A 115,953-nucleotide genomic window follows, 5' to 3' on the forward strand; every position below is an offset into this window, starting at 1 on the left:
AAGTACTCCATGCCCTCTTAACAGCAATGCCATACAGCACGCTAATGGTGCGGCTCAAGCCCAATCTTCGCAAGCACAGGCTGCCGTCTCCACTTACACCACACCTCCCACCGTCACTAATACACTTTCGAGCGCTAATCCTCATGTAACAATAAGATACTGGACTCGGTCCTGGCTCTTTATCTGTTGCGCTTCTACTGAGTATACCCATGATCATCAGTAATATATCCCGTATCTGAATTCTTGTCCCTTACAAATTTCTTTCCCGTCTCATCCTTCCAATATGTATCCTCACTTGAGCGAGCCTATATTTCAGTTTATGCGACGGACGTACTAGGCCGACCACACCCACGTGACAGCGTATTCAGTCCTGTTCATCGTCTCCTAAGATAGGGTGCAGTGAGGTTGAGCAAAGGGATGCTAGTAAACTCGTTTATGGGCTAAATTGCAGACATGAGCTTATGTCTAGGCCTTGAGCTCTAAGAACATTGAGACTCTGGCTAGAAGACAAACTCGAAAGAGCCGTCGTCCAAACTCTTCTCGCAGCCGTAGAAGTAGTCATACCTTTTACATACCATGGTCGGTTCTATCATTGTCGTTGCGATAAGTTCCCTGGTTATGAAAGCCTTGAAAGGTGATCATTGGGAATCTTCTCAATAAACACTACTGAAGTGAGAAACACTTGCATTCGCGTGCTGCGGAAATGATACATATGTAGACTGACTCTGGTCACATAAGTGCAAGAATGTGGGGGGTGAATCAGTCTAACTCCAACACCGTTCCACGCTGTACACTTCCCCAACCTGATGGAAAGTCAGCGAATGAGTCCCCTAATTCCACAGAAATACTTGCCTACAAGCCGCCAATGCTTCTCGATACGTCTCGAAAGTGCGACCTTCTCTCCAACCTCAGTACATGCGGGTGAAGTCAATTGAATCTTCGCGAGATCTCCTTTCACGCTCAACACCCGCCCACCAGTCGAAGTCGAACCAATGTTAATCAGCAGGAGCTCGTTCTTGGCAAGTTTCGAGACTTTTGTTTGTTTCTTGTCTTCTGTACGAACACCAAGCAGACGACGGAGAAGGAACAAGCTGATTTCAAGTTCTAGATTCTCTTTAGAACGTGATATTATATCGAAACTAAGGATGCTTACCAGTATAGACTTTCGGGAGCTTCCCGACCGCACCCAGCACTTGACCGACGAGACGATCTGCTCTGCACAGTGTAGGATCAATCTTGGTCCCAACACCAATCAGCCCTCCCGGAACTGCAAACTGCAAGTGATTGTTCTCGGCGTGCAGAGAGACGATCCTGCTGAAAATGGGCTTGCAGCGATTCCGACCCTGAGTATCTTTCGTTACAATTCCTGGGCGAATCTCGACTTCTTGTCCTAGCCGTAGGACGCCTGTGAGGATAGAACCACCGGCGACACCTCCTTTGAGCTCATCGACCTCGGCACCAGGCTTGTTGACGTCGAAGGAACGAATAACAATGAGACGGGGATCGGAAGTAAAGTCCCGGACTGGGATAGGTATACGCTTTACGATGTATTCGTTGACAGCGTCGATGTTGTATTTCAGTTGGGCAGATATAGGAACGATGGGTGACGACTCGGCCACCGTGCCTGTTATGAGCATGAGTACAACATTCAAGATTGCATGCCAGGGAGGATGCACCTTTGACGAATGCAGCGATTGATTTTTGGTGCTCAAGAGCTTGAGCTTCCTTGATCAAGTCGACCTTGTTCTGCAAAATAATGATGTTTTCCAGTTTCATGATTTCAACCGCAGCCAAGTGCTCCGATGTCTGCGGCTGAGGGCATGTTTCGTTTCCTGCGATCAGAAGAAGAGCAGCGTCCATGACCGCGGCACCGTTGAGCATGGTAGCCATCAGAATATCGTGACCGGGACAGTCCACGAAGGAAACATGGCGAATGAGTTTCATCCTGTGACCACATCCTGGGCGTTCGCAGGGAGGATTATCTTCCTTGTCTGAGCGGTAAGATCGATAGCAACCTGGGCGGGGGCATGCCTCGTTCTCGCACTTGTAGATCTACGATGATTGTCCTCGAGATTAACAATAGATCAGATCCAAATGAGAAGGAACACACTTTTGCATTTGCATAACCCAGCTTAATCGTGATGTTACGGACGAGCTCATTTTTGAATCGTACAGTCATGACGCCTGATATGGCCTTCACAACTGTTGATTTTCCGTGTGCGACATGACCGATCGTTCCTGCAAAGACAGATGAATGGCTAAATTATGTGAAGTCGCAGAATTCTGCATACCCAAGTTGATTGTAGCCTGAAAGGATCGCGTTCGATAAGTTGCTTCAGATGAAGGAAAGCTGCTTGCGCACCTGTTTTGATATTACTTCAGGCGAAAGTGGCGTCAGCTTCGTGATATCTATGTCAATCTTTGGGATATCTTCCAGTTGTTCCTCTTCTTCATCAGAGTCTGATTCTTCGTGGTGTTTTTGTAAAGTTTCTTCGTCCGACATTTTGTGTGATCAAGGTAGGAGGTCGGCGCTTTTCAGCTGTGACTCGAAAAAGTCCCAAATCTGAATAATAGGGTGGATCATGCAATCCTAATCGAGCAACACTACTAGTACTCACAACTTTCATGTATGTTTCTCCAACGAAATCATGAACAACGTCCACTTCCCAGTTCAAGTTGTTGTTTTATTTCGACGTCTCGTCAATGTCATGACTTCCTTTTCATTATCTAGCCAGTACCTCATATCGAAGGTCAGAGCCGAAGATGCCCCCAATCACACACCCAAAGTTCACACCACTTCCAATAACATTTGGTGGAACCCGTGGTATCTGACTAAGTGGGACTGGCTTCGTGTAGGGTCACTTGTGGATAGTGTTTCGGAGCAACCAACCAAGCGCCTTGCTCCAAAGTTTCCTCATTGGACCTCGGAAGGCAAGTCACTACTTTTGGCGTCCACCAGCATCCACCAGACTCATGCAGTCGTCCATAAACAGGCCGATGCTTCTTCAAGGACGATACCAAATCATCGCCTTTAAATTTATCTCCTTCTAATTCCCAAGTTCCATCTGAACCTCATACCGCTGCTCTTGGCACGTTCACTATCAAGTCCGGTTTGCCGCGGGGGAATTTACCACCTCAAGGACCATCCGAAGGTGAATCCAATGACACCATTCATCTCTTACTGCGAAATCCAGCACTGTATGATCCGATAAGAGCCCCTAGGTTTCCGATTGTCCTCTGCCACGGTTAGTTTATCTTAACCGGTTCAATTAGAATGAATCACACAATGATCCATAGGGCTATACGGTTTCGATGTGCGAGGTCCTGCTGCATTTCCAAGTCTCCGAATGCACTACTGGGCCAACGTTCTCAACATTCTCAAAAAGAAGGTCGGAGCAGACGTTATTGTCACAGCGGTACCCGCGTATGGTCATCGAATTTAGTACTAGGCCGTTTCTTATTTTTTTTTCTACTTAGAACGGGTTCTATAGCATCAAGGGCAGAAAACCTTGATCGGTTGCTCCAGGATAAAGCTAGAGGACGAGGTGTCAATCTCATGGCTCATTCCATGGGAGGTCTTGATTGCCGCCACCTCATTACACACGTGCAGCCAAATGACTATACCCCATTATCGCTGACAACAATCAGTACTCCCCATAGAGGAAGCCCCTTTATGGACTGGTGTGCGGTAAGTTCCAAAGTTTTGTTCTCGTTTTGCAGTGCATTCACTTTGCTTGACGCTAAGGCAAATATCGGCCTCGGAAGACGACCCCAAAAAGAAGTATTCAAGAAAACGACTGAGATTCAGGAGCAGCCTATGTCGGAAAAAGGGACGACTACTGAGAAGCGCGAGACTTCATTCTCCTTGTCACTGGCTTCTTTCCCATCTTCTTTCACAACGCTCTTGCTGTCCATCCTAGACTCGCCTGCATATGCCAACTTGACATCGTCCTACCTCAACGACGTGTTCAATCCCGCCACCCCCGATGATCCACGTGTCAAGTACTTCAGTGTCACTGGACGTACCGCCGACATGAGCATATGGCACCCGCTTTGTCTCCCAAAGATGGTGCTCGATGAGTTGGAACGAGATGCGAAGGAACGCATTGAGCGCCAACACGCCGACTCAGGGGACATGACGTGGGAGCAGGACGACCAGTGGGGGAACGACGGTCTCGTGACCGTGCAGAGTGCAAGGTGGGGTGAATTTCTCGGGATAATGGAGGGCTGCGATCACTGGGAGATCAGAGGTGCCCGGGGACTGGAATTCAATGTTGACATGTCATCTGTGCCCTTGACGAGCATAGCGGGTCGCGTCAGCGCAGATGGGTGGGCGTTCGGCGACTGGTCGAAGTTTATTCGGGCGTGGAAGAAGCAGGAGAAGGGGTCGTCTGGTGGGTATGAGTTTGCTGGTGCTGGTGGATCTTCGATGTCGTCATCGGACCCGAGAGTCTCCCGAGGGGCCAGGGAAGAGATGGATAAGGAGGGCGAAAGTGACCCTGTTGTGAAAGCGTCAACGGATAAACTCTCGGCCGTGTTCGATTGGATCATCGATCAGGTCCCATCGACGAGCAAGTCTCCTCCCCCTGGAGACACTTCAGAGAAGCAGAAGGCCAAGAAGTCGGTCAAGCATGAGCTGGCCTCTAAATTGGATCTGGAGAGATTTTATGTTGCGTTATCCCGGAAGCTGTATGATGAGGGGTTGTAAATCCATATTTAATGTAGTTTATTCCATTCTATTAAAGACGCAACTATGCAAATTTGCCGCGCAAGTTGACCTAGCAGTTGCACTAAAGGTAGGACTCTTTCGCTAATCCTCAAATATAGTGACATTCCGATCACCTAGCGTGCGGAGATTCCATTGCTATTCTACGTTAAGGCATATGCATGAAAGACGAAACAAAACAATAAAAAAATCAATCGACGACAGTGAGCGGCAACGACAAAAACGTCAGGGTGCGCAGAACGGACGAAGACGGTAAGGTAGTAGGAGCAAAAGAAGATAAACAAGTGTGATAATCTTACAACATACTCATCAAGCCGGCATCATTTCTGATCAAACCCGTCTTTGTCTCCACCTCCAGGAAGTACTCCAGTGCTCTCCTGGCCTTCCTCTCCATCTCCTCTGCGTTCTTGACTTCTTTGCTTCTCTCTTCCATTGCGGCTCTGAAGCGCTCCCTGAGGTCCCAAGATGCTAGGCGCAAAACCTTGCGCGTTTCCTTGCTGACACGGCAAGCATGGGCATTAACGAATAGTTCGTTCTCAGTTGCGTTCTCGTCAATGGCAATCAGGGATGTACGAATGCGACGACCAATTGTGCGTGGAATGGTGTGGGGTAACTCAAGGACAAAGTAGGCAGTTGCACCGATAACGAAAGCGCCCAGAACGGGAGCCGCCCATTTCCTTGCAGTCTCATTTCCGAACAGCTCAGAAATGCGCACTATACCATCGATAATGCCTCTGCTACCAAATGTCTGACCGCCAACCATTGTTAGCGCACCGACGCCGACGGAGACGACGCTAAGTGCAGTAGTAGGGCTGGTCTCATCCTCCACTTCCTTCTTGTCATCGGAAAAGTGAAGCCAGAGCCGGTGGAAGTCAAAGATGTCGAAGGCAGACGTTTCTAGCATGTCTGAGCGCTGAGAGAGGCCAATGCCAAGATTGTGCACCCCTCCAGCCACGACAGCGGTGGCTGTTGCGGAGGAACGGCGGACTCCCCTCCTGCCTGAGCGCAATGAGAACATGGCTTCGGGCATAAATACCCTTTGCGACTTCTCTACTCCTTCAGGAAGATTAGCGTCGCCAAGCTCGCCGATCTTCTTCACCCCTGCAGATGTAGTGACGCGCGCTTCATCTTCAGCTAACTTCACAGCCACATCCAAGCTTGCCAACAAAGTCTTCTTTACATCTCTGGCATAATCCCAAATACGAAGGAATCCAGGGAAAGCTGGCAGGGAAATAGTGGCATGATCAACGCCAGGCAGGCCTTGCCCGACGCGCTCGATAGCAGCGGAAAGAATGGTCTTTGTTCTGGCACTCGTCTTCTCTGCCCCCAATTCCTCCACAGACTCCAGATTTTCTTCCAGTAATTCCTGGTTGTCCTTCATCTTCTCAAGAACTGGCTTCACACGCATCAAATCGTCTTTAACGCGGTCAAGGTCAGATTGGGCAACGATGGCATTTGCGCCAACCAAAAGATCAATATCGGATAGAAGGTTGGAGAGGTAAGTCGCGACAGGCTGGAGCTTCGACTTGGAACGTTTGACGAGAACGAACGAACGCAGGGAGGATTCCAGGTCGTCAAATGCCGGATTGGCCGTGTACGGTCGGAGAGCAGCGGCAGAATCAACGAAGTGAACAAGGTCTTCAGCGTCCTCGTACGTCCTAGGGCTCAGCTGCTTGATTTGTTCCAGCACCAGCCTCTTGCACTTCTCCTTGTTTTTGATGTGCTCGAACTTGTTCACGACAATGAAAAGGTATGCCTTCTCGTTGCTAGCGTTTGATAGGAATTCTTTGGAGGACAAGGTGAAGTGATTTTCGGCGGAAACGACAAAGACAATGACGTCAATCTCCTCCTGACGAGTGAAGAGAGCCGTTGTCTTCAAACTATCGCGATTGAGACCGGGTGCATCAATTAGGGATATGTCAACAACCCCGCTATTGAACAATGATTCAGATGGTGCCCGGCTGTCAGAAAGGTACATTTTCAAGACCGGCTGAACGCCCTCATTGTCTGTGACAATCGTCTCCAAATCTGAAAGTGAAACGCGAGTGAAGGTCGACTCATCCGCGATGTCATACACCACACCCTCCTTGATGATATGAACTTCCTCCTTGCCATTATTCTCAGCAGCATCGTGCACTTCGCAAAAGGCAGTTGTGCAGGGCTGCTGGTCAATTGGCATTACCTCACGCCTAAGAAGGGCGTTGACAAACGTAGATTTTCCAGAATTAAGGTCGCCGGTGACAAGAACTTTTGACGAAGTGTCCTCCACACGAAGGCGGAGTTTATCCATATGATTGACAGAAGCACCGATACGTTCGTCCAATAAACTGGCAATAGAACCTTTTTCGAGGTGTGATACGAGAGCGGCAGGGGATGTGGTGGAGCCATGAGGTCCGAGCTTGAGGTCCAGACGAAGGATATTAAAATCTCCATTTTGAGACGACAGCATTAACTTCTCTCCCTCGCAGGTGTCCCGTTCACCCTGACTCGTGCCTTCATCCACAGGTTTGACATCAGTGCCTTCCAGGGCGTCAGAAATTGACGCAAGTGTGACAGCTCGGGCCAAGCCCTCTCGCACAGGAGTATAAAGGACTTCTGTTTGGTTGTTCGGATCATCTGCGAACGAAAGCGAACGGCGAATAGAGCGACGAGGTTTCGTCCTCGATAGCGATGAAGGCTCTGTGGAGGGCTGTTCATGTAGAGTAGGGTACCTTACTACCCACTCCTCCTTATTGAACCGACGCAGTTCCCCGAGAATGGACTTGGAAGAATCAAGGGCCTGGATCAGACTGGTTGACGCATCAGAAAAACATAAAAAGTGAGAAAAGATTTCAAACAAACCGATCCTTTTGTTCAATGTAGGCTTCTTGAACATCCTCCACCTTTAAATGCTTCTCACCGCCATGATTCGAAAGCAAAGGCTCCTTCGCCAGCGATGAAGATGACCGATTTGGGGCGGAAAAGTAAGATTGCGCCATTGCAATAAATGGCCTTTGCGCCTCCAAACTACTTGAAACGTCGAGCACAAGCGAGACAGGTGAGTTGTGCAGTGTGAATGAATTCGACGCCTGTTGCCAATATCAATGATGATGTATGTTTGGTCAGCCGCTGCGCTTACTCAGCCGTCCGGTTCTCCCCGACTTCCAAACTAGGACTCGACGTCTACTGCAAGCGCCTCGTATTGTAGGCTACAACATCTGTTACTTAACGAGCACGGCGACTTCAATGCGTGTTAGCAGCGAGCTTGGTCGATACTAACCAATACGGCGACAGTGTCTTGGCTTTGTTTCGCAACCTTGGCTCAACGAAACTCGATACTGAACGAAAATATGGTCCAAGGGAATTCGCAAAATTTGTCTGTGAGCAATCTACAATCCATGCAATCTTATGTTGACAATACCTTGTGCTGACTTATTCGCCTGTACTGTAGGCTTTACTCATGGTCTTGTTTGAATCTGGTCAGGAATTTGAATTTACCTGTTTTGCAATCAAACCATGAGGCAGAGTCGTGCGCAATGCATTTGCAGTGCTGACCTATCCCATTAGTTTTATTACTCTCCGGCCGACGTTCGACTTGTGCGGGGAGGCTTACCACTCTCTCGGTTATGGATGATAATGGGCTTAGTCGAGGACGGGTGCTTAATGAAGTTGATCATGCCAAGAGATAACCATTCATTTCCGTATACTCAGGCATCGTGTGGTAGGCACATGTTGACATGAGAATTTGGCGTTCATGAACATCTAGGACTAATTGTCGGCAGAACAGTGAACCTTCTATGCTATCGGATGAGCATCTTCTTCGACATGATCCAGGCCCTGTGGTTCCCCTACGGATTACTATTCTTGTTCCCCCTCTATCGCATGCCCTCCTCGTGATCCCCCAGTGGCGAGCATTTATAGGACAGTCTAGCTGATGCTCCTACACAGTCGGGAAGCAAGGAAGGACGGTGACTGCAATCCGGTTTCAAATCTGACTCTCACGTACTTACCATCGATCTCAGTTTGTGATCGTTTACGATCATACCCGGACCGCCGACTACATGATCGTTGCTTCGAGAGCGGTGACCTTTGAAAGTCACTCTTCCCTGCGATGTCTGCGGGGCATTCTTTCCAGAGACAGCTGGGTAGTCGCTGAATTTTCGTGGTATAAAATCTCCTATAATTAGTTATTCCTATTTGAAATATTTACTTGATGAAACATTCACACGCGCAAACCCAAAACAACCATCGTCCGAACCATCATGATGACTTCCAGCGCTACTGTGACGTCCAAGATGCGTGCCATTTTAATCAAAGACGGGTACGGTCCCATCGAGAACCTCTACATTGGGGGGACAGATAAGCCAGTTCCAACGAAGGGACAGGTTTTGGTAAAGGTCCGTGCCTTTCTAAGGTTCATCTTTTGGATCTACGAAATTGATCTAGTCCGGTGTGGAATATCCGTGATAGATTGTCGCATTCGGCGTTAATCGCATGGACCATTATCAGCGTCAAGGTGGCTACCCGACTCCCCCTGGCGCTTCCTCCATTCTCGGTGTGGAGTTCTCTGGACGTGTGACTGAACTCGGGGAAGGAGTTACAAGATGGGCCGTTGGGGATGAAGTATTTGGTCTTGTGGGCGGCGTTAGTCGATTGCCCAAGTCAAAGTGTAGAACATACACTGACTAAAAATGTCACGGCTATCTCAGGGAGCTTATGCGGAGTTCGTAAACTGTGATGAAGGACTCTTGTTGAAGAAGCCCGGTCACTTATCTTGGGTGGAGGCAGCCAGCATACCAGAAAACTATATTACAGGTCAGTGCAGCAGATCAGCCAAGTAAGCGATCTTCGGTTCTGACTCCTTTGGGATCATTCTTAGCTTATCAAGCTCTTGTAAAGTACGGGGAAGTCAAGAAGGGCGATCATGTACTTGTCCACGCAGGCGCTTCTGGTGTAGGCATTGCGGCTATTCAAATAGCAAGGGAATATGGAGCGTTAGTGTTCCGCACCGGTGTTCAGTATCCCGGTCCTCGTTACTTCGAGGCTGTTCTGCACGTTCTTGCTGACCACGTATCACGCCGTTGACAGGGCAACTGTCACTGCAACGGCGTCTACCACAGAAAAACTCGATTGGCTGCGCTCGATCCCTAACGGGGCGACACATACTGTCAATTACAAAACTGAAGACTTTGCCGCGGAGGTCAAGAAAACGACTAACGGCAAGGGTGTCAATGTCGTCATAGATTTCGTTGGACAAAGTCATTGGAACAAGAATGTAGAATCCCTCGCTATTGACGGGAGGATGACGATATTGGCTACTTTGAGTGGTAGGCATTTGTTATGTTTTGACTTGGAAGCTGTGACTAAATGGTCGGTTAGGGAGCGAAGTCTCTAATGTTAACCTTGGCCCGATCCTTTACAAACGTCTCCGCATTCAAGGTTCCACGTTGCGTTCCCGTAGTACAGAGTATCAGACCGAGCTCATCGCAAGGTACTGTCATGATGTGATTCCGTTTCAGGCTACTTATCTTATTAGCTTAAGTTTCCGTGATATAGTCGATAAGGTAACTGGTGCCAACGGAGGTGGCCCGATACGGACCTACATCCACAAAGTGAGTATGATCTTCTTCTCTTCTGGTGCCGTCGGACACGGACGTACGATTCCGCAGGTGTATCCTTGGACAGAGATCCAAAGTGCTCATCATGAGATGTACGACAATAAGAATAGGTGAGCACTCTGTCTCCGTCAGAAGATCTAGCGGTGGCCGAGACTTTGTTCCAGCGGGAAGATCATCGTCGAAGTTCAATAGAAAGTGTACTATCCGATACCGGTGTTCGTCGTGTTCTAAGAATCTTACAATTGTTGGTTTGATTTGAGAGCTTGTATTTATGGATAGTGACATCAAACTGTAAAATTGGAGGTGTTCGCTTACTACAAACAATGATTGAGCCCCAAATCCAGCCGATCATAGGAATAGTCAATTTTCAAGGGTCAAATCTAGTGTGTGTAGCAATGTTCGCTGCCTCTTCATTGCCATTGGACATGAATTCCTCGGGACCTCGGTATCGAGTTGTGTTACGCTGCCAAGGTTTGAGGGAGATTCAAAGAAGGGTATATTCAGTGGGACTTCATGACTCACTGTATGATACTACACTGATTTAGCCAAACAATTATTTTCATATCTAGGAAGTGCCTTGGGAGCGTACGTCAGTCACTATCACACTGGATTTGACCAAGGACGTTCGGATCCAAACAACGTCGGCAATCATAAGTGTACCACAGCCTATGCCACGTGCCGAGTGCTGCGGGGAAAATTCATAGAACGTGAATGACAAGTGAAGGGGGGATTCTAAACGACGTTCTGTACAGCATCGGAGGTAAGAAGCGCGTGAGAGCAAGGGGGCGGGAGATGCCGAACTACGTACACAGCGGATCTCAGCCTCTTGGTAAAAATGCTACCCTTAGATCTGAGCGCCAATATTAATAAGCTCCACGAGCATGGCTGATCAGTGCCTTCACAAGTCATGGCGTATCCGTGAGAGTACCCCCTTCCTTTATTCTCGATCGGGCTTGTCACGGTGTCGGTCCCGGTAATCCAGATCTCTCAATTCAATACAGCAAAAGGCGATGAGCCTCCTACCTATAAAGACCCTTCAATGTCACTCACTACCACCAGAACTCTCTCCTTCGAGTAACGCGTCATGAGCACCCAATACAACTCCAACAACACTTCACAAGCTGCTTATGCTTCATCCAAGTCGTACTCGAGCAATCCAAGCTCGCAATCACCTTCGAGTCATCCAGACTCGCGTGGTCAATCGCACCCGCAGTCGTCACAATACTCGTCGCAGCGCACTACCATCCGTGCTGGTGCTAGCACAGTCGTACCAGTGTTCTTCTGAGGACACGCCACATCATTAGCTCTCTATGAGCACGTTCCCATTTTTCTCGACAACCCCCATAATCATACACCACCATCATCATCATCATAATTTGATCACCACACCACGACCTCTCAGACTCCCCACCGCATGCGCTGGGATGTATTGCCGCATAATCACAATTTAATATGTGCAAAAGAAGATTTGCAGGGAAGGAACAGGAGGGAGGGAAGATCATTCAAATTTCATGCTGGGTCAGGACCGTACTTTGATTCACCAGAGATCTTACCATGTATTTGGCATTTGGCTTGCTATTCGATTACAGTAGTACTAGTAATTAGTAATTGCTGCAGTTAATTTGATTGTACTCAGCGGGACATTGCACTTGCGGTGGCGGCTGATGCTGAACCTTGGCGCTAGCGCTAAGCTTGCACGAATATAGTATCATCAAAGACGAGGATGCTCAGCCTTGGCCGGGGAACGCTCTCCCAGCACGTCGAGTGGCGGCCGATCAAGATCGTATGTTTCGTTATATTGGAAAATCCATGTTTGTGGAGGGCGGCCTTTAAGAGTGATTGCCGATCAGCAACCTGTGCTTTGTCAGGCAAGTTTGGCTAAAGTGTTGTACTGCGCATCGTGGTGCAACCATCATCCTGGATGATCAATGATGGCAGATGGGCCTACAACTTTCTATTGTTATTCACCGGTGGGCGAAACAACACAGCTAACAATGTGAACTGGATCATTACGGATCAACTAACGAGTAAGAACGTGACGATCCGGGCAACTCGGTCACTGAATACAATAACGTGTATTCAATTAGTAGGCGCAAGGGCCACACGCTTGCAGTCACAGTTTGCCGCGTACGCCTGTCATAAATATGCCTGTTTTCAAGCGTCTTTGGTTAAGGGCATCCCACCACTCCAGGATGCAGTCTACAACCTCGTCTTGGCGCTAAGTATATCGTTAGCAGTAGCTACGACCATAAAAATCAATATTCACATTTGTAAAATTATGATCTGCCTCGTCTATTAAATGAAGGTTGTGAGTGCCAGGCGTTCTGGCACCGAGTGCTCGAGAGTAAAGAACCGCGTCATATCTGATGCAATGAGTTATTTTCCCTTGTCATCAATTAGTAAACACTCACGCAGGAACTGTCTTATCATGGAGACCATGCATCGTCAGAACATCGACTTGAGCAGGAAATTTGTCCCAAACGATTGCAGTATTCCACTGAGAGAACGTCACTAGATCTTCTGGATAAACCCTTTCCACGACCGTTTGTCGAGCGACTGTTAAAGTTCGCTCGTAGTAACCTTTGGCATCCCACTGCCCTTTATAAATCTCTAGAAATTAGGTTCAGGTGACCAACCGTCTGTACTTCAAAACCCTTGAGCGTACTGTGAATTCGCTAATCATTGTTTCAGTCACTTTGGAGTATGCATGAGCTTATTTCTCACATCCATTCGGTAACGGCCTGACACATTGACCATGGCACGAGCACGTTGTCCTTCCTCAGAAGTGCACATCCAATAAATCCCAACCACAGAACCACGAGAATGCCCCACTACCACATCAATCTCGTACCCATACGTACTGCGGAGGTAAGAAACCACCACCACGAGGTCCTCGACGTCTCTCCCAATTCCACTTTGTGTCCGTTTGCCCCCACTTTCGTGATTGCCGCTGCTCTATATAAATGAGGGTTGACGCCAAGACGAGCGGTAGACGGACCGAAAATCAAATCTGAACGAATCCATCGGGAAACGTTGTGCGAGACGTTTCTGGAATAAGTAGTCTTTATGACTGGAGCGAGATTAGAAGACAGAATATGCAGGAGTTGGAGGAACGCACCCCAAGGACCCATGAAGAATCTGAAACATACGGTGTATCAAGTGATTTTGTAAAGGATCGGAATGATAGTCGGCATCATACCATGGCAATCTTTCTGCCCTGCGTGGGCTCTTCGGGTACTAGTTGTTCCAGGATCCCGACCAGCTCGCAATCATCTTGGGAATGCGGTATACGCAGTTTTGTAGACTTCCTAGTGGCCATTATAGGTGTGAAGGATAAAGCAAGATACACAGCGGATAGTGCACTAACCGGTTCCGATCAGAAAACGGCATTGACTGAAAAGGAAGGTAGTTGTGACGGAACAGAATAATTGGCCGAACTAAAATTACATTTGGGGGTAAAAGATCAACTACCCTACTAGTAGATTTACGTGGGCTTAAATACTGAAGGGCAAAACAAGGGAGCAAATTAAATGAGAGGAAATTGGCTGCCAAGCGACGTTGGCTTTTTGACGAGCGTTACAGTAGTGTTCACCCGATAGCACTCGTAAGTACATAGCTGAGTAACAAATGGGTGACGCTAGGGAAATACAAACGATGGCATTTCGACAGCATCCCCAGAGCAAAGGAATACGGATTCAGAGGTGTCTGAACAAGCTCGCAAACCATCAATGGTGCAACACCAGCGATACATATCTGCTCAATGACATACTACCCAGAAACAGGTAATCACGGTCGACCTGGCTTTTTGCCAATAAGGGCTCCCTTCGCACTCTTTGCTGGACCACCTTTTACAATCTTCACTTTCTTCTTCTCCGCTGCTTCAGTGCTCCGTTTTTGTTTCACCTCCTTCGGTGTAACCGACTTCGTAACAATCTCGTTCAGGGGTTTCTTCGTGCCCTTGCTCTTACCCTTGCTGACTGGCACTTCCGGCACATCTTCCTCCGAATCCATATCTATGTCGTTGGAATCAGAGTCTTCATCTGACTTACTCTCCTCAGGTGCGTCCTTGGATTGGATCATACCATCCCACCGTCCACCAGTAGCACTCCCGAGTTCGCATGTCCATATCGGTAGACTGATACTTGAATTCGTCTTGATGTGAAGACTTTGAATGTTATCCCAGTTACCCTTTATATTGTTCACGATGGCGGGGAGAGATATTTTCATGTTGTCGAGGATTTTTTCTGGCGTGTGTGATAGCAGACCGATCTTAACAGACCTAACAACCATCGCTGCATTAGACTCGCATTCAGGAGGCAGATAAAAACAGACGCACGTGCACGTCCCTCTGTTCTGATGCATGTAGCTCGACTCGATGGCTCGTTCTAATTCACCCTTGAGGTCTTTACGCGTCAAGCAGACCGGGATTGGCTGTCTGCAAGATAAATTCGGATATGCTCGCGATAGAGGTAGTCTCGAGCAATCTTACTTTTTTGCATCAAACCACTTCTTTCCCAACAAGGTCGGCAGTAAAGGAATGACGCGCTCGTCTGCTAGGAACATCCCATTCTCTTTCAGCAGCATTCGCCTGGCTTCGTAGGACTTGAATTTGCCCTTGAGTTTTGTTATCCCGACGACCCTTGATATGAATTTGATTTTATGAGACTCGAGAAGGTCTTTGTACTCTCGCTGAGGATCTTTGGTGATGAGACAGACGGACGTAACTCGTGGATCGATGAGAGCATGCTTGAGTGGGCTTGGGAATGTCACAATTGTACATCCGTTGAAGAGCAGTAAAACGTACATTTTGAATGGTTTGATCTTGTGTTCGGGGTGCATCCGCTTCACTGTGATTTGTAGCCATACATGTTGCTCGTTGGATGGTAAAAGTTCGGTTTCCTCCTGGTCTTTTTGTTTTTTTAGGGCATATGCGTGCAGTGCGTGTACGGCTCGCGTGCACTGTTTCACGGAAACATGGGAGTCGATTAATTCTGTTTTCGCCATGGTATGCGCCCTCTTCAAAAGTCAAAACCTAATAGTTTTCGTTCCGCTATTCATGGCTTAGTCAGCACGGATATCTTCTTGGCACCAAGTCTTGTTCATCTCTTTCTTGTAAGGAATAGTTTCATACACCAAGCGAGTATCTACTGCTTTGCAAACTTCACTGCTTTCTGACATGCATCCTTCAGAGCATCGGCGAGAACTTCGAAGTCTGAAATCTGAATTTTTTTGGTAAGAATTAAAAAAGATATTGATTCGAACTCTCACCTCGTTCCATATCTGCACGCTACACCTTGTCCACCATTTTCCATTGTGGTAATATTGAACAGCACACACGTTCCAATCAAGTAACAACGTAGTCATCAGCAATTTGTGAATTTCACTCGAAAATTTAATGTCGCCAGGAATCGGCAGTTCCACGTTGACCTGACCAAGCAACATGAAGTGAAAAAAAGAAACAAAAAACTGCATTAACGCACCATGTTCAGAGTCAAGTCACCATCGGGATCCATAACGTTGGTTCCTAGGAGACTTGCCAGATACTTTCCACCTGCGATTGCGAGATTGTGGGTATATGCGTTGATCTTGTTCTCGCCGCCGAGCCACTGTCTGAAATCCAAGGCTAGTCGCAAGTAAAAATAATGGTTCTGATAACAAAATCGCACTAACCTGCACTCACGCTCAGGAATGGAACATAATCTATGGTCCCCGTCCCTAGCAATTGATAAGACATGAGTACTCAAATTATAGTTTCTCGGAGAGAACTCACATTCAAAAAGATTTTCAAAACTTTGTGAACCATTATAAAACTCGTCTTGAGGTGAGCAATAATTGCGTGGAGTAGGTATAGGAGCTTTGATGACATGTTGGTTTCTAGTTCATTGTATATCAATTGATATAATACTTCTGGAAGGTTAGAACATACCGTTTTGGCACATAAAGGACTGCACAACTTCTCTTTGCAAAGAGCCATTTGTGACAAGTCTGTTCAGCTCAGCTAATCAAGAACACAATACCACAAGTCAGAATTGATGGACTAACCGAGATCCAAAAGTCAGGTTTCGCCTCTGACAAGTTGATATCTAATTCCTGGCCAATTGAATGCGCGGCATCTACCACTGACCAAACACCTGCATCCCTGCAAATGGCCACCATTTCTTTCCAAGGAAGACGCACACCGGGGTTGGCCACGATGGCGTCTATTATGGCGACAACCTTGCGAGTCTGTTGGAGGTCGCTCTTTTCCGAAGTCACTCGGCGAATATGTTCTCGCCAGTTTTTCAGTATATTTGCGTGTGTGGTAGGGAACTGAAGATTGAATGTGGATACTTCTGGGTATGGTGGGATATCTCCTAGATATCTAATCGCTCGGGACACGGCATTATAAGTTGTGGTCGCTGTTTTATGGGGAAACAAAATAACATTAAGTGGGGGAACCTTCCGTATAGTGGTTCTTGACTTACTCCCAATGATGATATCCCCTTCATGCCACTCAAAGTTGCGGAGTACCGTGTTTATGCCATGTAATGTATTATTCACCAAAACGCACTCGTCGGTATCTGCCCCAATGAGCTTGGCCACTCGAGTACGAGCCTCGATCCAGTGGTGAATGCGCTCGATGCGCAAGAATTTGTCTGGGTTAGCTTCGATGTGGGCGCTGAGTTTATCGCATGCGACTCTGACTGGCATGGGTAATGAACCATACGAACCTTCGATGCAGTGGCCTTGAATCAATGTACAATATTGATATCGTTTGGTAGAACTTACCATGGTTAAAGTTCACGTAAGATGGGTCAAACTCGAATAGCTTATGCATAGCGTGCCCAAATGCAGGCGGAGCCTGTTTATCGAGCTCTACATTGGATATTAATGTGCTAGGAGCTGACTCGGAGGACACTGAGGTTGTCATGTCAGTCATGGTATAGATAAGGCGCAGGGCAGTATGCAGCCACAGTCCGATTCCAGGAGATATGCCGTGGGAGCGTGAGGTTCGAACGGTGATCAGTTGACCACACATCGGGGGTTTCAACATTTTACCTCTTGCAAGATTTCCATCAAAAACAGATCTGGACCTGGCTAGAGCATTCCAGACCTAGCCTAGAGCGTTCCAGTGCACTTTTCGGATGTAATTTCACTGGCAGCAAAAGGTGGTAAAATGTCAGTTTCCCAGCTGTGCCACTGTCAACCAGACTGGTGCACCCACCAGAGCTATATCACCACAAGCCAATGGCCCAACCACGAGCCAAGTAACTCTTGGCAGGCCATTCAGTACTTAACATCGGGGATCACGTGCTCGTGCTAAGAACGCGAATGAATAACGGCATACAGATTGATGCGGCAGAAACAAACAGAACAATGCAGACTCGGAAGCGTGCCTAACTGTGCAGCATTCATATACAACGCGAAGACCAAATAACAGGCAAACCAGTGGCAGTAGTATGGAAAACAACACGAGTACAGGTGACATGATGCCTAAGCGGTTGGGACCAACTTGAAGTTAGGACAACGAGGGGATGAAAGCGACAATAACGAGGTAAACGGAGAAGCGATTGCCAGGCAAGCCGTAGAAGAGTTAAATTCTGTGAGCGTTTGCCTTGACATGAGCACAACGCTAAACACGACAGGAAACAAAACCTTACAACATTGATAAGCTTCGAGCAAGAGGCATATTAGGATTCCTTTTCTTGGTCCGTTTGGCGGCTGTTCTTCTATAGAACGCAACGACCTCGGCAAGAGTCTTGTGTTCAACCTGCCATTTCAAAAATACAAAGGCTGCGCGCTATTGTCGAATCTGACTGAGCTCAAAGGGGTTGTTGAGGCTCCGTTGGTCCTCCTTTCTTCTTGCCAGGTCACATAGGTGGGGAATCCTGTAAAATCAGTGAGCACTGCCATGCCCTGTGCTGGATTGCTAGTAGCGGCGTCGGTGTTCATAGCAGGTAGCAGGTGCCCTCCCACCGCCGGAACGATGTGCTGCTGGGTGCTGGCTTGCATCTCATAGTAACACCTAAATTTCAAGCGAGTTAAGGATGAAACCCGCATAATATTCATGTAAACCGCAGGCACAAGGCTGGCATGGCTTGTACCACTGACGTCAGGTCAAGTCAGGACTCAGAGCCCTTCCCTTGGTCAGACTAGCCATATGGATAAAGGCTTCGAGCAAAATGACAAGTAGAGGCTTGCACACCTTGTGCGCAGTGCGCATCTGCTTCCGAGTCAGTGTTTGCAACTGCCAGCAGCCACACAGTTCCTTTCGACCTGCTCCTTCTGTTTGAGGTATACGCTTGCAGCCCGTGCACAGGTCGTGCACACTAGTCCTCACCCCAACATTGGACATGTTGGAATCCGAACGATCTGAGATAGACAAATTGAGGCTCGGGAGGATGAACCAGTGGGAACGCAAGGGCGACGGGTAAGCAATGCTGTGACGTTGGTTCATGCTCATCTATAATAAAATCCTTATCGGTCAACTGAAGAAGTTATCATGCTGTGGTAGGCTGTTATTGAGCACAGTCGCCAGAAATGGATGAGACTGATTGTGGCCGAATTGGTATGGACCACGACCCAGTCTTGACTGACGCCATGTGGGCGGCGGCCGTTAATCAGGATACATGAGGGCGTCGCTGTATATAATCGAGCTTTGGAACCCATACATCATGGATGTGGCCTTGTGGCGTAGAGAACGAAGGGAAGAGTGAGCGAGAAGCTATGGGGAAGCGGATGGCGAACCATAGGAAGCATATGGACCTGGTCCTCGTTTCTTACGTGTATGCAGACATAATCCGGATGTGTAAATAGATCTGATCCCGCGGTCGGGTTAGCTACTTACATGATGTGCGACATCTGTTTATCTCCCGCATATCGATTCTGTCCCTACACTAATCTGGCCTGACTCTTTTCCCATTTCTGCAGTGGATGGAAGCCAACGAAAGGCAGATCAGCAAGCACGAAGCAAAAGAGGGTAGATGCTAAAATTTGGTACTTACGGTTGCAAACTACAAGTCAAATTCGAATTCTGAGTCCGAGTCGTCTTTCCCGTTTTGCGCCCGTATATTTTTGGGTGCTCGAGCATTGGTACTTGTGGCAGCAGACCGCATACGAGAAGACATATCATCATCCTCTTCCTCAGAGTCGTCGCCATCGGGCGCTCGTCGTTCGCCGAGTGGCCCGCGGGGAAGATCCAAAGCGCCACATAGAATCAGAAGTGCCTCGAGTTCTGCAATGATTCTCAAGGCTAACAAACAATGATATCATGAATGAGCTTGCCTTCAAGCTGTCTTTCACGATCAGCACCCCATGCAATCAGTTGATTCCGTATCTCCCCCTTGCGGTATACAATCAACATGGGAATTCGAGAATCTGGAAGGTCCGCAATGCATTTGTTGCCCACGATTGACACGAATTTTGAGTACGGATATCGACTTGCTAGAGTGTGTATATGCCCAGAAGTTCTATCGCTGTGAGGAATTCTAGAGGTTTACTCGAATGAATGCATGAGCTGCCAGAAACAGAGGAGAACTGACCCATCCTTGTACAAGAAACAGATCACGCCGGTGCCTTTCTCTTCTTCATCACCTTCTTCATCGATCTTACTAGCCTCAGTGACCTCCCTGGTATAATCATCGCGTCCGATTGGATAGACTCTCCCAAAGCGGGCGCGTTTCTGCTGCAGTCGTTCCTGAGCTAATCGCTGCCTCCGATATGAATTGATATGGCGGTCTAGATCGTCGTCAGTGATCTCTTCGCCCAATTCTTTGAGCTCCTCTGGAGTGAGATCATCGAGCACGTCTTGTAGCTTTGGAGAGCTCGGAGGTGAAGGGGTAGGGGGAGTAGTTTCTTTAGGAGGGATGATGCCATACTTGCGGAGGGCATCGTTGCTGGACACATATATAGGGAAGTGTAGAGGAAGGAGATGACATTTTGCTCACAATTCCGTATCTTCGTTGGGATTAACAGCCATGATGGAGAGACTTATACGCGAGTACTTGAGTTCCGCAGAAAGGTCGGGGTCGTCCGTCCGTCCGCGCCGGTCCCGTATTCGGAAAGTTCCGCTAATGCCCTGTCTGTTTGTCTTTTACTTATTTAAAGTTATTACGATGTTCCATTGCTCGTTCATCACAGGGAAAAAGACGAGCGGCAATCACTACTGTTAAGTAGTAGCCATGCTGATCTCCCAGACCTATTTGTTCAGCCATCCCGATCCAATATTGTGCTGCATTCCTAGCCAGCCTCCCCCCAAGCACTGCCTATTTGTGTAATTACACTGATCCATCGATGTTTATCTGACTTCCACATATGAGCCGTCCTGTTTACAACCATTGTCGTACGAGACATGTCAAACCGTTGTTCGCCAAGTTCTAAGCGAACTCATCTTCATCCTCGACAGTCATAGCGCGCCTGTTCTTATTAAGTGACCCCATTCGGTCTGCGACTTCTGATCATATCTCGTCGTTGCTGAAGCTTCCTATGGTCTGCCCTGTTCATTGTAAGAAACCTGTTGATCTGCCGTGCTTGTACTCATACGCGTCCCAGTCGCTCCCAGTCGCTCACACTTGCGACATCGCCACGAGCATTCTGGAGATGTTGATGATATCTAATATCCACGCTATCGGTGGCACTTGCCATGCTCTCTGAGTATTGGCTCGTGAAGTTGTCCACCGACGCTCCGTTGCCTCCTTGGACTCTTTGCAAGTCCATACTTCTCGACGTTTTGACGCATTGGCGGTGTGATAACCAGATCTTCTGCACGTGCTATGGTGTCAGGAAACGAGGATGATGTTGCTCGCAAACTGAATATCGTCTGGCCGCACACTTCATCTTAGGTGTTACACGTTGGGCTATCTGCCAATACACAATGTAATCCATCCAGCCATCGCGCCTGTCATCGGCCGATTTCAGAAATCAGCTAACCGATCGTGAATTTCCGCAGTTAAACAAACATCCCCTACGTCATGCTATTAAAACTTTGGACTTGGAGCTCGCAATGCAAAACAAGAATATCACTGATGATGTATATGTAAGTGAGTCAATCCGAAGTACTAGAGCACTAGAATAGTTTGAGAGTGAATACCAACCATGGATCCATAATACACAGGGTAAACGAGCGGCATGAGAAGAGGGACAGATGCATTCTGCGACAGGGCAATGGTATGAGTGGAGGAGAATAATGAAGCGGAAAGTGAACGAGAGGTATGACATTCCAGTTGTCTTGAGTGGTAAGGTATGCGGTAAAAGAGGAACCCCGATATGCAAAGAAATCTGAACGACACGGCTAAGAGAGGAATGAAGATGACATATACAAATGTGGATGAGAAAGGGAAAGTGAAAAGTGAAAACATGGGGCAATGAGGAGAACGAACAAATGATTCGAAGTCGTCGCAATCACATAACAACGCACTTGCAGCACCCAGCGCCTGTGTCTTCATCGTCGTGAGGTACTTGCTTTGGTGGCTCCAGGTCAGTGGATGGCCGCGTAACGTTGATGGTCGGAATGTCTGTACGTCGGTAGTGCGAGAATGGTGCCGGAGAGTCAGGAGGACGTGGGGTCGTTTTCCGACGGGCTGGACGGATGGGTCTCTCTGGTTCTTCGGTGAGGGGTGCCAGTGTTGGAGGTGGGCTATCAGGCATCGGTGCTGTTGTCTCCTGATTCGTGTTTGGTAGGTTGCCGAATTCATCCATTGGTATCTCCTCTCCCCGAGGCGCGCGATACTTGGAGTAATCGTAGCCAAAAGTGCCAGGCGCCTGATACAGACATAATCAATTGGTCGGATACGAAAATTGGAGATGCACTTACTGGAGCAACAGGATTGGGAGGTTTTGGACGAGGGCTGCCATCTGCTTGCTCGTACTGACCATCAAGACCTTTCTTGCGCGCTACAACCGGTAATACTACCTGAAAATCGATCAGCGAAATAATTAATATAACTATTCTTATCTTATCACCTCGTCCCAGGTACCCGACTTCTGAACTGGTTGGGTCCACGTGGGTATGGCGTCAACCATACCATCTCCTTCGGGAGTTGGGTACGAAGCAACCGAACCGCGATTGTCATCCTTCCGTTGTGCAGCTAAAGATGGTGTCTTCGCTTTCGTCTTGGACCTCTTCGGTGTTGAAGGCGACACCGGTCTATTCGTGCGACGTTTGTTACTCGGCGGACGATCAGGCGATTGACTCTGTGATGGTGAAAATGACCGCCGGCGGGGACTTGTGATGGAGTCAGGAGGAGATGGAATCAGGGTTTCGGAACTGCGTGTCGTTTCAATGGATGTATTGGCTCTAAGAGGTTCCGAGGCTGTACGTGCAACGGGTATCCGAGTAGGTGGAATCTCGGTATTAAGAGTGGGGTGAGCTTCGCTACGGGCATTCTCCGTAGAGAACGTGACTAGACCAGGCGTAGACACACTGAATGGAGGATGAATGGTGACGTCTTCTGTACCGTCGTGCGCGTTATAGAAATCCTCCTGGTCAGTGTCATGATCACCATCGATATCCGTCGGTGGGCTCTCGTCCAGTACCATATCCGCCTCCTTTGCTCTCTCTTCATCCAAATACAAACTCTGTCTTTCACGTAGGCCAGAAGCACTATCAGCTCTCTTCCGTCTACGGCTGTACTCCAAAGCGGCAGAGAAGTCACGATGTGCAAGATGGTGCGTGCTGGACTTTGTGTCGTGTCCGAAGTTGGCAATACGCAACATCTCCATGCGTTTACCTACACGCAATTCCCCGACGCCACCGTTTCTATGCACGTCTCCTCTGTACCAATGTTCAAATGGGCGCTCTTCTGATTCATTAGAAGGCCGCGGAGGCGCAAAGGCAGCATCATGGTGAGACTTTTTGGATAGAATAGAGGAGCTGATAGAACTCGCCCCAAATGGAGCAGGCTCATTCATGATATTTGATCTCTGATGCCGAATAGTGGCATTTGACAAAGTGGGATCAGTCTCGCCGATAATCCAGAGATCAGGAGACGTATCAGGAGTAGGTGTCTGGTGGGAAAGGACGTCATTGCGGCTTTCTGTACGAGTAGCGATACTTTGGTCATGACTGGAAATACTTGTGGTTCTCCCCCGCGCGGCCATCGGTATTCGGGTGGGTTTCACGTCAGAGGTACGGGGGGAAGTAGGACGAGAAGAATCTGGGGTGGGTAGAGCGTGTCCGTTCGCGTAGCCGTTAAGTTGAGAAGAAGGATCGTACAAGTATGGTTGAGAAACTGTGCGGGCGCGTGTAGATGGAGGATTGTGTGAGGAAGTGCCGTTGGCACGGGATGCTTCTGAGGGACTTCTTGATTGTTGCAAGCTTGGTCTGGGTATAGCACTAAATTTCTTGTATTCTGGAGAATGAAGTGAACTTGGAGCCTGATCTCGCAGAGTATGGCCAGAAATTGAAGGAGCGTTCGACCTTGGTGCGTCGTCCGTAGAAGAAAAAGATGCCACTGATAGGCGTTTAGCAAGGATACGACTTTCGCTTTCTAGTCCTGAAAAAAAATTGGAAGAGAAGACGGGACCGTCAGAATCTGACGCCTGAAGCTTCTGGACAGGAACGTTATGGTACTATACGTACTTTTACGAAGAGTTGGCACAATTGTATCGTCCCATAATGTTGGGAGAGCTGGATGTGCTGTTTCAGTCAAAGCCATTAAGTGAACAATTAAATGAAAAAAAAATATAAAGTCAACCGTCGACGTCGTCAACAACGTTGACACTGCGAATGAATTAGCACTGGTGGTGAGGCTGAACGTTAACCCGAGGAAGAAGTATAAAAATAATTCATAAAATAAATATTCCCATACTTGGTCCGCCGCTTTGCTTCTGGAATCCTCACTTCGACTCTCGCGTCCCTCAGTTCGTTTTCCGGGTTTCTAACATCTAACCTACTCTCACAAACATAATTTTTAGATGAGCGCAGCAGCAGTTCGCGTCTCTCACAGTGCGCAGGCAGTCCGTCCTTTCAGGAAGCCTCCCAAAATTCGCAAATTCCTCAAGTACGACGAGAATGGTCTACCAGTGCCGCACGTCAGGAATCTCATCGTGCGCGACATCCACCCATGCCGTCTCATGGATCACTACCACACGACTCTTCAAGACAACTTGATGTACATGACTTACAATCACGAGTCTGGCACACCACCATCACCACGTCAAATCCGTCTCACTTACGACCCAAATGATCCATACACTAAAAACCGTTATAACCCTCCTGTCGGTGGCTCCCAGGCAGGCAAAAAGCCGGCACCTCCGACCACTTCTGAGAATGTCGTCCGTTTGGAAAAAATAGTCATTCATTCCATGCTCAAGGAAGCACTTGCCAACCGGAGTAATTTACTTGGTCTCATCGCCGCGTTTCGTGCAATGTCGGGGGAAACTGAGGGCGGCGGAGGTCGTCCTTCGAGCAGCGGAGTGCAGATCGTGAAGGGGAAGAAGAATGTTGGTGGATGGATGCGCCCTGGTGTTCCTGTTGGTGCAAAGGTCGAGTTGAAGGGACCCAAGATGTACGACTTTTTGAGTACCCTGGTGGAGTTTGTGCTTCCAAGGATTCGAGAGTTCCCAGGCATAGTCATGCCTCCCGCATCGTCAACAATGAAATCTCCGAGCGGTGTGGCTGGTGTCGTTTCATTTGGCTTGCCGCCAGAGGCTATGGGCTACTTCCCTCAAATTGAGGTCAACTTAGACTCGTACCCGAAGTCTTATGGTATGCACATACACTTTGTGACCAATGCAGTGGGCCTCGGTGCCCAAAATCGTGCAAGGGCATTGGTCTCGGGTTTCCAGATACCCTTTGCTCGCAAGTAGATTACTTGTATGTCCATTACCTTACCTCGACTTTTAATTCGCTCACAATTCACATTCAGATTACATTGTTAATCAAGGTATTTGTTCTCTGCATGCCATCATTAGTGAGGGATATATGGTATGTGTGAATGAGAGTACTGTGTCTGATGACGATGCAAGGCTAACGATAAAGAGCGGACAATAAATTAATAAAAAGCACTCTGCCTGACCAAATGATAAATAGTTCATCTTTGTCCCCCATGAGATTGCCAAGGTATATCACCAAGTCTATGCCTGGATGATGAGTGCGTCCTCTCTATTCCCGTCCTTGGTGTTGGAGGGGGACCCATACTGAGACCCAGCATGGAAGAGTTTGGTCCCATCATTGCAGACGTTTCCGATGCTGTCCGCCTGGCTTTCTTGGACGCTATCAAATTGCTTTTCGGAGTATCATGCCCTTTGAGCAGAGACCTGTTGCCCGCCGGTTTAAGTGCAGGGGCTAGTGCCGGTAGAATCTCTCTCGCCAGCTCGCGCACCAAGACAGCGCCATCGTCCTTGCTAAGCTTCATGACCATTTCATGCAATCCGTAGCGTTCCACTAACATTGCACGGTTTGGGTGCACGTCGCAAACGGTCCGAAGGATACGTAAGAGGTTGAGACGAACCACCGCACGGCTGTGATTGAGCCTGTCAATGATGCGCTTGAAGAATTGAGATTTGGCAAGGCCAATGATTAGTGGGGTAGAGATGCGACAGATTTTGAGAAGGGGGTCAAGGAGGTTCTCAAAAGAGTTGGCTTTTGCGGTTACGAAACATTTGAGTAACGCCTCAAGAGACTCGGAGCTGATCAGCTCATCTTCGATCTTGGCCGTTTCATCTTGTAACCTGATTTCACGTTAGTCGTAAGTACAATGCACAATTCAAAATTCTCCCTACCATGACAGAATCGCCTCCAAGGCACTGACTTGGAAGTATGGGTCCTCTAGAAGCTTCAAATAAAGCGCGAGACCATTATGTTGCCAAAGGAGATATCTGCAGCTTTTCCCCGCGCTAGCCAAGTCACATAGAATAGGCAATGCGAACTGTTTGAGAGGTGAGCTAGTCTCAATTACTCGCTTCAAGCACGGAATAATGCCGGCTTGAGCCGCCTCCTCTTGTCGTGACTTGTTCAGCCGGCAGAGGTTATAGCAGGTCTGGAAGATGTGATTTGACACCTCCTGAAGTATCATTTGATCTGAGTGTTGCCCAACTCGTGATCTCATATGACTTACCGTGCTGTGAGGACCGGTCTTCTCTTCGTCCAGCAGTTTGATGAGTATTTCGATTGCGTTGGCGTTTTGAAGCACCTCGAGCAGATTAGCATTCATAGACAAGTGCTTCACAGCCTTCAGCATCTGGACTAGGCATTCCATCTCCAGAAGCTCGCATGCGCGTAATAGACCTGCCATCATAATTGCGGTCAGGTGCATCAAATTTGATGATTGACACGAAAATCTCACGTCTGACGATCTTCCGCGTCCCCATGGCGTTACGTACGTGGATATCACTTTGTGTCACTTGCGAGAATACGAGAAGGATCTGTATAATCTTGTGCTTCATCTCGACTGCATTGGGACTGGAATTGCCCATGACATTGAGCAAAGCGGAGGACAGGGGATCGAGGAGGCCTTCGCGGATAAACATACGACAAAAGTCATTCTTAGTCGTTGGAGTTTGCAATTCGAACACGCTTCCTATGCCGTTGAGAGCGTCGGCGACAAGCTCAGTCTGGTCAGTGTAGTCCTCGTCCAACAGATCAACAAGAACTTTCAGGCCACGACATCTGTTTGGTGACGTGAACAGGGTGCATAAAGAGATGTCGGGCAAGCACGCACGAGATGAACATCTGCAACGTCAATACAGATGTGTGGCAGAGCAGCCTGATGAAGTTGGACGCCTCCACGCGACACTCAGAAGGGTATTTCTTTGAAGTAAAACCTGCAGTGTGTCAATCCTTCACCATCAACCTTTCTGGGGCTACGACACATACCCATCATAACAGGAATCCCACCGATGAGGCAGAAGCTTTCTAAGAATCCAAGATCGCTCGTGACCAACTAACCAACGACGTTAAGTTCATGAATGGAAATTAGAACGCAGACTTACCAAGTTGGTGATGTGAAGAAGCTTCATGAGGACATCCCTGGAACACTTGCCTTCCAGTACCTCCAAAATTGCCAGCATACCATGCGAAGACACTAACTGCAGGAGCATATCTGGGTTTTCTGTCATGATATTGATCTAGAAATGCAGCAATGCATCAGACTATGAAACCGACAAAGTTAATTGAACTGACTAGTTGATCACAAGCATCACGCAGTTGGAAGTCAGGTGCCGAGGGTGTCAGTTCATCGATGAGTTGGTTCACCATGTTGCACAACCGAGCATTCTTGTCACGTAGGAGATTAGTCTCAAGATCATCTTCAGCAAAGCCCTCATCGATCTGAAGAATTGAGTCAGCCAGTATCATGGATGACACATAAAAACTTGCCTCTGCGAAAGGATCGTCTTCGTCCGAATCGTCTCCGAGCTGCAGTGAAATCAATCGTCGCAAAATGTCCGAAACAAAACATAGGTCTTACCCATGACTTATTCGACAACCTCGTGTTAAGTTGCAAAGTTTGCATCGGCTGCTCGAGAGCTACAAAACCAGAGTTCGAAATTATTCACACATTGGCCTAACACTACTTACTAGTTCCGCCAGGTTTTCCAAAGATATCGTCGTAGTCCTCGTCGTCGTCCTCAGTATACTTGCCAAATTCAGCATGACTAGCCGCACGTTTCGCCTCTGCGCGACCAAAAGAGCCGGAAGCACTCGAACTAGATCCAACAAAGGAAGATGAACGCGAATGTGATCGTATCGAACCTGTAGATGGTAGACCCATGCCAGAAATAGGACTGAGAGATGGGCGGGATGCTTTCCGCGACAAACTAGGAAGAGGTGCAGACATAGGACCGGGAGAACCAGAAAGGAGTCCGAGGACTTTGATATCGTCAGGATGAAAGAGTCCCCTGCGTACCGAATTCTTCATCTTCGCATTGCGATAGTTCTCAGCCAGCAATAAGGGGAAAAAAGCAATGCCCTGACCTTAAAATCTGCCACTTTCTCTTGAAGCAGGAGCTCGTCCTCCTCGGTTGCGATATCGGAATAGTCTTCGACGATGGGTACAATATCGGCAGACGGTGCCCTTGCGAGTGGTATTGTCCCGGAGCCAGCTGGGCTACGATTTGGTCTAATGGTCTGTGCATTATCATCGCCCTCCGGTTTCTCATCTTCCATGGATGTCTTCTCTAAGGCGGAGGCTACACAGCAACACAAAGTAAGATCGCGACTCTCGTTTAATCTCGCACATACCATGTAACTTGGTAAATGAAGGTCCATCCTCAAAGTCGTCATCCCAGTTGTCCGTCTGCTCTTCTGGAGGCTGAAGGACAAAAGCTAGCGGCTCCCGAATTTTCTCGACTAGAGCAACGGGGGCAGAAGGCTTTCCCGCAGCAATATTGGGTACTTTGAGAACAGAGTTCCCAGAGGTCGAAGCCTGGAGACCAAGAACTGAATGCTGAAGGAGCGACATCGCAGGCTTATCTCGACCACCACGAGTTGGGGATGGTGGTTGACCTTCAGAGACGGAGTTGCGACTATTTTTCTTTGTAGGTCGTGTAGGGGCTAAAGGGGGCATGAGTAGCAAATTGATCAAAATGATGATGAATCACATTTGAGAGCTTCATTCCATTCCTGTACCTTGAGAACAGCCTCATCGTAGTTATAATTGCTTGTGGGTCTCTTGCCGTCCGGGACTGATTGCGATCCGCCTTCTGGAGGACTCAGTCCCTTCCCGGCGACCATGTTCATCTGCTTCTTCGCAGATATCATCCAAGGATGACGGAGCAATTTCTTGGCCGAGATTCGGAGGTTGCAGTCCTTCTGAAAACAGTGAAGCAGAAAATCCTTGACGATCGGAGATGCACCATCTGGAATAGGAGGGCAATCGTCCTGAACGATCCGAAAGAGCGCGGGCATGGGGTCGAGGAAGTGATACGGAGGCTTGCCTTCAAGAAGTTCGATAACTACACAACCAACGCTCCTGCACAATATATCAGTATTGATATTGATTTGCAGGCAGCTCGACTAAGCTTACCAGATATCTGATGCAGTAGTTGCGCCAGATTGTTCAATGACTTCAGGTGCCACTGGCGTAGAAAGTTGTAAGTCATGGCGAGGACACATACCATGACAACTCACTCCAATAGGGACTGCCCACAACGGCATCATCATTAATCGCACCAGTTGTAGTAGAGCTAGCGACTCCAAAGTCAGCAAGCTTTACACATCCATCCTTGTTGGTCAATATATTCGCGCCCTTGATATCGCGATGGATGACACCTTGGTCGTGCAAGTATACGAGCCCGGCCAGGACTTGACAGATGTAGACTGCTACCAGGTTCTCTGGAAATTTACCGAATCGCTTGCAAATATTATGCAATGATCCGTTTTCGCAAAACCTGGCACGAGTATGTATGCTCAGTTACTTTCATCATTTGAGGTGGGATGAGGACGAACTCGAGAATAATGTATAAGTACTCCCTGGTCTTGACAAAGCCCTTGTACTTGACGATATTAGGGTGCTAGGTGAATGGATCGGGTGAACGATCAGCCTATAAGTTTTGTGAGCCACATACGTTCAAGTTTTTGAGCAAGTCGATTTCGGACTAGAATGAAGTCTTGAACAATGCGCCCGAAGCTCTTGAATGATGGATTCCAGAACCCACCATTATCTGCCCGAGCTCTCCCTTTGGTATGTTACTGAGTTGTATCTCCTTCACGGCCACCGTCTCACCAGTGGCCCAATTAAGTGCCCCTGCATGCATCAACGCTTGCATAAAGTTTATTCCCGCAGAAATCCTCGTTACTCACGGTAGACTTGACCAAACGCGCCCTTTCCAAGAGAGTCCCCGAGTTGCTGCAAACATATTCAGTACCAAGCCACGATGCGATGTGCGTCCGATGCAAACAAACATAATCATTGAGAAGCTTCGACGTGCTCGCGCGCTTTCCGGGACTGGTTGAAGTCGACGAAGGAGTTGCCATAGCCTTGGATGGGATATGGTCGGGATCAAGACGGGTATAGAAGGATGATCTGTGGTAGATGAGCCTGGTGTCCAAGACTAGAGGACTTGAGAAGGTATCTGAAGCGTTTAAACCAGGAAAATAAAAAGAGAGCTCGCAAATAATTCTAAGTTTGAGTGTCGCGTCCTGCGCTGACGAAGAAGAATGCTTGGAACCAAGGCCACTGAGCGGAACTCAGTCCGATTTGGAAGCCTTCGTCCACCTGTCACTTGTGACCAGTTCCATTTATATAATTTTAGTACAAGTACTACAATATTAATATGTATTTACTCAACCCCGTGAAGAATTAATACATACAGCTCTGTTATAACGGACTAAGTAGAGAATCAATAAGATATAAATCATACAATGCCTGCAGTATTTCGCTGGTCGGAATTCAAGGGTGAAGGCCAGTCGACATGTTCGCTAACTGGACTGTCACTGGGACTTATATCTGGAGTATTGGTAGCAGAATATATAGTGCTTAAGGGAGGTGGAGTAGCGGAGATTGATGGGTACTCTGCGAAGGCGATGGCTCGTACAGGGGGTACAATAGAACTTGCCGAACCAGATCGCGCACGGCTGTTCGACTCGACGCGCGCTGCGGAGGAAACAGAATGTGACCGTAATCGGCTGAGCGCAACAACTTCCCCCGAAGGTGAGTGTATGATATTATTGCGTGTGGACATAATGAAGCTTTCCTCTTGCGAGTGGTGGGGACTAGGTCCATGAAATACTTGCTTCTTGAGGTTCAGAGTAATCCTTGACATCATTGTAACCTGTTGACCGTGAAACAGTCCATACCGTTACGAGCTTCAAGCCGTGCTCACAGTGAGGCTGTAGCGAAATCATCTTAGTCAATCGCTATTATTGGTGGATTACTAAGAAACACTCACAGAAGCTCAAGCCTGTGCATAGTAAAATCAATGAAAATTCGAGTAAACACTATATTGGAGATATGCGTACTGTGCAGCGATGTTTTTTTACCCCATCGTGAGCTTTGATGATCATAATTGTCAATATCAGATTTATGGCGCAGATGACGCTGTATGCTTGGTGAGTTCTGGTGTCTGGAGAGCCTAGTTTGCACACCTGTAGTACAGTAATCCGTCTGCAAAAAGAGTACGGATAACATGCCCCGCTGATTTACAGTGAATCGACGGAAGCGTGCGGTTCAACGTCAACCCAAAGACATACGTGTCGTAGAGCAGAGGTAACCAAGCTGAAGCCGAAGCAATACTGCCGCTGACGAGGGTTTCAAAACTCATATCCATATTTGCCCGTGAAAACATACTTATTGAACACCATAGTGCAAGCTGTGAAATCATGAACATGAATAAGGTTGTCGTGTGCGAAGAATGAGTATCTCACAGTGAATGTCCTTTGAGTGATGGACGGCTGGGAACTATGTCATAAACTCATACGTTGCGTGGCGAAAATGCGACCATACGTTTACCATAACTCAATAGCCATGCAGTCACTATAATCCAAGCCAGCAGTAAGAATGCCGCGGGCACAATGGCAGCCCATTTGTATTTTTGGTGTTTATATATTGCAACGACGCTATATTCTCCATCATTAGCAGATGTTGGCTGGGAGGAGAAATAATCTTCACCATAACAGCATCATTAATCCGGCTATCTCGATACCTACGGCTGTGGTAGCTCCTTCATATCGAACAAAATGCCGGCAACTTAGACAACGTCAGATAAGTCAAGTGATGCAACGCTATGCCGACCTCTGCATTCAAAATTATGAGTGTCATCACCATCAGATAGCATTAGAACTCACTGTGTCGTCCCATGAAGGTAGGGTATACGCTAGTAGAGGTCACGGTTGACACTATAAGTCAAAGGCGAGGTACTTACCAACCAGATTAACAAGAAAGACGAGAGGAGTAAGATATCGGTTCTGGAAAATTAACCCGGACATATGTTTTTTTTACTAGCAGACACTGCCAATACATATGCATACCAGTAGAAACAAATATACAACTTAGTAAACAGGTTCAGATACTAGTACACATACGTTATCAAGACGTCACTCACAGGGCCTCTTGGGGCGTTTCCAGATGAATTCAATCTGTCTCGGATATGTTGAATAATTTGAGTTTCACCAATTTAGCTGGTGTCGCAACTCATCTGCGCTGGTGATAATGTGGTCCCAAACCAATATAGTGAAACCGACTATCCCAACATACTAAGTCATAGGATACCTATGTCAGTCACTGACAATAGCAGACTAGGCGGAAAACTGTACAATCGTTTGACGCCTGAAACGGCAGGTATTAAGCATGCAAAGAGGTACATCAGACTCGGACGAACACCGCTCACGTTTCATTCTCGTCCTGTAATACGTTATCCAAGTTCATTGATTCCGTCATGGATGAGTGTGATGATATTTATCTTTGAAAGCAATAAGTATTATTGAACCTGAAAGACTGTCTGAATGGGATTGTGGACGGCGAAGAAAACATCAGCAACGTTATGCTTTTATACTGGATCGGAGTTCATACATATATGCGCTCAGAGCCCGAGTCAGCCATGCTGTAGGTGGCTATTGGCAAGCTTTACCGGTCACCGGTGACTATGTTCAGATCCAAAGCGACCGACCGCATCAAACCAATATGAATCTAGGCTTGATCTAGACGGTGATTTGATACTACGCCATCGCGGCAGCACTCTGGCAAATTTTTCAGCGAACTTGGAGGGGTGCGTGGTACTAAAACTTGTAGTAGTACGCATCGGAGGGGCCGACGGAGGGCGACTTAAACAATCTGTAACGGCACCTGTAAATTAAATAAATCTTACATAAAATGTCTAAAAATAAGGTCTCAATCACTCGGTCAACACATCAAAGACCGAGATAATATAGTACTAGGTGGGATCTAGCTATAGATTCTTTGTCTTGTAGTTCTCTGTTGACTACGTATCTTATGAAATATCATCCATCTTTGCCAACTTGCTGGCACTTCATCAGAAAACTCAGCCCAAGGTCACATGCCCCTAATGGCTAATATTATGCATTCAGCAATTGGTTAATAATCCATCATCATCGTCATCCCGCAGCCCATCGAGCGCGAGTTCACATGCAGCACTGCGTGGAATGAAAAAAAATGGTACTTTCCGTGATAGATGCCTTACATAAGGACAAGGACTAGCGTGGGACGTTGGCATGTAGATTATGGCCCGCTCGCACAATAGCCTTGAGCAGAAGAGTCGGTGCATACAGGATCTGACATCGATAGTTTCCATGATCATTTTCCCTGCGATGTATCCTGCGTTTATAGGTCATGTATTCTTCGTCCAACACCAAATGTCATCATTGTGAAAGTGGGATCGTAATTGTGTAGCTGCACGTATGACAATCACCAGGCGCAGGTGTTGATCTTCCAAAATGGAGGTCGAAACAGGTACGACAAAGTGCGCGTTCCTGCTAAATGTCAAATAAGAATGGCAGGCGTAGCAGCAAACGTACCGTTCTGGTGCTAGCCCAACCACGAACCATCCAGATGGCTGGTGCGAGGACGGCACAGGCTTCCTCACAGCACGCAGGACAGAATTGCGCCACCTGGCTAGGACGATCCCCTGTGATTGTTGAGACATGGCACGATCACTGAGACTCTTCATCAACACTTCTGAAAGATTGAGCATCGTCCGTGGGATCAAATGTTATGGATGGAATAGGGGTTGTCGAAAATGGTAATTTCGGCTGTAGATCATCGTCAAAGGGTTTCCTTGACATTTGCTGGTGTCCATGTGCCAAATTGAACACCGTAGGAGGGCGAATTACGAAAGACCGGTCTTGCTTCTTGAGATGAAGTGTGACTCGGGACGTCACGACAACCTACAGTAAGAGTAAACGTCAATCAAGAATGATTTTCGTCTGCCAGTCATCAACTTACCGTTAACCTATCAAGGCGATCACGGAATTGTTTAGCATGGCAGCAGACAGACGAGCTGAGAATCTCACAAGAACACCAATCTAGTGAATAGGTGTGAATAATTATATTCACGAGCACAGTGCTAGTAGACTTACTGAGCAGCAACACCCTTCAGGCCCAAAGGCGCCCGTACTATCATCACAGTCAGAACTAGGTTAGTAGAACACATGACACTACTCGATCAACAGATTAGACGGTTGACTTGAATCGAGAAATATACCCACATATAGTACAATGTACCATCTGTTTGGAATGTTTGCAAGATAGATCCATCCCGATGACTGGGCAAGGTGCGCCATAGGGTCATGATAAAAATGACAGTGTCGTATGCTAAAGGCAACCATGCGCGAGTAACAGAGAGAGCCCTGACATTGCGGTATGGCGAGTAAGATTAAAAAAATCAACAGAACGTGACTTCATACGGCGGCAAATCATAAACCTCATAACAAGCTAACAGAGAAATCAGCGAAAAGTCACTACATCAGGCAACAGTACTCACAGTGTATTTGTTGAACATGAGGAACCACTATAATCGCATGATATCACTGCTATCTGCAAAAGTAAAAGGTGTACCCACTTTTACCAAGAGCGATTAAATACGCCTCAAGTGCAACCTGGACTAATAAGAGAAGGCCCGCAACCGCAACGAATCGCGTACGATATTGATGGAGAGCATGGACCCTACGAAAAATCGTAAGAGGCACCTAATCGTCGCACTTGAAGTGACCCACCGTATCAGCATTATCAGTTCTGCTATACTGACACCAATGATCGCCATGGCAGCTTGGTATCTGACGAAATTTCTGCAGCTTAACAGCAATTTGATGCCAGTCGTTTTCAGATCGGAAACCACATACCTCTAAGAAGATACAAATTATTAGCCTTTGAAATACTTGAAGGACAAAACAGCTGCCTACCTCTGTGGACCAATTTGGGAGGGTTAATGCTGGCTATATATTTCAACGAAATTTAATTTATGACGAAAGAATAGATCTCACCAACAATGTTGACAATAAATCCCAGAGGCGTGATATATCGATTCTTGATTCCAAGAGAAAATGTTATTTCGCGTTGATGAGTTAAATGTGGTTTCACGTACCAATATAAAGAGGTACGCGGCTAGAACAAATTCAGAGTGAATTGGGCGGATGAAACTATAAGAAGGGTGGCCTATACTTACCAGGTTTTTTGGGTTGACACCAGATCAAGGCTACCTAGAAATACTTCATATCGGTTGTTGAGATAAAATGGTCATGGAACGTACCTCATCTGCAAAGGTGATCATATGATCCCAGCACAGAAGCGTGAAACTCGCGATAGCCACAAACTTGATATGCAATAATACATCAGATGGCGAGAGGGTGATTCATCCAAATAAGACGTACGGTGACAGCCTGTCGACTAGAGATAGCTCATGAAGGGATCCGATACAAGATAGCAACATAGGCACTTACGAATAGAGTGAATCTATGGTCACAGATTGCGTAGCCAAAGCATCCATTCTTAACAAAAGTGTAACGGACAATGCAAGACGAGCGCGCGAAGCAGTTGCGATCCCTGGTGGCCGCTGAAGTCTTATATAGACGTTCCATCCCATAATAGAGACTTTACGGCAATGGAGCATCTGCTTGCTGTATAAGTGTGGAGGTCATGAGCCTTTTCAAAGAGAAAAACACGTATTACGAGTCCCTAGTAAGCGCCAGTGAGTCGTGTAATACATTCGAAATCCCAGTTCCTATTGCAAGGGACGCAACAGTTGATCGAGCTGCGTAAACTGATATTAAGGACCTGTCGCAAACGTTCGCGAAGGGGAATGACTATGTTAAAGTCGTCATCGACGCGTACTACCACCATGAGCGCCACCAGTGGCTGTGCACAAATAGTACTAATTATTACTCTCCTCGGATGCCATTCTCAAAGTATAAAGCTACTAGTGACGTAATGGTACGAGTACTGTGTATACAGTATATACTGTAAATAACAGCCTGTTGTCTTAATAATCGTATGATTTTCTAATTAGCTCTAAGGTACGAAGGAAATGACAATTATTAGTAGTATAACATTTGGTATCTGTTTGAACATCCGAGGTCAAATTGATTCAGTATCGACCACTAGAATAACGTACTTCGCAAGTCCATGTCATACAGTAGTCTGTACGACAATCTCTATTGCCTCCTGGTACCTGCTGCGTTCATTGTCCGCAGGGTCCAATGCACCAGTCACTGCAGGGCAGGTAAAGCAGATGCGAGCTTCGTTGTCTCGCTGTCCTTGAGAGCATACATCGCCGTCAAAAGCTCTTGCATGACCTTGCATTTCGAATGATTTTGTTCTCATTGGAAAAGTCTTGGAGCTAGGAGCTGGTCGTTGCGACTTCATAATATCTTGGACAGGCCTTTGACAATCGAAGTAGAGCGGAAATTTACTTCCAAGGTGTGTGTCGAGTGGTACAGAATCACGTGTGCCCTCCTTCTTCAAGTTGAGCGTGATGCGTGACATCATAGCGACCTTGTAGAGGAATGTGGCCGAGGATGAGATGAAGCCGGAAATTCATGATCTGCGTAAATAAGACTCACGGTTAATCTGCAAAATCTATTCGGAAATCAGTTTTTAGATTACCAATCGACCACACTCACATGAGTTCCAGTCTGAAATTTCAGTTTTAAAAGATGTCAGTTAACTATGCCACATGACACATACTAGTAGAAGACGCACTGTCCAGTAATGTTCTTCAAGCCACGTGGAGCCCTCACAACCATGATGGTAAAGATAAGGTTTATGGTACACAATACACTATTGAATTGAATCATGTAAAAGTTTATAGTTGTTCAATCCAGGAGCATACCTGTAGAATAAAACACCATCTGTGAATAGCCTGTGGACGATATGCCCTGCCTCTTTATTTTGTATCGAGGGCAATGTTCGGTTCAAAGTCAAGGCAAAGACGACTGTGTCATAGAAGAGAGGAATCCATGCCCATGCAGATGAAAGAACCCTTCAGAGCTCACTTTCAGTAATCCACTGATCAAATTAAAGCATGGATAACATACAAAGAATCAGAGAACTCCATGCGACAAGCTGCGTGAACACAGTGAGTAGATGAGAAAACTAGCATTCGGATAGATGGGCTCACAATGTATAGAAGAAGAGTGAGATACAGCTGATCAACAGATTAGCTGGACCCGAACCGCACGTCAAATGACTTTGGCACCCACCTACACCGTGAGACAACAGAAAAGCGCTAAGCGCCACCCAAGCAAACAACAACGATGCCACGAAGATTACAACACATCTGTTGTCGTGGTACATAGCTCGAACACTGATGGACATAATTCAGTAATTATGATGGTGATACGGTACACTTCAGTTAAGAGCTCACCGCAGGAACATCATTAGTCCCACAACTTGAATCCCAACTGCCGTCATAGCCCCCTCGTACCGAACGAAATGCTCGCATCTATGCACCGGTTACAACGCACTAAAGCTTATAATGTGATGTCTTACTTCTACATTGCTTGTTAGGTTGTTTTCATCAGATAAAAAAGGACTGACTATGAACGACCAAGAGGGCAGGCTATATGCTTCAAATTAATTGAAGCGTCACCGGTCGGCGCGAACAGTATTCATAACTTACCAATAAGGTTCACGATGAAACCAACAGGTGTGAGGTACCGATTCTACACCAAAGTCAGGCAGGAAACATCATTTCGGGCCACCAACGTACGAGCAAGAATAAGCACGTCACTAAAAGTTGATGTCACCACCGAGAAAAAAATCTATAGACGAGCTTACAGAGATTCTTCGGACGGCCCCATATCATCTTCACCTGTGATGGGTTAGCCAATGAACCAGAAAAATAACAAAAACAGACCTCGTCTGCAAAAGTGATTGCATGATCCCACACCAGAATTGTAAAGCCAAGGACGCCAACAGCCTTCAGATGTATCCTCAGCCTGTACCATTAGACATATATTTAATAACCCACAATTGTTTGAGAGCTAGTAAAGGGGGGGGGGTGAGGAAACTGAGGGACACAGTACGGGACATGGCTCTTACGCTTCTACCGCCTCACTGATTATTTGGGCGTTCAGTGGGATCGACATCATCAGAGTGACTCTTAGATCGAATAGTTGTGCTATGAATAGAAGGTAAAATGAAGCCGCTGATCCTAAGGAAAGAAAAAGGTACGCAGGGGAGTTAGATCAACGAAAACTCACTGCTCATAAATATATACATACCTGTGATGTCCTTGAGAGATGGGTAAATCGGACATTATCAGGACGTGGACCTTGCCAAGATACTAAGCGTCAATGATAATCAAACGAGCTGTGTTCAAAATGAGCGATGCTACATCGCCTGCAAGCCTTGCGTTTGTACTTTACGAAAAGTTTACGTGATTGCAAAGAAGCCCACAGTAACTCTCTCAAAATTTCGTCAGCGAAGCTTAAAGGCTCGAACACATTTGCCCTCAAGTTCAGAAAACGGGCAGAGTAAGGTACAGCTTGTTGTACGTGTTGGACTCATACATAGCGCCTCATCCCGTAAAGCATATGACGTCGTAAACACGTTCAATGTAGGGTCAATGACGGACTGACTCTAATGAAAAAAAGGTACCTGATCTTGACCAAGAGACTGGTGGTAGTAGGCCAGTCTGCCGTCAAGTTTCAACAATAGAATTTAGGGACAAAATATGACAAGAAAGCTTCGACGAGGCCTTTCTACGACTCGAGTCAGAGTACTTTCGAGGTCCACGACCCGTGAGGCAAAGACATGGGCATCGTATCTGTTATGGTAGGGAAAGAGCGACTATCTTCATTTATCCAAGGTTTGCTTTGGGGATACCAAACCTGGATACTTATGGGTGAGCAAGTCAACCTATAAATTGCAACAGCAGACGAGGCTTTTCGACAACTTACAGCCACAGTCACAACTGCAATGACTGGATCATCGTGAGACACGCTGCAGCATGTCACCCAGCTTTGCATTGGTACACAGACGGTCCGACCGACTCTTGGGTCCATCACAGCGACAGATGATATCTGCATAGAGATGCGAGCAAAAAAATAACCAACGGCAGTGAGTCAGGAGGAATGACGGAAGCATGCTGTGTCACATGCCAAGGTACAACTTTCCTGTCGCCCTGTTGGTCCACTAACGTTTCAGGCCTCGAGGTACGGGACGATCTGACAGTCCGTGTATACCGGGTTCATTTCTTGAATATCCGTTTCTCGTTCATGAATCAAAGATCCTGACAATTGACATAGGTTCAGGAGCTCATGTGGAAAAAGCTGTAGCTTGGTAAATTGAGCCCGACGTTGTTGGGGAGACACACCCAATTATCCTTGGTACAGCCTGTGCATAGTAGATAAGGTGACGATACATTCATGAAGAAAAAGGGATACTCGCGTCTTTGTGGCGCTTATCTCCTACTGCTGTCTTCACCTTGTCCTGCTCTTTGAAGTCCTAACAAAAGATAACCATAAGCCATGATCATTGATACCTTCTGACCTGAGGGCCGCGTTGTGTCGAGGTACCGTCGTAGGTGTCGTCTTTAATGAAGTAGCAAAGTACATCCCCGCAGTGTCAGCGATCCCCGATCCCCGATCCCCGACTTCCCACGAAGGCCGATGCACGCCAGAAGCCCGGCCCAGAACCCTTTCGAAAAGACTGTACCCATTGATGCCACAATATCGCACACTACAACAAGCTCTCTCATCAAAAAACGTGTGGTGCATTCGCTGATCATGCCCGGCAACGTGCACTATCATTATTTGATGCTGGAGCAAGTGTTTTGGGTGATGAGTTTATCTCGTGTGTTTTCCGTTCTTGAGCTGTTGCTCAATTTCGCCCATGACTTTGGTGTGCTTCTTAATGAACATTTGTCAGAGGTTGTCCTGTGCTCTGTCGAGGACATATCAGTCCGTCTAGAACTCAAACAGAATGCGCTGGCCTCAGTGTCCCAAATTCCTTTGTGATGCCAAGCTGCTCGACCGGTCGAGGCTTTGAAGGTTCGCTGTATGTTTGAATTAAAATTATATCATGAACACTTGGCTGACTTGAAGTAAAAGTGAGGGTTGATTATTAGAAGGAGACGTGAGAGCCCTGAAGACTGCACAGTAGCTTGAAACTCTTTGCATAGCTGGAGCGCTGTCAAAGTTCAAACTTGATATTATCGCACAAGGCAAGTTTCATGATAGAAATTGACATCGAGGCTTCAAATTATCTACTTTGAAGTTTGAAACTCACTTGAATGTTGACGCGGCGATGCTTGGGTTTGCAACTTCGTATGGCATTGAGCACACATTAGAAGGGGAGCAGCGTAGTCGGGCCCGAGTCCGACTCATCTGTGTAGATTTGTGAAGGCGTAATAATGTTCGTCGTCAATCGCGTCCGAGTCTCGCCTGCTCTAATTAAACAACTTATTGTGACCGTGTTGGCTATCATCGAGAAGAGTGTGTACAGTTCGGTATGGATAATCGAGTCAAAAATACCTAAGATTGACATAAATTATAAGAGAGTCAAGACAACGCTTAGGGTGGTAAGGTACAATGACCGTTGGTAAGAATATCGATAGTTGCGACATCGAGAAACTGAAGAATGAATAAGCTAATGAGTGTAGTCAGGGATTTAGAACGGATATGACAATGGAATATTAGGCTGTTCGACAGCGCCACCAGGGCGTTACGCTTATCCACTAACCGAAGTTCCTACTTGTCATTAATCACTATTACTGATGGAGACAATTAATCCAGGCAAAAGCTTCCTCACTTCAGCTCATTCTCAATGTCGCTCATGAACGAGGGTGTTTCTGGATTAGATATCTCGCATCGCATGACCCTGATATTTGCAGCCCTCCTTGATTCGATCACAATGTCAATAGCCTGGTGATATCACTTCCCGCTTCAGTGCGGCATTGTCGTAGTCCAGGTACGTCTGGTCTGATTTGAGTAAACATGACAGCGATCTGAGGGCCATGGTTTGCCGCGACTTCAGCTGTTACGTCCTGCGTTGGACCACGCCCTAGTCACAATCGGGCTTACAAGGAAGACCACCCTGAGCCCATTGCCGACCCGTTCAACAGTGATGAGCCTCGTCAGACGGACTTGGGTGCTCTCCCACGCTTGGTCCCCGTACTACGGTTGCGACTTGGTTACGACTGGATCACCTCGGATACAAATTGTTAAATTCAAGTTTCTTGAATTTGAGGTAGTGCTTCGTTTTTGCGTCGTCATTGCTACCTTTCCGGCTCTTTTGCATCCCTAAGTGACATCGCTAGCCTGGAAATTTAGTTTTGTGATGAGACTTTTACAGTATATAAACGCGAAAAGCGATGGTGGCCGATTAACTTTTAACCCCATACCCCCCCTCTCGCAGGCGACGCACCGATGGGACTATATTTGACTCGCCTTACATTCCTTGTTGCACTTCTAGCTGGCTTAGCTGTGCAAATTCAGGCGCTTTCCCCTGAATATCTTGCGTGCCAATTGCAAAAGGATGCGGAAACCTCTCCGTTAACTGGGTGCCCATCAGGAACCCTGTATGTCTCACCCACAGATAGCAGGGCAGATTTTACAGGTGTCCAAGCTGCTATAGAGTCTTTGTAGGTGACTGCCTGATTCTTTTTGTCTCCTGTCCTGATATTCCCACAGGCCACAGACGGGCGACGCTGTAATTCTGATTGGAGAAGGAGAATACTTTGAAATGGTTAATATTGCGCGGTCTGCACCGCTCACCCTTCTGGTAATCATAACTTTCTCATGTGTAAAGTTCAATCACCGAGATATCTATTTTGTATAGGGTCAACTTGATCCTTCCACCGCTTACGATCCAGCGGGGAATGCCTCTCAGCGCAACCTTGTTCATATTTGGAACAATTTATATGTCAAGTCTGGGCTAAACGACGAGGAGACCGCAACTTTCACTATTGCACCTTCCAATGGAGAGATGTTTGGTAATACTAACTTCAGGGCGTACAATATCGACTTCGAAAATCGTGCTGTAAGCGTCGATTTTTGTCTTTCAATTGCACATCTTCACAATCTCACCCGATTCAGGCCAACTACTCGATTTCTCAAGCCCTTGTCACCGCCATCAGCTATGCAAATGCTTCCTTCTATGGCTGCACATTTGCCAGCTATCAAGATACGTGGTACACTGGGAGCAACGCATCCACATATGTCGTTGACAGCATAATATACGGTCAGACTGATTGTAAGTCATGTTGTCTTTGAACAGTCGCCGGATTGCAGCTGCTGATGTTGTGGCAAGACCTATTCGGATTTGGCATGGCGTAAGTGTATATCAATACATGTATAAACTCCTCGAGTAACTTTTTGGAATAGCTGGTTCCAAAACGTTATTTTGGCCAACCGAGCTTGTGGTGGAGGTATCACAGCCTGGCGAGGGACGAGTGGTACCAGGAATGGGGCATACATCGCCGATTCTAAAATCATTCGGGTCAGTTTTCTGGTCTGATGCTCGTGTTTCTTTAATGACCATTTTCATTTTGAATACAGTCCCCGGATGCCAATATTACCACTAAGACTGATTCCGGCTGCTCTCTCGGTAAGCTGAGAAATGGAAGGCATGTTTGTGTTGTTGAGTTTGAGTTGCCTCCTCTAGGACGCCCATGGAATACAATGGCCGTTGCCGTGTACTTAAACACCTACATGGACGAGAGTATTCGACCTGCAGGTTTCAGTTCTTGGTCCGGAAAGTAAGCATTGTTGCAGGGAGACGGCGCCGATCGCTGATCTTTTATGGCAGAGCAAGCATTCCAGACACCACTTTTTATGCCGAGTTTAATTCGTCTGGTAAGCCTCCTGCACCCACGCTGCCAGTGTCAGATTCTTACGCAGCTCGCCTCCTCGCAGGTCCTGGAGGGGATACGTCTGCACGTGTAGAGCAAGACCACATTCTGACTTCCGATCAAGCATCATCCTTTACACTAGAGGAAGTATTCGAGGGCATACCAGCATGGATCGACTTTAATTATGAGTATTGATGGGTTTTGTCGTATTGTACTGAAAAAACTCTGGCGACGGAAATCCGTCAGTAGTTAATCCAACTTTCCTTGGCATCTGTCATCTAAGCACGCGGCAACCACACAGGTTGATGCCGATTCAAACCCATTGGAGCTTCCACATCTTTGACCGGCGTAACGGATAGCTGCGCTGCATGGCGAATAGCTGTCATCATCCTGAGACGCCCTTCAACGTCCCTTTTATCGCCTGTCGCCTCGTGGAGTGTGACCGATGATGCAGCTACCTCTGAGTCCGGTGGGATCATTCGCTTTGGTAGAGGTTCCCCATCTCCGAATGCGGTATCTGGCGGAAGTTGCCCGAGTGATCGGAGCCACTGCGCAACTGCTGCTAAAGCCTGAGAGACACGGACTTCCCAAGAGCCACCTTCCTGCCCAATAAGATGATTTAAGAATTTGACGACGACGAACGTTGCTAGGGCCTGAGGCCCAGTGAAAACCCACTATGGCGTGGCACGATGGGATCTGATTATTTTCTGATTGTAACATCGTTGATAGGGTAGATTATGAAAAGCAAATTGTAGCCACATTGTTTAGCGTCGTTCCTTGCGTCACTTTGCATCGTCCTTACATTACAGTTTGTCGTTTTGCATCGTTTCTTCCGATCCTTCGGAGCTTCGCATCGTATCGCGCGCACATTGCATTGTATTTGCAGAACTCTCACACAATGTGGCATGACATCATCATTAACATTGTATTTGAGTCGTACGCCAATTTTTTTTGTCTCCCAAGGCCATATGTGTAAGTGGTATTGTTATCATTCATAAACAGGCTTGATTTTTTTAACAGGAATCGAAAGGGTGGGTATATGCGTTCGAAGAGCACACATGGGCACCCGCCAGTTCCACTTGAGTCATTGGAGGGTCTCTGGCATCTTTTCTTCGCCAAAGGCTGTCAGTGTGAGTCTTCTTGCTCTCATCTTTTGGCCTGCTTACTGGACGCTGATGGTGCTCTGCTCTGGTCATGGCATGCTCTCAGACGGTGCGTGATCTCGTCTTCCGAGCCTTCTTAGCGAACACTGACTCTCTACTTAGCGTTCCCCCATATTTCACTCATTCTACGATGGATTCACGCACACATTGTTTCCTATATTCTTTACAGTGACACGTTGATATCCGCAGGGAAACGGGTACAGGTGCGAGTACGACTGCCCACACCCACAGGTTTACCCATGCAGTTCCAGCTGCTACGCGCCCTGCACCTGCCTGTATGCTGCCGCGATACCTAGTACTACTCATGTCATGCACTGTCGTAGCATATCGTTTCTCGTCATATCAATCCATGTATTCTACTGTACTAAATTATATGGTGTTATATGATTTTATCTGAAAATTGAACGAAAAACTTATGTCGTCGGAGGAGATCGTGCCCCATCATGCAATATATGTGATTCCTACCGACGTCATATGTCTGTCTCTGATTTTTTGCGTAGGTGAGAAAAAAAAACATATCACGCCCGTTCCCATCGTGCCACACCATAGTGGGTTTTCACTGGGCCTGAGGACTCACAGTGATCGTTTTTGCGATTGCAGCTTGAATTCCAAAAGCGAGGAAGGACCCTGCGACATGATCCAAGGCTTGCACAGGGAGTGCCCGAGGTTCTGGCTTATCCGTGACGGGCTGCCCATTGAACTTGGCAAAAGCTTCAGACTCCGCCCAATTGAAGCCCGTAGCAGTCTGCACGAGCGAGTCGAACTAGAGATCTCATTATCAGAAAGTATAATAATGAAAGTTGTAAAAGTATTACGCCGCGCTTATGCTTCCAGGGACCCTCCCAACCATACGCTGTCAGATTGGCGCATACAATACCAGGCCGAACTCTAGCAAGTTCCTGAGATCCAAACCCTTTTTCCTGAAGGCCACTTGGTCGGTATGCTTGCAGGAATACATCAGCATCTTCGACTAATTCTTTCAGGCGGTCATGTTGTGAGGCTTGGGTGAGATCGAGCTGTGTCGTGCGCTTGCCGCGAGACGTATCAATATCAAGCACGGGTAAATCAGGAAGATTTGGGGAGGTCACGAGGAGCACGTCAGCCCCATATGCTGTCAATTTTGTAGATCAATAATGCAACCCGGATCACTTTCAGAAAGTAATATTGTTACGTACCTGCGAGCGCACGGCCGCACACCGGTCCAGAAAGCACCCGGCACAGGTCTAACACTCTAATTCCCTGGAGGGAACTGTGGAGACTCCTTGATGTCTCGCTTGGGAGCGTCTCCGATCTTGATGAGCTGAACTGGAGGGGTTCCTCTTAATGCAGCTGCGTGCGGATGCTTGTCCCACTCCTCAAATGACCTATAGGCACTGACACACATTTTCTGCTTTACTGCCTCATCTTCGAAATCTTTCGCATTCCATTGCAATAACGCAGCTTGAACTGCTTCACGAGTGGGATCACATTGCAAAATATTGAGAATGCCCTGTCGATGACTTCGGTGATGATTAGCCACTAAAACCTGCCTAAAAATTGTTGTAAACCTACTGCGGAAAGTTGGTGTGTAGACGAACAAAACTATTGTCCTTGGTTCTGTATATCCCTGCTAGGTAATCCTGCATGGACTTAGTTGGCATCTGGCCATCTACGGTGTACCAAGATTCACTGCTTTGGTTGAGTGAGATGAAATAGAAGATAGAGGAAAGAGTGACCTAGATATGTCTAGAATAGCGTGGCGTGCATTGACACTGACGTCTTGCATATTTCCGGTCCTCAGATAAAGGATATATGCAGCTGCTAGGCCTGATAGGCCGATAGATGTCTCAAGGGGGCTTTCTCATATCGATCGACACCCGGGCATTTGAAAGAAGTATCCTTACCTGGGCTGCGCTCCCTAGCTTGAAGGAAGAATTAATTGCGGTGTCAGGACAGCCACTGAATTTGAGATGTGAAAGGATTTCTGGGGGCAAATCATTGGCGAGCCAAAAAAGAATTGGCCTGATTGTGTGATTGTGAGGTGCAGGACATGTTTCTGCGACAAATATTGAACGGGAGGTGTGATCGGAACATTTAGGGAGTGCACTAGAAAAGTCAGTGAGTCCGTCCAAGAATATCACAAAAAGAAACATGAATTGTGCATGTCCAACGCGTTGGTCAGTGACATGACAGCTGACGAGGTCTATTTTTGTGAGTGAGGTCTTTATAGATCCTATAGATCATCCAAATATACCAATGCTAAACGGGCTAAGCCATTGAAAGCGGAAGTTTAAATGTGTCGGAATAAGCCGCGAGACCGAGAACTCCCGAAGAGGTGAATATTTTGGTAAGCGCAGCCTTTCGTTTACTCTGTCCTCTTCGGTATGGTCTCCAGAGCACTGTCGGCGTCGCTAGCCCGTTCACTCAGGACTTCAGCACGCAACCCTGTAAGTTTCTGGACTTTTCTATGTCGTTTTACTTTGATTTTCATCCCCAACCAGCGTCCCTTGCGCTCATTTGCGACAGCTGTGAACATTCCATCTCCCATCACCCAAACAACAACTCTTTCCAATGGCCTAACTGTCGCAACAGAATCTCATCCTCATGCACAGACCGCAACAATTGGCGTCTGGATTGATGCCGGTTCCCGTGCCGAGACTGACAAAACTAATGGCACTGCTCACTTCCTTGAGCATATGGCCTTCAAGGGCACCAAACGTCGCAACCAACACGCGTTGGAACTCGAGGTCGAAAACCTTGGCGCACATCTAAATGCGTACACCTCTCGCGAGCAGACTGTGTACTATGCAAAAAGCTTCCGAAAGGATGTTCCGGTCGCCGTTGATATCATTTCCGACATTCTGCAGAATTCCAAATTGGAGACCACAGCGGTTGAAAGGGAACGTGATGTCATCCTTCGAGAACAGCAGGAAGTCGACAAGCAGCTCGAGGAGGTCGTGTTCGATCACCTTCATGCTGTTGCATTCCAACGTGCGTCTCTCACTTCAATACTCGCTTTACAACTCATTCATCAATTTTTGTAGACCAACCGCTTGGTCGTACCATTCTTGGCCCTAAGGCCAATATTCTCTCCATCAAGCGTGACGACCTCGATTCCTACATTAAAACCAACTACACTGCTGACCGCATGGTTCTCGTTGGTGCCGGAGGTGTTGACCACCAAGAGCTCGTTAACCTCGCTGAAAAGCATTTCTCTTCTCTTCCCACCTCGCCAAACCCGATTCCTCTTGGCCGTCTTGCTCATCCTCGTTCGAACTTTGTCGGTTCGGACGTTCGGCTCCGTGATGATGCAATTCCTTGTGCACACGTCGCCATTGCCGTTGAGGGTGTTGGTTGGAGCTCACCTGACTACTTCCCCATGCAGGTAATGCAGAGCATCATGGGCAACTGGGACCGCTCCCTCGGGGCTTCTCCTCTCCTCTCATCCCGCCTTTCCCACATCGTCTCATCGAACAACCTTGCTAACTCATTCATGTCTTTCTCCACATCTTACTCCGACACTGGTCTCTGGGGCATTTACCTTGTGTCCGAGAATCTCATGAACCTTGATGATATGACACATTTCACTCTGAAGGAATGGTGCCGGATGTCTATGGCACCGACTGATGTTGAGGTTGAGCGCGCTAAGAGCCAGCTTAAGGCCGGTTTGTTGCTCTCTCTTGACGGGACGACTGCTATTGCCGAAGACATTGGAAGGCAACTTGTCACCACTGGTCGCCGTCTCACCCCTCAGCAGATCGAGTCTGCCGTTGATGCTGTGACCACGGACGAGATCAAGCGCGTCGCACAGAAATACCTGTGGGACAAAGACGTAAGAGTTTTTCCTGAACTGAAGCTGGGCGCATTCACCTAATCACTCCTTTGTAGATTGCCATTGCAGCTCTTGGCCCGCTTGATGGTCTTCTTGATTACAATCGCATTCGCTCAGACATGTCATCTATGACCTATTAAAGGTTAATTGCTTTCATCGTTTGCATCAGGCAATGCACTTATAGTCACACTCGCAGGATGATCAGGTGTGATTATTGGGACGCTAACTAGACGATATGCTGTTCGCTGTTGTTCGTTCCTAGTAGACAGGGAATAAATGACTTTTAATACCAATATAATTTCCCAAGAGCAAATCGACCTGCCCCTACAGATTGTCCAAATTTTCGTCATGGACTTATTGCAATTTTCCAATTCTACGTACAGGACTCACCATGGCATAAAACATTGCACTTGACAATCGACACTGTTATGATATCGTGACGGCGGTGGACAGCACCAATTCCTAGGAACAAATTTCGAATGCACCCATTCGAGTTGGTCATAACCTCCAGCGTTATATATAAAATGTTGATAGAATGCACTGTTCTCTGTTCTGGCAAAGCATAACCCCTCCTCTCGTTCTCACTATGCCATTACACAAAGTACAAGCTGACAATTTTGGCTACAGCTTTGCGTGTTGGGCGCCATTGCAGTCTATTATTTCCTAAAATCAGCTCCGTAACAAGATACACGTGTTGTCTTGTCGGTGCGATGCGCCTGCGAGGATGCGGCCGTTCGGAGTTATAGCAATGAAATAGACTCTGCCCTCCAACTCCACAATTTGTTTCCAACCCATGTCCTGATTGAGGTATGTCTGCCCCTGCGATAAGTGTTTGTCCAGACTATAGGCTCGTTACCTGGCTGCTCATGGTAATACAAGGCTGTCCAGATCCAGCAAACATAGTCACGTCCGGTGATCAGACGGCTGCGTACACGCAATAATGCACTGTCTCAATCGGTGCGAGAATCGTCTTTACATTTTTCACGTTTCATTGTCTTGCGGTCCCATCTTCGGATCCGCTCAAGACTCGCCGACCATCTCGACTCCAGCAGACAGAGTTCACTCCTTTTGTATGCCCCATCTATTTCTCGATCACTTTTCCTGTGTCTGTGTCGATGACTCATAACCTCACTTCAAGATCCTTACTACCGCTGACCACTTTCTTCCCGTTTGGAGCCAACGCTACGGCCCATGCTTCACTGTCTCTCGCCAGTCATCCCCTATCTGTCTCCCACTTTTCAAATCCCATACCCGCAGCAAGCTGTCCCACGAACAAGTCATCATGCGTTGTCCGCCTGGCAGATGTATGGCGTCATGGACCAAATGGGTGTCCCTCAAATTTCTGGCAGAGTGTGATCGCTGGTGCCTCCTTCCTTCCAACTGCGGCTGAAGACATCCAGGCGTGGCTCCATCTCAGCTTTCGCCCAATAAAGTCAAAGAATTCATCCGAAGAAGGTGTATGTTGTTCGCGCGGTACGATGAGATCTCGATTCTCCATGTTGCGATGACTTTGCTTGTGTCTGAGCCGATGTCCCATCCACCGCCCCGTTAATCAATTTCCTTCCATCTGGAAACAACGATATGGTCCGTACATCATATTCTGTCTCGTCTGTCGTTTCCTATCTATTTTGTTACTCTCAAGTTTCATACCCGCCGTGTCGTCCCTTGAAAAGTCATTATCTGCTCTGCATCTGGAAAATGTATGGCCTCCTTGACCCACTCGGTATGCCCTTCACATTTCTAACATGGCGTTATTGTGCTTGTCTTCCAACCATGTACGAAGTGGCATGTGTTGCATTCTGTGCACCGCATGCAATCCATGTGTCTCACCAACACTCCTTTACTCCACTATCCTGACTCCTATGTTTACTGCCTAGCTCCGGTATGCTAAAAATTGTGCCGCCCTCTTGACAATAAGCTGCCTCTCCGCAGCCAACCGACTGCTCCTGGAACCATGAAAGACCCGATCACCGGTACCAGTCGCTTTTATTCTTCACAAACATTGTCACGAAACCTCCGCTTGTAGGTCTGGTGTAGCGGAACGCAATAACTCTAATGCTTCTGAAAACCTTCCTTTGAGTGATAGAATGGCACCCCCAATCAACTTCCCCACACGATGCTCGTTCGGTTACAGCTGTCGCTGATAACGACTCCAGATCATACCGGATACACTGTATCAATTTTAATTTTGATTTTGCTCCGAGTCTTTAACGTTCTTGACGACCAAATGACTCCTTCGAACGTACTTGCCCTTCGCACCGACCCAGTTGCGCGCGGTCAACTACACACCACTCTATCTACAGTTCGATGTCGCTAGTCTCCCGTAGGAAATAGTTACGAATATTCATGCAGGTATCATTTCAAGTCAAAACATGGTATCCAATGGCAAACCAGTGCCGAAAGGCCCAGACTAATACAATAAAGATCGACAATATTCACGCCTCAGTTCCGCCTCTGGATGTCCCTTTGGGACGATATTTCAATATCCACGGGTGTCGTGAGACATCAGTTAAAGGGATACGCTCTTCAGGATTATATTTGAGTAGCTACAAGGTGATCAGGGTCTGTAGATCACTGAGCCACGACGTGGACATACCTGTGTTATTAGGTCTCTTGCCTCGGGAGAGACAAGCGATGGAATTCTGAGGTCGACTTTAGCTATTCGACGGTAAGTAGCTTGAATTACAAGCGTCAGCTAAATGAAAGGGTAAGTGCAACAGACTCCTTACCGTTGACGCTGTTCCGATCTTCAAAGGGAGGATTCCCAACCAAGAACTCGTATGTTAGTACACCCAGAGCCCAGTAATCCACCTTCTCGTTATGTTCCCTTCCTTCGACCATCTCAGGTGGCAGGTAATCGAGCGTCCCGCATAGAGTCATGCGTCTATTGCCAGGTGCGTGTACACTCCATCCAAAATCACCTATCTTGAGTTCACCATTGATCCCCAACAACAAATTTTCCGGTTTGATATCTCGATGAATGACGTGTTTTCCATGCAAGTAGGACAGAGCATCCGCCATCTGATCGATATATCTCGAGCTCCGTTTCTCTGAAAAGCTGCCATGCTTTGAGAGCTGCTTGTATAACTCACCCTTGCCGGCAAACTCAAGCATGAGGAAAATGCGTTTCTCGTCATGGAAGTAACCGTACAAGCGGAGTACGTTCGGGTGCCGAAGGTTTTGTTGAATTTCTATTTCACGTCGAATCTGTTTCTCGACGCGAGACTGTATGATTTCGGATTTGTACAGGCATTTGAGGGCGAGGATGTATTGCGGCTCGCATTTAGTGCGGACCATGTATACGCGCCCAAATTTTCCTTTTCCTAGAGGGCGACCGATTTCGAATGAGGGGAGACTCCATTCTCGAGTGGGACGTGCTCTGAGGGAGATGTTGATGATAAGATGCCACTAACGTTATCTTTACTCACCCCGATACACTAGAATCAAGAGCAAGGGCTTCAGCTGCCTCTCCAAAGACCTTTTCGCCCCTCTTCTCGTTGTCTAGCTCGAGGCCACCATCATACTTGCCGATGTCGAGTGAGGGCTGAGGTTCTGAAGGAGTTACCACTCTACTAATTCGAGCTGGAGCATTTGTGTTCGTTTGGTTTCGGAGAGCAGACGGTTGAGTCGGTTTTGCTGTGGGGGGATGAGGTGCGGCATATTTTGTGAGCAGTTTGGCAACATTTGTTTGGGAGGGTTGCTTGGTATGGCCGGGACGAGAAGATTGTTGGTGCTTCTTTGAGGAGATTTCGAGGGCAGCGATTTGTTTAGTGACTGCACCTATTGATGCCATACTTAGAGTACTTGAGAGGCTGGGATGGGGCCCAACGCGTGGCCGTGCAGTTGGTTCAACTTTTCGAACCCCGCTCACGCGTCGATCACGTGATCGATATTTTAAGTACAACCCCGTATACCGATCAATACGCTTGAGTGATGCTTTGCCTACCAGTGAACACCGCCGCATGAGGCACACCCCGGTAAGTTTCTGCCCACATATCGCAACTGGTTTGTTCTGAAAATGATCTTAGTAATCGTTAGGGAGCAATAAACTCAGTATATGAAAGCACAGTCACATCGGAGATTATCTAATTGTATACAAATCTCGGATCTTTGATCCTCGAACATCTAATCTTCTATCGAAAACACTACTAAGACGTCCTTTTCGTTTTGAATATGACCGTCAACTAAAATTCATCAGAAAAGTAGCTGCTAGATCTGTGAAAACCATCATTTCAGCGCACAACTCCTCTCCTGGTCTGCTGATGACACTCCCGTACATGCCGGGGATGATTGTCTTTCATCAGTATCTTCCCGCACTTCGGCCACAAACACTCCACCTTGACGCGGTTCTCCTCTACAAAAATACGACGAAGAGAATCCATGTCGTAAATCCCGAAACCGCTTTCGGTGTCAGACACAGCCAATCTTTCCATGGAAAAATCTGCGCTGGTTCCTAGACCCATGCCCACAACGTCAAAAGACATAGGAGAAACTTCGACAGCAGCGACAGGTGGCATAGGAGGAGATACTAAGTGTCCAAAGTGTGCATTGTAATGCGAGGAAGGATGAACTGACTGCAGATCACCATGCCTGATAATGGAGATTGCCTGATTAACGGTCAGCTGTTGACCGTGCACCGCCTGAAGACGGACAAGGAAGGCTTCAACAAAGGATGCCATCCGTGTGTTGACCAATGGAGGAGCAATGTGATCCGTGACGAAGCTGTCCCATAATCTGTGAGATGATCAAGTACCGACTCAAATCTCAGATTGGATGGGACTTACTGATGCTCCGTGAAGTTACTGGATGAGGACAAGCCTACGGGGAAAACAGGCAAAACACCTGGTGTAACGTTGTCGATGCTGTTGATCGTACGATGAGGGTGTCAGAAAATATCACTTGCATCAACGCTGACCACTACTCACAGCACCTGACTCGGAAAATCCTGGTATGGGTCGCTGATAGAACTGTGACCGAAGAAATCATCTGACACGTTTATATTAATCTGGCAGCTCTGAAGGTTTGCTGTTAGCTCTTCCAGCATGTGAGATTGTGAATTCATGGCGGGTAATGGGTGACTATCATGTTCACTGTTCAGATTAATTTATACAGTACGTTCCATACTGTGGCAATAAATGCAACGATCAATGAGTCTGGTTCACAGCAAACATACCTTACTCAGCATAGACTCAGCAATTATACAATATGACGTTGTTTGCTGAGTATATATAGCAGTGTTGGCAATGCTGCGCAACCTGATAAACGCTCTAGTGGTCAGTGCTTAATTTGACGCTACTAGATTCAAGGATCTTGGACCTGTACACCGACATATTCACTCGCCTACATGGTTTCACTTTGCCCACCTCGGCGCATATCAAACAAGTACCTGGGCTCTCTTTCTGTCTTCAAGGACCACCCATCATTACATGTTTGCACCACAAATCCTGTACTAGCGCGCTACTCGCGGCCGAGCACGTGTTAATCTGATATTATGATGCAGCCTAGTAATTACCACGCACATGGTTTTTAAAAAGTTGACCTCACCCATCAAACAGCATGTCTAAAACGGCCAGCGGGAACGGCGGACTGATGGGCCTCGCATCGGGGCATTCGCATGTTTGGAGATGCGATTGGGACACCGGGGGTCCCATAGACTAGATTGTATTGTCCTACAAAAGAAAGGCATTCCTGATGCTATGTGCTCCAACTTGAAAACAATTGCAAATCCGCAAGGGGCCGATGAAGTCGGTAAAGACAAGATGTGAAGGGAATTGAAAGCCGTCTTACGGTTTTAGTTATATGACCACTTGGTCTGAGTTTATCGGAGGCATGTCTTAGTAGCAGACCGGTTTCCAGAGTGATGCTTCCAGTGTAGCACCGACAGTCAGCTTTTCGAACATGGACCTAAGTCACGAATTTTTTGATCCATGACTTGCAGGACTCTTATACAAAGCAAATTCGGATAGATGGTGTTTGTTCTGCATACACGCTAACACTCGGCATGTTAGAATATATGATTCAAGTTATTCGTATTTGAGACTGACTATCAAGAGGACATGCCATTCACTGTTCGGAATAATACGCTCTGGCCAGCCGCCACAAACGCAATGATCAAAGACCGATTCACAGCAACCAAAGTATCACTCAGTGATTATACAACACGAGGACATTTATATGTGGCAATGTCGATGCTGCACGGCCTGATACACGTTTTCTGTGGTCAGCACGTAATTTGACGCTAGGCACTATACTCAGGTATTTCCGAGTCAGCATCATCGGAAATTCCCTGCAATCCCCGACACAATAAGGCCAGCATAACGACTGAAATGAATATACATGCATGGAATAAACAGAAAGGTGGATTCTGGTCAGCGTGACCCTGAGCACACCATTCAATACTATGTGCTCACTCATGACGGAAATCGAAGGAGATCGAAAGTCGATTTCGGGGTTTATGTTGGTGAGCGGCTTGCATGGCCACTTGGGCTGTCAAACGCATGTCTTCGTATACGAAATGGCCGGTTGCTAGAGGGATGCATCCAGTGCAGCACCATCGGAGCCAGCTTCAAGTGGGATGCAACGTACAGATAACTAGTAAGGCTAAGTTACGAATTGAATCAAAGATCTGATTCATATTTGCAAGTCTGGAGTTTGCAGAAATAGATTGATTCTATCCTATGCGCCAAGAGACGGCTGTTAGAATATGCGATCCAGAATGGAGTCACTGAGACTTAGCGGTGTTATCTTTAGACAGAACAGGTAGTTCTTGACTTCGTGCCAGTATCACATCTCCACATCGCGTTGAGCCGCTCGTGGTATTGCCAGACGAGAATCTACCATTCCCTGTTACTTGGTTAAAATTTTTCGGTTCCCTACCACTTCAAGGCACGAGCAATCATCGTACAAACTGCGTGTACAGCCATGAGTTAGTCACATCAGGGGACTGGTTCGGAGCCGCTGATATCATCATATATCCTATATAATAAAATCGGGTCAACTTCCACAAAAGAGGTGCTTTTTCCGGGGGTCGCCAAAGATTCCTATTTGGGAGTAGAACGTCACGTGTATGGCAAACGGTCGGGCGAGCGGAATTTGAAAAACGGTCTTCGCTATTTCGATCTCTCACGTGACAAAGTTTTTGCTGAGTCGCAAAGTGTTGAGCTCCTCCGGGTCCTCGAGGCCTGTCATTGTGTGCACAGATTCTTTTCCGACACACAGCAGGTACGTGAAACTGACAAAGATTTCAGTGCTGTAACACATGGCAAGCACGAACACTGTGGCTGGGTCATCTGCCTCTATGATCTTGCCCGGCACATTCTCTGATTACGCGACCTCTGTGCAATCGGCTGCACTGGCTACAGCTCGTCTCGCTGCTACTACACTACCAACAGACGTAGAATTCCACCGTTCAATACATGAGTCATTTGCTGCAGAGCTTGACTCGCTATCCACACGAGTCCTCCGGCTTACCAATAGGCTTGTCCGACTTGCAGGCTCTATGGATGGCAGTACTGTGAGCTGTGGCACACTGGATGGCGAGGAGGACGTCTTGGATGGTTTCAGATCCTTGATTGTTGACACAGCGGACAGACTCTTTGAGAGGACAGATATGTGTTTAGATGATTATTTGGGGCGTAAGAAAGAGCCCGCTATCAAGGTTGCCGCTCTACTGAACCAGAACAACAATTCATCAAAGGTACATCCATACTGTTTTGTAACTGCTAAGTACTTATCGTTCCATAGAAGCCACAAGCCACGAGAGGACGCCTTGACCCTGCGTTACAGCATGCTTCTCATCTACCAAAACCTCAACTGCTATTCAATACCAAAGTGGACAATTGGAATGAGTCACCGTACATCCCATCCCGTACTCTTGAGCACAAGTGGTGTGCTCGTGTACCGCTTGGGTATATATTCCACGACCAAGACGAAAATGGTAGCATAGACGAGGAAGAAAAGCAGAAGCTGTTCGTCCTTTCTGAATTTGCGATGAGTGCTGTCTAAGTTTTTGCAGATCAGCGCACCCCTATTATTATGAGCTCACCCATCCAACGTTCCCTACTCATCTCTTCTCTCCAACCCCTACCGCTATTCGTCCTGCTCCTCTCACAGGTACCGACGTCTCGAAGTACATATATGTCTCGACACCGTCTGCTCTCTTGTCGATGGCTACAACGCTCAAAACAGCGAAAGAAATTGCTGTCGACCTTGAGCACCACTCATACCGCACATACAGAGGGTTTCTTTGCTTGATGCAGATTAGCACACGCGAGGAAGATTTCATAATCGACTTGCTGGTACCAAGTGTGCGAGATTCGATAAGCAACGCACTCGGTGAAATTTTTGCTGATCCCGAGATAGTCAAGGTACGCTTGCATAATTTGCAGGGGGTAGTTTTGTGCTTCATTAATTCTTATGACTTCCAGGTATTTCACGGTGCAGAGAGTGATATCGTGTGGCTCCAGCAAGACTTCAATATTTTTGTCGTTGGACTGTTCGACACATATCACGCCTCAAGGGCGCTAGAATTTCAGCAGCATGGCCTTGTGAATTTGCTAGAGGCATTTTGCGACTTCATACCCGATAAGCGGTATCAGCTAGCCGATTGGCGCATTCGGTATGTCCAATTATCTTTGCCTTTTCTTCTTTCCTTCCCCCTCCAATCGCGGGACGGATCGTACCTGGGGTAACGCCCTTAGGTTTGATGCCTATGTTCTTATTGGGATCGATCAAAACTATCTCAGTCAGTCTATCCCCGTCATATCATCACTATTGCGCTTCACTCGTGTCGTCTTGATGGTTTTATAAGGACCGATGGAACGTTAGTTCTGTGGAACTAATTCGCGTCCGTGTTATATGAGCTCCATATGATGTGATTTCTGTGCCATTATTGTTCTGCATACGTTGTCAACTTTGCTTCACCTCCAACTCCCTCTGAAGATATAACAACTGACTTTAAATCTATGAAGTCCATTGCCAGAGGAGATGCTCACATATGCACGCTCTGATACTCACTTCCTGCTATATATCTATGATCAACTTCGACTCTCCCTTATCGAGCATGCACAGACGATCACTGCTCCAGAAGCATCTTTTTCGACCGCAATATCTACTATAATCAAGGGCACTATATCCGACAATCCGGCGCACGTGCTACTGAATGATGTATTGGCACGTTCGATTCGTACTGCTCTAAGGTTATATGACCGCGAAACATACGACGCCGAGTTTGGCGTAGGTACAGGTGGCTGGGATACGCTTGCGCGAAAATGGAACAAGAATGCATTGGCCAACAGTGCCAGCGAGACTAATGGTGTACGAGGTGGTGTAACTGGGCAGGTATACAGGGCAGTGCATCGGTGGAGGGAGGATATAGCCAGGGAAGAGGATGAGAGTACGCGGTAAGAATTGCCTTCATATCCGGGGACCATGGCGAAGTGGTTCCACAGAATTGGCGGGCCTCCTCTGCTCATATATTGACTAACCTGGTGCCCAGATATGTTCTCCCAAATCATCAACTTTTCATTGTGGCCGAGCGGTCACCTTCCAATGCTGCTCAACTCCTTGCGCTCTTCTCACGCGCCAGCATTCCGCCCGTCCTGCGACGAAGAGCAGGTGAACTTGCTGAAGTCATTAAGTCTACTGTGGAGCGAGTGACGTTTTCAAGAGTTGCTGTTGAGACCGTCGCGGTGACCATAGATGTCGAAGAAGTCGACTCAACTGCCTCGATCGAAGTCGTAGCTGAAGAAACTGCAAAATCCAAACTGTGGGGGTCAGCAAAAGTTTCTTCCCCAGTCGTTCAGCGTGCATCCTCCTCTCTCTTCGGCCTGCGGACCGCAGTAGCTGATGAAGGAAGTTCATACTCGGCTTCGCGAAGTTCATTATTTGGCACCTCATTACCTTCTCGCATGACGCCTCAAGTAAGTTAGTCCACTCGCCTGCATACTTTTATGATGCGATCATTCTTTCCAGAGCTCAGTACCAAGTATATCAACCAGTAGAAAGAAATTTAATGACCTCGTGACACGGATACACCGGACCCTCGTTATTGCGCCTAACCAACCACAGGCACGCCAATCACTGCATTTGCACATATCTTATCTTCATCTCAATACTTAGATTATTCAAATCGGTTCTCAGACAGTCTCCCAATCTAGCGTCTCCTCGGGCTCTGCCTCGACCCAGTCAACGATGCCTGTCTCCACTATGGCTTCAGCAGAAGCACCTGATGGTATCCTTGGACAAGCAGAAATCCCGTTCATTCCTACCGATCAGCGACAGCCTCGTCTCGCCCCTGTTTCAGATGATACCATTGTAGTCGTGGGTCAGGCCAGGCAGAAGAAGCGCAAGCGGATCAAGACAACAGTTTTGGGCAAATCCCAATCCGGAGATCAGGACGACACGGGTGAGGATGAGGTATTTGATTACACAACAGTGCCGAACCTGCTAGATGATCTCCCGCCGGCTCCTGAGGAGCTCGACATGAGGAAGAAAAAGAAGCAAAAAGCCAAGGGTACGTGATCGGCTGTTTTCTCGATCTCTTTTGTTGTAATCATGCAGTATCCCGCAATCTTCTTTCACTCACATGTCACTTTATCATCATGGGCACGCTTACCTAACTGGTGACAGGTACCGGAGCCATAGAGTATGGCGATTTTCGCGCACCACCGCGAGATATGCGCGAGGTTAAGAGTGGTAACAAAACTCGTACATTTAGATGACTATAACGTTGTATCTGTGCTTCACATCTTGGCAGGTGTTGTTTATATGCTATGTCGCTCCTATATGCGATCTGGACAACGTCACTTCTGCTCTCGTGTTAGTGGGCACCATGTTGAGGTCTTTCAAACAGAGGTTCCTGTTGTGCCATTGGACTCGACTTGCCGCTTGAAAAATGTACCAATATCACGAGGCAAACGCAACATGTGACCGTCGACGCTTGAGCACAGCGGACGGACCCAATCGGCAGTATCTTTGAAAATCTTGGAACATCCCTGCCCGGAATTCTCTCTCAACAATTTCCGGCTGTGGATGGCCAAGCTCGATGACCGTCACGCAAAGGTGCGCACACGGTGCATCTTTCGGTAGCCGTCTTGTCATACCAGCTACCATTGGGATGTACTCGGGAGAGCGTAATATGATCTTGTGAGTGACTCCTTTGACTCTATAAGAAGTGATACGTTTTGCGTCAGAGGCTACCAACTTCCACTGCTTCATGTGCAACTCATGGCCACTGTGACTGCTACAAAAGTGATTCCTGTGTCTGAACCCAAATCACTACCACATAACTCTCATGTCAAACCGTCCCCTGGCACTCAAGATACAATCGATATAGAACATGTTCCAGTCGACGACGATCCACGTCAATGGAGTTATGCCAGAAAAGTGCGTTCAAGACATCATTCACGTTCTCAACTGGCCCAGTTAACGTTGTATCACCTGCAGACCGTAACCCTATGCATCGTGTCCCTGGCCACAATGGTGTCTGCGTTGGCGGGTAACATTCAAAATCGTTCGTCGCATGCCTTTGCCTATTGAATGTTTTCGGGTTGACGTCATCTCATAGCCTCGAACATTCTGATAAAAAATGATCTACATGCGACAAATAATCAGATTAGCTGGACATTAGCGGCGTTCATACTCATACAAGGCAATTTCCCACTAATATGGAGCGCCGTGGCCGAGATTACAGGCCGTAAGGTTGGTCGCCTTTGTTGATCTATTTAAGAATGCATATCTCGATCATTATAGGTCGTCTATCTGCTGTCCTCGGCTTTATTTGTAGTAGGGAGTGCTATCCTAGCACTTTCAAAGACCATCGAAGTGATGATCGCCATGCGAGCGCTTCAAGCAGCAGGGTGAGCTCTTATCTAAGAAGTTTGAGCGCGGATTGATGTCCTGCAGGTCAAGCGCTTTCTTGTCTATTTCAGCTGCGACCCTGGCCGATATTTACGATACTCACGAACGCGGGACCATGATGGGCGTCTTCTATGCTGCACCACTTTTAGGGCCCGCGCTCGGCCCTGTGATCGGAGGGTTATTATCACAGGGCTTCAACTGGCGTGCAAGTTTCTACTTTCTGCTGATCTGTGGAGTAATCATCTTCCTCTTCTTCCTCATCCTGTTCAAGGACACATATCGATGTGAACGAAGTCTCACGTATTGTTCTGCCCTACAACGACGTTCTGCCTCCCAGGAACCTGTTCGGCGTCTCAGCCAGTCTACCATCGCAGCATCTGAGTTCGGCGAGAACAAAACGCACGACAACGATCTTGAGAAGCAGTCCCAACACCCAGTTGTTCCAGAGAAGATTCCATCCGCGACGCCTATACCAGGGCCGGACAAGATTAGGCTATCAATCAAGGACATTAATCCTTTTCCACCATACTTTCAAATTTTGTCACGAAAGAACAACGTTCTAATTCTTACTGTTAATGGTCAATGAAGGCTGGCTTCTCGTTTGTTATGTCACTAACGTCTTCACTAGGACTTATCTTCGGTTTCAACTATTGCCTATCATACTCATGCGAACGCACTCTCGCCAATGTGTATGGTTATAACGCGCTAAGCGTTGGCTTGGTCTTGCTTTGCCTTGGCATCGGTGAGATAATCATCTGGATTGCGGTAGAGACTAATTTCTTGTCTAGGGAGTGTCGCTGGGAGTATAATTGGTGGGCGTTGGTCTGACCGGGTGGTTGGGAGAATGAAGAAAGCGAATGGAGGACAGTGGTATGCAGAAGTAAACTTTTCCGAAACTCTTGCACGGGAACTTTCTTGATTGACTTCTTACGAAGATGCGATTAGAGAGCGCAAAACTGGCAATGCCATGGATACCTCCATTTATCATCGGTTATGGTTGGGCGTGCGACAAGCATCTCAACGTGGCTGTCATTTGTTCGATGCTTGTCCTTGTTGGATTCACATCAATGTGTGTGAAGGATTTATTTATGGTCATGGTTATCCTAATATTTTCTTCCAGATGGATGTACGCAAGCACATTATCGTACCTCGTCGATGCCAACCCTGGTCGCTCGGCCGCAGCGGTGGCCACAAATAGCTCATTCCGAGGATCCCTGGCTTTTGTTTCAGTCATGGTTGCTGTGCCGCTTCAAGTAGGTTCCCGTGCTATCTGCTGTAATTCACAAATACTGACGCTAGCTCGCTCTCGCCGTAGAACGCTTGGGGAGACGGCATATTGTTCACGGCATGGGCTTGCCTCTTGGGTGCTGCAGAATTCCTGATTATAATAGTGGTGCACAAGGGAGAATCGTGGCGCAAGGAGAATGACGAAAATGAGCGTAAAATGTTAAGCAAATGAATATTCATGTTTTTATATTGTTAAATAGATACGAGCATGCAGGGCAAGCCCATCTAGTTAGTTGCAGAGTAATATATATGTACTTCCATCTGAAATGAAATATTTAGGCTACTTAGATCATACTGTCCAAATAAAATGGAAATTTCTTTCGTGTTGCAGCTGTGAAACCGAAATGCTGATGTAATCGTTGACATAAGAAATTTCCATAAGGGGAATAAATAATTTTGATTCGACCCCACACAGTTATGTAAGTCAGCCCCTCACAATGGTTTCAAAATATATATTCTCATTTCTTTTCCATCACTGGGTGACTTCCCGTAGGCAAAATAATGCGGACCATCATATACCGGACTTTGAAAAATAGTTACCAAATCATCCAATAAGATAATCTGTACGAAAAACCAAACTGTAGGCCAGTGGAATATCATGGATGATATCATTTACCAGTATCACATGCTGCAAAATGAGATAGAGATGGAAGCAATTGATGAAGAAGAATCTGCACTCATTGTCGCAGCTGTTGTACTGGTGGGAGCCGAGCAGACTCGGCAAGAACGAATCAACAGACGTCAACCACAACGACTTTATCTCTGCCGCACGCAGCTACTTCCTAATCCACGGTTGAGTACCCCATGGCAAACTTTATTTGCAAGCCAGAATGACCAAGCCTTCATTACAACCATGGGCTTTGACATGGACACATTCACCTTCATGCTCACATCTGGCTTCGCGGAACACTGGTATCATACACCCATTCCTCGTGACGACATCAGTCAGTATGCTAATCCTCGCATTGAACGTTGATCTCTTGATGCTGGAGGTGTGCTTGGCCTCGTATTGCACTATCTGAACTCAACAATGCATCAAATTAGTCTGCAACAAATTTTCACACTCATCCCAACGATGGTTTCACGGTATCTTTCGTTTGGCATCCGCATACTCCTCCTCACTCTGTGCAACATGGCTGATGCCAAGATTTGTTGGTTGCATGGAGACGAGTTTGAAGAATGCAGTGCTCTAGTTGTGGCACGTCATACATGACTTCAAGGAGCTTTCGGTAGCATAGATGGCTTGAAACTTCCTGTGCAAACATCGGACGACGCTGACATTGAAAATGCCATGTTCAATGGCTGGTTGTCAGAACACTTTATCAGTTCGGTTCTCACATTTTCGTCACAAGGTAAACCTCATTCATTTTTCAACAAATTTGTCCTAATCACATGTATCTCAGGCATAATCATAGCAGCGAGGACAAATGCACCCAGGAGCTGGCACGACTCTCGTGTTGCAAAGGAAATTTATGCAGCCCTTCGAGATGACACTCCCGCAGGCTACTATATTGTAGCTGACACTGCCTTTCCTCATGGAAGCAATGATATCGATGGCTGCATTTGTGCCCCTCTCAAACAGGGCCAAACCTTACGAGGCTCCGCAGCGGACATAGAGGAATGCATGGCGTCCAACTGTGAATTGCTTTCATATAGACAGACAGCCAAATGGGGTATGTGAGGCCTCCAAGGTACATTTGGCCGTCTCCATGTTCCACTCGACATATCAGACACAGAGGCCCATGCTGATCTTATCAAAACATGTGTACATCTGCACAATTTGCATGCAAAGAAGGTGGGCATCAACCAAATATGTACTGTGTATATGAATCATTGGCAGGCCACTGACGAAGATCTTGAGGTTTGGGGTGATTTTGAAAATATGCTATTCTCCGAGCAAAGGCAGAAGGACAGGGTCACTAGATTTCATGTAACATTAGAGTACCAGTGAATACTAACTACTGGCTTCGGAGAATCAAACAAATAGAATGACTTGTGGGGCATGAACAACTATGAGATGTGTAAAGGACTCATAAAACTGTAACGAAGGAAAAACAACAACTTCGAGACTTGCATAGTCAAGTCAATTAAAGGATGATAGTAGAATGAAATGAAACTTGTCATCTGAATAGTGTGATCCCCAAGTGATGACTCTGTGGGCGTAGGTGAGTAACTGAGACCAATGTATGACGAGACAGCATCATCTAAAGTAATGTCCTTCATATCCCCACGGAGTCTGGAGTGCCATCCTTACTGCGCGGCTCATCACCCATGATGGTGTCCTTGGCTTTCCACATAGCCAGACGGTGAGATAAGCATCGTCTGGCTGCCCTCGCATTACATGCTGGCCCCCCAATATGCTGTCTTTTATCAGCAGACAAGTCTTCATATGGTGCAAATTCCTTGTCTGTCAACCACCTGATTGACTGGCCTCCGTCTGGGTAATACTCGTGCATCATTGACTTCCTTTTGGGAGGTGGAGAACACATCTTCCTATGGTGCCGACCACCCGATCCCGATGTCTGAGACTGCAGCATCTCGACACGCAGATCTGCCATGTCACAGGCACGTTGAGAGTCGTATAGCTTGCTTCACAAATCAAACACTTGTGCATGAAGTGTGTCAATTCTGGCCTGTGCATCTTGTAGCTGCTGGGCCTGTGCCAGTAGCTGAGTATTAGCGAGACTCTGATCTGCTCATTCTTCGTCATGAGCTTGCTGTGTGGCAGGATCAAATGCCCCTGACAGACATGTTAGCAACTCTGCAGCAGTGGCACCACATGCATTGCATCGTGGCACTGGAGCCTCAGTGCGAATAGCCTTTGTAACAGCCACATGTTGTGGCTTGTCTGGGCCAGAAGAGTTAGAGTGAGTGTCGTCGTCATCACGTTCGTCGTCAAACTCTGCGTCATTGAGATCACGCGTGCCTGCATGTTCATTGATGAGTGCGTCAATTTGGTGTGCACAGGTGACTTCAGGTGGGCAAACACCATCTCCAGTGGGCTTGGTAGTCTTGATGAGCTAAGGAGGGTACAGTGAGAAGAGATTGAACAAGGGAGGTTGGGATCTTACTTGTTTAAACTTCATTTCAAGGGAACTGAGTTTTCGATCAGGACATCCCTGTTCTGTCGCCCACTCTGAGAACTTGACATGAATTTTCTGCCAGCCTCGCTGGCCTAGTGGCTTTTCCCTTTCGACCAAGTTGAGAAGTGCGTTGATGTCAGCAGTAGTATAATTGTTAGAGCCTGATGGGCGCCCGTGCTTGACCCTGATATTGCCATCATCATCAGCTGTGATTTCACGGGCACACTTGGTGGGTTGTGAGTTTCCCTTGCCCTTTCCTTTGGTGGTGTGGGCCTTTTGACAGGCACCAGCTGTTTTTGAGGCAGCAGTATAGCCATTTGTCTTGGCAATGACCACTGGGTCAGTCAAGTCCAGATCGGCACTGTGAGGCAGCGGCTGGAGGGCAGGGTCAATGGTATCGTGGTCAGATTCACGCCAAGTGAGTTGTGAACCACTCGCAATGGGTGAAGGTGAAGGGTGGTGCCAACGCTGGGCAGAGAATTGGGCTGGGGTGTCGAGTGGATAGGTGGATGGCGGAGTGGGCTGGGTCTGTTGCACATTCAGTCAAACATATGGTATGATAAGTGAAACATACCTGATAACCCTGGGGGCAAGTTCCATTGGTCCTCGGAGTGAGTGACACAGTACCGTTCAGCCCAGTGTGCGCAAAAGGATCAGGTTGCGAGATGTGCAATGGACGTGCAACTGTCTGTGCGATCCCGGGGTGTGGCTGCCATGCTCCAGTGTGGTCACAACTGTATGCATTCCCAGCACCATCGTAGTGCAACTTGTCGATAGTCATGAGTGTGGAACTTCAATGAAGTGTAGTATCAGAGAAAGAAAGGACCCAGATCAACGAATGCTTACCTTGTACTCCTCGACAGTGTCTCTTTATATGCCAGGAGTCCGTCATCCATTGGAGGTCGTCGTTCTGGGCTTGTATGCCAATATATTGCAATGCAAAGGGCCCTGAAATGGTTGTCGTTCAACAAGGTGAACCAAACACAGAAGGCAGGGTTGGAGAATGAAAATTTCTTGAGGGGACATTTGCATTGGATGCCAGTTGTCTGTCGTACGTTGATATTGAGACAGGGTGGCAGGGCTGTCCCTGTGGTGAGAGCTAGTGTCAGGCTCATAGTAGTTGGGGTGCCCACAAATTATCCAAGCCAGTGCCTATAGAAACAAGGTAAGTATGTGAAAGCCTATGAGGGATCTGTGATGTGTGAGAGCTGCAGTATCGAATGGTGCAGGACGGCGCAGCCTGTGCAGGTACTATACAGTAAGATGCGGTAAGATTATGTCAGCAGATATCGCTGGTGTGAGTAGTCCAAAAAAGGCAAAATGTAGCTTTATTCTTGTTAGAATAATCTGTAGGGGGGGGTATACCCCCCCTCCAGATTTAAAGTTTATTGGGGGGGGTAGACCCTTGTTGAATTTCAAATGGTAATGAAATGACACCTGGCATCGCAGCACACCTTCCTAAAGCATGAAATTATATTCTATACCGCATTATTTTTGCCTATGGGAAGTCACCCACTGTCTATCTTAAATCCATAATGGCACCAAGTACCATAACAGCTTTTCTCAAACCAATATTTTTACTCACTTCTATTATTCTTCCATACTTGATTTTGCTGTTGCCATCAGTTCTCAAGTTACAATTCCATGCCAATCTCATGTTTAGCTTCACAGTACTAGGGGTAACCACCCTGATTGCAAATCTGTACTATTTATTCTCTTTGGTTCCATCCCTTGTAAGTCCTTATCTCAGATTCTCAGATATATTTGTGAGCATGATAGACTCAACACACAGGGACTTGATCATGAATTGGGTTGTATCGCCCAACTTTTCAATTGGGTAGTGAACCTCACTTACCTAATGTCTACAAGTGAGTTTCATAATCATTGATACTCTGATGTCGTCTGACCCTAAATATTTTTAGCCATGCCTGGCATCCAGATATTCTCTTTTCCAATAATGACAGCACTGCTCATCATTCTCTTCCCAGCAATGGAACTTCTATTCTGGGCCTTTGTAGGTAGTGGAAGAGAGAGAGTTCATCTTAATGCCTATGGGGAGATCCATGACTGGATCATACTCAGGTGGGGTAACTTATTGATGGGTAAGTATACTAATATTCTTCAGAACGGATCTTACTAACAAATATTTATGTAAAATACTGATACCAGATTGCTTTGACTGTTGCTTTGACTGTATGAAGTGGGTTGGTGAGTGGGTAATTACACAGCCATCAGAGACTACTTTCCATGCAATCCACCCAACCAGCAACTAGAAGATATTGGTATACCTCCATATTCAGTAAGCATCATCGTCTATTTTTGGTATTACCCTACTAACTAAATTATAATCCAGTCCAATGTTTTTACTCGCCATTCAGTATCTAGTAACTCCTCAGATGTGACCATGACAGATGCACAGTGAAGGTGTGAAAGTCCATTACTATATATAGATACATTCTTGGCACTGTATTCCTACTTAGTGTGTTCTTTTACTTACAATGTCATTCTGCCTGAGTTTCATACTTAGCTTCAACTTTCAAATGTTCTGGACAATACAATGTTTTAGAATATCATAGATCAAAAGTTTATATATATGTGTGACAAACATATTTTTATTTGTATGTACACATGAGCATTAAATAGAACCAGAAGACGAACTGTCCTGTCCCATGAACCTGAAACAATGTGATGTTCATCCAGCAAGCATGCAACAGACTCAACAGAGTCAGTGTGGCAAAGAGGGGCACACAATGCCTTGCCAGTAATCATATCCCACACCTGTATCATTCATCAAATAGACCACACACAATGCATTTTCTGTCTAGCAACAGTGCAACAGAGTTAACACAGTGATTCACATGGAGTATCTTCTCCATCTGAGGCCAATTTTTGACATGGCCAGTGACGATGTGGGGGGTGCAAGGAAACTTTGATGTGAACTTCTAAAACATTCTCGACTGCATTGGAGCGAATAGCAGAGCAGATAAATATAAATAAGGTGTGCTGTACAAAATGGTGGCTGCAAAAGTTCAGACAAAACACAGGGCATCCCTGGTAACATCACCAACATGAGTGGACTCGGCATGACCCTATGACCACCCCACTACTAGTAAGAATTTTTTAGGAATAGAACGAGCTTGAGCTATGCATTAAAAACCAAATTACAATATATGAGAGGGTCACTACTGAACTACCAAGGCTTTTCATCAGAGCCAGTGCTTCCAACCACCAAAGAAGGTGTTCTCTATTGAGGAAAACTTCAATTTCCTTGGCAAGTGATGATGCAAAGGATGTGGAGTCGACATGTGTGCCCCAGAATCTACAAGAGTATGATAGCTGAGTTGAAATAGAGTCCTTCCCTCATTTCTCCAAATCAGGTGTAGAGACTCATGTCTCCACAGACACTCCCCTCCAAATTCTCTCACTTTCCCTACAAACTCCAGCTCTAATCCTTAGGATGTGTTTAGCGCATTAGTGCACTTGTTTTATTTTCGCAGATATCGCATATGGCCTCGCACATCCGCACTCACTTTGTCCACGCACTTGTCCACCCATCCATCCCATGTCCTCAGAAGTCCATTGGTATGTTTTCCCATCCTATTTCCATTTTGCTTAATTGTTTTCCATCGCTAATGCTTAGCTCTATGCTTTGCATGTAACCAAGACCCTGTTACATACCACGCGTACTATTTATAGCCTGTTTGGCTCATTACATCGGACCTGTGCACCTAGCTGTAAGGATCACATATCCTCTACACCCCAACCACCACTTCAACATAAACGCACAGACCTTGCACCCAAAGCCACGTGACTCACTGATGTAGAGAAGTGTTATACTTTGCATCAGAATCATGCGGACACATTATTTTCATTCCGTACACTCATTATCTCACCATTGTCAATGATGAGCACAGTCCTTTCGCCTTCCTTACATTCTCACTTCGCCAATATCGACCCTCAAACCCTTCTCTCGTTACATTTGCACCTTGCTGTATCAAAAACTGTCAAACCACTACAAAATTCTTGTCACTTTATCCAAACCAAACTCATTTATACTGCCACTCATTCAGTTCTTTCCTATTCTTTCTCTTGCTTGCACTACCCATCACTCAGGACCAACACCACTCCCTTCTGCATCCATTTTTCACCTAATACTACGGACTGTTCATGCCCAAGGATCCTTATGGTTTTGTGCTTATATACTGCCCATGTACACTCTCATCTAATAGTGAATCATATCCCCAGACTTCCACTCCAAGATACTTCAGAAGTCCTCTAGTCCACACCTGTTTTGAACATCTCGAATGTCTTTCTGCACTTTCCACTATCTCTATCTAACTCCTAACTCACTCACAATTCCCTTCAAACTTATATAGCCGCCTTACATAGCGGCACTTAGTTATCTTACTTATACCCCTCTATTACTTATGTACTGGATCAATTTTATGCCCACTTTCTCTGTGTCCTTAGATACTAGAGAATTTTACTTGTTGTTTGCAGTGACTATCTAAAGTCGTGCACATAAGTTGTCCATTTTCGCCTTAGCATCAGCCAACCTTAGTTGGGGTGTTAACAGTCATCTTGCCTCATCTCTCTTTCATCTTCCTTGCTTGTTCGTACTTTGCCTTCGCTCGCATGCACTACCTTCACATCACACACCTCACCCTTTGCCTTTCACACTTGTGTGTCTGCATATCATTTATCACATCGCTCTTGCCTCACACTTCGTGCGTCCTACAGTCCTTTTACCCTATTAGTAGTTTGGTGTCCCTTTTTTTTATAAGAGAGGTTTCCCTTTACCCAGTTAGCTGCCCTTGGGTTGACGTTTTTGCTCACGCCCGGGTCTACCTGTGTTTGCTTAGCTTAGCACCAACTTTGACCACAATTTAGATTCCTCATCTTCATAGGGATGGAGGAGTTAGGCAAGTAAGAATTCTCTAAGAAGCAGATGTTGAAGTAAAGTTTGCCCTCCATAACCCAAAGTGAGGCAAAGGCAAGATCACTCTGTACCAATGACATATCAATGAAGAAGTCATGGCTCCACAATGAATCTGTGAGAAAGTTGTAGAAGGATGCATGAAGGGGACAAATCAGAGTCTGAAGATCTGCAGTCCTAAGACATGCTTGCCAAGTTGTTTCCCCATACAAAGAAAAGAGATCACATTGAATGCCAGGCAACAATGTAGCGATGTGAACCCACTGAAACTCTTTGTCTCTGAATAATGGACAATGAATTCCACACACTTCAGGGTGTGTTGTGCTATATTTGTATATATATCAATCATAGACAAAATGTTGGCCAATGCCTTCTTCTCTATCACTGAGACATAGACATTGGAGATCTTATTGAGCAGATCAGATACAGTGACATCCAGGTTTGTCTGATTGAGAATCATCTGTCACCAACACATCCCTGTCAACTCATGGAGTGAGAGCATGAAAACATGCACCTTGGATGCTTAAGTCAAAACAGACAATGCTAACTTTGCATATGGATGGAGCTATATATGAATGTCAGTGGCGTACTAGGTAAGTATTTTGAATGATTCCTCGAATAGGATTGATGCCTGCAACACCTGTTTTGGCATGTGTGAGTGTTTCTGTCACAAGCATCATGTTAGTTGGTAATTCCATCTGGCAATGAGTCTTAGTATGCAATTGAAAGAGAGATAAAGCTGATTGTACTGACCTTCGTGATCCCTGGTGTAAGGATAGTATATCCTCTACACCCTGACCAAGACTTCAAATCAATGAATGGACTTAGCGCCCACTATCCACATGACTCACTGATGCGAAGAAGCATCATGCTTTGCATCCAAGTCACGTGGACACATTCTTTTCTTCTTACCTTCATTATCTCACTGTCGTCAACAACAAGCACAGTCCTTTTGCCTCCCTTACACTCTCACTTCACCGATATCAACCCTCAAACCCTTATTTCATTACATTTCACTCTGCTGTGTCAAAACCTGTCAAAACCACTACAAAATTCTCATCACTCTATTCAAACCAGACTCATCTATACCACCACTCATTCAGTTATCTCGTACTCTCTCTCTTGCTTGGACTACCTATACTTCAGGATCAACGCCACTCCCTTCTGCCTCCATTTTTCACCTAATTGTATGAACTATATGTACATGAGGACCCTTATGGTTTTGTGCTTAAATACTGCCCATGTACACTCTCAACTAATAGCGAATTTTACCCAGTGTTTTCCCACTCCAAAGTCACTCACAGAAGTCTCAGAAATGTATCCCAACCGGTTTATTCTTGTTTTGTCTCGCCTTACTTTCTCTATGCCTATTTCAAAATGTGTATCTCTCGCGTTCAGTTCACAATCCCCTTTCAAACTTTAACCCAGCCTTACACTGGATTGAAAGACTGGTCAGGATTTGGTTTGGGAGTGGAGACAATGAGGAGTGAAGGATGCTGCAGGAGCAATCATCACCTCACCCTGTGGGAATAATGCATTACCATTACAAGACACATGTATTGCGTTTATATTTATTGTAATGATACATTTACATAATGATAACTATTAATTTTAGTTAGATGTTAGGTTAGGGTTAGTTAGGGTTAGTTAGTTAGTTAGTGGTCAGGTTATGATTATATTCTGTCTTGGAAAGTTAAATGTTAAATTAAAGGCTGGTGCACTGATAGTGTTTGTTTTTTTTTGCTTTAGAGTTGGTCCTTTGGGGTCATAGACCCTGTTGGACATTTTTCTCCTCATAAGCTTCTTCTCTCTTTTGTTTTGTGGGTGTGTCTTATCGTCGTTTATGCTTACTTGTACTCTGTCACCGAAGTGAGCAAGGCACAAATAGGAAAGCTGCAGGGAGAAGGTATAGTTAGTAGAGGGTTAGGATAGGGTACATTGCTGCATGTTTGTTCTGTGTTGTTTTTGCAGTACTTCCTGTTGATGTTGTTCCTCTAGTATCATATCTTCTCTTCGTCCCGTCAGTGACATTGTTTTCCAAATGTTGGTCCCTTCATGAATGAGTAAGGTGGGGGGTGCAGGGTTGTTGGTGTCGTTATTCTTTTGTTGCATGCATTTTCTACATGGTTTTTACAGTATCGTCTGTTTTACAAATTTACAGCTCACCAAAGGTGGGTTTGAGTCACCCGGTGCTGTTTACATATCTTAGGAGGTGTGGGGTAGCGGTTTCAGATGATAGGATGTGAGCTATGGACAGGGCGCCTCAATGTGTTGCATTTGCGAATATGTGACATTCTCTTCAATATTGGGGACATTCAAAGATGAAGTGGTTGTTGAATCGTCATAGTCGTCATAGCTCTCAGTACATTTCCTTTTTCTACATTATCACGTGCATTCACATACATAATATGTTCTGTTTCATCTCATCATACCTCAGTCGTTGTCTCCCAACACTGAGGTATGTTCGTCGGTCTCTAGTCGTCTCGCCGTCTCTCATTATGTCTTCCTTAGCTTGTTCTGTGTGTTAGGTACTTATAATATTAGTTGTTGTCTCCCAACACTGAGCTCATTCTGTGTGTTAGCTTCTAACAGGTTATGAGCTGCAATTTCTAGCGAAATCTTCAAGCTAATACCAACACGCGTCTTGTTATTTGAAGACTTTTGACGACTCTTCAGTGTCTCACTTCCTTCGACATGGGGAAATTGGATCACATTCCTGAGCTCACAGGGCCAGATACATATTTTGTGTGGAAATGCGAGGTCAGCTATGCGCTGGGTACCGAGGACCAGTGGTGTCATGTCATGGATACAGTTGATCCCAAAGACATCCTGGGCAGCGCCTCATATAAGCCAGTTGCCGCTGATCTCTTGCCACCTACAGCGGTTGAAATGACAGTGATTCATGAATGGTTGATAAACAACCTCAAAGCTAAAGCAAGCATCATGCATCGTCTATTGATCACCGTCCAACAACTCATTTCCACCAGTCACAAGGTCACAGTGCATGATGCATGGAAAACCCTGGAAGACCACTTCGGTCGTATCGACATGGGATCGCAGCACATTATTCGCCAAAATCTTTATTTACTACACATGAAAGATGCTTCTGATGCATCCAACTATGTGGGCCAGCATTCAGTGCTACGCAAACAACTGCTTCGCATGGGGGTGATCTATACAGATGCTGAAGCCATTTTCCAGCTTCTACGTGGACTTCCTTGCTCAGGGTCTTGGCTGCAGTTCAAAGTGCTCCTTACCATCACACTACCTACCATGAATCCTCCTGCACCCACACCTGCTGCTGGGGCTGCCGTTCCAGCTGCACCTCAGGCAGCAATTCAATCCGCATTTGACATGTGCATGGCACGCATCTCCGCGGAAGCAGCCAGGATACTTGATGAACAGATGCTGAATGGGGGTGGACGCCCTGGATCTGAGTATGCCAATGCGGCCACTTCCTCTGCCTCATCACATAGCAATATTAACTCTATCACAGGCCTACACAAACATTGCCATAATCCAGAAGGTATCTTCTGTACAACCGTCGGCTGTAATAAAGGTGATCACAACTATGCGCATTGCTATGCGAAGGGAGGTGGAATGGAGGGTCAAGCTCCATGGATGAAAGGCAAGAAAAGGGAAAAAGAGAAGGAGCCGACTGCCGCAGCAGTCATAGCTCCTCCTGCCCCTACTCCAGGTTCCTTGCCTCCAGTAATAGCAGCCTTCGCTGGAACTGAAGCCACGGACAACTTCTTTGCTGACCTATTGTGCGCCTCCATTGTCGAAGTCACCAATAACATTCCAGACATGGGTTCAACACAATCTTGGACTCAGGAACCACGACAACCCTCATTCAGGATAAGTTGTACTTCTGGTCATACTCAACTGCAGACGCTGTCACTGTCCGCACAGTGAATCATGGAAATATGTCCACGTCAGGTCGAGGAGATTGTGTAGCTATCCTAACAATAGGAGGGTCGAGGCATCAAGTCCGTCTCTCAAACTGCCTACATGCACCATCAGCGATGCTGAACTTATTATCTGTGGGATGGATGCTCAGCAAGGGTTGGGACTGTGTGTTTAGAGCTTCACCTCCTCATTGCAAACTTGTTTACCGCGGTGTAAAGAGTAGATCTGGGCTGGGCTCTACTGAATGTGAGTCCCTAGTCCTGAGAGATGCGAGTATGCTTCGCCCCAAGAGACAACCTAAAAACTACCTTGATAATGCAAGGGAAGTCTTATACAGTTAGAGAGTAGACAAGATATTGGAAGAAAACCTCTTTAATGTTCATCCATAGTTCCGAGACTACTTCCAAAGTACCGAGAAACTTGTCCGATGCAACCAAAGGTCGTCCGAGGCTGCGAAAGTGTTGTCCGAAGTAGCGCGATGCCTTCCGAGGCTTGCGAAGGCTGTCTGAAGGTCAATATATGTCGGTGTGTCAATGTGTCGGTATGTCAGTGTGTTGAATAACAGTATAAGACTTTGCAAAATGTCTGAAGTCCGGGACGACGCTAATCTATCAGAACTCAAGAATAAACAAAGTGCAAAATTGGCAGCGGTCTAGCCAAACAATCGTTCCGAATGAACAAGGATCGATTGCACAGTTTATGATTATACTGAGGTGACTCTACTAATTACTATTCGAAGTACGGGAAGTGAAGTGCCCTATCAGTAGCCAGCGAGCAAGATTATATCCTACTTCTGTGAGAGGCTGGAATCCATAGGCGAAACTAGTAGTGAGATAAGCAAGTCCAAACCTATGTAATAAGCCGCAAGGCGTGCAGGAATGCAAGTATACATGTAATAAGCCGCGATGTGTACTGCTTATACGTATTCCGAGGCTCCCGACAGCATGCCGATGGAATTGTTATCCGTGTAGCACTAAGACATAGTCAACATATAGTTAGAATAAAGGAAAACGCACCAGTGAAGTTAAAAGGACGAGGATAGGACATGGTATGGTAACTTGCGAGGTTCAGACGGGTCTCGGAACATGAGAACTGCCTGCGGAAGGTTCGGACAAGTGCGCACGGCCTTCGGAAGGTCAAGGGAGGTTGGGGAATGGTATGAACATAGGTGTTGGATTGCCTGGTTCCGAGCCCAGCGCCGCGACCATCGTTACAGTGGTAGAGAATTGGGAGCTATTCCAATGGCAAATAACTTATGCTACGTAAATCTTGAGTTTCTACCTGCACCATCCAATCAACACGCACAAAACTCAAAGCATCCCACCATCTCCTCCTAATCTCTCTGCATTCACTCATATTACACCCAGTCTTGACCTATGGCATGCACAATTGGGGCACATTGGCGGCGAATCAGTTTGCCATCTACCTCTTTTTGCCTCTGACACAACAGTACCACCTGGTTCAACACTATCCAAGTGTGAATCATGTATTATGGGAAAACATCCTCGTTGTCCTCATCCCTTGTCAGAATCTGCTTGCTCACCTTGCTTTCTCGATCTTGTTCATTCAGATCTCTGCAGTCCCATTCCCGTCATCACTCCACACAACAAACAATACTTCATTGTCTTTTGAGACGATCACATGAACATTTTGAACCCTCAGCTCCTGGCCACCAAGGATCAAGCCATTGATGCCTGGCATGTCATTTGAGCTCGTTGGGAAAATCAGTCTGGTCTATGTGTGAAAGTCTTTCGTTCTGACAATGGTGGTGAGTTCATGAATGGAGCATTCACTGAGGAACTCGAGAAAGCGGGGATCATACATCAACTGTCAGCTCCATATGCACATCAGCAGAATGGTAAAGCTGAACAAGTCATACGCACGATTGAGGGCCGGATGTACGCAATGCTCGATCATGCCCGTCTTCCTCAAAACCTGTGGGGTGAAGCCGCTCTCTGCACCGCATATCTCTTCAACTGTACCAAATCATGTTCCCTAGAGCCCGGTAAAACCCATATGAGATGCTACATGGTAAAAGACCTGACGTCTCACACCTACGAGTGTTTGGAGCACGGTGCTTTGTATGTATTCCCACCAAAGTCCAAGAGAAACTAGGACCCAGGTCCCGCGAGGCACAATTCATGGGGTATCCTCCTGGGGTCAAGGCTTGGCAGTGTTGCAATTCAGTTACAAGATCATTCTTCAACTCATGAGACGTCATCTTTGACGAGACATTTTCCTCCCATCTGTTCCCCGATGATAGTGATGATGACAATGAGGTTGGTGAACATCCACCACGCCCTCCAACCCTAGCTCCAGCCCGAGCTCCAGCACCTATACCTCCTGCCGCACATGGTGCACCTGAAGCTCCTGCTCCTTGCTGTTCTGGCAGAATTCCCCAGCCTACAGATAGAGGGTGTCAATACAAAAAGAAGCTTGCCGCTGATGTGGCCCGCCTGGAACACCAACAAGACTTACGACAGGCACGAATCCAAGGCATTCCTCCTGCCGATGACTCTGACGCCCCCATACCACCTATTCCCATTCTGCCTCGTCCAGTGCTACTTCCCACAACCTCCCATCCTCTAGCTCATGACGAGCACCAGGATGAAGACGCCATTGTTCCTGATGCGGATACTGTAGGGTTCCCACAGATTTTGGCCAACCTCATCATCACCGAGCAAGCGTGCATCTCCATCCGCAGTTATTCTCGCCACAATCCGCAGGCTCCAGGGTATAATATGAAGGTCCCTCCCAACACGTATGATGAAGCCATGAGACGCTCTGATCGAGACTTTTGGCTGGCAGCCATGAAGCACGAAATGAATCTCATGTCGGAAATGGGTGTCTACGAACTCGTACCTTTACCTGACAATCGCAAGGCAATCAGTTGCCGCTGGGTTCTCGAGTTTCGAGAAGACTTAAAGGGTGGATCAGTCTACAAGGCTCATTTAGTGGTGCAGGGATTTTCTCAAGTACCAGGGATTGACTTCAGTAAGATATTTGCGCCTGTTGCCAAGGCAGCATCAATCCGAGTCATCTTGGCACTGGCCGCATGCAACAATTGGGAACTTGACGTGTTTGACGCGAAATGTGCCTTTTTATGGGGGAAGCTCACCAAAGATGTATATATGCACCAGCCACCCGGATTTGAGCACTTCGATCCAGATCTCAAGTCGCTCGTCTGTCATCTCTTATCGTCACTCTACGGTCTGAAATGAGCCGCTTACGATTGGTACGAACTCTTAAGACAAGTTCTGACACACCTGGGATTCATATGTGTGGAAGCTGACTATGCAGTTTTTATGTATGACCACATCAATGGCGAGGGAGAGAGGATAATTTGTATCATAGCATGGCACGTCAATGACGGACTTGTGGCTGCAAGCAACCATCTGTTCCTGGTCCAGATTAAGCATCAAATTGTGCAATGGTTCTGCCTTTCTGACCTCGGCCCAGTCTCGAAGCATCTAGGGATTCAATTTGAGCGTAATCAGACAATGTGTGAACTATGGATGCACCAGACCAATTACATCACATACCTTCTGGAAGAACACAGTATGCTCAATTGTAATTCAGTCACTCTCCCTATGGATACCCACTTCCCCTTCGGTCGTGACACTGACATACATCCTCTTGTCAAAAATCTAACCACCGAGTTTCGTAAACTCGTCGGAGAGCTATTGTATCTAGCCATGTACACCCGTCCGGACATAGCTGTCGCCATTATGAAGCTCACTCAACACAACAGTTCCCTGGAACCTCGCCACTATGCAGCAGCAAAGCATGTGCTCCGTTTCCTGGTGGGAACAATCAGACTGCGCACGCACTATGGGGGTGCTACCGCAATATCGGGACTTCACGGATTCAGTGACTCGGACTGGGCCAGTTGCCCCGAAGACCATATATCCATCACAGGTTATGTCTGGTTCTTTAATGGGGGTCCGATTTCACACTCATCGAAAAAGCAACTCACCTATGTGTTGTTGTCGACTGAAGCCGAATATATGGCCTTAACAGCTACTATTCAGGACGTACTTTGGCTCCTCTCCTTCTTTGAGTGCATCAGAATCCCTCTCGAATTGCCCCTTCGCATCTTCGCCGATAACGCAGGAGCTGTCGCATTGTCGGAGGAAGCCACCAACCACATTCGCACTAAACATATCAATCTTCGTTATCACTTCATACGCGCGCATATCGAAACTGGAACATTCAAACCCGAGTGGCTCTCCACTCACAAAAATGTCGCAGATATTTTCACTAGATGCCTCCCTCATCCTCTCTTCCTTCGCCATCAAAGCGGTCTATCACTGGTCTCGCGTTAATTCAACAATATTTTGTTGTGGGGGTGTGTTGAATTGTCATAGTCGTCATAGCTCTCAGTACATTTCCTTTTTCTACATTATCACATGCACTCACATACATAATGTGTTCTGTTTCGTCTCATCATACCTCAGTCGTTGTCTCCCAACACTGAGGTATGTTCGTCAGTCTCTAGTCATCTTGCCGTCTCTCATTATGTCTTCCTTAGCTTGTTCTGTGTGTTAGGTACTTATAATATTAGTTGTTGTCTCCCAACACTGAGCTTGTTCTGTGTGTTAGCTTCTAACAGTGGTGAATGGTTTCATCTTTTCCTGGGCACATTGGGCAGTGGGGGGTGTCGTATTTGTTTATGTGGTGGAGTGCACTGATAGTTACAGTAGTTAATGCAATACTATCACTTACTACACCTCTGTGATGGTCCACTATTTCGTGATTTTTGTTTACAGCACTCAATTTCAAAGTCATTACTTAGCTACTTCACTGAGTATACTCTACACACTATACTAGTGTATTCCAAGTGAAACGAAATAAATCCGTTGAGAAATGGTGGAGATCGTGTTTTTAGTGTGACAGCAGCAAAAATCACGGATTGGTGTCACCTGCCATGGCTGCCGACATCGGACATTAAATTTAACAGTGTGTTTCGTTGCAGCTGCAATCCAGAGACGACCTCATCACTATTGCCGGCACTCTTTCGCTACTCAGAGATGGGACAATGATGGAACTGACAGGACAAATTAGAGATTATCTTGCAGGAAATCCTGAGTGCGCCAGTCAGCCAAGATTTGTGGGACTTCTTGGGGGCAAATGAGCGAGTGCCATCAGTAGTAGTTACAGCGTCGGCAGCTTCAAATTCGAGTCAACCATGCACTCAACCCCACATTCAAGTCACAGACTTGACAATCCACCTAGTGCTAGTATGTATCAATACCTACATCAACACACTACATTCCCGAGCCCTCAGCATCATTTTACACAGCATTAAAAAAATTTCATTTAATGGTTCTATATACTAATTCTCCGTACGTACTGTAGCTCACAGACTTACCAGTAGCGTCCCTAATCAGTTGCTCACGAACTTCTTAACATCTGCTGAACGGACTGTGAATTTGGCGGGTGTGACTGGCTGTTACTATTCATGACATGAGTGTGACTCACGAAACAATGGACCATCATAGAGGTGTAGTAAGTGATAGTACATCAATCTTGTAACTATCATTAATTAACGCATTAAAATGACATGATGGCCTGCAATCATTGCATGCTCACATGCAGAGTTGAGATTACACTTACCTGAGCTGTACAAACAGGTGGGATATCACTGGAACATGTGACCATGGGTTCAGGGTTGGAGAGACTGTTGGGCTCTTCAAGAAAACTTGTCAAATGTCTTGGGAACCAATCTTGATAATCCTCTGCAAGGTCCATTTCTCGAGGGTGGGGACGGAGGACAACTATAATCATGATTAGAAACAACAGCATAGCTGTAATGGTGAAAGTCCATACATCACTGGCTGCCCTCTGGCCCCTCTCCTCTGCCAAATGAGAGTTTGAGGGACTTTGCTTCTACAATTCCCAATGCTTCTTCTGAGGAAGATTCTCTTCGCTCATTGAGTAAGTTGGACAGATGGTTGAGTGTGAGTTTTGAGAGAATTCTTGATAAGAAGTGAATGGTCAGTACGTACTTAGTGTGGATAGGCAGCTACCAGACATGTGTAAAATTTGAATTACCTGTTATCAATTGGCTGGAGTAGTATACCAATGTACATGTGATGGCAGTGGCAGCCCATGATGCTGGAGCCTTATCAATCACTGAGATAGGTTGATCAAGCAATAGACCATCAGGGAACCTCGCTGTTGTTAGGTGCCAAGTACTTGTGCAGTCATACTCGTGGGTCACATTACTGGAAGAACAAAAGTTCATTCACTACTACAGACTAGCTGCAAGTAAGAGCACAACAATTCAGTGAGCTGTGCTTTTGTTTGTGTATGTTTGGTTCATGTTAGACAGTTTGGCTCAAAAACAGTGTCCTACAGTGTACGAAGCACTTTTCCGACCTCTCGGATTAGCCCGAACTCAAAAATGTATCTAGTCCTCGAAATTTGACTGCTTTGTACCGTAGAGTAGCGCAAATGCATTCTTTTGACTTGTAGATTAAGGCTACCTCGTTCGAATATTGAAAATCGAAGGGTTGAAAAAATTTCCGACGAAATTTGAAACATGTTGCAAGAAATGGTATTTATGGGTAACTGAGCAGGTATACAAGCAAGCAGATGGTAAATACAATCTACAGAAGCCCTCTGCTTGCAGTTTCGGCATCCAGTGAGGCCAAAATCTCTGTCATGAGCCCAACACGACGGTGGGAACGGTACTTCTTAACTGCGAAGGCTGCTTGGTGAGCATCGAGTCCTTTCCTGTTCAAACTTCAGCGCTGCCACATGACCACTCGAAAGCATCGATAAACGTACCGGTAGGCATCCATATAACGCCAAGCTTTGCGGAAAAAACGGCGAATAGTCAAAACATCACACATGTCGAGACATTGCGGAACCAGTGTTTTTGCCGTCAAGAATTTCCCATCAGTGACATTTCGATAGCCTGTACCACGCGGGAATATCAATGAGTCAAAATCACGACAGTAAACCGAGAAAAAACTGACGGTACTTGGCATATCCCCAAAGCATCTCGATGGGGTTCAGTTCACAATGGAACTTCGGAAGAAAAAGGCAAACGTGCCCGCGACTCTCGATGTAATGCTGGATAAGTGGCTTTTCATTGACGAAATCATCTTGAAGTGAGAGTACGCGGTACATGCAGCACCAATTATTGTCTTCCGAGTCTGTTTCTGGCTCATCCTCTGCCTGTAGCTCACCTGTTTCAGGTGCTTCTTGTCCGAGTGCCTCCGCCAATGCGAGTCTCCGTTCTGCATCCTTTTTTGCCTGTGACTTCTGACAACGTTGACACTTCCCAACCACCTTCCCATTGTGCTGTTCCATCAGCACATCCCAAACTGATTGCCGTTCTTGAAGAACGACTTTCATTCCTTTTGGTCTCCCAGCCAACTCAGGGTCAGGATATGTTGCCGAGTATACCATTTGCTGTGGCATTCCACGCATGTCAGATTGTCCAGGTTTCGGAGGTGGATTATTGAGTGGGATAGTGGTATCACGTAGGTGGCTTTGCTTACCACCACCTTTCACATTCATGTTGTTCACGTTCAATGCATTTGGAGCAAGACCTTCATGAGCGGAAGAGCAGTCGAAAACAAAGACAGCAACCTTGTTCAGATGCAAGAACTCGAATATGTCGACAGCATGAATCGTTTGGGTCTGAAGCTGAGGAAGATCCCAATTTGCATCATGGTTTTTTCCTGGATAGATGATTTTTCGAGCATCCGTGACCTTGAGCTGTTGGTCAGGTGGAAGAGTAGCTTGTTGCGCGAGTTGTTCTTCTGACAAAGCAAGTCGGCCAGTTGTTTCGCAAATGAAATCAGAAACATGAATTGCACGACCATTCCCCTTCCTTTTCAAAGGCTGTTCATCACCACAAAGCCAAGAGCGACGTCGGTATTCATTCGTATGAAAAATTGACTCATCCTGGGTAACGAGGACATGCTCTTGCTCATCGGGAGTGAGGGATGGTGGGATGGGTGCGAGAGTTTCATTGTTGTATTTTGTCATCAATCTGGTATGAGATGTGGTAAGTGACACATATTCGACAGTCAGATAATGCCGACTTACCTCTCATATCCTGCTATTTTCTCAAGGAATATTTTCCGTGCCTCCACGACATCATCACGTTCATGTCCATCATGGTATACACCTTTCTGGACATTCTTGCAAGTGTATCCAAGTTTCTTCAGCCAGTTTTCTGCAGTACGTTCACTGATGTGGCTGTTCGGACCGGTTAAGCCAAGTGTAGGTGCAATAATTTCGTTGACGTGGCGACACATGGCACTTGGAGTGATGGTACCCAGCTTCTGCATTGCAAGATACCTCCGCACATTATGAACAACTGCCTCGTTATCCAACAATGTGTATTGTCCACGGTGATTACTTTGCTTTGACGAAGGAAGACAGTGATGTTGCAGAAGGTAGAGTTCATTCCTGCGAATTTGACGTGCAAATCTTCCTCCCTCTCGTGCTCCAGTGCCCTTCTTTCCCTTACCCATCCGTCGTGCAATTGCAAGACTTGCACTCAAGCATGGAGTTTTACACTTTGGATGATGGCAATACTGCTCTCGGAGTTTGACATATTGTGTCACTGCGGTAAGTTGAGTAATCATCTTCAATGATTTCTTTGTCCGCAGGTTTTTGACTGTCCGAAGGCAGGCATCCGCAATCTTAAATATGTCCATATCCAGCGCAGTTTCGACATCATCATGATCATCCTTCAGCCACTCTTGGGCCATGGACGCCAGCAGACTCTCATGATGTATGTCATTCACGTCTTCTGATCCAAATGTCAGGTCCAAATTTTCCATTTCCAGCTCATCGCCATCGTGAATGGCCTTATGTGTACGTGGAATGAGCCTATTAAAGCAGCAAGATTATTTCATTGCTTACCTCAAGGTATTCATCTGGATCAAATTCTTCATTCCATGGAATTGATATGATACCGTTCAGCTCGTCTTGGAGTAATGACACGCTGTATTCCATTAGGTCAAAACCCATTTCCAGGGAATATTCAAGTGCTGGATCTTGCTGTATAGGCTCCACTTCCTTGGCAACAAACTGCTCCTTTTCAGACATGAGAGTCATATCTCTCTAATTAACTTGATGTAAGTCTCAGAAGTCACTTATGTTATCATCCGAACCTTCACAAAAAATGTGTCTATTGTCTTTGCTCCACTGGATGCTCTGTCCCATGAGGACTTCTTCCTCCATTGAGATGTCCGAGAGTTTCCCTGGTAAACAGCTGGCCTATTTACAATTTTCTGCTTCTTTCGCTGACACCAGGCTTGATGGTAAGCATTGCTGACGTTCTATAGATAATAGAAATTCGGAGACATTCACCTGTGGTTCTCCATCAGACCCAGTTAAATTATTGTCCTTGGCTCGAAGATTTGCAGGTAAAAACATGCCATAGAGGCTCTGTAGGGCAACAATGGACCCAGATATATCATCTGCCTCAACCTCGCTCTCCCCACTAAAGCCAGGCTCATACTCTGAGTCTGACCCCTGTTCTGGTTGAGGTGATGGCAAAGAGCTGAATTTACGACAGTCGGCTCGTTGCTTCTTTGCTTGAGCAGCTTTCTTTGTCACAGGAGGCATATGGTAATATGAACAGGGTATATGGAGCATGGGGTAAATTTTTTCCGACGGAAAAATTTGAAACAAAATGGGAAATTTCGAAAAATTGCTTATTTTTGCTTGTTTCCTTGTAGAATTTTCATTGAGCAAAAAAATTCGTACAATTAAGCTCCCTATAGAGACGGCACTCTAGTGCTTCGTACACTGTAGTCTCAACTCTGTGTGGCACGTGATCAACGGTCTATGTTCAATTGGAAAGTTTGTGGAAAGTAGCGTAACCTAATGACGCCGCCAACGCGCGTATCATAGGCTTCTAAAAGTTCTTCACTTATAACGCTGCCAGGTCTGCTGTTTTCAACAAGTACGAGTGCAAAAAATTGAACGTATTATCTCTGCATAGCAGCTGCGAGCATCACCGTGTTCGCGATGATTAGAGCGCAAACTGTCGTGGCTCGTACACCAAATGCGCTTCTTGCTTCTCTTGACCGTTTTCATTTGCAGTCCAAAGCGAAAAGCGGTACATTCCTCTTTGCTCTTTCCGCTCCCTCAGATGCTCTGTCTATCATAACATCACGTTTAAAATCACATTTTCCTCGCCACATCGGGTGCCTATCGTCCCCGCTACCGGCGTACCGTTCGCACATCATGTGTGCTGTTGCTCTGCTGAATGGAATCACATTCCGATCGACGATTGCTGGTCGCGCTGATCCTCAGGTTGGCCGATGGCATGCTACACGGCACCCAAGTCTACAACAATTACCCGCACGACAGTCGAACGTTTTCGAGGAGTTGAACCGAGATTTCGGCAGAGTTAACTGGGAGGACATATGGGATGGAAGTGCCATGGCTGCTCAAGAGATGATGCCAGTGGAGCTGAGAACGGCGAGGTGGGCTTGAGGTTGCTCTGTTTCCATAACATCTTGACTTTACGCATTCTCCAGGCCTGAAGATGTGTCTTCTATACTGTATTTCTCGGACAAAGCCCCGGAAGGCATTGCGAAGGTACTGAAGGCAAATTTTCCCCATTCACATGAGGCAGGTACATCATGGCATCTGATAGAGCAAGATACTTACACTATTTACCCGATCAGCTAGGTTTTTTAGCGTCGTCGACTCCTTTCATCACAGGTCGACCAGTCACACTTTTCCACGATGGCAAGATATACTCAGATGGGGCAGTCGGGATTGCCCTTCAACCTTCTCTAGGTCATACTTCACTAAAAGTCGAATTCCCTGGTCTGGTCGATCTGACTCCTGATTTGCAAATAACAAGGTACTATTTTTCCTCCTGCGCTCCTCGTGTGCTTAGTAGTTTGAGCTCTGAGGGGAATCTTATAGTCGCGGTCAATAATGGAAACCCTACACGCCTCCTCCTTGCTGCAATGAACAAATATGGCCTTGACGCTCGTGACATCCTACTCAAGGACGATGAGTTCTATGTTAGTGTTATGAGTAATGGCAAGGTACGAAATCCACGCTCATAATTAATCAAATGTACATCGTTATGAACGAAGGTAGAACGATTACACCGTATAACCTCGGGCGATCCTTCACGTGGCACCATTGCCCTCGGGACAATGAGTGCACCACCGCAGGGCTCCATCATAAGAGTGAGTTTTTAGACATCTGAATGATTATACGCCTAAAATTCTGACAGATGCTTTATTTGCCACGGAGGGATGATGTAACCACCCTGAACTTGAAGCCAACGCATGAAAACACATCCATCTCGTTCATCGCGACACCTGACTCCCTTGGTGATGGGCCTCCATCCTCGGTCCTGGATAACGACGTCCTGGTTATTGATGGAAATTTCATTGCTGGATCTGAGAATGGGTTTATGTTGAGAAGAGGCGTCAGAGAAGAAGGCTGGACTTGTACGCTCCCTGGTGGACAGGCCTGCCTGCGTTGGATATGAAACAAGCTGCGGGCGATGTTTCTTTTAGTCCACCTATGGCAGAGCCTCCCTTGGCTTTCTGTTTGTCAAACTGTTTTTTTGTCTCATCATTGTTTATGATACCTCCCCTTTGATGATACATTAAACTTAGGATTGGATTTGAAGGTTACCGGTACACATAAGCACGGTTATTACCGGATTCCAAATAAAAAGGAAAATGGCAAAGTCCGGATTCTAGTGTGAATCTACACTTGGCCTTTGCAAGCAAGGTGATACTTGAATTCCCGTTTTGGCTGGGTATACCGTGTTGTTCGTACTTTCCTCAGCCCGACAAGCTCTTTTCAACGCACAGACCTCTACCGTCAATGTTACACAGCGTCAAAGACGACTTCGCCACCACTAACGATGATCCCCCGTCGTTCAGTGGTCAAGACAGCGATCCCGAGGGAGGTGCCGATGACTTTGAGGTATTTCCTGAAGATAAGGAGAACGCGGTGGAGTCGATCCAACAAGGGGATGCTGCAAGGGAGATTGAAATCATGCGGTCTTCTGTTTCTTCTAGTGTCTCTTCCTTTCAAGACGCTGAGCCTGACAATGGCGAGACGCATGATGTAGCTCCTGCTCTTCCACAAGCCCGTCGCCCTTCAGATTCTGATAGTGGCGAATCGGAAAAGGGTTTGAAGCGAAAGCTTGCTGACCGTGGCACGAGTCAGGGGCCGGAAAACCTAGTGCCTTTGCCCTCTGCCGAGCCTACCAAGCGTCCTAGAGATGATACCAACAAAGATGACAACCCTCGCGAATCAAAGAGACCGTCACCTCCTCCCGAACAAAAACCTGCAGCAGCAGAGACATCTGCACTCAAATTCGTTTGTCGCTGCCTATTATTCAAGAGGCTTTGCTGATGAATTTCTTATCAGGGAGGATTTATGGCCTATGCTGCCGCAGCATCTCCATTTGCTGCTGTCAAAGGTCAGAATATATTTTCAGGAGCTAGTTCCAGCACGTCCAAAAAGTTGTCTGTTTCGCCATCGCCATCACCTTCACCTCTGCCGACGAACAATGCCCCTACACCCTCTCCGTTTGCGAGCTTCGCCTCCTCGCAGTGGTCGGTACAGCAGACGCCGGCGAGCACCGCGACCAAGCGTACGGGCTTCGAAGCCTTTATAAGCTCCGCTTCTCCCTTTGCGACAGCAGGTGTTTCTGCTCTCCCTTCACGACCCAAATCACCATTACGTGCCAGCGGAAAAAGCGCACTCGGAAGGAGTAGGTCGCCCCCGAGACGTGCTCCTCTCAGCATGGCCAGTGCATTCTCATCATATGCCAGTGGTGGCGTGCAAGCTTTGTTTGCTGCGCCCCATCCCAAGCGTGCAAGGGCAGAGTCGCCCAACGGGGGGTCGTCGCGGAGTTCTCTTGAACGGACAAGCAGCACTAGACTGAATGTATTGGATTCAGCATGGAATGGAAGCGCAGATGAGAGCGGAAGCGGAGAGGAAGACGATGATGAAGAAAATGAGAGACCACCTTCAACATTTGGTGAGAGACTCCGTGCAGGTAGGGATGACGAAGAAGATGAGCCCGATGAGGAAAAAGAGCGAGAGAAGCTTCAAGAACAGGACGGTACGATGTTTCAATTTATTCAAGTACAGATGTCTAAACATGTGGCAGTTATAACTGGCGAAGAGGATGAAGAGACAATACACCACGTGCGCGCCAAGCTCTATGCCCTATGCCCCCAGAATCAGTGGAAGGAGCGAGGGACTGGCCTTCTCAAGCTCAATGTCCGACGTTCAGATGGTGGTGGTGCTCGTCTTTGTACGCAGGTTACGTTATCTTCTGAGCTAGTTTCACTAACGTTGAGTATCAGTGATGCGCAAAGAAGCAGTCTACACAGTTATACTGAATGTTACACTCTTCTCCGGAATGAAATGCTTTATTGCACAGGATCCAAGATATATCCGGTTGAGCGTTATCGAAGATGGGGTCACGATACATTACAACCTCAGAGTCAGTTGTTTTCATTGGCATTATCTTCATAACATCTGTAATGACCCTCTCGCAGGTTTCAAACGCGAAGATTGCACAAGATTTGCTAGAGGAGATCAAGTCGAATATTCCAGCTTGACATCCAAAGTACCCTTATGTTACTTTACTGTTCATCATGATCATGCCTTGCTACATTTAACATTAATGTTGTCTTTATGTACAACCACAGGACGCTCGCTGCTCCCTATATTGCATGTCCACTGGTGGCAAGGAGCCTCAGAATCACTCATCCCATGGTCCTAAATATTGCGCTTGGAGTTCATGGGATGTACATCGCGTTCGACGACAGCGCCCTCAAAGGCCTTGGAGAACTTATCACGGACATACTTTCCATTGTACGTTGACCGATGTTTGTGTAGCTTTAAACACGCATTCACTGGCAGTGCTCAATGAAGTGATCTACCATTTAGATCATAAGGAACAACTTGAAGGTAGCGTTCGTGTTGCGTTGTGATACAGCGGCAAGTTGAACCAAACTTGCAAGCCTTTTCTATCTTTATGAGCCTCAGCGACACCTGTCGATGACTTGACAAAACATGTTGGATGATTGTTGGCTAAATTGACGAAACTGGTACTCGCGATCAGCAGTCAGGACCTAAAGGGTCAGCTATAGACCAGTAGAAGGGTTTGATGATCCCGCTTGGCATGCCACAATGACCGCTTGATGACAACTCTACCATTTATTTAGTGCAGATCCCAGAACTACCGGTACCAGATGCATCCCAGCTTGTCTTGCGACCCCTGTCACAGTAACGACATCAGTCAGTACTTTCTCGTTTACATATACAAGCGGCTACTCACACGTCGAACAGGAATCACAATGCGATAGATGACTGATGCAAATTCCACCCATGATGACGGAGCGTCAGGTGGATTTCACATTAGACGCTAATTATCTGTCGAATGTTAGTGTTGAAACACAAGGAAGCACTGTCCTAGTAAGTATGCGAAAGTATACGAGGTATATGTGAAATGCAGGAGCGGTAGTGGACGACTGAGCCTGCGCAGAATATCACGTGTCAGAATCCCTGGTATGGTCCTAAGATGGCAAATCACGGTCCTCCGGGCAACCCATGACCCGTTATTTCCTTCGTTTTTTTGTTTCTTATTCGGACCATCCTGGGGTGGCGCAACGAGTCATTCGCCGCTTTTGATACTCAAATGAATTTGTCTGTCTCGTACTACATGGGCATATTTATCACCAGGAAGATGGCATAGTATCAACGAGGAACGTTGGAGTCCAAGTCACCATCTGCAGTATCAACAAAGAATCAGTGTTGTATTGACTATCTGATATCTCACCATATTGATACAACGGAAAGAGAAAAGAATGATGAGCTGTTGCACCCTGCTTTTAGTGACCAACGGGTCGCATTAATTTAACCGTATCGATATCACTGGTGGGGTACTTACCTGGAACCGGCAAAAATGACGCAGATGGTATCATGCAATCCGACAGGACTCTAGACCGCCGCGCGGCAATCAATGATGTTCGGGATTTGGTGGGATCCTGCGCTCATTTCCTTTATAATATTGCTGCTTCTGCGGCCCAAACAAACGCGGGCCCGAGACACCATCAAATCGTAAACCGAGTCTTACGAAAAGCTGCACAAAACAGTGGAAGCCTCTCGTGCCCGTGATATTGAAAGTCGGCCAGAGAATCGACAGCGTGTCGTGGCGACTTTGATACTAAGGCCGCCCGACAAGCAAAGATAAATACAAATATGTTGTATACCACGGATCTTGTAAACCTAGTATAGCTCGGTCATACAAATCAAAAGCAAATGACCGAGTGTATTTGAGCAAACAGGCATTGCGAACTTGAAGTAATTCAACGGTACCTTTTGGACATGGACTAGAACGAATTCCCCAGCTGGAATATTCCGAACACAACATCCACATAGGCTGCGTCTGGCTGATCTGCTGTTGCAATTCAGTTATGATGCCCTTTTGATCATCGCGACCGGCATTACTTCGCTTGATTTGTGTCGTTGTCCCTCGTTCGGACCGACTGTGGCTCGAGCGCTATGGAGCGGCATGACGATCACGAAAAGGATTAGAAAAAGTATCAGACATAATCGGATGCGTGAAATGTCGCCAGGGCGTCCTTAAAAGCACGAACACAATTAGAATATGTACTCGTAGCGTAACTAGTCCTTCCGAATTGGATATCTGAACGCGAATGGCGCAATTGGTCATGAGTAACGTACTACGCTGTGCCGTAAGATAGCAGTAACGTCCAACCGGATACTGATCACAAACTGCTCAAAGCTGAAGACAACGAAGATGGCAAGTTAAACTGGATGGTGGAACGGAGGGCAGGCGAAGAGAACGTCGAGAGAGTTGAGTAACAAGACAAACATGTACAATTCGGACTAGAACTATTTTCAGACCAAGACCCTCATTTCTTAATCTTCTGAATACCTGTGTCTACTATAGCTAAGTAAGGTTACGCCTACGCATCAATCTGGCACGGCCAAGCGAGTGGCCAGACCTGGTTTTCCGACTGGGCATGGCTCAAGTTGGATAGCTGTGGGCCTGGAAATTAATTAATGGCCTAGGTATAATCTGCATAGAGTTCAGCACCATGGAATTTCCACGGACTCCGAAGCACAAGAACTACCAGGTGGGGATTTTCTACTTGGCTCTTCCATTCCTTCAGCTCTCAATTGGTGATTCGACTGGACTGCTGTTTCATGTGGGAGCTTCGGCGGGGCTCGCGACTCCCTCAATGACTCAACTCCGCTCCCAAATGTGGGACAGGATTGTACAGGGCTAAACAATGTCCACGCGCCCAGAAATTGATTTCACGCGTCGCAACGAAGAAAAATACAGCGGTAGAAAAATACAAGCACGCACGTTTAGCGCTGGAGCCACCAAGTCGTTGCTTGAATGTGGGCTGAAAGGAAGTGCTTCCCTTGAGGACATTCGACCGTCGGGCGGTTATTTTCAGGCGCCCACGCTCAGGGAACCGGAACAATACCGTGCATCTGACTTGTAACAGATAGAGACATCGGTCGCTCTGAGAATGAGGGTGTTCAAGACTGGGTGATCCTGGTCGACGTTATCCGTAGCTGACTCAGTTCTGTTCACATAGGTGTTCGTATGGAGTGGTGTAAAGCACGCGCACGCACTTCTCGGTGGTCGAGGAGATGAGACGAGTCATGGTTTGCCTTTCTAGAGTGGCAAGGGCTACTGGTGGCATCAGCGCGCGACTCTGCGCCCATTGGAGAAAACTGCCAAGCAAGAGGGCTTGCGGCAATGTGTATACCTACCCTCCGTTCTGCCATACGAAAGGAACTCATTCCTCAACTCCCATGGGCTCTATGACGGTGGACATTTCGTTGATGTCGAGCATGAAACAGGCAATAATGTGATTGTCATGAAGCTTAAAGGAACGTGGACTCAATCTCAGGCCCCCCCAGGTACTGAAGGAGTAGCTGTGTTTATGGGAAAGTGATGATTCATAGCCCGAGGCCTCATGAGTTTCTTTGTTTCGGGGGAACTATTACTACCCGCCCTGCTACAATGTATAATCCCCTTGTTCCTCTAGTAACGTACAGCAAGGGCTCCAGCGTCAAGTCAGATACAGTACGTAGTTTATGGGGAATGCATGAACCTTAATGTCTTTCCTATCTTCAAGTCATCCTTTGGGAGGTGCTAAATGCTCAGAGACATGGCCACATGTGTTTCAGACCGCACAATTCGTAATACGAGAAATGGTACACTGACCCCTGCCATTGACTTCAACAATACTTGCTAAATCGGATATCAGGAGCCACCATGCTTTAACTTTCTAAATCAGGCTAAAGCGCAAGTGGGGCCACTTTACACTGTGCGGCAGTATCTTAATATCAAAACTTTTTCATTTTGGTCGCTTCTAGAGAAAAAACTTGGTACAGCTTGTTGACTCGTGTAATGATGTAAGTTCGTTTTAACCATTGACCGACTAACCATTTCGTATGAAGGATCGCATATCTGGCATACTCATCAATCTTGCCCCCTTGCTGCCAAATCGCAAGGCAGTGAAATGCTTAGAATGGTCAAAATCACATTGACGACCTCATAACCCACAGCCCTGGAGAGTACCTGCTAAGCTAAGAGCATCGGAGGAATAGTCCTTCGACTTATTCACTTCCCAGCTAAGGGATGTGCAACCTTTCAGCGTCTGGTAAGTCTTCAAGTCGAGTTGCAGTATTGTCTCTTCCCAACGCCCCACGTGGTTCTACAGGGTCCATACAGCATTTCTACAGCATCTATACCATATATGCGCCGGTAAAAGAAAGAAGTATTGGAATATACAAGCATCTCAAGGCACCCTTGCTTGTTTCTACACCGCCCACAATCCCTTCAAGATCCCCACCCGATTCTAAGTTTCAAGGTGGCGGTAATGCAACATTACGACAAGTGCATGTCTTATCTCGTAGCCGCTGAAAGGGTCTTTTTCCTCAAGCACGGTTAACGTGCATTTATGTTGCAATAGGAGCTATGGCTCGTGGCAGAAGTCAATCCCTCCCTGACGTTATCCCGAGTTTTCCATGATAACATTCACACTTTAGGGCGTAGCTCTCCCGCCATGGCTCACGGATCAGAGAGTTGGCCAGCTGAGATTTGATTTTATCCCGGATCATATTCGGCTCAGATGGAATAGGTTTCCGATAGCAACTTGCAATAAATTTTCAAAGTGTATATAAGAACCGCGCGTCCGAACAAACGAATCAACAACCTTCATCTTCAATAATGGAAGATCATACTCCGTCGACAGTGGCGTCAAGGTTTTTTATCACTGGATGCAGACAAGCGCGCCGTAATGACTCCTTCGGGGAACCATTCCCTGAGTTTACAAACTCCCATATCGCGAGTCAAGGCTCCTCGAACCACACCAGCATGAGTTATCATGATTCCGTACCTCCATCAAGGTACGCTTGTTTTTTTCTCCATAAACAGTTTACTTCCATTCTGACCATGTAGCCTTAGCTACGATAACGGCCATCACTCTCTGATTTTGTTGGAACAAAATCGATGTCCTGACTCTGTTTGGTACTAGTAGTCTATGTTTTTCTCCCTGGAATATTCCGCTCATGAAATGATAGCCTGCCGAATGACCATTCGCATGATTACGACGGTATCATGCGTGTTCCATTATTGGATGAAACGGCTCTCTTCGTTGCAAACTATCTCCACCAGTTGCGCCTGAAATATGGGATGGACATCACTCTTGAGCAAGTAATTCGAATATGTGGTGGACAATGCGACACTCCAGGTCACCATCATCACTTACTTTCCTGTGGCGTATATCGCTCACACTACATCTGATCGCAGACCCAAAGCCTACGTACGGCCAGATTGGAATGGATGATCACTTTGTTTCGAACCACAGTTCACCTTCGGCGGGTGACACAGGTGGCCAATCTAGCAGATCAACCCGCCAGTCTACACCCAGCGAGAGGGGTCATTTCAGGTCCAGTGCCGTCGCACAGACCGATCACGAGGTGTTCCGAGACGGTGACAGATGGAAGGTTAGGTGTCACGAAGGCTCTTGCAGCGGCAATGTATTAATGAAGGACAATTTTTCCCGGCACGTGCGTGAACGTCATCTTGGTGGAAAAAGGAAGACGGGAGAAAGCTCTCTGCTGTGGCATGCTCATCCCGGAACGAAATGATAAGTATTGTTACTATACCCCTATAGTTGCAGCAAGGAAGATTGGCTGATGTGGAACCAAGGCACGGATCACCTTGGGCATCTCTCTTGTAGATACGATAGCTCATCAATTTACGTTGCTTCGTGATAATAAGACACACAGCTTCACATACACAAGCTGAGCAGAACTAAACATGATTTCTTAGAGTTCCTGTACCTGGAAGATATGAGAAATTAATCGAATAAACCTGTCCGTCGACACGACGATCCATGAATGACAGTTCACTTGGTCGCCGGTCCCGACAACCTCTTTACTATACAACATGAATCATTTGCATTAATCATGTGCCTGCAATTGAGACCCGGGGTTCTCCAGCTCGAATTTACATATGTTACATAAGTTATGTTAGCTAGTCGTAAATATTGAGTAAATAACAATTTATACTTAGTAGGCCTAGTCAATTAATTAGTCTCTGTTCACTAATTGATATTCGTATTCATTCACTGGAACTGCGCGATTGCGCCTATCCTACGATTCCACAATGGATGCTCTGATGGAATGAAAAGGGTTCAAAATCAGTAAGAGTGCGGGACTCTTCTGTTTGGATTATCATGACTGCCAAGAAAACCACGAGGACGATAAGAAGAGTGGCTATTGTCCTCACAAGTCGAGAAGCATGGCAATGAAGTGCTGTATTGGGACTTTGGACAAATGCAGACCTTGGGAGATACGACCACAACGTGCCAGTGGCAGGACACGCCCATTAATGGAGCCTCGGAGGACAAGGGCGGGGAGAGCGCAACAATGAAGAGACTAAGATTCTCTTGAATGCTAGTCAAGCTTCGACTAGCTCACAGCTCGCTTGTCTAGATCCCTAAGAGACAACGGGAAAGATGACAGAAAGGCAGGGTGTCAAATGAGGATGACGAGGGCGATGATCATGGCAAGGGATGGCTTTCCCCTGGCTTCTAGCTTGGTATAACTGCTACTTGGTGTCCTTGGTGACGCTGTCGATGACTGGTGCCGGGCCACGTCGATTGTGCCCTCCACTGCTGACCTAATACAAGCCGACGAGGAAGGCCATCGATGAAATAAATAATATGAATTGGCTGGATGAGACCGGAGAGAACGGGTACAGCATAAGGTATACGCCCGGAGGCCATCCCAAAAAAGAGTGCTGTGGCGGCAATAACCGAATCAGACACGAGGTGGGGTGCGTTTGAACTTACTCATCACTGCCGTTTACCACCACTTCGTCGTCGTCGTCGCCTTCGCCGTCGAAGAGACACTGCAGACAACGTCGAGCTCTGTACAAAACAAACTTCTACTGTATCTTAGTCTTATCCTTTGTTTCATTTTTGTTCTCATAACAGTAACAACGTTGCCATCCAACTTGGCTTTCTCTCTGAGGCTAGGCTATATACCGCCAATTTCCTACTCCCGCTCCTTTATATTCCTGCTGAATTCGAACAAGTGCAATGGGCCAAACTCCTTCCAGGGTGCAGATTCGTCGCAATGGCATTACACAAGCGAGATCTAACCCACCATCCGAATCGCAGTCATCGTCCACACCTTCAACTTCCGTTCCCACCCCTTCATCGTCATCTTCTTTGTCAGTGCCTCAAATTGCAGGCATCACAGACACGAAACGTAGTCGTCGTGCATCCCTGCCACACCGCCTTCTTTCATCGCTCTCAAATCCACGCATCCGGACAGACAGTTCAACCACTCAGTCCTCGCAGCGCAAAAAGTGGCGGCTTTCACGACGTGTCTCCAAAAATCGTACAGCCAATGACACTGCTGTTTGTGAGGTTGCGGAACCTCAAGACGAACGAAACGGATCTCAAGACTCTCCTGCGGAAGTAGAGAGCGATAAGGGTAAGGCGAGAGATGAAGCTGCGAATGACTTCCCGTCGGCTGCAGAAGCATCAACATCCCTTACTCCGCCATCAGAAGAGGTGGTCCCGACTACTACGGGTGGACGATTGGTTGAATCGACATCTGATATCTCATTCCAACCCATTCCCTCAATTTCTCGTCATTGCTCGGAGGATGACGAGAATGAAGTCGTCATTGCTCCAACTACAGAGTCATCTCCTCAAGTACATGTCCCAATCGTAAACCAGAGCGAAGGCCCACCGTTCATGCCTCCGATTGCACCCGCTGGACCTCAATCTCACGTAGGCTCAACTACACAGCCCTCCGGTCGCCAATTTCCACCCGCGGGAACACTTGTCGTCGTGCAAGGTGTCGTGCATACCACTGACGTGTCTCGCGCTTCGGAGGTAAATACCGCCAATAACATTAACTCGAACAATACGAATCCCGCGAATGATAACAATCTGGAGCCACCAGGAATTGTCAGGTCATCATCCATTGCACGCCAACGATCATCTTCTACCCCCGGTGACCGCTTGCGCAACCGTTTGTCTGGAATCCTACCCCGCCCTTCCAGCATGCTGCCATCTGTACCACTTATGTCAGAAGATGGTGCTGCCGTTGATTATCCACAGCAATTGCCTGTTGACACACAGTCAAGTACGGCCTCTCTCCCGGGCCCTAATGCAGAGACTGGTCTACCAGCCTCTGAAACATCTAGTGCCAACACCGGCTCACTTTCGCCGAGTAGCATTGATGTATTGGGAACGTTGCTCAGGTATGTATTCTATTTACTCCACAACTCGCCTGCATTATGCCCCAACCCGTCATACAATTTGACTTGATTTGTGTGTATTGCGTACAACAATGTTGACTTCTTTTTAATCAGTGTCGCGGCAGCGGCAACAGCTGCTTCTCTTCTCACAGGGACTTCCGAGCCCATTTTTTCGTCTGGACTCGCGCCCTTATCTCAATCACCAAATCAGCCTCCTCAAAGCGCGTCAGATCGGCCTTTATCGCCTACACCCACAGGTGACGCTGGGCGAATGCGTCATGTCTGGAGCAGCTTACGCGATCGCCTTGGTCTACGCACACCTGGAATGGGAGTGCCTGGTGTTGATGAGGGCACAGGTAGACCCAGTCCCCGCGATGCACGTGAGCTTCTGCTTACGGAAATGGCTCGGGCATTCAATTTGGGCCTTGGCCTAGGAAGACCGCCTGTTGTCCCTGATGTCACCAATGCCAGCGGCCCCGCGGCGCCCGTCGCTGAACCACCCTCCGCCAATGGAGATGGGACCAGTGACGTTCCCGTAATGCCCCCGCCTGGAAGTTTTGAGCGCTTCCTTATCGATCTTCAATCAGATCTAAGGGTTGCGCTTGCGCAAGACAGTAGTTCTGTTGACGCCGAGGGCAATGGAGGTGTGGGTGATGAAGATAGCCATGGAGGTGCACGCCATGAGAACGAAGACGTGCCAGATGGCACGAGTGACGAGTCTTACGACACTGCTGCATTCGACATGGATGATAACATGCCTGAGCTTCAAAGCGTTTCTGATGAGGCGTCTACTATCTCGGATGCCCACACTGCCCGGGAGAGCCCAGGCACGAACAATGACAGTCTAGGACATAGTGATGATCCAGATATGGAAAATGATAACGCCCTAGTACATGATGCCACAGCAACCTTGCCTCGCATTGCCCACGCTGGCACCCTTTCTGGAGAGGCGGGTATAGATACAGGGTCTCAGGATGCTTCATATGGTTTGTCAGGGTCCCCAACAGAACCTTCCTTATCAACTCCTTCATCTGGTCCCCCAGGTGTGAGTTCTTTCACTGAATCCTCTACTACTGCACAAGAGTCTGGCGAGACAGACATGCCATTCAGAATTCCACGTATCTCACCTGGGTCTACGCGCACTGAGCACACGCCTATCAACTGGTGGCGATTGTACCGTTTCCCTGCTATCACCGCGCCAGCAAGTCGCGGTACACAGGCGCACACGATTGTACAGCAAGGATCTGCCCCACAACCACTACCGCACGCGGATGGTGATGGAGTACAAAATGCAGCTGGTCCACCAGCCGCTCCGCCTTCTCCATCCTTTACTCCTCCAGGGATGCCGGATACTACGCACGCAATGCCAGACGGCGACCTGACCGATGGAGTGCAACCGGGTAGTGGTAATGAACAACGTAATGTCGTCATTCCTGTCATCGTCGTGGGGTTGCAATCAGTGCACGCAGAACGCCAATCTCCTATGCCTCCACATCCTCCCCATCACCTTCACCCTCATGTCCATCATCAGCCACCCGATTTCGCAGACGAGCGCCCTATCGAAGGAGATATGATGGATTTAGAATTTGGCAGTGAAAATGGGATGTCTCCACCAGCCCCAGCCCCTACTGCTCTATCAGAATTTCCTCCCGAGAATACGCGATCATCGCGCGGGCGCTCTTGGCAGTCTCGTGCGGCAGATGCCATCAGGAATTTACGTCCTGGTCGCAGGGCTGCTGTGGCAAGACAAACAGCGTCAGAACCCCCGGGGTCTAGAACATTCCTCATTTATGTCATTGGTGGTGAGTTCGCCCCTTTTTCGATGTTTTCAAATATGGACAGTTTATATCAGGCTACTACCCCCCCGATCATCAAATCATTACAGGCGGAAACTTGGATTCGTTCGAGGCATTGTGGTACGTACGCGCTAGGGCTGTGATATCGTGCCCTGCTCACTTTCATGCAGGGAACTAGCCGAGTTACTCGGTCAAGTGAAACCACCCACTGCCTCCAAGGAGGAGATCGACAAGTCTGGGCTTGAAGTGATCAGGGCAAATTCACTTGAGGAGTATGCAAAGGACGGACGTGTGGCTACTAATTGCGTCGATCGGGTATGGAATCACACCTTTATCAGCATAAGCTTGCTTACTTTGCATGTAGTGTCTCATATGTCTCGATGACTATGTGCCGGACGATGACCTACGTGTACTAAGCTGTAAACACGCATTCCACCAAGGGTGTGTGGATAAGTGGCTCCAGACAGGGAGGAATAATTGTCCTGCCTGCCGTACGAAGGTACGTCAATTTAACAGCAAACAATCACTCACTTTTTGACAAGCTGTTTCAGGGCGTCGACAATGACACCAGCCCCTCCACTGAACCGTCCGCTTCGAGTTCAGCCTTGACACCCTAGCCATCGGGCGCATGATGGCGTGCATCCTTCATTAAGCAGTATTTTCCTTGCATCATCTTTCCCGACTGTAATAAAGCTTCGCATCTGATCTGTCTTGCGATCCGTGTAGCAATTTCACCTATTCATCGCCGTTCTTTCTTCAGCTTATTATATAATGCTACTGAGTATCATCGTTAAAAACAATTTATCCAAATAGCCCGTTGTCACTTGTACTGTACGGCACATAGACATGATCATTTATCACAGTACCTGTGTACCGTCAGGACTTAGCATATAGTCAAGTGTGATACTGTCATGCACGCTTTCCGGTGACGCCAGCCTCTTTGAGTTTGGCGAGAAGCTCGTCCACATTTGCCACCTGGATATCATTGTAAGTACTGAATTGTACTATGAAGAAATGGAATATCACCTTGCCGCCACCAACGCGCTTTGGAGGTTCTGTGACTTCGATGGTCTCTAGTCTAGGCGCGATATCAACTCCAAGTTCCGCAACCGTCAACTTTTCGACAGGTTTCTTCTTGGCCTTCATGATATTGGGCAACGATGCATACCGAGGTTCTTGGAATAGGCGGAAATTAACCGAGTGATGAAATATTATATTACGAATGAAACGCACCATTAAGCCTGGATTTGAGAATGTTCGTCAGTTACTAAGACATTCATGGATAAACATAGTTCGACTTGCCGAAGATCTGTCGTTATAATGACAGGAAGCTTACACCTAAGCTCTTCAAGACCTCCATCGATCTCACGAGTGATGTTTGCAACCTTCTGCTCTGGGTCCACCTCGACCTTGCTCGCAAATGTTGCCTGTGACCACCCCATGAGGCCAGCGAGCATTTGTCCAGTTTGTCCAGCGTCATCGTCAATAGCTTGCTTGCCCAAGATTACTACGTCCACACCCTCCTTTTGTCGTTCGATGAGGGCCTTCAGAGTCTTTGCTACACCAAGAGGCTCTGGGGACGGAGCAGATTCCGGGATTTCGACGTGGACGGCAGAGTCGGCACCCATGGCGAGTGCGGTGCGGAGCGTCTCTGCGGACTTTGGTGGACCGATGGTGACAACCTTGATAGATTTCACTGCATCCTTCAGGCGTTCTCGTATCCGGACGGCTTCCTCCACGGCTATAACACACGGTCAGATAACTGTGCCTCGCCGAATACTAACGGAAAACGTACCAATCTCATCAAAGGGATTCTGTAATAACTTATGTGAGCAGACCTGTTTACGAATTGTAAACCTGCCATACCATGGAATGTTTAACATTGAGGTCGATGCCTGTCTGCTCAGGATTCACGCGAATCTTCACGGCATAGTCTACCGCCCTTCCAAACACATGTTGAGAACTGGAAGTATAGATTTTTTGATTCGTGCGTACCTCTTTATGGGGACTATTATGTTGAGCAACCGCGCAGCAGAAGGCCTCATCCTCAATCTCTTGTTAAAAAGTCAAAGAAATCCGAGTCGAGTTTATGATCTGTCGGAGTTCGGATTCGGAAATGAAGACGGAGCAGACGTGCGGTCACGGTCATCTGCAACTTGTCACAATGCTGAAGTACTCGTCCCGGTCAATTATATTCTTTTAGACTTACATTCTAAGCTGTGATGACAGCTGACTCAGTGCTCACACCCCCGACTAGGGCCGAAACCGTTTCAACTTTCTCCCTCTTCCCAGTGAGACTCGGACATTTATAGACTCAGGAATGCGGTTGTTCCTTCTGATCAATATTTCCTCTCGGAACATGTCACTTAGTAAGTTGATAACAGAATGTACGTTCTGTACGGACGGATAAAAGGATTTCGGCGGACTCATGACTTGGATGGTAAGTACTCTTTTCCTATTATTAGTTTTGACTTCACCTCTCAGTGACCGGGCACCCGATATTCCGTGGCAAGCAGAAATTCTAGATGATTGCGAACTGGAATGGTCGTTCTGGGGCCTCCCTCTTAGTGGCTGTCTGATTACTGGAACGAAGACAAAACTCTATAGCCACGCCACTCTATCGGTCATGTTATCCGACACTCTGGCACTGTAATTGAGGATATTTTGATCGTCGGCACCACCAAAATCATGCGTGTTTTTGTCGCGCGCTCCATTACGCCACCATCTATATAATCATGCACTCTCATGCTTCGGCTCCCGCATTGAACGACCTTCTACGCTATGACAGAAAGCCAGAGCACAACTTTGTCGCCTACAGAGGTCAACAGTGTGGAATTCCAGGATACAAACAGTCAAGCGCATGCAACGTCGTCAAATGAACCTATCAAGCTTGATATAGAACATGCAATAGTTGAGGATGATCCTCGAACATGGTCGAATGCGAAGAAGGCGCGTCATCTCCTCTTGATTTTGTAACTCGAGGCTGATAGATCACATCGTACAGAACGTTGCATTGTTTATCATATCTGGAGCATCGATGATCGCAGGGTTTATGCGCGAATATACAAAACCGTGAATTGTTTCCTTGATGTCATTGGAATATCGGCTGAACAGCCGGGGGATAGCCGCCAATGCTCAAATTGAGCAGCAGCTACACACCAGCAGCGGGGACATCAGCCTGAGTTTGTCTCTTTTCATTCTCATTCAAGGAAATTTCCCTGTCATCTGGAGCGCAATCAGCGAGATAAAGGGCCGCAAGGTTTGGATTTCCGTGTCTTTGAGTGTCATTCGTTAATACCGCTGAGCTCAGCTGGTGTACCTTTTCTCCGTAGCACTGTTTACACTTGGGTCGGTAATCGTGGCCATATCCAGAACCATTGGTTTGTTGATCGGTATGCGTATTCTGCAAGGCGTGGGGTATGGCAGTCCTTCAATCCCTTGATTACTTGCTCACGTGGAATAGGTCAAGCGCCGTTATCGCTATCGGAGCTGCCACTCTGGCCGACATATACGAGCCGCATCAACGAGGAAAAATGATGGGTGTTTTTTATTCTGCACCTCTCCTCGGTCCCTCGTTGGGGCCAATTATCGGTGGTGCACTCACACAGGGCCTCGGCTGGCGGGCGGTTTTCTGGTTCCTAGTCATCTGGGGAGGTATAATATTCTCGGCATTCCTTTTCTTGTTCAAGGACACCTTCCGGAAAGAAAGGAGTGTGACGTACCAGAATGTATTGAAGAGGAGACTTCGAGATCAACAATCGTTAGAGGCAAAGGACGACTCGCGAAACGTTTCGGAGAAGGAAACACAAGTGAATGGCGATAACCAGGCGAGTCCAAAAGACATTGAAGCACAGCCGACGGTCATACCAGCATCAGCCATCAGAGAAGTAAAGCTATCCATTGCTGATGTCAACCCTTTCCCTCCATACCTATCGATTCTCAGCCGCAAGAACAACTTTGTTATCTTGATAGCATCAGGTGAGTGTCGTGTCCTCAGTTATCTTTTCTGAATAATTCTCATGTCCTTTTGTACTAGGTTTAATTTTTGCATTTAGCTTCAGCATTGCATATACATGCGCTAGAACATTGTCGATGTATTATAATTACGATGCTTTGAAGACCGGCCTCGTCTTACTTGCCTTTGGCATTGGTAAGCGAATCACAAACAAACTACGAGCACCTGCCTGACGCATTTATCCCAGGCTCTGTAAGCGGCAGCATATTAGGTGGACGTTGGTCCGATCGGACACTTGCTCGGCTAAAGGCAGCAAACGGAGGGATCAGCTTTCCAGAGGTGACCACTATTTCAACCTCTATCTCCATGTTTGACGCGAACCTGTGCAGATGCGCCTCGAGAGTACGAAAGTTGCCATGGTGTGGTTACCTCTTTCCGTGATTGGATATGCTTGGGTGTGCCAAGAACGGGTCAACGTCGCTGCGATATGTGTGATGCTCTTCTTCGCAGGATTTTTATCCATGTATGTTTCTTCCGTGTTGCACTGTTATTTGCTCTCATCCGCGCGCGATAGATGGATCTACACGAGCACACTGGCATACATCGTCGATGCAAACACCGGTCGCTCATCGACGGCAGTAGCGACCAACAGTTCTTTCCGCGGTCTGTCTGCTTTTGTTGCTGCTGAGATTGCTATTCCTCTACAAGTGAGTCAGAGTTATAAGAGCTTGTGGAAGATCTGAAGTTGGTTTAGGATAGCATTGGCGACGGTGGTCTGTATACGCTATGGGCGGGGCTAATGGTCGTTGCTGATTGTATTATCTTACTGGTGTTGTACAAAGGCAGGAAGTGGAGAGAAGCCAGTGCTGAGCGGGAGAAGCAGAAGCTGGATGGCAAGTAGACTTGAAGTAGACAATCAACATGACTTCTGAAGTTCCGATAGATCATAGATGAGGATAGACCTTATCATATTACCAGAATTAACCATTTCAGTATAGAATCGTCGAAGGCTCGTTCGCCGTCGATTGCAGCTAACTAGCTAGGATGTCGCGGAGTTGACTGTCATCAAATTCATTTGCCAGTGACGGATCCCAAGTCCGTGTTAATGATAGTCACTAGTGGACTTTTACGGTCATCTGTATTGAAAATGAACGTGCGTGGTTCAATCAATGATATCCGACAAACTTCCTAGAAGCCATCACAACGCTAATCCCAAAGCTCATGAACTATTGAAGGTGAATCATTATCTGATCGACATCATGACTTCTACATACAAAATATCAACCTGGCCGCCATAAATAGTTAACAAGAAACGAGTCTAGGAACCAATAAGTAGAATAAAGAAGTAAACGAAACCTTTCATGCCCTGTGGTCTGCATCTTTCACCAAAGCACGCGTAGGATGAGGCACTAGTAGTGGAAGAAAACTAGTACATGAGGTTACCAACTGCAGACGGAGTCCCGTCGTCGTTGTAGAGGCACGACCCGGTTCCGACATATGTGACATCAGAAGGTTGGTTCGCTTGCAAGAGCGCTGGCGAAGTTGCTACGAAGGGGAAGTAAAGCTGAACGTATGATGCCCCGTCAAGGAAAGGGAATGCCTGTTGGAAGGAGGCCACCCTACACAATACATAAGAGCATGAATGGGGCAATAAAAGAGGTATTGCATCGCAGCTTACTAATCGGATTGACCACCTGCAGGGTTCTGAAGAGCAAACTCTGTGATGACGAGTTGATAATTCTGGGGGCTTGCTGTTGAGACATATATAGCGCATGCACAAAGAAGACTTACGGGAAATTGGTTATGCGCTGATTCTATGTAGCTCTGGAATTCTGCAAAGGATGTTCTGCGATTCGAAATTCGAGTGAGGTGGGGAGATGGACCAAACAAGCTCTTGCTACGTACCCATACCAGTGCTGAAAAATAGAAACTGAACGTCAAACAGAATCGGATCGCATACAATCACGCACCAAGTTGATGTAATCAAAATAGCACTGTCCTGCACAAGCGCTAATCATTTGAGAGACCCAGCTAAGACCCTGTCCAGATGTTGCGCTGGAGGTAACAGCAGGGAGAGCCTTCTTGATCGCCTAAAATCACGGACAAATATGACATAAATCTGAAGAAGAATTGACCCGGTAAGAACTTACCAATGGGTTGATATATTGGATATACCAAGAAGCAGCCTGACTTGGGGTAATGCCGTTGATATCGGGTTCGTTCAGCGTAAAGACGGCTGTGAAGAAACGGGTCGAGCTTTTGTCTTTTCATTAATGAGTAATGACGAACTGGCCCAGCCTTGTGATGCTTGACGTGACGCCAGATCTGCGATAGGACTGGATGAGCAGTCGGTGCAGCGCTACATGCCAATGAATCCGAGGCCACCGTTTCCATTAGTGGAAGGCGGAGGGTATGTTTCATAATCGTAGCTGTTTACTGCTAGTGAGACTGCAAACGTGAAAATTCATCTAGCCTACATTGCAACAACCTGTCCATCTCCGTTGTTGAAAACACCAAGATCGCTGAAGGGAGACAAGTCAGTGAACCTGATAAAACATGAAATGTGAGCCTATGTACAGTGATCCATCGACTGTTCAGATATGGCGAGCAAAATGCGCCTGCACTCGTGACTTGAGATGAAACTCACAGTAAGTCCAGCATAAGCCTCGCTTTCCAGCGAGAACGGTAGTTGCGAAGAGTAGTGCTACTGCAAGTCTGGCGAAGGTCAACATGGTCGAGAATATGCCATGAAGTAGCGCATATCAAGCATATTTATACTTTCAAAAGCGGCGCCCAGCATCCTCAGGGAATGACAGATGCTGCTTTAGGGCATATGCTTTGACAACAAGAGCATCAGCATATCAGCGCTACGACGGATACGTACCTGAATTGGCATGTGGCCTGCTTGAAAAATAATACTAGTAAGCACGGTGGTCCCAATGTATACTTTACATACAAACTGTAATGAACCGATATAGCGCGTCCGATGGTCACCCATTCGTCTCTTTATTTGATATGGAGACGAGCTCGGAGAGATGCCAGCGTGGCGGTAACAACGGAACTATGTGAGAGCGGCCTCTGAAGACGAGTTATGGACGTCATCTCAGCAGGCCAGTACGACATCATTGATGGCAGAGTAGAAAATTGGATATACCTTATGTTTACATGACAATAAGTACAGCATGAAGAATGGACGGATGATGGCAACTGATCCTCATAGACAAGAGACGCCACTATCAGCTGTGTAAAATATGATGGATTATGGATAGAAATTACCACTACTGTACCGAGAAATGGAGCCAGGAGTTACCTCGTTATGAGCCCTATGCTTAAGTTTTTGATGGCATAGTATACTGGCGAGCGCGGGCGGCGTGAATCATTTGGTAGTTATTCGAACGTTCAAGCAGCTCTTCAGAGGGTTAGAACTTAGCAGACTCGGAGCAAGAGGTCTGGCCAAGGTTTGGCACATCAGTAAAAAAAATACATGAGGGGGCCCTTGATTCCGTACCACTACCATGGACGAAATTCCCACGCAAAATTTTTGCGGGCAAGGTAGAGCCGTCGCAGCTCACAGTACCAACTGGCCATGAATCAAATAAACACCTTAGAAACGAAACGAAACTGAACTCTCCGATACTACATAGTCCGAAACCCAGCCTATATAACCACATCAACGCGAATAAACTCCCCACATACCCAAACTCAACCAAGTACAACGCCCGAAGAAAACCAGAACGAGGCAGTCAAACTACCCGAACACCAGCCATACGTCAAACTACAACATATGAGACAAAAGACCACACACAACCCCAGAAGGAAAACTGAAAACTGAAAACTGAAAACCCGTCCCAATCACCCAACCGGACCACACCCATCACGCACATATAAACTAAAAACATAATAAAGTGCACGGAACACGAAATACCCGACAAAACACAACGGCCCAAGTACGTGTACCGCCTACTGAACACAACGAGTGTAATAAGAACCCCTACCTCCCCTCATCCCGCAACAGCATATGCAACCGAGACACATGTAAGCCAGCCCCCACCCAAACGCCCTGATAAACAAATGAACCTAAGCCATAAAGAGAACACAGCCTACCTCAAACTACCATAATGAAGCTATAAGGTAACGCCCCTCACCCTCACCCTTACCCGAAAACCCCAGTATAAAAGACCCCCCCCTCACCAGCAGTAATCCCCAACCTGCTCACAAAGATGAAGGACATATCCAGCGTAAAAACTGCGAACCTCAATGCCCGCCCCTCTCCTATGGGCATCCGCCAGTCCCTTCACAGACATCAGCGAACAGGCTCACAATTCTTCCCGCCCAACGTCCTAACAGACGAAGGGGAATGCACCGCAGAGGGACTATCCCCCCCTGATACCCCATCACCATCCCCCCGCCCACACATCGAGCGAATCCCGCCCTCAGAACCTGAGGAGAATGAGACGACCCCAACCACCAACTCCCTCACCCTCACAAAGGACTTAGAGGTAGAGATGCCCCTCGATACCCACCCCCAAACCCCTGCGCAGACCCCCGCCCCCACGGAAGATGAAGCAATGACAGACCTACTCGTCTCTACACCCAACCCAACCCCAGCTCGTACCCAACTTCCTGCAACATCACAAGCATCTGAGGAAGACCTTCTCCGAGCTCACCTAGCGGTCGCAGAGACGAATCGCTCCATCATTAAGTCCAACGGCATTAACTCACTCACGGTCATCCCCCAATTCACACCCACCCCAATTGGTGGCTTCCCCCATATTCACTTGGCCCACGCAGCACAGCTATTCGATTTCCAAGCGGCAAAAGTCATCACCGCATGGCTCAAGGTACCCCACCCCAAGATCCTTGTGAGAGTCTTTGACCACGACGGGAAAAACCCCTCTGTTAAAGGCCCAATACTAGTCGAACGCCTACGCATAGCGGTAGCTGAGATCGCTCACTTCGTCCACCAAGACGACCAAGAAGTGAAAGTCTCCCCACCCTGCCCAGAAGCCATCAAAGAGGGCTCTGACCACCCCCTCAGTTTCCTGATCTACAACATATCAGACGAAACAAAATCACTCATTCTAGACCAACGAATCTGGTCATCAACCGAAATCACCTTCGCAGCTCACCAATTCAAAGTCAACTCCCCTCCATTACTCCTCTTCTGCCTCCACGGCTTCTCGACCACAGACATAGCAACCGTCAGAACGGCCGTCTACGAAGCATGGTCGGATGACGTCACCAGATGGGACATCTGTGACATCCTATCCGAAGGGGATCTCCCTGAAGACAAAGTCCACACCGCAGCATGGGACTTCATCAGATCACTATGGATAGAGCGCCTCGACTTCAAGGTCAGTGGAGGCATCCTCCTCCCACGGTACAATGTGTTCGCGATCAGCCCCACCAATAATCCCTCAGTCTGGACGAAGCTAAGAGCCTACCTTCACTCCCTAACCTACCCATCTGAACTCGAAGGAAATGGCACGGCAGTCAACTTCATGCCCTGCCCCCTCTGCCACTCAATTGCCCACCCCCGCGGCCTCTGCCCGTTCCCAAACATCCCACTTTGGAACGGACCCAAACACAACACGACCGTGAGACACAACAATATGAGCCAAAGAGGTAGAGGCAAAGGGAGGAGAGCCCCCGCCCGAGAACTCACTTACTAGCTGACACACATACTTGCCACCCCGCCCCCGTGATACTATAGCTAACTTGCACATATGCATACATCATGTAACTACGTACTTGAATAAACCCCCCTCACAAAAACCTAAATGATGCAAAGGTGCGCACGACCCTGACAGCAGCCACAAACCGCATCAATTGGATCTACAGGGCTAGATCCAACCAACCCCTTCACCTGCGGCCCAAATTTACTGATTGCGGAAGCGAGACAGGAAAGCCAAAGGAGCCCTAACGGCGTATGCCAAAACGGAGGCCTATTCAGGCCAAGGATTAGCCGTGCTGAGAAGCTGAAGTGACCGCAGAAGACTCAATGAGTACAGGACTCGTTTTTTCAGATAGCGTGAACATCTATCCACCGTGGCTGCCCGGGATATGACAGCCCTCGCCTCTTAATGGTCGTTCAGATGGCGTAGTAGTTCGACCACTCAGCAAACTTACAATCAAAACTCACTTTACGGTTCTTTTCCCGGCCTTGGTTCGAGCCTCCTGAGCAGCAGAGGGGGAAGCCCTCAAACCGCCGGGGCCAACCCAGATGACGCTACACAGGAGATTGGAGGCGGACCCCCAGCTCCAACGCCACACCAGGCAGACAACAACAATAGAGACACACCTCACATCAGAAAGAAAAAGAAAACGAGAGCTAACATTCTTCTCGCTACCCTGAACATGAAGGGCCGTGCATCCCCCCAACTAGGGAACAGTGAAATATCAAAATGGTCAACAATACAACACATTATGAGAGAGAAAAAGATAGGCATACTATGCGTCCAAGAAACGCACCTACTGCCTGAACACGAAACACGAATAAGTGAACTATACTCACGAAGAATCAAAGTCATAAACTCGAGAGACCCACACCACCCAGGTAATTCGGCAGGGGTAGCAGTAGTGATCAACACTGAAATCTTCAACCCGAATGAACTAGAAACGACAGTAATCATCCCCGGCAGAGCCTTGGCACTTAAAACAAAATGGCATAACACACACCTGACCATCGCCAACATATACGCCCCAAACAACCACACGCAACACGCTGAGTTCTGGAACAAAATATCAAGAACCTGGCAAGAAAAATGTCTACCCAATCCAGACTTCATGATGGGAGACTTTAATATAACAGAAGATGCACTTGACCGAGCCCCAGCCCGCCCTGAAAACGAACAGGCACTAGACGCCCTCCGAGACCTAAGATTCCAGATCAACATACAAGACACCTGGCGAATTAACAACCCATCATCACGTCTCTTCACATTTTACAGCAATACAAACTCACATTCACGCCTAGACCGCATATACACATCGCCAAACCATGAACGCAACATATTTGGATGGGACTCGTGCACCTCGGCCGTACCAACGGACCACAGAATGGTCCTCGTAAGATTTGCTCCATCAGACACACCTTTCGTTGGAAAAGGCCGCTGGTCCTGGCCAATAAGCCTGATAAACGATCAAAAACTCATTGAGAACATCAGCAAAGCAGGAAAACAAATACAACAAAAGATAACCCACCAACAAATTCGAAGATCACAATCAGAAAACCCACAGCGAACTTGGGAGGAATTTAAATCACAAATCCGTCAGCTCGCAAAAATAACAGCAAAAGAACACCTGAATAAAATCAGAACAAGAACCAAACAACTCGAAAAAGACCTACGAAGAACGGTAGCAAACAACGACATAGACAACAACGAAAACACCCGACGACAAAAAGCCTGGATCGAAAGTGAGATAAACCACCTAGAACAAAAGAGTTTCAAAAAGAAACAACAACACTCACAAGCGAAATGGGCAGCGAAGGGTGAAACCATGAGCAAATACTGGTCGAGAATCAACAATAGTAAGACACCTCGCGACATAATATATAAACTAAAGATACCCAACCAAAACCGATTTGCCTCCCGTTCCGACCAGATGGCTGAAATAGCACGATCTTACCACGAGAACCTACAAAAAGACAACATGTCCGAACAAGAAGCAGAAATGAGGCAAACAGAAATACAAAACACAATGAGCGAGATCCCGCAATCCCAGAAACTATGGAACGACGACTCACCACTACACAACCTCCTAAAAGAAAACCATATCCAGGAAGCCTTGTATGCCTCAAAGGCAGGTAGCGCCGCCGGAATAGACGGAATCCCATACGAGATCTGGAAAAACCTACACGAAAAACACATCAACGATCAAAAGAAAGAACTACCTAGCTTTAACATAATCAAAACTCTCACACTAGTAATAAACGACATCCAGGAACATGGCGTCGATGACAATACAGACTTCACCCTGGGATGGATGTGCCCCATCTATAAGAAAAATGAGCGCACAGAAATAAAGAACTACAGACCTGTAAGGCTGCTATTGAGTTCGACGGGGATTGTACCCTTGGTGTCGGAAATGAAACTGACGCGAGAGTTAGAGAGAGTATGATAACGAGCGGATCGGGATTCAGAGTAGAGGACTCTCAGAGGGATGGACTGCGTGCATCTAGTGGGAAGATAAAGATTCTCTGTTGAAAAAAATGTACATGGTTGTATTTAAGTTGCGAGAGTGTAAGGGTCCTCGCTGTTACGAGATTGAAGGTTTTTGTGAGACGGAAAATAGGTGGCGCTGCGCCTGACAGGGTAGAGCTGCGGGAATGAGTGAGGGTACGAAATATTTGAATGAAGGTGGTATTAGGTGGCTTGCCGTGCACAGGAATAACGAAAGTTTCGTAGCGGCTTGACTGTTTTTAGGGCAATAGAGTGAAAATGAGACGAATTAACGAGAGAAAGGGTTTGTGAATGTCCAGGGTTTCGTATGAGGGTGAGTGAAGGACCGATCTAGTTGTCGACGATAACGAAACATGAAGGTAAGAAAGGAGGATGTATCCGCGTGACTCGGATGCGAAGCGTAGTGCTTCTTCGCATCAGTGAGTCACATGGCTGACTGGACACGTGTCCTTATGTCTCGTTGAGAAGGTATAGTCGGGGTGTACAGGATATGCGATCCTTACATCCCCTCCTTACTTCGAATATCGACCGCCCTCGGTCGATCTACCAACGATTTAACTAAAAAAAAAAAAAAAAAAAAAAAATAGTGCATAGTAAGATAGCAAAAGTTCAAGTAAAACGAGAGTGTAGAAGAGTATGAACGCATCTAGTTTTGTTCGTCCGTTGTTCCTGCAAGGGCGTGAGGATCAATGAATTGTGTGACTTCAATGGAGGAGGAGGAGCGAGGGTGGTATGGTATGAGACGAAAAGCAGCATATTTGAGTTTGGACACACTGCCGTCGAGCTCTGCGAGTCGATATGAGCTGCCTAGGGAACGTGAGATGACGACCATCGGTCCGAAATAGCGTGGTTTGCATTTGGCGTTTGACGCCGCTTCAATCTTCTTATTGAGGACAAGGACGAGATCGCCTTGCTTGAATGCGTAGTCGTGGATGGTATTTGCGAAACGACGCTCGAAGTTGCGGATGGATGTAAAGCGACTTTTGAGTATACGCGCGTGCATGTCAGCGAAGTCGTCATCTCGCTTGGCTAGTTGCCGGCAGCGTATGGCCAATAATTCAGTGGTGGAGAGTTGAGATGTGATATCAGGGAGGAGAAAGGTGGCTTCGGTGATGTCGAAGGGAAGGAGAGGCTCAATGCCATGCGCCATGAAAAACGGACTGTGACCTGTGGATTTCCGCGTGGTAACTCGGTCAGCCCAGAAGACATGGTGAGCTAGAGTGGGCCATTCAGTAATGTCACCGTTGCAGGCTTTTACAAGCGAGTCGCGAATGGTGCGGTGTGAGCGTTCGACAACACCGTTGGCCTTCGAATTATATGCCGAGATCCGGATGTGCCGAATGTGATACTTTTGGGCGAGCCAGTCAAGCGCGGAGACAAAGGGCGTCCCGTTATCGGTTACTATCTCCTCAAGTCCTCCCCATCTACACAAGATCTCTTCAAAAATAAATGCACCCAAGGTGCGTCCCGTTTCTTTTCTCAACATCCTAAACTCTGGCCAATTCGTCAAGGAACAGCGTGCTTGAACGATGTACGAATATCCGTGAGATGCTGGCATATACATGGAGTCGGTGAAGGCTTTGCGGAAGAGAGGAGCCGGGATCGAGACAGTCGGAGGGAGTATGACCTTCTCGTTGGACCGAATTTGACATTGGTGGCATGTTTTTAGGTACCAGGCGAGATCAGTGTCAAGAGAGGGCCACCAAACGCGATCTGCGATCGTTCGTCGCGTGGCATAGAAACCCTTGTGTCCGAGTTTGTCATGAGTGTCGTTGAGGATGCGATATCGATCTGGTAAGAAGACGACTAGCTGGTTGCGTCCTGATGGCTCCTTTCGCCAAAGGCGAGATCCCTGGAGGAAAAACTGTCGAGCGCGCTTGAGAAGGCGTCTCTGATCCTTGATGGGTAAGTCAGCTGGAAAGGATAGTGTGTCGAGATAAGTCTGAATGGTGGAAAGGTCGTTGTCGAGGCGGCGAGTGCTGTCGTTGCTAGGGATTTCAACGAGTGAGTGCAAGCTCGAAGTAAGGACCAGGGCATTGAAAACTCTTCCAGTGAACCATTCCTCATCAACCTCCCTTGCTATCCACAACCCGCATCCCAGTATCTCGTCAACCCACTTTTCAACTTCTTCTGTCGTCTCTTCTCCATCGTCGTCGTCTTCAGGTGCTGCGGGGCGTCGGGATAAGCCATCTGCTGCAACGTGTTTGTTGCCAGGAACGTGTCGAAGAGTAAAGTCAAAAAGGGAAATTCCGGTGATCCAACGATTGACAGCGGCGTTAGGTTGAATATCGGGATTGTTGAGCATGCCCCGAATATACTTTGCGTCTACCTCGATAGTGAAGCGTTTGAGTCCTATGAGCCACACTTTCGCTGCCTTGAGCGCTCTGAAGAGTCCGTACAATTCAATTTTCGCTTGAGAATATCGACACTCTCGCTCGTTCCAAGTAATTGACCCGAATCTTGCAGGTCGCCGGCGGTTCTCGCTATCGAGCTGAAACAGGATCCAACCGCAAGCTATGTGCGAGGAATCTACGGCTAAGATGACTTCATGCGGGGAGGAGTAATCAATGGGGCGAATAGCAGGAGAACATGTGATGGCGTCTTTGATGGTGTCCATGGCTTTTTGGGCATAGGTGTCCCAATTGAATTCGACGTTAGCACGGGTGAGATTTGTCAACGGACGAGTGATGGTAGCATAATCTCTAATCCAGTTGCGAACGGTACCTGCGGTCCCGAGAAATGCACGAACTTCGGTTCTAGTTGTGCAGGGAGGCCAATTCCTGATTTTTGAGACCTTCGTCTTGTCCGGGATGCGTCCGTCGTAATTGCAAAGCTGTCCGACGACAAGGACTTCAGGTACGCACAAAAATAACTTCTTTGCTGAAACAGTAGCACCTGCGTGCTTGAGTCGGTGCAGGACTCGATTGACGTCTACGCAGTGCTCCCATACGAATCTACGTATTCCGGCATTCTCGGGGATGAGCTCAAATGATCCGTCTTTTGTCTCGTAACGGGTGTGAGGTCCGAGGACGTTCACATCGTCCTGGAAATTGGGTGCGACGTCGAGTTCGGCTTGAAGGATGAATGCCACGTCATTCTGGAACACCGCTGGAGAATCGGTCCAACCTTGGGGAAGGACTGTGAGACGATAAGTGCCGAGGGGAGTTTGGAAGGTGGTGATATCACGGGATTCTTCAGCGAGAGCGCGGTGGTCGAACCCAACGAACAAGTCCATCATTGTATATATAGCGCGTCCCGCACATTGTTCTGCAAAAAGCTCTACGTAAGGCATAGTTGCTGCGTCTTTGACAGTGACGGAGTTGAGTTGTTGGAGATCATGGACTATGCGAATGGTTCCGTTCTTTTTCGCAACGCAGAACCAACGGGATTGGTATGACGAGTTCGAGGGTTCATAGACGCCCGACGCTATCTTTGACTTGATAAGTTTGACGACTTCTTCCTTGATCCCGGGTGGGATGGGTGGCTGACGGTGTGTCCAGGGAATGTGCTCGATGGTGGGGATAACAACTGGAGGGAAGTAGTCGTCGCGAAAGCGGCCTTTCTCCGTCTCGTCCCATGCGAGAGCTACTTCGTTGTTGGTTAGGATTTGTGCCGCGAGTTTTCGTTCTTCCGGCCATAGGAACTCGTTTTGGAGTACACCGAGCTCGTTCATTCGTTCCTTCGTGAGTCGTTGACCAGGTGTGAATCCTGAAGGAGTTGGGGAAAGGGGAGGGAGTGAAAGGAGTGGATCCTCTGGAAATTTGCGAATGATGCGGGCATGTGCGGGCATAGTGGTAGGGACAGGTCTGACTTTATTGGCAACTTTCTTGTAGGCGAAGGAGCGGCGTACTGGGTCGATGACGAAATGCTCTTGGAGAAGGAATTCAGAGAGGGAGGAAAGGGTGAGGCGAGAAGTGGGGATAGCATGGTATATGTCCATCGAACTGGTAGGCCTGGTAGCATGGTAAATGTCCGTCGAGCTGGCCGGTTTGATAGCATGGTAAATGTCCGTTGAACTGGTCGGCTTGATAGCATGGTAAATGTCCGTTGAACTGGTCGGTGGAGTGCGCAGGGTGGACAGAGCGGCGAAGAAGGTTCGAGGGGAGAAAGCGGAAGCAAGTACTGAAGCTGTTAATGCGAGGGAGGGGTGAGGCCAAGGCCGTGGGGTGGTTTTGACTGTGCGAACTATATTCGGATCCCTGGGATCATGTACTGAGACGTGGACATTTTCAGTGTCTTCAGCTTTGGAGAGACGGACCAGCCGTTGCCAAGGTCGACCCAATAGTAGACGATACGGGGCATCTGGTACGACGTAGGCATGAGCCCAGGTTTTGATTCCCTCAACATCTATTTCCAACATTTCTAGACACCCAGCCATCTCTTGAGACCCTCCGTTAGCCGTTTGCATGCGCATCCTTACGTTCTGGTTGATGGGTGCGTTCGTCTTCCTCCAAACATCTTCACGAATTACGACAATCTCCGATCCTTCGTCCAACAGTCCAAGCTCGGAGTGAGTTCCATTCAACATGACACTAATCTCTCGTAGTGGCGTAGCATGCTCGATTTGCAAGGGAGGGGGACTCGTCAAGCTGGTTGTGAGCGCGTTTTCAGGATGGATGGGGGCGATCGTGGGCACTCGTTGGGTGCGCGAATAGTCAACGGCTTCCTTTCTTAGGTCCGGACTTATTGAAAGAAGATCGGATATGGTTAGGTGAGGGATGGGGGTGTTGAGGATAGTCTCGTAGAGACGTTTTGCTGCGTCAGGTACGGCTGCTCTCGATTCGTACCTGAAGGCTGGCTCTTTCCTTACTTCAGCATTGGCGCTCTCGCCGATATCAGAGGATGTTGGAGGGGTAGGGGTTGTTACGGAAGTAGGGTTTGAGGCTGAACGCGTGGTGGATGTGGCCGTGGGGATTGAAACAGAACGCGTGGCGGGCGAATGGTTAGTGGGCTGAACATTTGTGGCACCTTCCTTTGCGGCTTTGGATTTGGAACGCGTTATAGCGAGCGTTCAAGCTGTCTGGTCTTCTGTTTCCTCCTCGATAGTAACTATCACTGCGTGGTTCTCTACTACTGGATCGCACTGCAGAAAATAGGACTCGGTGACGAATGCCGAACTAGGAATGTCTGATGGCGGAGGTGGAGGGTTAAGTTCTTGGCGAGAGGTTTCTACAGGGATAGAGTTTGATCCTGTAGCTGGGGTGGAAGAGCGTACAGGGGCATATCTGGCATCGATCACCTGTTGGAACGTTTCATCCCCGTATCGTCGTATACGAGATCGATCGGGGTACGCAAAGTAAGGCCCATCTCGGATAATTCTTCCTGCTCAGTAAATACTCTCCGGCAATTGCGCAAGTGCGCATCACGTGGGGCCCCTCCGCAGAAGAAACATTTGGACTTGGTAAGGAATTCGAGGGGGAGTGAATGGGAGGGAGGGGGAGATAGGGTAGGGCATGCGTCGTCGAGGAATTTGCGAGAGTTTGTCGCGATTTGGGAGGTGCCCATGCCTGTGCTGCTGCTGGTGCGAGGCAGACGAGACGAGTATAACATCCGGAATAGGCCACGTCTCCAATATCTAATCCATGCATCTTTCGAGCAAGATCCTCCACTTCGTCGATGGTAGATTTGACTGGAGGGGCGGGGGGTGCTGCAAAGGCTACTCGTTTGGTCAGAACCTCCTTCCTAGCGTCCTTTCTCTCATCTTCTTCGTCTGAATCCCATGGAACTGGAACCTTAACTCGGGTCGTTCGTCCTTCCCGTATGGTACGTATTCGGGTAGCTATGGGCTCATTCAGATCAGCGTCGAAGGCGTCGTCAGAGAACACGAATCGGCCAGCTTTGAGTACTTCTTCAAAGTCTGTGGCTTCCGTTCTTGAATAAGCCGGGTTCTTCAGCTCAAGGCGTCTGTCAATAGCCCGTCGGGTGGTGGCTGGTAACCCCTGCCAGAAGTACCTGTCGCGTTCTCGTGTCGATATTTTGCCATTTGCAACGAGCCAGTGCGCTATGGGACGAAATTGGCGGTAATATTGTAAGAGCTCCGTTTCGGTCGAGATATCGTTGTCGACGTTGCTGATTACGATGCGCTCCAAATCCCGTATAGTATAACGCTGGCCTTTGGCAGCACCAGAGTATTGGGCCAGAATACTATCTTTAAAGACGGAGAAATCTCTACTTTCGTAGCCCGTTAACGTCACCCAGAAGCGTTTCGTTTGAATATCCACATATCGAACGATTGTCTTGCATTTTTCTGCGGGAGTAAGTGTGCAAGCGTCGGCTAAGTCTTCGAAGAGCTCGAAGAACTCCAGTAGTTCCGAGGTCTCGCCATTGAACGATGGGGCTTTGGTGGAGTTGGCACCCGGCATTGCGTTAATGCCTCTAGATGCGTTGGACATTTTTGACGAGGATGAGGATGTGGGTACGTGGTGTGCAAAAGGATTAGGTTGGGGCTGAGGTACCGTAGAGGTCGAATTTTGGGCGGGGAGTGTCGGTAACGGAGCGGCTGAAGCTACAACTGGGGCGTTAGAGAACGCGGCAGCTTTATGAGTGAGAGTGTTGGGTAGAGCTGTGGGTACACGAAGGGAGTCTGGCGGAGGTATAGGAGGGAGTGATTTTGCAGGGGGGATGGTTTCGTTGGAGGCAGGGAGATGAGGAGTTTCGGGCTCGAATACGGCTGGTCTGAGGATGAACGTTGGTTGAGGGATGACAGGGAAGAGAAGGTTTGTGTGGGGAGAAGGTCCTATGGTTTCGTCGTCCGAAAGAGAAGACTCAGATGGTCCTTCGGAAGTGTCTGCGCTCGATTGTACTGATTGGTGGCGGACTGGCGTTCGGAGAAGGCTGAGAGACAATGGTTGTGTTAAGGATAGAGTAGATGGGGAGTCAACTGTGTTAGCACGGTTTCGGTTCTTCTTGGGGGCCAGCGCAGGTGGCTGTTTCTCGAGGTGAATCTGCGCGTTAGGATGATAATATTTTGAAATAGTTATAATAGGGGTGGTCTAGAGACCGGGTATTGATCGAGTCAGACTAGAGGACCCAGATAGATCCGCGAATCTAATTCGAAGTGCGAAGGGGTGTTAAAACAATCCCCTCGCGGTGGGCTCCAAAATATGTAAGGCTGCTATTGAGTTCGACGGGGATTGTACCCTTGGTGTCGGAAATGAAACTGACGCGAGAGTTAGA

At 47.3% G+C, this 115,953-nt stretch overlaps 32 protein-coding genes across 32 annotated transcripts; 16 read left to right on the plus strand and 16 right to left on the minus strand.

The window, feature by feature from the left end:
• Positions 1-759: 759 nt before the first annotated feature.
• EDB93DRAFT_1094746 (uncharacterized protein) lies at positions 760-2,503 on the minus strand (the record flags this gene model as incomplete). Its single annotated transcript, XM_041446630.1, has 7 exons — positions 760-803; positions 841-1,104; positions 1,154-1,624; positions 1,677-2,052; positions 2,111-2,238; positions 2,292-2,307; positions 2,363-2,503. The coding sequence occupies 7 exons, from the start codon at positions 2,501-2,503 to the stop codon at positions 760-762; spliced, it is 1,440 nt and encodes a 479-aa protein (XP_041302171.1).
• Positions 2,504-2,596: 93 nt separating this feature from the next.
• EDB93DRAFT_1179574 (alpha beta-hydrolase) lies at positions 2,597-4,768 on the plus strand. The gene is made up of 5 exons (XM_041450614.1): positions 2,597-2,931; positions 2,994-3,245; positions 3,298-3,424; positions 3,478-3,688; positions 3,746-4,768. Exons 1-5 carry the CDS (start codon positions 2,649-2,651, stop codon positions 4,706-4,708), a joined length of 1,836 nt encoding a protein of 611 aa, XP_041302172.1. The 5' UTR covers positions 2,597-2,648; the 3' UTR covers positions 4,709-4,768.
• Positions 4,769-7,808, minus strand: EDB93DRAFT_1331993 (uncharacterized protein). Its single transcript, XM_041455231.1, has 2 exons — positions 7,568-7,808; positions 4,769-7,515 (listed from the first exon to the last, which is right to left on the minus strand). Exons 1-2 carry the CDS (start codon positions 7,702-7,704, stop codon positions 5,022-5,024), a joined length of 2,631 nt encoding a protein of 876 aa, XP_041302173.1. The 5' UTR covers positions 7,705-7,808; the 3' UTR covers positions 4,769-5,021.
• Positions 7,809-9,000: 1,192 nt separating this feature from the next.
• Positions 9,001-10,515, plus strand: EDB93DRAFT_1094742 (quinone oxidoreductase putative; the record flags this gene model as incomplete). The annotated part of the gene is made up of 9 exons (XM_041446629.1): positions 9,001-9,102; positions 9,176-9,349; positions 9,415-9,520; positions 9,585-9,699; positions 9,794-10,032; positions 10,085-10,196; positions 10,248-10,317; positions 10,375-10,433; positions 10,488-10,515. The coding sequence occupies 9 exons, from the start codon at positions 9,001-9,003 to the stop codon at positions 10,513-10,515; spliced, it is 1,005 nt and encodes a 334-aa protein (XP_041302174.1).
• Positions 10,516-12,436: 1,921 nt separating this feature from the next.
• Positions 12,437-13,642, minus strand: EDB93DRAFT_1255781 (ectomycorrhiza-regulated esterase; the record flags this gene model as incomplete). The annotated part of the gene is made up of 8 exons (XM_041453841.1): positions 12,437-12,541; positions 12,590-12,686; positions 12,735-12,933; positions 12,989-12,998; positions 13,048-13,273; positions 13,322-13,393; positions 13,442-13,461; positions 13,523-13,642. 8 exons carry the CDS (start codon positions 13,640-13,642, stop codon positions 12,437-12,439), a joined length of 849 nt encoding a protein of 282 aa, XP_041302175.1.
• A 467-nt stretch (positions 13,643-14,109) lies between these two features.
• EDB93DRAFT_1094777 (ribosomal protein L1p/L10e family-domain-containing protein) lies at positions 14,110-15,327 on the minus strand (the record flags this gene model as incomplete). Its single annotated transcript, XM_041446634.1, has 4 exons — positions 14,110-14,602; positions 14,660-14,758; positions 14,813-15,079; positions 15,128-15,327. The coding sequence occupies 4 exons, from the start codon at positions 15,325-15,327 to the stop codon at positions 14,110-14,112; spliced, it is 1,059 nt and encodes a 352-aa protein (XP_041302176.1).
• A 140-nt stretch (positions 15,328-15,467) lies between these two features.
• On the minus strand, positions 15,468-17,233 carry EDB93DRAFT_1094779 (pyridoxal phosphate-dependent transferase; the record flags this gene model as incomplete). The annotated part of the gene is made up of 9 exons (XM_041446635.1): positions 15,468-15,542; positions 15,592-15,750; positions 15,804-15,946; positions 15,994-16,038; positions 16,094-16,197; positions 16,250-16,308; positions 16,366-16,721; positions 16,788-17,033; positions 17,092-17,233. The coding sequence occupies 9 exons, from the start codon at positions 17,231-17,233 to the stop codon at positions 15,468-15,470; spliced, it is 1,329 nt and encodes a 442-aa protein (XP_041302177.1).
• Positions 17,234-19,001: 1,768 nt separating this feature from the next.
• EDB93DRAFT_74961 (thioredoxin-like protein) lies at positions 19,002-20,370 on the minus strand. Its single transcript, XM_041457329.1, has 5 exons — positions 20,250-20,370; positions 19,845-20,198; positions 19,588-19,790; positions 19,308-19,537; positions 19,002-19,227 (listed from the first exon to the last, which is right to left on the minus strand). The coding sequence occupies exons 1-4, from the start codon at positions 20,279-20,281 to the stop codon at positions 19,317-19,319; spliced, it is 810 nt and encodes a 269-aa protein (XP_041302178.1). The 5' UTR covers positions 20,282-20,370; the 3' UTR covers positions 19,002-19,227; positions 19,308-19,316.
• A 1,332-nt stretch (positions 20,371-21,702) lies between these two features.
• Positions 21,703-23,957, minus strand: EDB93DRAFT_1255784 (uncharacterized protein; the record flags this gene model as incomplete). The annotated part of the gene is made up of 4 exons (XM_041453842.1): positions 21,703-22,062; positions 22,115-22,213; positions 22,264-23,795; positions 23,882-23,957. 4 exons carry the CDS (start codon positions 23,955-23,957, stop codon positions 21,703-21,705), a joined length of 2,067 nt encoding a protein of 688 aa, XP_041302179.1.
• A 129-nt stretch (positions 23,958-24,086) lies between these two features.
• EDB93DRAFT_74983 (ribosomal protein L5 domain-containing protein) lies at positions 24,087-25,222 on the plus strand. The gene is made up of 2 exons (XM_041457331.1): positions 24,087-24,162; positions 24,217-25,222. The coding sequence occupies exon 2, from the start codon at positions 24,217-24,219 to the stop codon at positions 25,108-25,110; it is 894 nt and encodes a 297-aa protein (XP_041302180.1). The 5' UTR covers positions 24,087-24,162; the 3' UTR covers positions 25,111-25,222.
• Positions 25,223-25,281: 59 nt separating this feature from the next.
• On the minus strand, positions 25,282-30,217 carry EDB93DRAFT_1263301 (uncharacterized protein; the record flags this gene model as incomplete). The annotated part of the gene is made up of 20 exons (XM_041454204.1): positions 25,282-25,974; positions 26,026-26,306; positions 26,361-26,530; positions 26,589-26,911; positions 26,964-27,066; positions 27,119-27,185; positions 27,235-27,369; positions 27,425-27,658; positions 27,711-27,769; positions 27,821-28,160; positions 28,217-28,431; positions 28,484-28,795; positions 28,843-29,213; positions 29,268-29,319; positions 29,372-29,631; positions 29,690-29,754; positions 29,809-29,838; positions 29,899-29,987; positions 30,044-30,089; positions 30,146-30,217. 20 exons carry the CDS (start codon positions 30,215-30,217, stop codon positions 25,335-25,337), a joined length of 3,864 nt encoding a protein of 1,287 aa, XP_041302181.1. The 3' UTR covers positions 25,282-25,334.
• A 3,498-nt stretch (positions 30,218-33,715) lies between these two features.
• On the minus strand, positions 33,716-36,041 carry EDB93DRAFT_75412 (uncharacterized protein). Its single transcript, XM_041457336.1, has 16 exons — positions 35,633-36,041; positions 35,564-35,579; positions 35,443-35,505; positions 35,359-35,392; positions 35,278-35,297; positions 35,177-35,219; positions 35,096-35,124; positions 34,910-35,037; positions 34,756-34,859; positions 34,678-34,704; positions 34,601-34,628; positions 34,419-34,543; positions 34,274-34,310; positions 34,208-34,219; positions 34,140-34,146; positions 33,716-34,081 (listed from the first exon to the last, which is right to left on the minus strand). Exons 1-16 carry the CDS (start codon positions 35,800-35,802, stop codon positions 33,848-33,850), a joined length of 1,077 nt encoding a protein of 358 aa, XP_041302182.1. The 5' UTR covers positions 35,803-36,041; the 3' UTR covers positions 33,716-33,847.
• A 7-nt stretch (positions 36,042-36,048) lies between these two features.
• On the minus strand, positions 36,049-38,539 carry EDB93DRAFT_1179667 (uncharacterized protein). Its single transcript, XM_041450615.1, has 19 exons — positions 38,414-38,539; positions 38,232-38,343; positions 38,161-38,173; positions 38,047-38,109; positions 37,968-38,001; positions 37,900-37,919; positions 37,810-37,852; positions 37,728-37,756; positions 37,704-37,705; positions 37,555-37,632; positions 37,391-37,494; positions 37,309-37,335; positions 37,226-37,253; positions 37,021-37,170; positions 36,891-36,968; positions 36,812-36,823; positions 36,752-36,758; positions 36,304-36,683; positions 36,049-36,248 (listed from the first exon to the last, which is right to left on the minus strand). The coding sequence occupies exons 2-18, from the start codon at positions 38,279-38,281 to the stop codon at positions 36,318-36,320; spliced, it is 1,104 nt and encodes a 367-aa protein (XP_041302183.1). The 5' UTR covers positions 38,282-38,343; positions 38,414-38,539; the 3' UTR covers positions 36,049-36,248; positions 36,304-36,317.
• Positions 38,540-41,560: 3,021 nt separating this feature from the next.
• EDB93DRAFT_1243237 (carbohydrate esterase family 8 protein) lies at positions 41,561-43,179 on the plus strand (the record flags this gene model as incomplete). The annotated part of the gene is made up of 10 exons (XM_041452117.1): positions 41,561-41,775; positions 41,825-41,915; positions 41,973-42,173; positions 42,230-42,386; positions 42,444-42,465; positions 42,518-42,632; positions 42,692-42,740; positions 42,798-42,891; positions 42,942-42,988; positions 43,049-43,179. The coding sequence occupies 10 exons, from the start codon at positions 41,561-41,563 to the stop codon at positions 43,177-43,179; spliced, it is 1,122 nt and encodes a 373-aa protein (XP_041302184.1).
• Positions 43,180-43,262: 83 nt separating this feature from the next.
• Positions 43,263-46,279, minus strand: EDB93DRAFT_1323291 (CoA-transferase family III; the record flags this gene model as incomplete). Its single annotated transcript, XM_041454983.1, has 9 exons — positions 43,263-43,586; positions 44,725-44,910; positions 44,963-45,258; positions 45,323-45,386; positions 45,454-45,646; positions 45,699-45,815; positions 45,863-45,972; positions 46,031-46,182; positions 46,234-46,279. 9 exons carry the CDS (start codon positions 46,277-46,279, stop codon positions 43,263-43,265), a joined length of 1,488 nt encoding a protein of 495 aa, XP_041302185.1.
• Positions 46,280-46,484: 205 nt separating this feature from the next.
• EDB93DRAFT_1234000 (Metalloenzyme, LuxS/M16 peptidase-like protein) lies at positions 46,485-48,544 on the plus strand. The gene is made up of 4 exons (XM_041451319.1): positions 46,485-46,573; positions 46,628-47,117; positions 47,171-47,958; positions 48,015-48,544. The coding sequence occupies exons 1-4, from the start codon at positions 46,511-46,513 to the stop codon at positions 48,096-48,098; spliced, it is 1,425 nt and encodes a 474-aa protein (XP_041302186.1). The 5' UTR covers positions 46,485-46,510; the 3' UTR covers positions 48,099-48,544.
• Positions 48,545-50,334: 1,790 nt separating this feature from the next.
• On the minus strand, positions 50,335-51,790 carry EDB93DRAFT_75824 (kinase-like protein). Its single transcript, XM_041457348.1, has 4 exons — positions 51,387-51,790; positions 50,688-51,337; positions 50,555-50,634; positions 50,335-50,504 (listed from the first exon to the last, which is right to left on the minus strand). The coding sequence occupies exons 1-4, from the start codon at positions 51,749-51,751 to the stop codon at positions 50,394-50,396; spliced, it is 1,206 nt and encodes a 401-aa protein (XP_041302187.1). The 5' UTR covers positions 51,752-51,790; the 3' UTR covers positions 50,335-50,393.
• Positions 51,791-51,907: 117 nt separating this feature from the next.
• On the minus strand, positions 51,908-53,069 carry EDB93DRAFT_1179701 (uncharacterized protein). Its single transcript, XM_041450616.1, has 4 exons — positions 52,886-53,069; positions 52,743-52,822; positions 51,987-52,692; positions 51,908-51,935 (listed from the first exon to the last, which is right to left on the minus strand). The coding sequence occupies exons 1-3, from the start codon at positions 53,018-53,020 to the stop codon at positions 52,191-52,193; spliced, it is 717 nt and encodes a 238-aa protein (XP_041302188.1). The 5' UTR covers positions 53,021-53,069; the 3' UTR covers positions 51,908-51,935; positions 51,987-52,190.
• A 2,147-nt stretch (positions 53,070-55,216) lies between these two features.
• On the plus strand, positions 55,217-58,679 carry EDB93DRAFT_1094754 (ribonuclease H-like domain-containing protein; the record flags this gene model as incomplete). The annotated part of the gene is made up of 9 exons (XM_041446632.1): positions 55,217-55,654; positions 55,702-55,925; positions 55,973-56,324; positions 56,385-56,575; positions 56,928-57,359; positions 57,455-57,878; positions 57,931-58,002; positions 58,078-58,471; positions 58,588-58,679. 9 exons carry the CDS (start codon positions 55,217-55,219, stop codon positions 58,677-58,679), a joined length of 2,619 nt encoding a protein of 872 aa, XP_041302189.1.
• Positions 58,680-58,932: 253 nt separating this feature from the next.
• Positions 58,933-61,429, plus strand: EDB93DRAFT_75917 (vacuolar DHA amino acid exporter). The gene is made up of 10 exons (XM_041457354.1): positions 58,933-59,343; positions 59,404-59,470; positions 59,525-59,658; positions 59,710-59,816; positions 59,863-60,395; positions 60,446-60,559; positions 60,606-60,697; positions 60,753-60,886; positions 60,938-61,070; positions 61,133-61,429. The coding sequence occupies exons 1-10, from the start codon at positions 59,185-59,187 to the stop codon at positions 61,274-61,276; spliced, it is 1,617 nt and encodes a 538-aa protein (XP_041302190.1). The 5' UTR covers positions 58,933-59,184; the 3' UTR covers positions 61,277-61,429.
• A 273-nt stretch (positions 61,430-61,702) lies between these two features.
• EDB93DRAFT_1263357 (uncharacterized protein) lies at positions 61,703-62,080 on the plus strand (the record flags this gene model as incomplete). Its single annotated transcript, XM_041454205.1, has 1 exon — positions 61,703-62,080. The coding sequence occupies one exon, from the start codon at positions 61,703-61,705 to the stop codon at positions 62,078-62,080; it is 378 nt and encodes a 125-aa protein (XP_041302191.1).
• Positions 62,081-63,800: 1,720 nt separating this feature from the next.
• EDB93DRAFT_1255796 (uncharacterized protein) lies at positions 63,801-65,302 on the minus strand (the record flags this gene model as incomplete). The annotated part of the gene is made up of 4 exons (XM_041453843.1): positions 63,801-64,124; positions 64,176-64,715; positions 64,762-64,978; positions 65,034-65,302. 4 exons carry the CDS (start codon positions 65,300-65,302, stop codon positions 63,801-63,803), a joined length of 1,350 nt encoding a protein of 449 aa, XP_041302192.1.
• A 420-nt stretch (positions 65,303-65,722) lies between these two features.
• On the plus strand, positions 65,723-66,609 carry EDB93DRAFT_1108333 (uncharacterized protein; the record flags this gene model as incomplete). The annotated part of the gene is made up of 6 exons (XM_041447831.1): positions 65,723-65,920; positions 65,980-66,055; positions 66,110-66,289; positions 66,357-66,395; positions 66,416-66,486; positions 66,541-66,609. 6 exons carry the CDS (start codon positions 65,723-65,725, stop codon positions 66,607-66,609), a joined length of 633 nt encoding a protein of 210 aa, XP_041302193.1.
• Positions 66,610-82,888: 16,279 nt separating this feature from the next.
• On the plus strand, positions 82,889-84,773 carry EDB93DRAFT_1179731 (uncharacterized protein). Its single transcript, XM_041450617.1, has 6 exons — positions 82,889-83,495; positions 83,550-83,643; positions 83,700-83,881; positions 83,927-84,071; positions 84,123-84,218; positions 84,266-84,773. Exons 1-6 carry the CDS (start codon positions 83,035-83,037, stop codon positions 84,524-84,526), a joined length of 1,239 nt encoding a protein of 412 aa, XP_041302194.1. The 5' UTR covers positions 82,889-83,034; the 3' UTR covers positions 84,527-84,773.
• Positions 84,774-85,044: 271 nt separating this feature from the next.
• Positions 85,045-86,627, plus strand: EDB93DRAFT_1094753 (uncharacterized protein; the record flags this gene model as incomplete). Its single annotated transcript, XM_041446631.1, has 5 exons — positions 85,045-85,371; positions 85,423-86,122; positions 86,171-86,317; positions 86,370-86,509; positions 86,565-86,627. The coding sequence occupies 5 exons, from the start codon at positions 85,045-85,047 to the stop codon at positions 86,625-86,627; spliced, it is 1,377 nt and encodes a 458-aa protein (XP_041302195.1).
• Positions 86,628-89,330: 2,703 nt separating this feature from the next.
• Positions 89,331-90,606, plus strand: EDB93DRAFT_1108337 (uncharacterized protein; the record flags this gene model as incomplete). The annotated part of the gene is made up of 6 exons (XM_041447832.1): positions 89,331-89,532; positions 89,553-89,611; positions 89,730-89,973; positions 90,102-90,139; positions 90,433-90,471; positions 90,517-90,606. 6 exons carry the CDS (start codon positions 89,331-89,333, stop codon positions 90,604-90,606), a joined length of 672 nt encoding a protein of 223 aa, XP_041302196.1.
• Positions 90,607-94,667: 4,061 nt separating this feature from the next.
• On the plus strand, positions 94,668-97,177 carry EDB93DRAFT_1094780 (uncharacterized protein; the record flags this gene model as incomplete). The annotated part of the gene is made up of 7 exons (XM_041446636.1): positions 94,668-94,846; positions 94,958-95,732; positions 95,991-96,302; positions 96,375-96,645; positions 96,696-96,759; positions 96,810-96,954; positions 97,004-97,177. The coding sequence occupies 7 exons, from the start codon at positions 94,668-94,670 to the stop codon at positions 97,175-97,177; spliced, it is 1,920 nt and encodes a 639-aa protein (XP_041302197.1).
• A 371-nt stretch (positions 97,178-97,548) lies between these two features.
• Positions 97,549-98,684, minus strand: EDB93DRAFT_1255804 (uncharacterized protein; the record flags this gene model as incomplete). Its single annotated transcript, XM_041453844.1, has 6 exons — positions 97,549-97,614; positions 97,666-97,880; positions 97,976-98,380; positions 98,435-98,453; positions 98,506-98,581; positions 98,635-98,684. The coding sequence occupies 6 exons, from the start codon at positions 98,682-98,684 to the stop codon at positions 97,549-97,551; spliced, it is 831 nt and encodes a 276-aa protein (XP_041302198.1).
• A 736-nt stretch (positions 98,685-99,420) lies between these two features.
• EDB93DRAFT_1263368 (MFS general substrate transporter) lies at positions 99,421-101,495 on the plus strand (the record flags this gene model as incomplete). Its single annotated transcript, XM_041454206.1, has 10 exons — positions 99,421-99,588; positions 99,644-99,687; positions 99,754-99,898; positions 99,950-100,056; positions 100,103-100,617; positions 100,676-100,789; positions 100,842-100,933; positions 100,984-101,117; positions 101,169-101,301; positions 101,349-101,495. The coding sequence occupies 10 exons, from the start codon at positions 99,421-99,423 to the stop codon at positions 101,493-101,495; spliced, it is 1,599 nt and encodes a 532-aa protein (XP_041302199.1).
• Positions 101,496-102,020: 525 nt separating this feature from the next.
• Positions 102,021-103,326, minus strand: EDB93DRAFT_1243246 (uncharacterized protein; the record flags this gene model as incomplete). Its single annotated transcript, XM_041452118.1, has 9 exons — positions 102,021-102,213; positions 102,312-102,334; positions 102,386-102,418; positions 102,565-102,684; positions 102,745-102,830; positions 102,884-102,930; positions 102,958-103,023; positions 103,072-103,116; positions 103,226-103,326. The coding sequence occupies 9 exons, from the start codon at positions 103,324-103,326 to the stop codon at positions 102,021-102,023; spliced, it is 714 nt and encodes a 237-aa protein (XP_041302200.1).
• Positions 103,327-104,560: 1,234 nt separating this feature from the next.
• EDB93DRAFT_76762 (uncharacterized protein) lies at positions 104,561-106,492 on the plus strand. Its single transcript, XM_041457389.1, has 2 exons — positions 104,561-106,385; positions 106,436-106,492. The coding sequence occupies exon 1, from the start codon at positions 104,815-104,817 to the stop codon at positions 106,264-106,266; it is 1,452 nt and encodes a 483-aa protein (XP_041302201.1). The 5' UTR covers positions 104,561-104,814; the 3' UTR covers positions 106,267-106,385; positions 106,436-106,492.
• A 1,707-nt stretch (positions 106,493-108,199) lies between these two features.
• On the plus strand, positions 108,200-108,715 carry EDB93DRAFT_1094774 (uncharacterized protein; the record flags this gene model as incomplete). Its single annotated transcript, XM_041446633.1, has 1 exon — positions 108,200-108,715. One exon carries the CDS (start codon positions 108,200-108,202, stop codon positions 108,713-108,715), a length of 516 nt encoding a protein of 171 aa, XP_041302202.1.
• Between the last annotated feature and the right edge of the window lie 7,238 nt (positions 108,716-115,953).

Source organism: Suillus bovinus (genome assembly GCF_016758785.1).
Source record: "Suillus bovinus strain UH-Sbo-P2 chromosome Unknown EDB93scaffold_102, whole genome shotgun sequence".
NCBI classification, from domain to species: domain Eukaryota; kingdom Fungi; phylum Basidiomycota; class Agaricomycetes; order Boletales; family Suillaceae; genus Suillus; species Suillus bovinus.

Excerpts from the sequence above, each read along its gene's own strand:
- EDB93DRAFT_1179667 (XM_041450615.1), bottom strand. The coding sequence starts at position 38,281 with ATGATGTCGATCCCACTGAACGCCCAAATAATCAGTGAGGCGGTAGAA. Across the intron at positions 38,002-38,046 it reads CAATCACTTTTGCAGACGAG|GTGAAGATGATATGGGGCCG; the intron begins GTCTGTTTTTGT and ends AACCCATCACAG. Across the intron at positions 37,336-37,390 it reads TCTGTTGTCTCACGGTGTAG|CTGTATCTCACTCTTCTTCT; the intron begins GTGGGTGCCAAA and ends TCTGTTGATCAG.
- EDB93DRAFT_74983 (XM_041457331.1), top strand. The coding sequence starts at position 24,217 with ATGAGCGCAGCAGCAGTTCGCGTCTCTCACAGTGCGCAGGCAGTCCGT.
- EDB93DRAFT_1234000 (XM_041451319.1), top strand. The coding sequence starts at position 46,511 with ATGGTCTCCAGAGCACTGTCGGCGTCGCTAGCCCGTTCACTCAGGACT. Across the intron at positions 46,574-46,627 it reads GGACTTCAGCACGCAACCCT|CGTCCCTTGCGCTCATTTGC; the intron begins GTAAGTTTCTGG and ends ATCCCCAACCAG. Across the intron at positions 47,118-47,170 it reads TCATGCTGTTGCATTCCAAC|ACCAACCGCTTGGTCGTACC; the intron begins GTGCGTCTCTCA and ends CAATTTTTGTAG.
- EDB93DRAFT_75917 (XM_041457354.1), top strand. The coding sequence starts at position 59,185 with ATGGCCACTGTGACTGCTACAAAAGTGATTCCTGTGTCTGAACCCAAA. Across the intron at positions 60,560-60,605 it reads CTTGCTTTGCCTTGGCATCG|GGAGTGTCGCTGGGAGTATA; the intron begins GTGAGATAATCA and ends TTTCTTGTCTAG. Across the intron at positions 61,071-61,132 it reads TGGTTGCTGTGCCGCTTCAA|AACGCTTGGGGAGACGGCAT; the intron begins GTAGGTTCCCGT and ends CTCTCGCCGTAG.
- EDB93DRAFT_1179701 (XM_041450616.1), bottom strand. The coding sequence starts at position 53,020 with ATGAATTCACAATCTCACATGCTGGAAGAGCTAACAGCAAACCTTCAG. Across the intron at positions 52,823-52,885 it reads AGGATTTTCCGAGTCAGGTG|AGCATCGACAACGTTACACC; the intron begins CTGTGAGTAGTG and ends CGTACGATCAAC. Across the intron at positions 52,693-52,742 it reads AGTAACTTCACGGAGCATCA|ATTATGGGACAGCTTCGTCA; the intron begins GTAAGTCCCATC and ends ATCATCTCACAG.
- EDB93DRAFT_75824 (XM_041457348.1), bottom strand. The coding sequence starts at position 51,751 with ATGGCATCAATAGGTGCAGTCACTAAACAAATCGCTGCCCTCGAAATC. Across the intron at positions 51,338-51,386 it reads CTTGATTCTAGTGTATCGGG|AGCACGTCCCACTCGAGAAT; the intron begins GTGAGTAAAGAT and ends CATCTCCCTCAG. Across the intron at positions 50,505-50,554 it reads CAAGAGACCTAATAACACAG|CTACTCAAATATAATCCTGA; the intron begins GTATGTCCACGT and ends ATCACCTTGTAG.
- EDB93DRAFT_75412 (XM_041457336.1), bottom strand. The coding sequence starts at position 35,802 with ATGCTCCATTGCCGTAAAGTCTCTATTATGGGATGGAACGTCTATATA. Across the intron at positions 35,125-35,176 it reads ATTTATTGTCAACATTGTTG|CATTAACCCTCCCAAATTGG; the intron begins GTGAGATCTATT and ends ATATATAGCCAG. Across the intron at positions 34,311-34,418 it reads GCAAACATTCCAAACAGATG|TACGGGCGCCTTTGGGCCTG; the intron begins GTACATTGTACT and ends CTGTGATGATAG.
- EDB93DRAFT_76762 (XM_041457389.1), top strand. The coding sequence starts at position 104,815 with ATGAAGGACATATCCAGCGTAAAAACTGCGAACCTCAATGCCCGCCCC.
- EDB93DRAFT_1331993 (XM_041455231.1), bottom strand. The coding sequence starts at position 7,704 with ATGGCGCAATCTTACTTTTCCGCCCCAAATCGGTCATCTTCATCGCTG. Across the intron at positions 7,516-7,567 it reads TACATTGAACAAAAGGATCG|TCTGATCCAGGCCCTTGATT; the intron begins GTTTGTTTGAAA and ends TGCGTCAACCAG.
- EDB93DRAFT_1179574 (XM_041450614.1), top strand. The coding sequence starts at position 2,649 with ATGAACAACGTCCACTTCCCAGTTCAAGTTGTTGTTTTATTTCGACGT. Across the intron at positions 3,246-3,297 it reads TCCGATTGTCCTCTGCCACG|GGCTATACGGTTTCGATGTG; the intron begins GTTAGTTTATCT and ends AATGATCCATAG. Across the intron at positions 3,425-3,477 it reads ATTGTCACAGCGGTACCCGC|AACGGGTTCTATAGCATCAA; the intron begins GTATGGTCATCG and ends TTTTCTACTTAG.
- EDB93DRAFT_74961 (XM_041457329.1), bottom strand. The coding sequence starts at position 20,281 with ATGGCTGTTAATCCCAACGAAGATACGGAATT. Across the intron at positions 20,199-20,249 it reads CCCAACGAAGATACGGAATT|CAACGATGCCCTCCGCAAGT; the intron begins GTGAGCAAAATG and ends ATATGTGTCCAG. Across the intron at positions 19,791-19,844 it reads TGTTTCTTGTACAAGGATGG|AATTCCTCACAGCGATAGAA; the intron begins GTCAGTTCTCCT and ends GTAAACCTCTAG.
- EDB93DRAFT_1179731 (XM_041450617.1), top strand. The coding sequence starts at position 83,035 with ATGATTAGAGCGCAAACTGTCGTGGCTCGTACACCAAATGCGCTTCTT. Across the intron at positions 83,496-83,549 it reads GTGGAGCTGAGAACGGCGAG|GCCTGAAGATGTGTCTTCTA; the intron begins GTGGGCTTGAGG and ends CGCATTCTCCAG. Across the intron at positions 84,072-84,122 it reads GTGTTATGAGTAATGGCAAG|GTAGAACGATTACACCGTAT; the intron begins GTACGAAATCCA and ends TTATGAACGAAG.